The sequence below is a fragment of the Aethalodelphis obliquidens genome, unplaced genomic scaffold (genome assembly GCF_003676395.1).
Source record: "Aethalodelphis obliquidens isolate GAN/ISIS:26980383/991018 unplaced genomic scaffold, ASM367639v1 scaffold63, whole genome shotgun sequence".
Taxonomy (NCBI): Eukaryota; Metazoa; Chordata; class Mammalia; order Artiodactyla; family Delphinidae; genus Aethalodelphis; species Aethalodelphis obliquidens.
In genome coordinates, this window is record NW_020838007.1 from 10,457,076 (window position 1) to 10,598,785 (window position 141,710).

The 141,710-nt window shown below is 37.4% G+C and overlaps 2 protein-coding genes across 4 annotated transcripts; one reads left to right on the top strand and one right to left on the bottom strand.

The window, feature by feature from the left end:
• Positions 1-4,919: 4,919 nt before the first annotated feature.
• On the bottom strand, positions 4,920-60,351 carry NDC80 (NDC80 kinetochore complex component). The gene is made up of 17 exons (XM_027088551.1): positions 60,180-60,351; positions 58,537-58,646; positions 57,067-57,144; positions 54,080-54,203; positions 53,803-53,975; positions 53,011-53,113; positions 38,686-38,775; positions 36,420-36,513; positions 34,846-34,952; positions 33,948-34,092; positions 31,368-31,573; positions 28,323-28,475; positions 25,350-25,439; positions 18,055-18,147; positions 17,401-17,531; positions 16,463-16,565; positions 4,920-6,377 (listed from the first exon to the last, which is right to left on the bottom strand). The coding sequence occupies exons 2-17, from the start codon at positions 58,635-58,637 to the stop codon at positions 6,240-6,242; spliced, it is 1,929 nt and encodes a 642-aa protein (XP_026944352.1). The 5' UTR covers positions 58,638-58,646; positions 60,180-60,351; the 3' UTR covers positions 4,920-6,239.
• A 21-nt stretch (positions 60,352-60,372) lies between these two features.
• METTL4 (methyltransferase 4, N6-adenosine) lies at positions 60,373-88,670 on the top strand. Of its 3 annotated transcripts, none has more exons than XM_027088564.1 (9): positions 60,373-60,448; positions 61,181-61,575; positions 63,061-63,123; positions 72,072-72,441; positions 74,571-74,640; positions 78,541-78,715; positions 81,129-81,235; positions 81,648-81,739; positions 87,741-88,670. In XM_027088564.1, exons 2-9 carry the CDS (start codon positions 61,186-61,188, stop codon positions 87,884-87,886), a joined length of 1,413 nt encoding a protein of 470 aa, XP_026944365.1. In that variant the 5' UTR covers positions 60,373-60,448; positions 61,181-61,185; the 3' UTR covers positions 87,887-88,670. The 3 variants fall into 3 exon arrangements, with proteins under 3 accessions (XP_026944365.1, XP_026944363.1, XP_026944364.1); XM_027088562.1 differs by lacking the exon at positions 60,373-60,448 and adding an exon at positions 60,467-60,727; XM_027088563.1 differs by lacking the exon at positions 60,373-60,448 and adding an exon at positions 60,737-60,915.
• The last annotated feature ends 53,040 nt before the right edge of the window (positions 88,671-141,710 follow it).

Sequence of the window (141,710 nt, forward strand, 5' to 3'; positions counted from 1 at the left end):
GAACTTCCATCTCTGACAGCATGACCATTTCCCTCAGGTACCCATTCCACCACTTTTTTTTTTTTTTTTTTTTTTTTTTTTTGCGGTACGCGGGCCTCTCACTGCTGTGGCCTCTCCTGTTGCGGAGCACAGGCTCTGGACGCACAGGCTCAGCGGCCATAGCTCACGGGCCCAGCCGCTCCGCGGCATGTGGGATCTTCCCGGACCGGGGCACGAACCCATGTCCCCTGCATCGGCAGGCGGACTCTCAACCACTGAGCCACCAGGGAAGCCCCATCACACCACTTCTGTTTAACAACTGGCCGAGTGATTTTGTCTGTGCCTATTCTTTGTGTGTGTGTGTGTGTGTGTGTGTGTGTGTGTGTGTGGCTTATTATTATTTATTTTTATTGAAGCTTAACTGATTTACAGTATGTCAGGTGGACAGCAAAGCAATTCAATCATATATATAATATATATAAAAGAATCTGGGGGGAGGAGTCAAGATGGCAGTGCGGGAAGACCCAGAGTTAGCATCTCCCTACAACTAGGGCACCTGCCAGCTGATGGTGGGGGACTGTAACCCCCAAGGAGACGGGAGGAACCCCAGAGTGAACCGGTAGGACGTAGGCGGGCTGAGGGGGGAGGAGAAGTGGAGGCCAGACAAGATTGGCGCCCCTGAGGCCAGGGAGATCAGGAGAGGCAGGTGGGAGGGAGTCTCCGGGAAGAGTGGGAGAGGAGCAGAGGGTGATCTGCTGGGGCCGGGAAGCCTGCTGAGCTCCCAAGCCGGTTCCCCGTCCCCCCCACATGGTGGTTATAGTTTATAATACTATATTGTATATTTGAAAGTTTCTAAGGGTAGGTATTAAAAGTTCTCATCACAAGAAAAAAAATTGTAACTACTTGTGATGGATGTTAACTAGACTCGTGATGGTCATTTTGCAATATATACAAATATCCAATCATTATGTTGTATACCTGAAACATCATATGTCAATTATATCTCTAAAAAATCACTCTTTGGCAACATAGTAATAATTCATTCAAGACACGTAGATGTTGAAACTAGTAGGTGAAAACTTGATGAAAAACATTATATTTACATAGTCCTCCCCAATTCCTTTTTTTTGGCTGTGCAGCATGTGGGATCTTAGTTCCCTGACCAAGGATCAGACCCATGCCCCCTGCATCGGAAGCACAGAGTCTCAACCACTGGACCGCAAGGGAAGTCCCATATCCTTAATTACAAAGGGGAAAAGAGTAATCTTGCAGACCACCCAAACCAAGTGATTAAAGTTAACATTAATGGAACCATAAATATCACATACCTTTTGATGCAATGTACTGAAAAGAATGTAACATCAGTTCTGTTGTGTCCTTCAAGGAATACGTATCTTATCTAATCACGAGAACACGTTAAGCAAAAATTGAAGGACAGTCTATAAATCACTGGACACTTCAAAAATGTCTAGGTCATGAAAGTCAAAGACAGAATAAGGAACTCTTTCAGTGTAAAAGAGATTAAATAGATTTGACAACTAAAGGCAATGTGTGATTCTGAATTGGATCCTGGACCAGGAGAAAAAAAATCCTAATAAAGGACATTATTGGGACAACTGGCAAAATTTGAGTAAGTTCTGTAGATTAGGTAATAACATACCAGTATTAATTTCCTGATTTTGAAATTGTCTTACGGTTATACAAAATTGTCATTGTTTTTAGGAAACATACACTGAAGTATTTAGAGGTAAAGGGGTATCATGTCTGCAACTTACAAGTGAGTCAAGATACAGAGCCAGCTAGCTAGCTAAATAAATAGGGAGGGCGGGGGAGAGAATGATAAATAAGTGTAATAAAATATTAGCTAGGGGATTTGTGTGAAGGGGGTTATTTGTATTAGTCTTACAACTTTTTAAAAGTCAAATTATTTCAAAATTAAAAAAAGAAAAAATATTTCTATAGAGGAAAGGCTTAAAAGAGTAACATTGAAAGCAAGGTAAAATAACAGAGATCAAAGCAATTCGGGAAAGACTGACTTAATTAAACACAGGATCAAACATAAGATAAACAATAATAGGCAACTGATGTCCCTAAGTGGAACTGGAAACTATGACAACCCTACTGTTCTATGACAAAAAGTTGTAACTGGAGGAAGTTACATGAAGGCAGATTTTGGTCCAATATGAGACAGAACTTTCAGGCAAGCAGTGATGCTTAGCCATCAAATGCTTCGAAGTAACGAGCCATTTGGAAGCAGTCCTATCACCGAAGTATTCAGAAGAGGGCCAGGTAACCATCTACAAAATGCTGTGGGGGGCTTCCCTGGTGGCACAGTGGTTGAGAGTCTGCCTGCTGATGCAGGGGACACAGGTTCGTGCCCCGGTCCGGGAAGATTCCACATGCCACGGAGCGGCTGGGCCCGTGAGCCATGGCCACTGAGCCTGCGCGTCCGGAGCCTGTGCTCCGCAACGGAAGAGGCCACAACAGTGAGAGGCCCGCGTACCGCAAAAAAAAAATAAAATAAAATGCTGTGGGAAGTGTTCCTCATTGATTGGAAGGTTGATTTGTATATCTAAAGGCTTTTGTGACTCTAGGATTCTTGGAACTTGTAACTGGAACATCTATTGTACTTTAATAGTGTTACTTCTGGAGATAAGCATGTGCTTAGGAATTCAGAAGAAAGCGTGTAGAGTGAGGTAAACGTGAAGTGAAAAGTGCAAGTACATTTATCACTTCTGTCTCTTGAGCACGTCCCAAGTTGTGCTGAGGTTATCACTTTGGTTAAACTTAGTATAATTTTTCTGTCATTCCTAGAGTCGCTATTAAATAGTATCACATTATGGATAATATTTAACTAGTGGTGACTTTTTCTTTTAAAGCAGTGCACCTCCAATTTTAACGTACATAACGTACATACGACAACTCAGGGAACTTTTTTTAATAGTAATTTTTTTAAAAAAGATTTATTTATTTATGGCTGTGTTGGGTCTTCGTTTCTGTGCGTGGGCTTTCTCTAGTTGTGGCAAGTGGGGTCCACTCTTCATCACGGTGCGCGGGCCTCTCACTGTTGCGGCCTCTCTTGTTGTGGAGCACAAGCTCCAGACGCGCAGGCTCAGTACTTGTGGCTCACGGGCCTAGTTGCTCTGTGGCATGTGGGATCTTCCCAGACCAGGGCTCGAACCCGTGTCCCCTGCATTGGCAGGCGGATTCTCAACCACTGTGCCACCAGGGAAGCCCTTAATAGTAATTTTAAAAAAAATTTATTTTATTTTTGGCTGCGTTGGGTCTTCGTTGCTGCGTGCGGGCTTTCTCTAGTTGCGGCGTGCTGGCTTCTCATTGCGGTGGCTTCTCTTGTTGCGAACCACGGGCTCTAGGCAGGCGGGCTTCAATGGTTGCAGCATGTGGGCTCAGTAGTTGTGGCTCACGGGCTCTAGAGATCAGGCTCAGCAGTTGTGATGCACGGGCCTAGCTGCTCCGCGGCATGTGGGATCTTCCCAGACCAGGGCTCGAACCCGTGTCCCCTGCATTGGCAGGCGGATTCTTAACCACTGTGCCACCAGGAAAGCCCCTTTGGAGACCTTTCTAAAATGCACATTTGACTTCTGATTTTGATTTAGTAGTCAAAACTATAAGACTTCTAGAATAAAACATAGGTGTAAATCAGTGATGCTGGCAAAGATTCCTTAAATACTACACAAAATGAAGAAAGTATTTTTAAAAAAAGTGATAAATTGGGTCTCATCAAAATTTAAAACTTTTGTTCTTCGAAAGACACTATTAAGAAAATGAGAAGGCAAGTCACAGACTGGGAGAAAAATAAATATATAAAACATATATGGTTGAAAAAAAAGCACATGAAATGATGCTTAACACCTTTGGTCATTAGGGAAATGCAAATTAATATCACAGTAGATAGAACCATACACCCTTAGGATGGCTAAACTAAAACCATACAAGTGTGGTTAAGGACGTGAGCAACTCACACGCTGCAGATAGGAACATATGATACAACCACTTTAGGAAACATTTTCTAAGTTTCATGAAAGTTAAATATGCATCTACCATATGTGAACTAGCCATTCCACTCCTAGGTGTTTACCCAAGAGAAATGAAAGGAAATGTCCATGCAAACATCTGTACATGAACGTTCATAATGACCTTATTTATAATAGCCCCAAACTGTAAACAACCCAAATGTCCATCAACAGGTACATGGATAAACAAACTCGATATATACATACAATGGAACACTACTCAGCAATGAAAAAGTATGAACTACTGATATACAGTGCAACGTGGACCTCACAATTTTCTGAAAGAAGCCATACAAATGTACATACTATATGATTCTATTTATAGAAAATTCTAGAAAATGCAAACTAATCTATAGTAATAGAAGGGAGATCCGTGCTTGCCTGGGGATGGGTGTCAGGCAGGTGTCAGGTAGGGGCAAGAGAAAGTATTGCAAAGGGCAACGAGGAAACTTTTAGAGGTTTAAGATATATTCAGGGCTTCCCTGGTGGCGCAGTGGTTGAGAGTCCGCCTGCCAATGCAGGGGACGTGGGTTCGTGCCCCGGTCCGGGAGGGCCCCGCGTGCCGCGGAGCGGCTGGGCCCGTGGGCCGTGGCCGCTGGGCCTGTGCGTCCGGAGCCTGTGCTCCGCAATGGGAGAGGCCGCGGCAGTGAGAGGCCCGCGTACCGCAAAAACAAAAACAAAAACAAACAAACAAACAAAAGATATATTCATTACCTTGACTGTGATTTTGATTTTATGGGAGTGTATATGTATGTTGGAACTTAATGAAAAGTTTAAATATGTACAGTCTATGTCAATACACTGTAAAAGGTGCAGATTCTGATTCAGTAGGTTTGGGGTGGGGCCAAGGGTCTGCATTTTTAACAAGCTCCAAGGTGATGCTGATGCTATTTCCATACCATGTTCTGAGTGGCAAAGCTCTGAGTCTTTATTTTGTCATACATATATATCACTTGAGTACACAATAGATTCATATAGCAGGTATCATACAGGATAGTGCAGGCAGAATATTTCCAACATTGAAGCAAGTTCTATTGGATGTTGGAGTCAAGATTGTTGAATACATTGGTAACCATTAATCTTGCCATACCTATTAATTACCTCCCAGCAACGACCTGTCTTTGTTTCCACGCTGTCAGGCTGAATGCCCTCTCTTCATAAAATGTTGCTGGAATCCCGTTCTGTATATTGCTTACGTTTCATTTTACCATGTTCTTCATTCTGACTTATATTAGAGTTGGAATAAAGTTAAAAGAATAGAAAATTCAACTGGAGGCAGATTTTAGTTCAATTTAAGGAGGAACTTCCTAACAACTTAGACCTGGCTAAAAATCCCACTTTCTCATATGACTCCCTCACCATCCAGAACATTCATGTTTCAGGGCTCCTGTGGCTGTACTCAGGATTGAGCGCAGGTTCAAGAAGCTCAGGGTGGCTTCTACCACTAAGACGCATGACATGAGTAAATCAGAACTTCTCTAGGAATGTATTTTCATCTCTAAAATGAGGGGGTTAAACAAGATTATTTCTTCTGATTCTCACATTCCATATTCTTCTACTTACTTCAGAGTAAAGATGGCATGAAGCCAGAAAGAACTTTAGCTTCTTAGCTCTGGATAAGGAGTGGGTCTCTGTGTCCAAAGTGATTAGGAAAGTTTTTTAGTCAGTCAGTGCCAACCTTTGTATGGTTTATCCCAGGGATTGGCAAACTTTCTGTAAAGGGCCAGATAGTACACATTTTTGGCTTTTCAGGCCACATGATCTCTGTCGCACACACTTAACTCTGCTCTTGTAATGGGAAAGCAGTCATAGATGGTATGTAAGTGAATGGGTGTGATTAGATTTGGCCCACAGTTAGTTTGCTGACTCCTGGTTTAATTCAAAATACCTATTTTTCTAACTATCTCAAGTTAGGCAGAGAGATCATGGGAAAAACACACTTTATTGATGTAAGTTTATTAACTACAGGTACATAATATAATTGGTCTTTCATAACTAAAAGATAACAGTCCAACCAGTTATCATAATTTCAGGTTATACATACCTTAAGTTAATGAACTAGATTTATAAAAGATATAAAAATATTTCACGGGCTTGGGAAGATGTGGTCATGAGACTTCATTGTAAGGAGGGATATAGGATATGCTAAGAGATTTTTCAAACCTACAAAGGACATTTCAAAATTTCCACTGTTAATAAAGTTCTCGCTTAATCAACATTTTATCTTCATTCATCAGAAGCCTTAAGCAGAGCAGCTTTCTTCTTATACTTGTCTCCAATCTCTCTAATATTGTCCAAGAGATCTTCAGACGTGTATTCTTCATACTCTCTATCAGCTTTAGCAATCTGCTCCTCAAGATGTTTCTAGTGGAAACAATGAACAATTGTTAATGTAAAAACATTAATTTCTTTTAAAGTGTTTAATTGTGAAATCTACAAATAAGAGTATAACATTTGTAAGAAGAGGAATAAAAAGAATACTCTTGCATCCACCTAGCAGGCTCCTTTTGTGCCCTTTCCTAATCTTATACCCTCTTTTCTCCCAGACACAACCATTTTCCTGAAAGGTACTTTTCTTTATACTTTTACTACACACACACAGATTAAATATATAAACGATATACTAGTTTAGTGGTACCTGGTTTTAACCTTCATGTTTACTGAACAATATTAAATGTAATGTGTTATGACTTGGTTTTTTTTCCACACAGAATTTTGAGATTCATTCATGTTAATGCATATAGCTATAGTTTATTCATATACTGCTATATAACATTCTGTTGAATGAATATACCAACATTTACTTATCCATTTTACTGTTAATGAATTTTTGTTTGTTCCCAGGTGTGGTAGGCTGACTCCTCAAAGGTGTCCATGTCCTGATCACAAGAACCTGTGAATATGCTATCTTACATGGTAAATGGAACTTTGAGGATGTGACTGAGTAACGGATTTTGAGAAAAGGAGATTATTCTGCATTATCCTGGTGCGTCCAATGTACAACGGTCTTTGTAAGAGGGAATCGGCAGTGTGGGAGTCAGAGAGAGAAGACATAAGGACAAAAGAGAGCTCAGAAAGGACAGACGATGCTGTGTTGCTGGCTTTGAAGATGGAGGAAGAGGCTGCAACCCAAGGAGTGCAGGTGACCTCTGGAAGGTGGAAAAGGCAAGGAACTGGATTCCTCCCTAGACCCTCTAGAAGGAGTACAACCCGGAGGGACCATTTTAGACTTCTGACCTCCAGAAATGTAATCACTCAAATCATTTTCTGGTCTGTGGTTCAGATGAACAATACTTGTTAAAAAAGGATCCATGAAAGGTTATAGAGCCACTAAGTGGTTGAACTAGGAAGAAGTGGGTAGAACCTAGGTTTTCTGACCTAGTATTTATTCCAGGATGCTTTTCTTAGTTCTTACCACTAAGCAGAGAAAGTACTGGCAAGCAAGCAGCAGTTCATGTCATTCAGGAGAGATGAGGGGATATAAGATCAAATGTTCTGTTTTCAAATAAATGAAAGCCTATTAATGTGATATTATGAGTTTTTTTTCCCCTTAAACAATTCACAACTGGGAATACATTATCTCCTAATAAATTACCAAGGAATTTTAGATTTAGCAATTTATTTTAGTTTTGGGGCTCTGTACAGCAGGTTAGAGGAATAGTTTTATTGTTAAACTTTCAAGCTATGTGAAAGGTGGAGCTAAGGGAGACTTCATGTTTCTGAAATACTATTTTCTGTGTTTATACGAAATTAACAGAAAGGAATGTTAAAAAGAAACAACTGGGACTTCCCTGGTGGCGCATTGGTTAAGAATCCGCCTGCCAATGCAGGGGACACAGGTTCATTCCCTGGTCCGGGAAGATCCCACATGCTGCGGAGCAACTAAGTCTCTGTGCCATGAATACTGAGCCTGTGCTCCGCAACAAGAGAAGCCACTGCAATGAGAAGCCCGCGCACCGCAATGAAGAGTAGCCCCCGCTCGCTGCAACTAGAGAAAGCCCGCACAGCAACGAAGACCCAACACAGCCAAAAATAAAATCAATAAATAAAAAGTCCATAAATATATTAAAAAAAACTTATAAAAAAACAAACAAACAACAGGCTATAAATGGATTCACTTGAGCTAAGCCTATGTCACTAAAAGGGACTTAATACCTAACCTAATTGCAGTTTCAACCTTCCCCGGGAACGTAATCTTTACTGGTCCTTTTGGAATTTCTTGGTCAGCATCAGTGAGGTAATCTGCCTAATAACAACCTTGTATCCCATAAAGGGAGGTGACCTTGCCATCTTGCCTGAAATAATCCTTTTTAAATTTATGACTTCTTTGTCCCCCCCACCCCCTACCCTGCCTTTAAAAACCTTTTCTTTTCTGTAGCTCCTTGGAGCTCCTTTCTATTTGCTAGAGAGGATGCTGCCCGAAACATGAATCACTGAGCAAAGCCAATTTGATCTTCAGATTTACTCAGTTGAATTTTTCTAACAGTTTTCGTTGCAGCAACGGGATCCGAAGTGAACTTCTGATAGGGTCTCAGGAACAATGAGAAATGCAGGTGTGGTACCCATGAAGCCTTTGGTTCATTGTCTTTCTCACTGTTTCTGAGGGCCGTGGGTAAGTTCCTCTCAGTTCTGAACTCTGCTCTATTTGTGTCAAGGCTCCAGATATAATTGGCTTTCCACACGTTTCCTATTTGACTGGAAACTCCAGCCCTTGATTCTGCCCCAAGAATCTATTCACATGGGAACTGTTAGTGGCAGTTCCAAGTTCCCATCTATGTGGAGCCCCTGTCTGCAATCCCATTTGTTGAGGTTTGCTGGCTCAATCCTTTTCCCACCCCCCAGGTGACACACTGGAAACTGGTGTTACCAGCTGGAGTAGGACACGGTCCAACTTAAGAACCAACTGGGTCTGGAATCGGACTGGGTCTGATTTAGGTGGACTGGGTCCAGTGTGAGGCCTCAGATGAATAAAATTTTGTTTTAAGCAAAGGCTATTACTTATAATGGTGATCTTGGAAGAACTTCCCCCCCCCCAAAAAAACACCCCTACAAAAACAAATTAAAAACCCAAACAAAATACCCCTCAAAACTTAAACTAACAGGGCTTCCCTGGTGGCGCAGTGGTTGAGAGTCTGCCTGCCGATGCAGGGGATATGGGTTCTGCCCCGGTCCAGGAGGATCCCACATGCCGCAGAGCGACTAGGCCCGTGAGCCATGGCCACTGAGTCTGCGCGTCCGGAGCCTGTGCTCCGCAACGGGAGAGGCCACAACAGTGAGAGGTCCACGTACCGCAAAACAAAAACAAAAACAAAAACAAAAAAACCCTTAAACTAACAAATAAAAAACCAGATAAATAGAAATAAAAATAAGATACTTAAAATCAAAAGAGTTAAGTACACTACCTTCAGACATACCTGCTTATGGTCTCAGAAGCTATAAATATCTACAAAGATGGCCAAAATTTTACTAAAGACAACCTGGAATTTTGTGTCTTGAGGACTTGGCTTGGTAACCATCAGATTGCGAGCCCCAAAATATGGTCTGCCTGACAGAAGTGTGTGCTGAACTGCATTTGTGGCCAGGGTCCTACCAAACTGCCACCAGCCCTCGGGGAAAGTACAGTGGCCATCATGAGGAAAGTTCCAATTAGATAGATAATTTAAGAAGTGCACTTAAAAAGTACACAAAAGCCTCTAAAAAGCTTCAAAATTGCAAAATAGTTCATTGAAAGGTTTGTTACAAAAGGCTAACGAAAAAGACATAAGAGGAACCTAAAACAAAAGACTAGAAGACTGACATAACTCCTGCTGCTGTCCTTTATCCTCCTTTACTTGAGTATTCATTTAGTAATCCTCTCTCTTTCTACTCTGAAGAGACTTACAAAACCATAAACAAAAGTAGCCAAGTGAATGGCCCTACAGATTCAACCATATCTGCCTTCAAGAGAGGGCCTCCATATGGGCCCCTCCCAGAGCTGACAGAAGTCAGGGATTTTCTGGTAAACTGCTATATTATTTCCTTGAACAGCCAAGGGAAATGAAAATACTTTAAACCCCCACTCGGAGTCTGCAGATGAGATCCTGGGAAAATCGGCAGAAGCTTCCTAAGGGTAAGAATTCTTACTATAGTCCGATCTCCTGGACCTCTGTCTGTAGTACTCAGTAGAGAGAGGAATATAAAATATCTTTTGCACCATTTTTGGGGATGCCTCTTAATTACAAAATTAATATACAGAAATCTATTGCATTTCTATACACTAATAATGAACTAACACAAAGAGAAATTTGGGAAACAATCCCATTTACCATTGCATTAAAAAGAATAAAATAGCTAGGAATAAACCTACTTAAGGAGGTAAAAGACCTATACTCAGAAAACTATTAGACACTGATGAAAGAAACTGAAGATGACACAAATAGTTGGAAAGATATACCATTTTCTTGGATTAGAAGAATATTGTTAAAATGACCATATTACCCAAGGCAATCTACAGATTCAATGCAATCCCTATCAGATTATCAATTGCATTTTTCATAGACCTAGAACAAATAATTTAAAAATTTGTACAGAAACACAAAAGACCTCAAATAGCCAAAAAAAACCTTGAGAAAGAACAGAGCTGTAAGTATCATGTTCCCTGACATCAGATTACACTACAAAGATACAGTAATCAAAACAGTATGGTACTAGCACAAGAACAGACACATAGATCAATGGAACAGATAGACAGCCCAGAAATAAACCCATGTACTTATGGGCAATTAATCTATGACAAAGGAAGTAAGAATATAGATTGGAGAAAAGATGGTCTCTTCATTAAGTGGTGCTGGGAAAACTGGGCAGCTACATGTAAAAGAATGATATTAGAACATTTTAACACCATATATTCAATACAAAAACAAACTCAAAATGGGATTAAAGACCTAAATGCATGACTGGAAACCATAAAACTCCTAGAAGAAAACATAACCAGTACACTCTTTGACACTGGTCTTAGTAATATTTAGAATATAAAATAGACATTTACACACATAGAATATAAAAAAGACATTTACACACACACACACACACACACACACACACACACACACACACACACACAACAGAATATAGAAAGAAAATCAGGCATGGCTTTCTGGACATAAGAGAAACGATTTTTGGCCAAAGTCATTTTGTGATCTAAGCCTGGCCTCAGTGCTTGCCCTTGAACAGGTCTCAGTAATTAATGATCTTAAGGGAACAGAAGAATGCAGAAACAAATTGTTATCAGACAAGAGAAATAACAATAGCAAAGGTATTTTATCTGTTGTAAAGACTTCCAGTTCTGTTTCAATGTGGAACATTAGCCTGAAGTGCTCAACCTTCAGATCAACTGGAACCTAAGGGACGATGATGTTGACCTTTTCTGACACTTGTGGCTTGAAGCAAGTAAAGTCTGGACTCTGTGGACTGCCCAAGCCCCTTCATGAATATGTATGTACCTTTAGCTTAAAACTTCCCCAACTTTGCTGTTTGGGGAGACACTGCTTTGGGAAAGATCCCTGGTGTTCTCCTTATGTGTTGCAAGTAATCATAAATCCTTCCTTCCCCCAGTCTTGGGCTTGGTTGTGTCTTTTGGCTCGACACCCACCAAGAGCCAAGCCCAATTTTGAGGTAACACTTTTACAGAAATACTAAAGATATTTGGGTCTATTGGTAAACATGTCCAGTGCCACACATAGAGAAATTTACTATGAGAAAATATGCATTTTTATAAAAAGCATTTATAAATTTGGCAAGCCACAGAATACCAGTGTGAGTCACAATTGTTTACTTCTTATTTTCCACCAGCAATTAAGGTTTTTAAGGGTTAAAAATTCTAATACATATGTAATTAAAGTTACTAGAAATAAAAAGATAGCTGTAGAAGGTTTATAGAAAAGGAATCTCGTGAAAGGAATTTATGCATGATCAAACTGGGAAAGACAGAATGAATTTATTATAAGGATTTAAAAAATAAGCTTTAAAATCAGTAGTGTACTTATGTAAAATTAAAACTTAAATTTCTGGGGCTTCCTTGGTGGTGCAGTGGTTAAGAGTCCGCCTGACAATGCAGGGGACATGGGTTCAAGCCCTGGTCCAGGAAGATCCCACATGCTGTGGAGCAACTAAGTCCATGTGCCACAACTACTGAGCCCGCGTGCCACAACTACTTAAGCCCATGTGCCTAGAGCCTGTGCTCTGCAACAAGAGAAGCCACTGTGATGAGAAGCCCATGCACCACAACGAAGAGTAGCCCCCGCTCACCGCAACCAGAGAAAGCCCGTGCACAGTCAGCGAAGACCCAACGCAGACAAAAATAAAATTAAAACAAAAACAAAAACAAAAACCCTTAAATTTCTTTCATCTGTTAAAAGAACAAAAATTTCTTGGACTATTGGTCTGCTTCTAGTAAGTGATTCAAAGGTTTTTCTTGATCTTTTAAGCAATCTGCCAAGAAAAGAAAGATTTTATGTCTTGTCAAAATAATTTCCTGTGTTTCATGTTTTTTAAATCAGTTCTTTGATTACTTAAGAAAACTGAGTCTTCCTTATTAAAACAGCTTATTCCTTATTAAAACAGCTTCCTTATTAAAAATAGTCTTCCTATTAAAACAGTCTTCCTTATTAAAACAGCTATTGTTTTGTTTGTTTTGGCAACTATTTAACTTTCTGCATTTGCCTTCTGTCACTATGGTTAGATAAATAACTTAAGTATTGTTTCACAGTGACCTGTCTGACCAAGTATTTTAAAACCTTTTGATAAGGAAGTTTCCTTGTCAATTCCATTATAATAAACTCTTATTAAATCTTTAACAATGGGCATTTAAAAAAAGTCTTCTGTCATTTCAGACAGTTATTGTTTTCCTCAGATGCTTTTGTAATAGTGTTCCTACGAAAGTGCTTCATCTTCAAGAAGATTCACGGAAAGGACTTTTGAAAAGTACAGGTTTCTGGTAACTTTGAAGATCATAAAAATGAACTGTGTAAGAATTTCCAGAATTAATGGAAATACAGGATTTAAGCAGAACAAGAATTAATGACACGGGACTGAATGAACTGAGGAGGATGATTAAAATTTTTATGACTTTTTGTTGTAAAACATGGCTGGTTTCTTAATTTTTTTGTTTTTCCAGATTTAAAGAAACCTTTTCTCTTAAGCCATTTATGACTTAACAGCAATTGGTAAAGTATACCTTTGTAAACTAAGATGAAACATTTACTTTTTCTCCCTACCTGAACACTCCAGAATTCAGAAACTCTTAAATATTCTTTTCATGGCAATATAATTAAGTTATTTGCATAAGTTCAATATGAATCTGTTCTTGTAACAGGATACGACTGGAAACATTGGCTATATTACCAAGGCTTATAACTGGATTGTCATATTTGACAGAGATGTACATAAACTCAGATGGGACGAGACAGTTTTAAGGTATTAAGTTTGACTTTATGGAGCCAATAAAGCCCCTTGAAAACTTGACCTGGTACCTTGCTTACAAGGTTCCAGCAAAGCAGTCTTAAAAAGAACTTACATGGTCAGTCACTATTCTTGCTGCACTTCTGTAAATAACCAAGCCAAATTTAATGCAGACAAATTAGTTTTACTGTGATTACCCATGGAAAAAATAAACAGGGATAATTGTAGAGAGAAAAGTTATGCCTGCACCTTTGTGGATATTAGATTTCAGTCCTGTTAATTGTCTTTGAGGTTTTGTCACATATCTGTAAATTGGACTGGATCCTAAATTCTTCTAGCTCCTCAAATATCTGGCTACAACCCTCCAAACTAACATTTCCAAATTTCTCCTACATTTCTAATTTAGAGTCAGTAATAACAAAGACTGCCTTGAATTTCCTTGTACGAGAATTATAATAGATCCTCCTCACTACCCAGATGGCAGTCAAATTTCAGGGACGTGAATCTCAGATATACATCTCCAGCTGAAGAAGGCTCCACCTGACATCTGGTCCTATATAAACGCTGGAGACCTCCAAATCAAATTGATAGGAAGAGAAGCAGCTGACACTGAGGTAGAATGCTTCCTCCCAAGATGCTGGATCAAGATTCATGCTTTAACTGAACATGAAACCCTTTCTTCTCTTTCTTTCCTTTATTCTGGCATTGGCCTGAAAAGATAATGCCATTATCCGTATCTCCCAGGTCAATGCTCAGGTGGGTAACATTTCAAATTGCTGGATCGGTCATTAAAAAAACAAAACACTCTGATAGGTTCATGATGCAAGAGATCCCTGGTCTGTTTCTTCATTTCTGGTTAGTAACCCCAAACTTGGGGAATTTGGCATCCAGGCTCTACACAAAGTGACACAGGCGAGGGTAACCAGAATAAAGCTGCCTGTGTGTTCTACAGATCCTTAAAATTTTCCTGGTCTCAATGGATGTCACATTTCCAGTACTGAGCCACAGATTCAAATGGGAATTACCAGGAGGGATTCATTACTCTGGATTTGATTCCTTTGAGAGAACCCTACCTTCCCTGGGTAGGAGTTACTGCAATTGAGGCTATGATCAGGAACCTCTCGCTAACTCTTGAAAGCATTATGGAATTTGCCGCTAAAGCAACAACTGCCCAACAAAAATCCTTAGACTCTTTGGCTGAAATTGTTCTTGATAACAGGATAGTCCTTGATTATATTTTAGCTGAGCCAGGAACTGTTTGTGCTGTGGCCAACGCCACCTGCTACACCTGGATTACCACTTCTGCGGAAGTTGAAACTCAGTTAACGTAAGATCACTGAGCAAGCCACTTGGCTTAAAAAGGCGACTCTTTCAGTGGGGTCTTTGACTTATTTGGTTTCGATTGGTTTGGGTTTTGGGGACCATGGCTTCAAAGTGCACTTCAAACACTGGGGATTATCTTGCTTATTATAATCATAATGGTCTCCCCAGTGCGTTGCATTCTCTTAAAAGCTTTAAATGCATGTTTGCAGCTGCTAACCAACAAGCAAATGATTTCCCTAAGATTGGAAAATCAGTAAAGAAGCAAAGGGAATGACCAAATCAACAATTGTGAACTTGGAGCTGGGATCTGTGAATATTACATGGATTAAGCAAGAACATCATGACCTATGAATACCACACAAAGCATCAACAAATACTGCAAGCAATAGTTGAGAGTGGTGCTAACGCCTTAAATTTTGATCACGTCTCTCTCAGTCAAGCTGAGAGTGTGATCAAAAGGGGGGAACTGTTAAAAAGGAACAACAGGCCCAAAATGGAGTCACTCGTGCTAAGTCCATGTCACCAAACTAGGACTCGATACCTAACCTAACTGCAGTTTCAACCTACCCCAGGACTGTAATCTAACTGGTCCTTCTGGAATTTCCTGGTCAGGACCAGTGAGGTAATCTGTCTAATAGAATCTTTGTCCCACAAAGGGAGGTGACCTTGCCACCTTGCCTGAAATAATCCTTTTTAAATTTATGTCTTCTTTGTCCCACTCCCCCTCTGCCTTTGAAAACCTTTTCCTTTCTGTACTCCTTGGAGCTCCTTTCTATTTGCTAGAAGGGATGCTGCCCAACACATGAATCACTGGATAAAGCCGACTTGACCTTCAAATTTATTCAGTTGAATCTTGCTTTGTAACAGGAAAAATATTTGTTATTAACACATGCTCTTTCATCTTAATCATAATTAAATCTTAAACGTACTAATATGTTTTCAGTATGTAGAATATGGCCTGGCACACATCATTATATACTGTTGATGTAATAAATATCATTGTATGTTGTTTATGCAAATAAAACAGATTATTTTTTATTAAGGGCTTGTACCTTAAGCAACAAGAAGAGTAACTTAATAATTAAGTGACAGAGTTGCACAACCCTCACCACAATCTTTGTGCCCATCTGCCCTTATTCCCACCCCAGCTCCTGGCAACCACAAATCTACTTTCCAACTCTGTGGATTTGCCTTTTTGGAACATTTCATATTAGTTAGTCACAAATATGTAGGCTTTCACATCTTTTACTGAGCATAATGTTTTTGACATTCGTTCATGTTGTAGCATGCGTAAGTGCTTCTTTCCTTTTATTGCTGAATCATATTCCAGTATATGGGTATATCATTCACCAGTTAATAAATATTTGGGTTGTTTACACTTTTTGGCTATTATGAATAATGTCGCTATGAACATTTGTCTGCAAGTCTTTGTATGGACATATATTTTCATTCCTTTTGGTGGGTTGATACCTAGGAGTGGAACTGCTGGGTTATATAGTAAACCTATGTAAAACAGATCCCTTTACGAAATGCACACTGCTACACAAAATTCTTCTGATAAATTTTTACTAGATCATATTTTCCACAGAAATAAAATTTATCATTTAATTTCTATAGAAACAAAACAGAAATACATAAAAGTTTTAAAAAGTTTTCTTAGAATGTAGGAAAGACCTTCACACACTTACCTCTACAGACCCTACGTGTGTAGCAACCATCTCTAAAAGACGCTGCAAGTTATTTCCCACTTTTCGTCTTTCTTCAGTTGTGGTCTGCACAACTAGTTGGCATCTGTAGGATAAAAACTCTTGTTTGAATTGTCTAGGACAAAACCTAATATATCAGTTCTAGCTACCTCACTTCTTTCTATATTCAATAAAACCAGGCTGTGATTGGTATAGGTGCTGCTTGCCCAGTGTATCATTCACAAAGGTCCAGTTCACAATCATTAAAACAGAAATAAAAACATTTTCAAAGATCCCATGCAAGCAACAGCACAAAACAGCACCAAAACCTCATGCTTTAATATACAAAGCTTGGGAGCAAATTGTTTACCTGAGTCTCTAAAAGGATTGTAAACTTAATCAGGGACAAGACATTAAATACATATGAATGAGGAAATAGGAGTCTTAGGCATTCAAATTTAAATTAAAAACAAAGACTATATGCCAAAGATACCTTCAACTAAGTTTTCTGTCCCTAGGCTACAAATAAGGAAACAAAGAGGTGTGATTTTCTTAAGGATTAAGGTGTGATTTCTTAAGGTTGGATACTTCCAACCTCAAAGAAAGTTTATTTTGTAGTTTTTTTGAGGGCCCCTTAACACTTAAAAGAAAAAAAGTGTATTTTAATATAAATTAACATAGAGCCTATGGGTTAACTATTCAGTCCCCTTCTGACTGAAAAGATAATAGGGGGGGCAATAGCTATAATGGTAGCAGAATGTATTTATCTAGGGAAAGTATCTCAAGTGTCTCAAGCTGTTCTGCTTGAGTTCTACTCATCACTCCCTCTGCCCCAAATAGCTCTATAATATAAATTAAAGCAAATAAACTTAGGCCTAGTTTTATATAAATGTTAACTAAACTGAAAATAAACATTACAAATCTTGGTAAGATGAACTTACTCCCGCTGAATAGCATCTAACTCATTCATAGCTTCACTGAGGCCCTCGTTAACTGCACTCTCCAGCAGGTGCTTGTGTTTCTCCAAGGACTCCAGCTCATTGGCACATTTTTTGTCCTCTTCCTCAGCTTCCTATCAGGATAAAGTCATGGTTAAGTTTTTTCAGTATTCACATTCTACACACTCCAGGAGGATTTAAAAAAATGTATGTAAAGCATTTAAAAAAATCAGGTTGCACCATCATTTGTATTTGCAGGATGCTTACTGCTTTACATGTAAGAGACTTTTAAAATGGTCTTTTGGAAATTTTATACTATAAACATAAATGTGACCTTTTCAATAGGCCTATACAGAATTCATTTAGCAGTAATTTCAAGTCTGTACTACAGGAAATATACTGAATCACAAATGCAAGTATAAAATATTAATGGAATACTAAACATGTTCTATGGTAAAATAGCTGAATTCCAGAAAAAAGTCCTCTAGAAAAACAAAATAAAATAACTCCTTAAAATAAACTTTGGGTGAGAAGATTAAACTAAAGACAAGTTATAGGATATAGCTTAAAAATTTCAGTTTGATGTCAGAATAGATGCCTAGTCCATTAACCGTGACATGGCTTTGGATAACCTAAACAAACGGGCAAAGTTCTTACCTTAACTTTTTGTTGGTAAAGATCATCCAGCTTTTGAACTTCTTCTTTCAGAGTTCGCACACTTCTCCTGCTTTCTGTGATCATTGTATTTAACTTGAGGAATAAAATTTTGGTTGAGAAATCATAACTACACATCAAAAAAATTTTAACAAGTTATAAAACTTTTATGTTATCAATCAACTAACTGATCCATGTTATATCTTCTAGTTCTCATGGGCTCTTACCTTTTATTTGTCCTATAAATTTATTATTTCCCAAAGAGAAGTTAATTTCAAGAAGACATGTTTTTTAATACATAATATTTAAATGCAGAGTGGTACAGTAGGGCATTAGTTAGGAATTAAAAATCTGGCCTAATTCTCACTAAAATAAAGATACCAATATCTGTTTTTCCACTAGTGGCTGTGGGAGTACTTTTTAAGATCTCATATATATTATACAAGTATTACATATAATTAATATTCTTATATTAACTTAATAAATACAAATTGTTTTGCTCTCTAGTTTTGAAGTCTCACTTTATTTAGATTTTATCTACTTGAGTTAGTTATCTAGATTTCATTTGTGTGTTCACTTTCTGGGATGTTAAAGAGAACTATTTATATTGATTTTGTTTGATAATATTTGCTAATTGGTTATAGTCAATGCATTCTTCCAAAGAGTAATAAAGTAACTACATTTAATCTTGTTCAAGCTTGAGCTTTAAGATCTGATGAAACCAAAACTGGGGAAAAAAAAAGTGTTTCTAAAAAGAAAAAAGTGTTTCTGAAGTTCATTTCCTGTTGACAAGTGCTGATACCAGTTGATATTGGTAATTAATAGAGAATGTTTTTCAGCTAGATCAAGATGATAATATTGCCAATAGGAAACAGAAAATAGTTGACATCTTTCTTTAAAAGGATGATTCTACACATACATAAATTTAAAAAATATATACCTTTTGGGAAAAATTTAGTGAAACTATTGTTATTTGGCAAAAGATAGGATGGTAAAATGACCAAACTTATTAAAGAAACCTGCACATAGTACTTTTTTTTCCCCCTTTTCTTTTCTTGCATATAGTACTTCTCATTCAGTCATCCAAAGTCCCTTGTAAGGGACATTCCTTTCTTATTTACAAGAAGAGAAGAGTGGGCTGGAAAGAATGCTGTTTACTCAGGATCACACAACTAGCATACGCCCAGAACTCAAAACTAACTCCAAGGTCTTTTTCTAATACCACTTGTCTTTCACATTTTAAAGACCAGAGCTACTGAAGCTATAAACTTTGCTTCCAGTCTAAAGATATGCTACTTCTGAAGTGAACAAACTGTTTCATTAAACTCATCTGCAATAAGACCAATCAACACCCAAATAATCAGAACTTCCACTAGGCCCTCCTGGTTGATCAAATGTGTTGTTTACTTTTATCTGAGCAGCTCTACTTTCCATGTCAGCTTTACTAAAGTTACATCAATTAATTAAACATTTTTTTCCCCGACTACAAAAGTACACATTTCCACTGTGGTAAACAGGGGAAGCATTAAAGAAAATAACAATCAATAATTCTGCAATCCCTAAGACCTACTAAGATTTGGCTTCCTCCCTCCCTCCCTTCCTTCTTCCCTTCCTCTCTTTCCAAATTTCCTTCCCTCTTTCCCCCCCTCCCTTCTTTCTTAGCTCTCAAGTTGCTTATAAGCAAAGAAGATACCATTAATTAATTAGATGATTTTTTTTCTTCTATGATTGAGATGACAGAAGCCACTAGACTGCCTCCAGTCAACCAACCAACCAGCATGAGACCTTTCCTTCTTCCTTCCAGTCAGTTTCAGGATGCAGGGCACACATTTTCTTCATGAAGAGAAGTAACCCCTCCAGCTCTTCTCTGGATCTCATGCCTTTTTATTTCTTCACAACCAGACTCAAATCCATCAATTCCTTTCGTTCCTAATTTTTTAAACTTTACCCTCTTTCCATGAACTCTCTCCCTCGTCATTAAAACCAAACAAACCCCTCCCATAAACAAACAAACAAATTACACACAAAAAACCAAAAATTTTTCCCGCACACCACTTTCCAGCTACTGTTCCATCTCCCTTCCTTAGATTCAAACATTTGCAATAGATTTGTAGTAGTCCCTGAAGAACTACCTTTTCGGATTATAGTATCTTCCTCTTTTACCATTCAAACTCCACCAGTAATATGCTTTCTGGCTCTTCTGGTTCATGAAGTTGCTCTTGCAAATGTCATGAGGAACACCTTTACGGCTAAAGCCAACACGCACCTTTCAGACTTAATCTGAGTAACATTTGTAGTTACTGATCACTCCCTACTGAAACCTTCTTCCTTGGTTTCTAAGACCATGGAAACTCCTGGTTTCCTCTTTAAGTCTTGGGAGGTCCTTCTATTTCTTTCTTATAGATTTCTCTTTCTCTGCTTGTACTTTGGATGCGGATGTTCTCCTAGTATTCTCACCTTGGCTGTATTCTCATTCGCTCACTTAGGAGAGCTCTCTCTCATTCTCACACCTGGGGAATCTCCTGACTGTAATTACATGTATGCTAAAAATATCTATCTGCATCTATATTATTTCCAAACCCCAACTGCTTACTGGACATTCTCTACTTTGATATCCCAGAGACCTGAAACAGCATATCCCAGCCTGAAATTCTCTGTTCTACAACCTTCTTTGTATTCTTTATCAAGGTTTTAGGACATCACCATTGACAAAGAATCTCTCTTTGACCAAACTACTCAGGATCTTCTGAACTCTCTTCTCAATTAGGCTGACTTTCGGGCGTTCATGTTTGTCTCTGTATTATCCAATTTTAAGCAAGAATCCTGCTAAGTCACTTTAACCAGAATCTCCCAGCCCGAATAACTGATCTGGTTCCTCATCCTCTACCACGCCCCAGGTGATGGCTGATCACCTTGGCCTGCCTTCAGCAAGAAACCTGTTAGGTTGGTTTAGCCAGAATCCCCCCTTACCCTGGTATTTCCTCTCAGTAATTTTCCATCCACTGATCCCCACTCTGCTCCCTGGCTATAAATTCCCACTTTTCTTTGCTGTATTTGGCATGAGCCTAGCCTACTACAAAACCTCACTGCAATAGCCTCCCCCTTGAATAAAGTCTGCCTTATCACCACTAACAAGTGTCATAAATAATTTTTCTTTAATACCATATACCAAAGCTGGACACCTGGACATTCTTAATTTCTCACTCTTCCTTAACCTTCACATCCAAGTGGACCACTAAATTATGCTGTTTCAATTTTTTTTTTTTTGGCCGCGCTGTGCAGCTTGTGGGATTTTTAGTTCCCCGACCAGGGATCGAACTCCGGGCCCTCAGCAGTGAGAGCGAGGAGTCCTAACCACTGGACCCCCAGGGGATTCCCTATTGTTTCAATCTTTAAATCTCTTTTCTCCATCCTCACTGCAGTAGCGTTGGTCTGAATCCTTATGGCTCAGAATACTGTTAGATCTCTTGTGTGTCTCTAGTCTCATGTACCTCTAACCTGTTCTTCAAAATGTCAACACTGTGAGCTTACTAAGATACACAGCTTTTATTCCCTTGCTTAAAAACCTTCAATGGTCCCTGCTACCTATAGAATAAAAATTCAACCAGTAAGCAAGAACAAGTAAGTCTCTTCAGAATTAGGTTTTTGTTTCTCCAGGCTTCTCCTCTATCCTATTGATAACTTAAACTCATGGTAATTCTTCTTTTTTTTTTTTCATGGTAATTCTTTAACATGCCATGCTCTTTGGTCTCTGGGCCTTCTGCAGTAGGGATGTGTGTGTATCCTTTCATGTATCCACTGGCCAACTCCTTCTTGTTATTCATCACTCAGCTCACCTACCACTTCCTTCAGAAAGAACCTTGTGCTTATCTTTGGTGTATTATAAGAACCCACAGCATGCTGTATTTACACTCCAAAAGTATTATGATGGAAGTGATTGTTTTCATTTCCACCTTTCCACACAAAATAAGAATTCACAAAGGCAGATATTACATCACCAACACTGATTACAGTACAGGCATGTATAGCAGACTCTTAAAAAAGTTTGCTAAACAAATTTCAATTGCTAATATTTAATTTAAACTTTACACGTTATTCATAAGTATGATTGGTTTAATTTTCTTCTTTTGTGATAATCTTCGTTAGGTTGCAGTATGAGGGCTACACTAGCCTTATAAATTCCCTCCGTATTTATAGTGTTTCCATTTCTCCTTTTGTTTTTTCCTGCTTTTTCTTGAATGGTTTAGGCAATTATTTTAAAGTACTTATCAGATTGATTAGTTTTGTTATTTTAATCTATTAATTTCTGTTTAACCTTTACTATTTCAAATGCTATTTTACCTTATGCCATCTTAACTTGGTTAAACTACCTGTCAAATTAGAAAAAATAGTTTTAGTTTTTAGTCTCAAGCATGTGACGTCACTGATCACTCCCTTTTTTTCCAGTTTTATTGAGATATAATTGATGTATAACATTGCATAGGTTTAAGATGTACAGCAAGATGATTTGATATATGTATATATTGTAAAATATTTACCACAAAAAGATTAGTTAGGATCACTCCTTTCTTGAAAAGTCTTCCCTACTTTGCCTTTTATAGCATATCCTCTTCTGATTATTCTTCAACTATTCTGTCTACTTCTTCTAAGTGCTTTTCCTACAATTTCCTTCTTTGGCCAATCCTTTGCCTCTTTCTTCTACAATTCTCCCTAAGAAATATCACCCACATCACTGGCTTCAACAATCACATATATACTAGAGACCCTAAAATCTGTACTTTCAGACCCAATATCTCTTTTATGTTCTGAATCTATTGCTTCAACTCCCTTTTGGTTTTCTGTGGTCAATGGACAGCAAGCTCATCTCCCAAGCTGTCCTGGTTACTCCCAGCACTAGGTTTTCCTCCTCTAGGTTGCCCACCCCAGAAAAATGGAAGTCACTGCTGATCCTTCTTTCTCTCCTTTCTTTTTTTTTTTTTAACTTTTTGCCTGGCTGCATGGCATATGGGATGTTAGTTCCCTGACCAGGGATCGAACCCACGCCCCTTGCAGTGGAAGCACAGAGTCTTAACTGCTGGACCGCCAGGGAAGTCCCCTCTCCTAGCTTTCATTTGGCCACAAAATGCTTGGGTCCTACCTCCTTAACATTTCTGAAACCTGTCCCCTTCTTCATTTTCTATTCTAATACTATGGTTTAACCTCTTAATTTCAGTTCCCCTCTACTAAGTCATTTTTTTCTATGCCCAAAGGAGTTTTGCAAAAAACATGCAACTCTGATTAGCATAATTGCATATATTGGTCTTCTCCAAATGGGCTTTATATTTCATATAAACTTTAGTTATATTTATCTTTGGAACATTAATATGGGGCCTAGCCTATTGTAGGCATTTCATAATCGCCTTCCCACCCTGCCCAAACTTTCCTGCCTATAGCTTTTAAAAAGTTTCAAGTCAGGGACTTCCTTGGTGGCGCAGTGTTTAAGAATCCACCTGTTGGGGCTTCCCTGGTGGCGCAGTGGTTAAGAGTCCGCCTGCCAATGCAAGGGCCACGGGCTCGAGCCCTGGTCCAGGAAGATCCCACATGCCGCGGAGCAACTAAGCCCATGTGCCACAACTACTGAGCCCACGCACCACAACTACTGAAGCCCATGCACCTAGAGCCCGTGCTCCACAACGAGAAGCCACCGCAATGAGAAGCCCGCACACTGCAACTAAGAGTAGCCCCCACTCGCAGCAACTAGAGAAAGCCCGCACACGGTAATGAAGACCCAACGCAGCCAAATATAAATTTAAAAAAAAGAAAAGAGGAAGCCATACAAGGCTAAATTCCTTTAAAAAAAAAAAAAAAAAAAAAAAAACCCACCTGCCAATGCGGGGGCCACGGGTTCGATCCCTGGATCCTTGGTCTGGGAAGATCCCATATGCCGTGGAGCAACTAAGCCTGTGTGCCACAACTACTGAGCCTGAGCTCTAGAGCCCACGAGCCACAACTACTGAGCCCACGTGCCACAACTACTGAAGCCCATGCACCTAGAGCCCATGTGCCACAACTACTGAGCCCATGCGCCTAGAGCCTGTGCTCCTCAACAAGAGAAGCCACCTCAATGAGAAGCCCGCGCACTGCAACGAAGAGTAGCCCCTGCTCGCCACAACTAGAGAAAGCCCGTGCGCTTCAATGAAGACCCAATGCAGCCAAAAAAAAAAAAATAAAACATAAAAAAGTTTCAAGTCAGTTGAAAATATGTTTCAGTCAAGAGGTTCCTATTGCTTGAAATTCACACCTTTTTGAGAGTCTTCAGGTTTACTGCCCATTCCAACCAGAGACAAATTGAACTGAAGCAGGCTAAAGGAAGACTTTACCTCAAATAACCATCATCCCTGGGGAACACCTGTTAAAGTAGTCCGAATTCCTATCTTCTTTCCATACTGTGATGTTACAAAACCCACAGATTTGTAGAAACCCCAAATTATAGTAACAATAGTATCATGAAACTTTTCACTTATCTAACAACATTTTTACTTTAAAAGTTATCTGTGAAATGCATAGATTTTATTTCCAGATGAGAGAAAATAAATGTTTGTATTCTCAAAAAAGACAGGATTTCTTTTATATCTTGAAATCTGTTAGCCAGAACACAATCGTTCTCGAAAAGTTGAATTAGCTAGGCGTTTCCTTTAACTGTTTGGTGTTATATAAATAATACCTTTTGCTTGCATTTGAGAAGTTTTTTTTAACTTTTCTTAATCAACTATAACAATGTTTACTCTAAAGGTTATTGAATATAATAGTATTCTTTCTCAGGTATATTGGTGATATTATGTTGCAAGTATCTCAGAAGCAGGAATTTTCTGAAACTACTTTTGGAAATAGACTTTTATAGGCATTTAAAGTTGAATCTCCCTGAATTCTATGGTCCTGAGAAATCTGGTAAATGGAAGTCTCCTAATGTATCATAGTTAGTTAGCTTCTAACTGCAAATGATAACATACTTACTTTTATGGTAGTCTCCTCAATTCCCTTTTACTATAAAAAGGAATATTACTAAATTATCTTAAGTTAAAGGAGGCAATTCTCCGTTAGAAAAAAAGCGAGCTTTACTCAGTTTCATATCACTTCATCATCAATGATATGGGAAGCTTAGAATGTTTAAGTAACTTAAAAAGTTACTTCAAGTATTTCTAGGTCAAGGGTGTACCTGACTCTCATTTTTCATAATATTTTATTAAAAATTCATTCCTTATCAATCAGAAAACACAAAATGTTATGTTTGTTTATAATGACTCTGTTTCATTACTTACTTGTTCTAAAGTATCCTCTAACCCCATCTTTTTATTTAGAGCTTTATTAGTTTCTTCTTCAGTTTGGTTCAAGAGTTCTTTGAGTGGTACCTATAAAATACATAGGAATGTGGGTTACATATGACATATGTAATTACAAAATTTCTCTCATGAGGCATCTTTTGGAGAAAAAAAGTGAAGCCATGGTGTCTTTAATCTAATACACCACCAGTAAGAAAATAAAACAAAAAATTTTTAATGCAATTTCTATAACTATAGAATGTAACTTGCTTTTGGTTTTGAATACTGCAAAATTCTAGATTTGCTTCTCTACTCTAGAAATTCACTGTTATTATTTAAACATTCTGTAAGTACACTTAGTTTAATTGAAGTACACTTGAAAACAACTTATATGTAGTTTTTATTTTTATGCTATGCTCTCTAGATGCATCATTTTTCTCTTAATCCTTTTCAATTATTTAGTCTTACAATTATCTGCTTATATTTCTTCTTTATTTTTACTTATTTATTCTTCTGGCCGCGCCATGTGGCATGCGGGATATTAGTTCCCTGGACTGAACCCGTGCCCCCTGCAGTGGAAGCACAGAGTCTTAACCACTGGACCGCCAAGTAAGTCCCTCTTCTTTATTTTTTTGCTCCTCATTCTAACTCTGTTGTAGAAGACTTGAAACATGGCAAATGTCCATCAGCAAGGACTGGTTGAATAAGCCACACAATGTAGGACTGAGGCTACAAAAGGAACGAGGAAGATCCTAACACTGTCAGGGAGAGGGAAATTCCCCCTCTACCCTTCTTGAGTTCTAGTGGCAGGACTTATAACAAAACTGAGAGAAAAGGGACTCTCACCACTTTCCCTTCCACCAGATCCTGCAGTCAGAGACCCTAGAGGCTGACATGGCAAGAAATCTTACTTTCTGCCTGCTTTGGCAGATATCCCAGGATCTCTCAGTGGCAGTAGTTTTCCAGCTGGTGATTTCTCCAGGCTGGCTTGTCAAAACTGCCTGGGAGAGGGAAACTTCCCCCTCCCCAACAACATACTACTGTGAGAGATCTGGGGTGGGTTGATCCGTGAATAATGGAAGGTGGGTGTCCAGATATAACTCAGGGACAGCCAGATGGAAGAGATGCATAGGGCAAGGTATGTGGGAAGAGGTGCAGCGCTTCTATGCTCTCTGGGCATGCCACTCTCCCTGCATCTCCACATGTACACCAACAAGCTCTTATCTGCTTGCATTTCTTATATTTATCTTCTATTCTACTGATTTTGTTTGAACACAGTACTTCATTCCTTCCCCTTTTTCTTTTATTGAGATGAAACTCACACTTTAAAATGGTTAAACTGAAATAATTAAGTTAAAATATTAATTTAACATAAAATTAACTCTTTTAAAGTGCACAACTCAGTGGCATTTAGTACATTCACAATGCACTCTCATTCTAGAACAATTTCATCACTCCAAAAGAAAACCCTGTGCATTACTATGTTTTCAGTAGGTCTTTTGAAGTCACTGCTGAGTTTTAATTTTGGCTGTTCTTTTTTGAGAGATGCAATTGCCTCTTTAATCTCTTTAAGAACTTTTCTCCAAATACTACTTATAACAGTTGGGGCTGCATCTTCTTGATGCTATTTCTATTTTTATTGTCCTATTATTATGTAAAACTATTTCCAGGGAGCCAAAAAAAAAATTTCCCTCTTTTCTGAGCATATGCATTCTTTCTGAACCAGGTAATCTTTTTTACAGCAATTTAATTCAGGAAATTGTTTTCTTGAACTAGCATGAAAAACTACTCAAAATAGAGGTGAGTAAACTCTATCTGCCTGCCTGCCTATCTATCTACCTACCTAGCTATTGCTTGAGAAACAATACAGTAAAAGATTAAATGTTTACTGGATGCATTTTTTTCTATTAAAAATGAGTTTAGCTTTATTTAATCAAAGTCTGTCCACCAACAAACTGTAATCTGGGAAAGTAGGAACTGTATCTTTCTAGGTTTTTTGTTTTTTTTTTTTGGCCACACTGCACAGTTTGTGGGATCTTAGTTCCCTGAACAGGGACTGAACCTGGGCCCAGCAGTAAAAGTGCCAAGTCCTAACCACTAGACCACCAGGAAATTCCTCTTTCCGGGTATTTTATCTCCAGCATCTAGCAGGTATGGAACGTAGTATGTACTCAATAAATAATTTATGGGATAAATGAGTGTTTCTAAGGGGAAAAAAAATGCATGCCTTTAGACTTTGATTGACATGCTTCTATTAAAAACTATTTTGAAAACTGACATTTTTTGGGGGGCCACTAAAATACTAAAATCTGTAAATAATTGAGAAGTTGAAATTAACATTTTTCTTCTCCAAATTACACCTTTGACTATATTTGAAAATTATGTGCAGTTTTCTCATTATTGACTCCTGGTGTTACTTAGTGCTCTATTATATCTCATGCCTTCATGTGTGTCCTTGTGCCTGAAACTTTTCCACAGACCACCCTCATAAACATCTCATCTTTGAAGATTTCATTCCAGGTTCACCATCTCTGTGGGGACTTTTCTCTCAATTCTGAGAACTGATCTTGTTACCATACCTTGTAAAGGCTTCTAATAAAGCACGTATATAGTATTTATTTTTATGTCTTTCTCGCTGAGGGGACTAGTAGCAACTTGAGAGCAAGTATCAGGTCATTTTTGTCTTTATAATCCTGGCGTCTATTTTATATGTAATCATATCTTTTATTGGATAGTTGAATAGGTGAAGTATGTAGAGAGGAAGACAAGGCTTTATAATTTGGAGAGTAAGGTACAATAGAGAGCAGATGTGTACTACCAAGAGGAAAGAAGATAAAAAGTTTCAGTGCTGTATTTCTATGTTCAGTCCTGAGTTATGGACATGCTAAAGTTTAAACTCTTACTTACAAACATTATGAGCCAGACATCAACCATATCATTTAAAAACCTTGTGAAGTACTCACGATTACGTACATAAACTTGAGCTCTGTATTTGACAAGGCAGTTGGCACCAGCTTCAGGATTAAACTTAATTTCAAAGTCATAACCTTTGGAATTTTCAGCACCCTTAGGGATGAGTTTTAATTTTCTCGCCAACTTATGATACTCTGCTAATTGTGTTTCAATCTGTAAGAAAAGAACACAAAAACAAACATTAAAAAAACCCAGAGCCCCATTCCATATGGTTTACAATTGGCATTTTTGGGCAGTTTTACACAAAATTATGTGTTTTTTAGTAGTTTATAATTTAGTATTTTTATAGTAGTTTATAATTTTTTTTAGTAGTTTATAATTTAGTATTTTTAGTAGTAAGAATGGCAGTTTTAAAATATAAAGAATGAAAGATTTTTTTCACATTAAATTGTAGGATAGTTTTAACACCATAATTAATTAGTAAGTAATATACTACTGTTCCTCCATTTATCTGACAAAGAGTTTGGAATAAAAGTCCATGTTTAGGTATTAACTAAAATTTACTTTTTAAAGTACCAGAGAAATTATGAAACGAAAACAAACTTAGTTTTGTCAATGTACAAAATATTTCATTTATCCAAAATTAGAGAAATGTAGTCACTTAAGTCTCAAAATACTATTTCAACTGTTTTGATAAAAATATTTTACTAATATGTTCCACATTTCCTGGTCTCCTTCCCTTTGTTCAAGGCTCTGTTCAAATTATATCATCAGAAAGGCTTTCCCTCTAATATAACACCCCCAATTTCTCTACCCTCTTGCTTTACTCTTCTTCATAGCACTTATTACTACCTGACATACATTATTTATTTGTTCATCTCCGTTAGTTGAAAGTATGCTCCATGAAAGCAGTTGCATCCCCAACACCTAAAACAGTACTTGGCATACAGTACCTAGTTTTTGATTAAATAAATGAATTTGCAGAGTCTAGGCAATTTATTTTCATACTGCTTCCTCCATTTAGTACATACTTAGTTTCTCATTGCTGTTATCCACCCATAAAATTGAATACTTTGAAAGAATGAAATGGCAAAAGTACTTATTGGAATCTGATTAAATAATTTGCAATTTCCAAAAATTTATCAGCTCTCAAAAGCAATACTACTTATATGTTAAATTTAAGATTCCTTATTAATAAATCAGGAAATCATTTCAACTACTATAGTAGCTCTCCAGGGACAACTAAAGTATGTAGGTCTATTTGTCCTTGCAGTAAATGATCACAGGGGTAGTTTCTTCTGTTTTTCACTAGGATTTTATTTCTGTAATAAAACAGCTTTCTCAAGCCCATGCACTTTATCACACCTAACTGCAGGGAGAGCAAACATGTGGCACATTTCTCCTTACCACAGCTAATTCAGACAGTGAAAACTCATCACACTCTTTCCTGATGAGTCTAGATGCAGCCTCAATGTCTATCTCAACAAAGAGCTCCAGAAGGACACTACCAGTCAGAGGTGGCATGTGGAATAAAAATCAGTCTAGAAATAATGGTAATGGGTGGAATGTTCGTTTGCCTTTTGCATTCTGCTACCATTCTTTAATATCTCTCCTACTCAGTACCCTAAGGCTTTCTTCTCACTGTCCATGGCCCTACTCTTGCCCTTCATAGGCCACTGCTTACCCACTTCCCAGATAACTTTCTCCTTTCAGCCTGATCCTCCAAATCAAACATAGCATTCATACAGCTAGATTTCGCTAGTTAAACAGAGTTTGCCTAAGTCCAGAGACTCGTAACTTCCCCTTTCCCACACAGTGCTTGAGAGAGAAAATATATTAATAATTGTTGAAGTGACATTTCAGGTTCCCGACCTAGTCTAACCACACTTTATTTTATAAATAAGGAAACTGAGGCTATGAGAAGTCAGAGGACACGCTGAGGTCACAGAAACGTGGTGGCAAATCCAGGGCTAACACAGGTTTACCAAATTCTAGGTTCAAAGACTTTTGGGATCACCACCACAGCCTATTTCTTATAAATGTATATTTTTCTCCTTAATACACAGGGACAGAGATTACCAGGTCAGGAGTATGAGGGAGCACATATGAATCTCCAATAGCATTACCTACAATTCAGCTTGTTATTTCTGCTACCTTACTGCCACAGATCCTTATCTGACTGGTTTGCTCCCTTCTACCCATTTTTCACATTACCAAAAATGAGATCTTTCTGAAATATGATCTTATCTGTTTAAAAATTTTAAAGGCTTCCTGGAGCTTTCAGGATAAAGTTCAAACTTCTAAACGTGCAAAGGATCTTCACCACTTGGTCTCTGCTTATCCTTGAATCTCATCTTCTGCACATGCTCCCGTCCCTTGCTACTAAGCTCCAGCCATACGAAAACCTTAGGGTACCAGAGTGCACCATGCTATTTTCTCCCTGAGCTTTCCCACAGACTTCTTTGTTTGCTGGCTCCCCTAGCCTTGCCATGCTAACTCTCCCTTATACTTCCCAATTCAGTTCAGGTGTACATCTTCAAGGAAGCCTTTCTAAAATCAACCTCCATCCATCTCCCCACACCATGCGCACCAAAATCTTGGTTAGGTGTACTATATGCTCCCTCAGTACACTGTGCAAACCTCTATTGGAGGTCTGATCTCATGGTAGAAAATATCAACTAGAATGGAAGTTTCTTAAGCTTCTATGTCTTTTTATCTCCCCTCTATGCCCAGCATGGTAAGTGGCACACAGCAGATGTTACATAAATGTTTAAGTAGTGAGGAGGTAAATGAAGAAGTGACTCATATCCACTTCTGGAATAAAAGGCTTGGGATTTATGAAAATTATTTTCATGGCCTTAGAGACTTTTTTGCTCACTTCTTGTTTCACTATTGGAAAATACAGGCTACCTTAAAAATGACAGAGAAATTGGGCTGTTATTGAATTGACATAAAGGGATGAGTGTGTTTTTAGTATAATGTCAATGCTGAAAAATTTTACCTCTTTAGCCAATTTATTCTACCCACTCAGTTGTTCTTAACTGGGATAGACTTTTACAAACGTAAGTCTGAATGAAGTGCCACTCTGGGAATGGTATGACATACCGCCTCTTTGCCTCGGGCATATTTCAGTTCCTCATTCCACAACTGCTGCTGTTCAGCCTCCAGGTCCTTGGTTAATTTATTAATGGTCTGCTGCAATTCATTTCTTTCATGATTTATTCTCTCAATGTCTGCAACTGAGTACTTCTGGTTATCAACAATATTCTGTAGTCGAGAATTCTCCTGTTTCATTGTTTCACATTCTAGTTCTGCATTGAAAAAGAAAAAATTTGTTAAGTTCCTTCAATTCCTACAAATAAAGTGTGCCGTTATTTAATAGAGTTGACCCCCACACATGATTATGATTAAGAATTGTTAGACTTAACAGATAGTCTGCTATTGTTCAGTTAAAATGCTTTTAATACTCCTACATGATTCTCTGCAAAAAGTCAGAAAAGCTACAAGTTTTTCACAAACAAAAAATATTTATATAAACATACATCAGTTTATTCTTATTTCACTGATATTTTCAGTGGTTTCATAAGATATTAAGCAACCATAATGGTTAGGTTCTTGCTTTACTAAAATTTGTAATCATGAACGATGATATTGTACCAAGAGAAGATACAAACAGCAAATGATCATGAAAGGGGAAGAAAAGTTATCAAATTTATAATATTTGGTGTTCTATCGAACAGTGACGCCAACATTTTATGACTCATAGCTTATCAAAAATATGACAGTATTTTTAAGCAGACTGGGATAAATGGATGAGGATGCTCATGACCAAAGGGGTCACAGAAATCATCCTGAGGGCTGAGAGGATCAAAATCTCGGCTTTGTTATAACTCATTCGTATTGTAGTACTGTAGTTGGGAAGCTCCACACCTGAGCTCAAAATGAATTAATGGTTGGTTTAAGTAAAACTTCATTTATTACAGGAATCGGCGCAAAAAATCCACAATATACAATATCTATAGAGTTACATATGTCTCATTCACACTCTTGGCCATGAATGACTTCAAATAATCAAGAAAGTTAAAAAAATTCAGAATAAAATATTTTAGGTTAACAGTTATCAAATTATTGTCTCAAACTAAATCACTGTGCAATGGCAAATGATTGCTGAAGTATTTCTCTCTCTCCTACCCAGTTTGCCACTACTGGAAAAAAAGTCTCACAAGAGAAGTGGGAAGGATAAAAATTCTCTAGATTAAATACCAATAAGGAAGATAAATTATTAATATTATAAAGTATTGATTTAATTACATTACAAACATTGCTATAATAAAAAATTAGTTTATGGCTCCTTGTCGTCATGGAGAACAAACATTAGTGGTCAAGTTTAAACTATTTAAAGAGTTGGTTTACAGCAAAGCTAATATATGTAATCAGACTTATTTGGAAAAAAATAAAACAATTTATCAAATACTCCAGATAATTATTGTCCTTGATTTTTGACAGATGATCAATATTCCATAGACTAAGAACTAAATCAAATATCCTAAGGACTATCTACATAATTCCTACATGACACAGATACAGCCCGTAAAACACTAAAAGAATAAAACTGAAGCAGGTTGAGGTCTGGGAAAATAGTATAGTAGGTCCATATAGTTATTTATTTATTTTGTAAACTGCCAGCCAATGGCTCGATCTCCTTTTGGCACCATAGAAGCAACAATCAATTCATGTGTCACAGTATTTTCAGGGTTTTATGATTAAGATCCATATGTGTTTATGAAAACAAGGTTAGGAGCACACCAGATATAAACAAGCTTTTTTTAGTTGGGCTTTTATAGTACTAGCATCTTTCCATCTTATTTTCAATCAACTTAAGCTGCTGAGTAGCTTAGGAGGTGGTGATAGAGGATAAGGCAAATATAGCAGACTGAGACCAGCAGAGATTTAAAAATCTGGCTTATTAATTACAAGGTGGAATAGAAGATATATTTATATTCAGGCAGCTTGTGTTCTTAGATAAGGTTCCTCTTGGCTTTAAAAAGCCAGGTGTCTGAAAACATGTTAGAAGGTGTAGTAGGTTGAATAATGACCACCGAAAGATAGGAAGTCCTAATCCCTGGAATTTGTAAACATTACCATATTTAGTAAAGGGGTCTTCACAGATATGATTAAGTATTTTGAGATGAGGAGATTACCCTGGATTATCGAGGTGGGCCCTAAATGCCATCACAAATGTCCTTAAAAGATAAAGGCAGAGAGAAATTAACATAGGCAGAAGAGAGACACCCACACACACAGAAGGTAATGTGAGGATGGAGGCAGAGACTGGAGTGACAGGGCCACAATCTCAGGAATGTCATCAGATACCAGAAGCTGGAAGAAGCAAGGAATGGATTCTCCCACATAGTCCTGGGAGGAAGTGTGGCCCTGCCGGATTTCCGACCTCTAGCCTTCTGTGAGTGAATAAATTTCCATTGTTTTAAGCCACCAAGTTTGTGGTAATTCATTACAGCAGTCTCAGAAAACTAATACATAAGTCACTAAAAACTTGGTTGCCTGATACATTACCATTAGAGGCAAAAAAGATACAGATGACAAAGCTGTCTCTACATGTGATAAGTCCCACACAGGTCCCCATCCCAGTCTGAATGACCTTTTTCAGCATTTAGTTGTGCTTACCTACTCTAGAAATTTCTTCATCGAGGCCATTCAATTTCTGGTCAAGAATGGCTGAATGAGACTCCAAATTGCTCATGTATGCCTGATATTTTTGAACATCTGCTTGTAAGGAAGCTTTCAGTTTTCTCAATGACTCTAGGCGATTCTAAAAGAAGAGAAAGTGCGATTAGTTATTCTTGTCAATAATGATGCCATACTTTACTTGAAAGTTAAAGCAATATTATTTAAATTCATCTTAGAGAAAGGTAAATTAGTTTCCTTTTCACTTTTAGAGGGAGTCAAAAAAACTAAAACGGTAGCTTACTGTTATTACCCAATTAAGAAGATGTACGTACTTTTCAGAAGTCAGTTTGGGACAGAAAAAGTCCAGGGCCAGAATGAAAAAGAACAAACATTTAAAATCTGTTATTTTACAGAACAGTCTAGGGGCTTCCGCAATATAAAACACAAAATAAAATTAGATATCTGTATATTATCATTTAGCTTTTAGAAAGACCTCTGGATACAATATATTATATAAACACATTTATTACCATTCTCTTTCCACTAACTACAAAACTCAGGGCCTCTTGTAAGTAGTGCTCCCTAGAGGTATATAACATGCGGACCTTGTTCTAAAGATCTTTTTGGTCTTATGTAAATAGGTAAGACTCTTTCATCATATTCTGAACACTATTAGTCCAAGACTGACAGGTCACAAGGGAAAACAAAGCTCTAGGGATACCAAACATGTTTTCTTAGGAGTTCTGTCCTATGTAAAAAAAATTAACTTTTAAGAAGCTTGTTTTTTTAATGTATTTTTTAAAAAAATAGATAAAGAAACAGCTGGTGTTGTCCAAGGAGACCCAAGAGTATAAGTAAGTGTATAAGCCTGTTGAAGATAAGCATGTTTACTAACCGGTTCTTTTTCTCTTTCTTGTTCCAATCTTGCAATCTGTTCATTCAATGCTCTGTTTTTTGCTGCTAATGATTCCAGCTTGGAAGCATCTACATTAAATAAATCCTCTGGAGAAAAAACCCAGAAACTTCATAAGGTCTCAAATCTGCCTAAAAAGTTCTCCCCCAGGTTTTTACCATTGCTCTCTCCCTCACTTCCTCTAGTCTCTACTCAAAACATCCCACTGAAGGACATCCTACCGTCTGTAAAACTGCAACCCTTCCCTTTGGTCCACCACACTCTCTACCTCCCTATCCTACTTCATTTTCCTCCGGAGCACTTATCACCATTTGACTTACAGTTGTTCATTTGATTATTGTCTCTAATAGAAGGTAAGCTCACAAGGGCAGAGATTTTTACCTCTTATTCATTACTGTATCCTCGGTGCCTACATGGTGACTGGTATACAGTATGTATATAATAAATATTGTTTGAATAAATGAATATAATTCATATGCTTAATTAATTATAACACAATATCAAAGCAAAGATGCTTTCAGTGTTAGATCACTATGAATTTTCCTCTTAAAAAAAAAGACAACATCATTTTCTTTGCTCCCCTTCTCATATGGACAAGCTGAAATTGTCCCGCTTCTTTTTTTTTTAAATATTTATTTACTTATATGGTTGCGTTGGGTCTTAGTTGTGGCTCGTGGGCTCCTTAGTTGTGGCATGTGAACTCTTAGTTGCAGCATGCATGTGGGATCTAGTTCCCTGACCAGGGATCAAACCCGGGCCCCCTGCACTGGAGTACAGAGACTTAACCACTGCGCCACCAGGGAAGTCCCTGTTCCGCTTATTCTTCAGGAAAGTATATCCCATGGAAACAGAAGAGAATGCTTTCACTTTTTATGCTAATAGTGGCAGGGTGATCTCCTATTTTGATTGATTCCATAGTCTTTGGAGGATCGCTTTACACGTCTTAAACTTATCTATTTTACCTACCACTCTGGCATTTTATATACAAGACTATTACAAAAAAGGAACAACAATGTAAAATAATACTCCGAAATATTTTAAAGTTAGCCAGTAAATACCGAATGTCACTAGATTAGCTAAGTGGAAAAATAATTTCTTTCTTTGGAAATATCATAGCCCATTAACTATGTGACATAAATTTTGAAAGAGACCATAGATCTTTTGACTAACCAGTACTTTAATTTCTAAAATAATAAGGCAAGGATATCACAGGGATATCATCCCCCAAGAGGAATAACATTTGCTGATTATATTGTGTGCTCCGGGTAGCACATTTGACATTTTATAAACATGGCCATCTAATCCTGCAAAACTTTGTTAGAAAGGTTAAGTAGTTTGTTAACGTCACACAGCCAGTAAGGGGTCATGCCTCAGGTCTGACTCCAACACCAGTATTCTTTCTGCTTAACCTTTACTCCTCTCCACCAAAGAAACAGTTATGATAAAAATCAGGAGGCATCTAAACGCATTTACATTAGGCATAGTAAGATGGGCTACAACTCCTTGAGTGGAGTTAAATGACCCAAAGCAAGCACTCTAGGAATGAGAACACTTACTCAGCTTGGACTGCAACTCTGCATTCATCTCTTCAAAGCTGTCGGCACCAGTCATGAAACTCTCATAGCATTTTATGGTGTAGTCCAAAAACAACTGATTGGGATAAGCAGATTTAAAAACAAAGCCATGATTCTCTATTTAGTTTATTTCATTTTTCTAAGTAGAAGTTTAAATTTGAATTAAAAAAATAAAAGTCAGGAACACTAAGTGGTTACATGAACTCCTGTAAATGAGATACAAACCTAGGGGATATCATTAATTATGCTGCACAGATTTACTTAGTCTGCTACTTCTATAGTGAATAATAGGGATGAAAAGAATACTTCAATTTGGATAAAAGTGATACTTAGTAAATGGTTAAAAAAAACCCATATCTTCAGAATTTTGAGAAGGTTAGACAAGGAAGCTTATTAATAAATATAATTCAACATAAAATGTAAACTTGAGCATCTTTAGGGATAATCTAACTAATTAAAAATTTAAATGAATTGCTGATCATTTAAGTCTAATTAAACTGACAAGATCTAGTTGTGAAAACCAGAACATAATAAAGGCTATAATTTACATTGTAACTTCATGCTAAAACATGGCATGGTTAGTAGAGATCTAAACAGTAGACTATTAGTACTCTTAATATTTATCCAAGAGAAAATAATACTCTATTTTGCAATTCTGAGGTGTTTTGCTTACTGAAGATGTGTACTTTGTTAGGAGGCAAGGATGGCTGATCAGAATTTTCCACAGCCAGATGAAGTACACATCCCTCAAGATAAACCAATTCCCTTTGTGCTGATTCTCTGCTTACTAAACAATCTTCTTACTACTTGGTTGATACTGAAGGGGTGCCCTGAATAGGGGGTATGAGTATTTTTGTAACTGGAAAGATGTGTCAGTGGTGGTAAATTAATACATTTTTATTCTTTTTCAGATGTGAATTTGGTAAGAGTGAACGTTTCCTTAAAAGTTTGGTCAATTGTGATTTTGCAGGTTAAAAAAAAATTGAATTTCTAGATCTACAAAGCTGAGGCTCAGAATCTGATGAAGTTGGATACTTTGGTAACTCTTTTTAATTAAATTTAAAATTAATTTTTACTTTAAAATTAAAAATAGCACTTTATAATTTCCCAAGTGCTTCTCTATATATTGTCATCTGAAATAACAGCTAGAATAGCAAGAATAACTTTTACTGTTTTAACATTTAGGATGAATATCAATAAATTTAATATTTAGTCATTTAGTAGGTATTATAATTTTATTTGGGTGAGAACTGAGGCACCAATAAATCTAGTCTAGTACACATATTGCAACATGGGAAGAGAATTCTCTCAAGAGGATCAAAGGCTTGCTAGCTGCTTCTCCAGCAAGGATCACTGATGAAGTAGTAATGGGGTATGATATTCTTTGTTTGAAAAAAAAAAAGCAACACTACCATGCCAGTCAGTTGATACATCTTTCTATTTGAACTATTTCCCAGGTAGTAATAAAAGATGAAGCTGAGGTTATTTCCACTTTCTTTTTATGACAAATGCTCCAAAGAGTGAAGAACAGAGAATTTTTTTTTTTTTTTATCTTTAGGGTCCTACATAGTAGGACCTATATATGCTATAGGAACTATATATGCTGGGGACATTAATGTTTAATCTCAATACTATAAATTTATTCCTTGGAGTTGGTGTTTGCTCCCTTTGGATATATAAATTTATGTATTTTAGGAAATAGGGTAGGGTTAGTTACATAGTTAAGGCTCCAATACAGGATGGTTTGGGAACCAATTTAGACCATCTATTTACTTTTATCTCAATCACTTTTGGAAGTGGCAACTCTTAAGTGCAAGATGCCTAACTAAAAAGCCAAAACAAACAAAAAACCCACATGCCATCTATTTAAAGACCCAGTCTTTCAGGCTTTGTGTTGACAAAATACTATATTACAATAATGATGCCAGTATTGATACCTTCATTATAAAAGACAGGGGAGAAAGAGAAATATTACATCTGTACATATAACAATAACATTATGACATAATTCTAATTGCATTGCTTTTTTAAGTTACTTAAAATTTACAAATTTCCATTCCTAGTTACTTTTAGGAAACTACAATGTGATTTCAAGAGTAATTCCATTGACTAATATTTCCCCAAATCAGTTTTAGCAGATTTTTCAGGAAGCAAAAAGCCAAGTTCTACAAAAGAACATATCACTTTCAATAATAACACATTTAGTTAATATTAAGATAACTATAATGTTTACAGTAATGTAAGGTACCTTATTATGCATAATTCCATCTTCAGTTTCTTCTCCCCAAGGCTGTCCGTCATCAAATAAAGGTGAGCTTTCTTTCATGGCATTATGTAACTATTTAGTACACAAGCAAAATATTAAGTTGATTAAGTTTCTGAGGAAAACACATAGCTTTCATGTTTTGTCAAATTTGTTTTCAGTGTCATTTTTAGGAGCATTCACATTACTGCCTGACAAAGTCTCGTGAGAAGTTATTCTTTTAAACCTTAGAATATAATCCTTTTGATATTTTAGTAACTAAACCCCTTAGGATTAAAAAAGGATGGGCTCCATGTTTAGTTCTATTCTATAGTGAAAAATATGCTGATCTTTTTTATACACTTACTGAGAACATATACACACATTTAAAAAAAATTTTTATTTTATTTATTTATTTTTGGCTGTGTTGGGTCTTTGCTGCTGCGCACGGGCTTTCTCTAGTTGTGGTGAGCAGGGGCTACTCTTCGTTGAGGTGCACAGGTTTCTCATGGCAGTGGCTTCTCTTGTTGCGGAGCACGGGCTCTAGGCACGTGGGCTTCAGTAGTTGTGGCACGTGGGCTCAGTAGCTGTGGCTCGTGGGCTCTAGCTGTGGCTCGTGGGCTCTAGAGCACAGGCTCAGTAGCTGTGGCGCACAGGCTCAGTTGCTCTGTGGCATGTGGGATCTTCCTGGATCAGGGCTCAAACCCGTGTCCCCTGTGTTGGCAGGCAGACTCTCAACCACTGCGCCACCAGGGAAGCCCCCTACACACGTTTTAATGCAATTCTGAGAATCCAAAACAGAACTGCCACAAAAAGTAAGCCAAAAGTAATTATTTCTCTTTTATATAAACTCAATTTTGGTGCTCAAATGTTATCTACTGTCTCCTTCAGACTGTATAAGCATGCACTTTAGATTGAATTTTACAATATAAAATCTTCAGAAATACAAATATTTAACCTTGAAAGTGATAACAGATAATAAATTATAGCAAACATTCAGATGTTATAATTAACAAGCTAAAAGGAAAATGCCTAAAGGTTTTTAAGGCACATAAATTCCATTTTGGAACACATGTTTTTATAACTTGTTTTAGAAATATAACCTTTTAAAAATAAAAGAAAATTAGAAAATTTAAATGAAATTGCTATAAAATGTAAAGATATCAATGTATATCTAATATAATGAAGACTAAGCTCTACAAAAATGGACTATGCATTACGAGTGTAAAAGAAGAATGTGGTTTCTGTTGAAAATATTTCTTTACATTTTCTTACCCTAGTATTCATATATAGATAGGATTGCTGAGTGGGGATACTGTCCTTAGTCTAGAGTAGCTTGTCCTATCTGCTCCTTTCCTATTCCAAAGGCGCTCATTAGACCTTTTGTATATCTAGGGTGGATGAAGGTAAGCTCTATCAACTCATCCTTTACCTCTTCTTCCCTTGACAAGGCCTCAAGTGACAATCAGATTTAATTAAGTCTTAAAGACAAGTAAGGCAGAGCCCAAGATGAAGAATAGAATCTCATATCTTATCATCAGGGTAGATAAAGACAGAGTTTCTGTTGCCTTGTCAAAGGTCCTTGTGAAAACTCTTGCTACTCTGCAAGGTTCAAGGAGAGCCTTACAAGGGACAAACAGATCCCCAGGAACTATAGGAAAGACTCTTACTACAATAACTAGAAGTTCTTCTGTACTGAGAAGATTTGGTTGAAAATGTTTCAACCTGAAATTGTATAGAGATAACCAGAAATATGGACTTGAGTAATCATTTTTTACCCAGAGGTGGCATTTACCAATAAAATACTACTCCTTCATATTATAAAAGGGTATTATATTATAAGAAAAGAAAAGGACTCAGAGGGATTTGAGATGAGTAACGCCCTAGCCCACTTTGGTTATTAACCAAAAGGTTAATCACAGAGCTGGTGGAGCATATGCACCCTCCTATTCATGTTCCTTGGTAGAGGGGAGACGGGGCAACTTTGGCAAAACTCCTATCACTCAAACACCGTAATAAGGATGTGCTTATAAGCTCTGTGCTAAGAGGCATAATGAGAGAGAAGAAATAAAACTTTACTTACAAAACATTAACAAACTGAATTCAGGAGTATAGCAAAGGAATAACCAACAATGAACAAACAGAGACTATTAGGGAACCAATATCCTATCATGTCATACCAACAGGTTGAGAAAAACAATCATCTCAATAGATCCTGTAAAAGCATATGATAAGGTTCAATGATTATTCTTGATAAAAATTAGAAAGAGGCAGATAAGCTTCAACATGAAAAACATTATCTTCTACCTGGAAACATCACAATTAAATGATAAAACAGAAAAATTTTTGTTTGAAAACAGTGGTACCAACAGAAATCAATCAAGAACAGTAATAATTAGGCAATTCAATAAGAGCAGACAACTACAGGTCAATATCCCTGATGAGAATATAGAGGCAAACATTTTCAATAAAATATTAGCAAACCAAATTCAGTAGCACTTTGAAAAGGTCATTCAACATGATTAAGTGGGATTTATCACGGGATGCAAGGATGGCTCAATGCATGCAAATCCATAAGTGTGATACATCACATTAATAGAATAAAAAAACCAAAATCATACAACAACTCAATAGAAAAAAAGTATTTGACAAAATTCAACGGCACTTCATAATAAAAACTCTCAAAGTGTGTATACAGGAAATGTACCTCTACATAATAAAGCCCATATATGACAAGCCCACAGCTAACATTATACTCAATGGTAAAGAACTGAAAGCTGTTACTCTAAGATCAGGAAAAAGTTAAGGATGCCCACTGTTGCCACTTTTTTTTTTGCTGTACGCGGGCCTCTCACTGTTGTGGCCTCTCCCGCCGCGGAGCTCAGGCCCCAGACACGCAGGCTCAGCGGCCTTGGCTCACAGGCCCAGCCGCTCCGTGGCATGTGGGATCTTCCCAGACTGGGGCACGAACCCGTGTCCCCTGCATTGGCAGGCGGACTCCCAACCACTGTGCCACCAGGAAAGCCCCACTATTGCCACTTTTATCCAACATAGTACTGGAAATCCTAGCCAGAGCAATCAGGCAAGAAAAATAAAAGGCATCAGAATTGAAAAAGAATAAGTAGAATTATCTCTATTTGCAGATGACATGGTTTTATATACAGAAAATCCTAAAGCCCCCTCAAAAGCAAACAAACAAATAAAACCTGTTAGATCTAATCAACAAATTCAGTAAATTTGCAGGATACAAAATTAAAATACAAAAATCAGTAGTGTTGCTATATACTAATGACAAATTATCTGAAAAAAGAAAAAAGGAAAATGATACCATTTACAATAGCATCAAAGCAATAAAGGAATAAGTTTAACCAAAGAGGTGAAAGATCTCTACACTGAAAAGTACAAGACAGGGCTTCCCTGGTGGCACAGTGGTTGAGAGTCCGCCTGCCGATGCAGGGGACATGGGTTCGTGCCCCGGTCCGGGAAGATCCCAGATGTCGCAGAGCGGCTGGGCCCATGAGCCATGGCTGCTAAGCCTGCGCGTCCGGAGCCTGTGCTCCGCAACGGGAGAGGCCACAACAGTGAGAGGCCCGCATAACGCAAAAAAACCCCACAAAAAACAACTAAAAATAGCATTACCATATGACCCAGCAATCCTACTCCTGGGCATATACCCAGAAAAAACCATAATTTAAAAAGACACACACACCCCAATGTTCACTGCAGCCCTATTTACAATAGCCAGGTCATGGAAGCAACCTAAATGCCCATCGACAGACGAATGGATAAAGAAGATGTGGTACATATATACAACAGAATATTAATCAGCCATAAAAAGGAACAAAATTGGGTCATTTGTAGAGACGTGGAAGAATCTAGAGACTGTAACACAGAGTGAAGTCAGAAAGAGAAAAACAAATACTGTATATTAACGCATATATGTGGAACCTAGCAAAATGGTACAGATGAACCGGTTTGCAGGGGCAAAACTGAGACAAAGATGTAGAGGACAAACGTATGGACACCAAGGGGGGAAAGCGGCAGCAGGTGGGGGTGGTGGTGTGATGAACTGGGAGATTGGGATTGACACGTACACACTGATGTGTATAAAATGGATGACTAATAAGAACCTGCTGTATAAAAAAATAAATTAAAAAAAATGCTTCTGCACCTCTAGTTCTTGCGGAGGTTGGCATCTTCAGTGAAGTCTCCTATTGCAGGAGGACCTTCAAGATGGTTGATGTAGAGATTACCTTCCTCCCCACAAATACATCAGAAATACATCTACAGGGCTTCCCTGGTGGCGCAGTGGTTACGAATCTGCCTGCCAATGTAGGGGACACGGGTTCAAGCCCTGGTCTGGGAAGATGCCACATGCCGCAGAGCAATGAAGCCCGTGCACAACAACCACTGAGCCTGCGCTCTAGAGCCCACAGGCCACAACTACTGAGCCCATGAGCCACAACTACTGAAGCCCATGCACCTAGAGCCCATGCTCTGCAACAAGAGAAGGCACTGTGATGAGAAGCCTGCACACCACAACAAAGAGTAGTCCTTGCTCGCTGAAACTAGAGAAAGCCCGCACAGCAACGAAGACCCTACACAGACAAAAATAAAAATAAATAAAATAAATAAATATATAAGAAGAAAAAAATACATCTACATGTGGAACAAGTCCTACAGAACACCTACTGAATGCTGGCAGAAGACCTCATACTTCCCAAAAGGCAAGAAAATCCCTACGTACACGGTCGTGTGGCTGAGAGGGTCTTGGTGCTCCAGCCTGGTGTCAGGTCTGAACCCCTGAGGTGGAAAAGCCGAGTTCAGGACACTGGACCACCAGAGACCTCCTGGCCCCAAGTAATATCAATCGGCGATAGCTCTCCCAGAGATATCCGTCTCAATGCTAAAACCCAGCTCCACCCAGCAGCAAGCTGGGCACCCCATGAGAAATAACTAGCAAGACAGGAATACAACCCCACCCATTAGAAGAGAGGCTGCCTAAAATCATAATAAGGTCACAGACACCCCAAAGCACACCACCGGACGCGGTCCTGCCCTCCAGAAAGACAATGTCCAGCCTCATTCACCAGAACAGAGGCACCAGGCCCCTCCACCAGGAAGCCTACACAACTCACTGAACCAACGTTACCCACTGGAGGCAGACACCAAAAACAACGGGAATTACAAACCTGCAGCCTGCGAAAAGGAGACCCCAAATACGGTAAGTTAAGCACAATAAGAAAACAGAGAAATACACAGCATGTGAAGGAGCAAGGTAAAAATCCATCAGACTAAACAAATGAAGAGGAAATAGGCAGCCTACCTGAAAAAGAATTCAGAGTAATGATAGTAAAGATATCCAAACTCCTGGAGATAGAATGGAGAAAATACAAGAAACGTTTAACAAAGGCCTAGAAGAACTAAAGAGCAAACAAACAATGATGAACAACACAATAAATAAAATTAAAAATTCTCTAGAAGGAATCAAAAGCAGAATAACTAAGGCAGAAGAATGGATAAGCGACCTGGAAGATAAAATAGTGGAAATAACTACCGCAGAGCAGAATAAAGAAAAAAGAATGAAAAGAATTGAGGACAGTCTCACAGACCTCCGGGACAACATTAAATGCACCAACATTCGAATTATAGGGGTCCCAGAAGAAAAAGAGAAAAAAGACAGGGACTGTGAAAATATCTGAAGACATTATAGTTGAAAACTTCCCTAATACGGGAAGGGAAATAGTCAATCAAGTCCAGGAAGCACAGAGAGTTCCATACAGTATAAATCTAAGGAGAAACAAGCCAAGACACATACTAACCAAAGTATCAAAAATTAAATACAAAGAAAAAAATATTAAAAGCAGCAAGGGAAAAGCAACAAATAACATACGAGGGAATCCCCATAAAGTTAACAGCTGATCTTTCAGCAGAAACTCTGCAAGCCAGAAGGGAGTGGCAGGACACATTTAAAGCAATGAAAAGGAAAAACCTACAACCAAGATTACTAAACCCAACAAGAATCTCATTCAGATTTTTAATTTTTTTTATAGAAGAGATTTCCCTTTTTATTTTTATTTTTTATTATTATTATTTTTTTTGTGGTACGTGGGCCTCTCACTGTTGTGGCCTCTCCCGTTGTGGAGCACAGGCGCTGGACGCACAGGCCCAGTGGCCATGGCTCACGGGCCCAGCCACTCCGCGGCATGTGGGATCCTCCCGGACTGGGGCACGAACCTGTGTCCCCTGCATCAGCAGGCAGACTCTCAACCACTGCGCCACCAGGGAAGCCCCCTTTTTATTTATTTAAATTAATTAATGTCTGCGTTGGGTCTTCTTTGCTGTGTGCGGGCTTCTCATTGTGGTGGTTTCTCTTGTTGCGGAGCACGGGCTCTAGGCACATGGGCTTCAGTAGCTGTGGCATGAAGGCTCTAGAGCTCAGGCTCAGTTGTGGCGCACGGGCTTAGTTGCTCCATGGCATGTGGGATCTTCCCAGACCAGGGCTTGAACCCATGCCCCTTGCATTGGCAGGCAGATTCTTAACCACTGCGCTACCAGGGAAGCCCCTCATTCAGATTTGAATGGAGAAATTAAAACGTTTACAGACAAGCAAAAGTTAATAGAATTCAGCACCACCAAACCAGCTTTACAACAAATGCTAAAGGAACTTTTATAGGCAGGAAACACAAGAGAAAAAAAATACCTACAAAAACAAACCCAAAACAATAAAGAAAATGTTAATAGAAACATACATATCAATAATTACCTTAAATGTAAATGGATTAAATGCTCCAATCAGAATACACAGACTGGCTGTATATATGCTGTCTACAAGAGACCCACTTCAGACCTGGGGACACTTACAGACTGAAAGTGAGGGGATGCAAAAAGATATTCTATGCAAATGGAAATCAAAAGAAAGCTGGAGTAGCAATTCTCATATCAGATAAAATAGACCTTAAAATAAAGACTGTTACAAGAGACAAGGAAGGACACTGCATAATGATAAAGGGATCAATCCAAGAAGATATAAAAATTGTAAATACTTATGTACCCAACATAGGAGCACCTCAATACATAAGGCAAATGCTAACAACCATAAAAGGGGAAATCGACAGTAACACAATCATAGTAGGGGATTTTAACACCCCACTTTCACCAATGGACAGATCATCCAAAATGAAAATAAATAAAGAAACACAAGCTTTAAATGACAGATTAGACAAGATGGACTTAATAGATATTTATAGGACATTCTATCCAAAAACAACAGAATACACTTTCTTCTCAAGTACTCATGGAACATTCTCCAGAATAGATCATATCTTGGGTCACAAATCAAGCTTTGGTAAATTAAAAGAAAAATGAAATCGTATCAAGTATCTTTTCCGAACACAATACTATGAGACTAGATATCAATTATAGGAAAAAAACTGTAAAAAATAAAAACACATGGAGGCTAAACAATACCCTACTAAATAACCAAGAGATCACTGAAGAAATCAAAGAGGAAATCAAAAAATACCTAGAAACAAATGACAATGAAAACATGACGACCCCAAACTTATGGGATGCAACAAAAGCAGATCTAAGAGGGAAGTTTATAGCAATACAATCCTACCTCAAGGAACAAGAAACATCTGAAATAAACAACCTAAACTTACACCTAAAGCAATTAGAGAAAGAAGTACAAAAAAACCCCAAAGTTAGCAGAAGTAAAGAAATAATAAAGATCAGATCAGAAATAAATGAAAAAGAAATGAATGAAACAATAGCAAAGATCAATAAAACTAAAAGCTGGTTCTTTTAGAAGATAAAGAAAATTGATAAATCATTAGCCAGAGTCATCAAGAAAAAAAGGGAGAAGACTCAAATCAACAGAATCAGAAATGAAAAAGGAGAAGTAACAACTGACACTGCAGAAATACAAAGGATCGTGAGAGATTACTACAAGCAACTGTATACCAATAAAATGGACAACCTGCAAGAAATGGACAAATTCTTAGAAAAGCACAACCTTCCGAGACTGAATCAGGAAAAAATAGAAAATATCAACAGACCAATCACAAGCACTGAAATTGAAACTGTCATTAGAAATCTTCCAAGAAGCAAAAAGCCCAGGACCAGATGGCTTCACAGGTGAATTCTGTCAAACATTTAGAGGAGAGCTAACACCTATCCTTCTCAAACTCTTCCAAAATATAGCAGAGAGAGGAACACTCCCAAACTCCTATGAGGCCACCATCACCTTGATACCAAAACCAGACAAGGATGTCACAAAGAAAGAAAACTACAGGCCAATATCACTGATGAACATAGATGCAAAAATCCTCAACAAAATACTAGCAAACAGAATCCAACAGCACATTAAAAGGATCATACAACATGATCAAGTGTGGTTTATCCCAGGCATGCGAATACTCTTCAATATATGCAAATGAGTCAATGTGTTAAACCATATCAACAAATTGAAGGATAAAAACCATATGATCACCTGAATAGATGCAGAAAATGCTTTAGACAAAATTCAACACCGATTTAAGATAAAAACCCTCCAGAAAGTAGGCAGAGAGGAAACCTACCTCAACATAATAAAGGCCATATATGAGAAACCCACAGCCAACATGGTTCTCAGTGGTGAAAAACTGAAACCACTTCCTCTAAGATCAGGAACAATACAAGGTTGCCCACTCTCAACACTATTATTCAACACAGTTTGGGAAGTTTTCGTCATGGCAATCAGAGAAGAAAAAGAAACAAAAGGAATCCAAATTGGAAAAGAAGAAGTAAAAATGTCACTGTTTACAGATGACTTGATACTATACATAGAGAATCTTAAAGATGCTGACAGAAAACTACTAGAGCTAATCAATGAATTTGGTAAAGTAGTAGGATACAAAATTAATGCACAGAAATCTCTTGCATTCCTATACACTAATGATGAAAAATCTGAAAGAGAAATTAAGGAAACACTCCGATTTACCATTGAAACCTAGGAATAAACCTACCTAAGGAGACAAAAGATCTGTATGTAGAAAACTATAGGACACTGATGAAAGAAATTAAAGATGATACAAACAGATGGAGAGATATAGCATGTACTTGGATTGGTAAAATCAACATTGTGTAAGTCTATACTACCCAAAGCAATCTACAGATTCAACGCAATCCCTATCAAACTACCAATGGCATTTTTTACAGAACTAGAACAAAAAATTTCACAATTTGTATGGAAACATGAAAGACCTCGAATAGCCAAAGCAATCTTGAGAAAGAAAAACGGAGCTGGAGGCATCAGGCTCCCTGACTTCAGACTATACTACAAAGCTACAGTAGTGAAGACAGTATGGTACTGGTACAAAAACAGAAATATAGGTCAATGGAATAGGATAGAAAGCCTAGACATAAACCCATGCACAGAGGGTCACCTTGTCTTTGATAAAGGAGGCAAGAATATACAATGGAGAAAAGACAGCCTCTTCAATAAGTGGTGCTGGGAAAACTGGACAGCTACATGTAAAAGAATGAATTTAGAACACTTCCTAACATTATACACAAAAATAAACTCAAGGGCTTCCCTGGTGGCGCAGTGGTTGAGAGTCCGCTTGCCGATGCAGGGGACACGGGTTCGTGCCCCAGTCCGGGAGGATCCCACATGCTGCGGAGCGGCTGGGCCCGTGAGCCATGGCCACTGAGCCTGCGCGTCCGGAGCCTGTGCTCCGCAACGGGAGAGGCCATGGCGGTAAGAGGCCCGCGTACCGCAAAAAAATAAATAAATAAAATAAACTCAAAATGGATTAAAGACCTAAATGTAAAGCCAGACACTATAAAACTCTTAGAGGAAAACATAGGCAGGACACTCTATGACATAAATCATAGCAAGATCCTTTTTGACCCACCTCCTAGAGAAATGGAAATAAATATAAACAAATGGGACCTAATGAAACTTAAAAGCTTTTGCACAGCAAAGGAAACCATATACAAGATGAAAAGACAACCCTCATAATGGGAGAAAATATTTGCAAACGAAGCAACTGACAAAGTATCATTCTCCAAAATATACAAGCAGCTCATGCAGCTCAATATCGAAAAACAAACAACCCAATCGAAAAATGGGCAGAAGAGGTAAACAGACATTTCTCCAAAGAAGATATACAGATTGCCAACAAACACATGAAAGGATGCTGAATATCACTAATCATGAGAGAAATGTAAATCAAAACTACAATGAGGTATCACCTCACACCGGCCAGAATGGCCATCATGAATAATCTACAAACAATAAATGCTCGAGAGGGTGTGGAGAAAACCCTCTTGCACTGTTGGTGGGAACATAAATTGATACAGCCACTATGGAGAACAGTATGGAGGTTCCTTAAAAAACTAAAAATAGAACTGCCGTATGACCCAGCAATCCCACTACTGGGCATATACCCTGAGAAAACGATAATTTAAAAACAGACTTGTACCACAATGTTCATTGCAGCAGTATTTGCAATAGCCAGGACATGAAAGCAACCTAAGTGTCCATCAACAGATGAATGTTTAAAGAAGATGTGGCACATATATACAATGAAATGTTACTCAGCCATAAAAAGAAATGAAATTGAACTATTTGTAGTGAGGTGGAAGGACTTAGAGTCTGTCATACAGAGTGACGTAAGTCAGAAAGAGAAAAATACCGTATGCTAACACATATATATGGAATCTAAAAAAAAAAAAAAGGTTCTGATGAACCTAGGGGCAGGACAGTAATGAAGATGCAGATGTAGGGAATGGACTTGAGGACACGGGGAGGGGGGAAGGGTACGCTGAGACGAAGTGAGAGAGTAGCATGACATATATACATTACCAAATGTAAAGTAGATAGCTAGTGGGAAGCAGCTGCATAGCACAGGAAGATCAGGTTGGTGCTCTGATACCACCTAGAGGGGTGGGATAGGGAAGGTGGAGGGAGATGCAAGAGGGAGGGGATATGGGGATATATGTATACATATAGCTAATTCACTTTGTTATACAGCAGAAACTAACACACCATTGTAAAGCAATTATATTCCAATCAAGACATTAAAAACAAAACAAAACAAAGTCCTAGAAGAAAACATAGGCAGTAAGCTCCCTGACAGTGGTCTTGGCAATGATTTTTTGGGATTTGAGACCAAAAGCAAAGGCAACAAAAGCAAAAATAAACACACGGGACTATATCAAACTAAAAGGCTTCTGCAGAGCAAAAAAATGATCAACAACATGAAAGGGTAACCTACGGAATGGGAAAAAATATTTGCAAAGCATTTATCTGATAAGGTGTCAGTATGCAATATCCATAAAGAAGTAATACAACAATAGCTGAAAAATAATGAAATTAAAAAAATGGGCAAAGGACCTGAGTATACATTTTTACTAAGATATTCAAATGGACAACATGTACTCAACATCACGAATTATTAGGGAAATGCAAATCAAAACCACAGTGAAAACCTCATGCCTTTGAGTATGGCTTACATGGAAAAGACAAAAAATAAATGCTGGTAAGAATGTGGAGAAAAGGGACCCCTTGTGCACTGTTGTACATTTGTACGACCACCACAGAAAACACTGGTTTCCATGGAGGTTCCTAAAGAAATTAAAACTAGAACTACCACACGGTGCAACAATTCCACTCTAGGTATGTATCTGAAGGAAACAAAATCACTATGCTGAAGAGATTCCTGTACATATATGTTCACTGCAGCATTATTTACAACATGGAAACAGCCTAAGCATCTACTGACAGATAAATGGATAAAGAAAATGTGGTATATGTGTATATATATACACACATACACATATGTACACACAATGGAATACTATTCAGCCATAAAAAGAAGGAAATCCTGCCATTTGTGACAACATGGATGGACCTTGAGGGCAGTACTCTAAATGAAATAAGTCAGACAGAGAAAGACAAATATTACATGATCTCACTAACAGGTGGAATTTTGAAAAAACAAGCCAACAAAAAGGGATCATATTTGTGGTTACCAGAGGCAGGGGGTTAGGGAGTAGGAGAACTGTATAGAGGTCAAAAGGTACAAACTTATAGCTATAAGATAAATAAGTCCTGGGAATGTAATATACAACATGTGTATACACCAAACACTACTCTTTGGTATATTTGAAAGCTGCTAAGAGAGTAGATCATAAAAGATCTCATCATGTGGGAAAAAAACATTTTTCTTCCTTTTTCTTTTTGGCATCTATATGAGATACGGATTTTAACTAAAGTTACTGTGGTAATCATTTGGCAATGTAAGTCAAGTCATTACACTGTACACCTTAAATTTACAGTTCTGTATGTCAATTATATCTCAACAAAATTAAAGAAAAAAAAAAAACCAAGGGGAAAAGATGGGTTATCCAATAAAAGGTATTGAGATATATGAATGAGTCATTTAAAAAATAAAATTGCCTTTTCTTTAATGTTAAAATAAATTGCAGATGGTTTAAGATTTAAACACAATACAAAGAAGGCATAAAAATACTATGGAAAAAAGCAAAAGCACTTTTTAAAAAACATGGGAGTAAAGGAGACCATCCTAAGTCGGGCTAATTACCTAGGATTCTGTTAAGTGGGAAAGAAAGCATAAGAAGCCTATGAATGCTCTCTCATTGATTCTTACATTGTTATAGTGTTCAGTTGCACTACCTCAAGCAAATTAAGATAGGAAGGAGAGGATTTCAATCTATGCCTCCAAGTCTATGTAATGGACTTGGAGGCATCTCAAGAGGTCCCTCCCCGATAGAAGCCAAAGCAGGTACTCCATACAGAAGCTCCTGTATCACTGTGGAAATGCTATCTCCCTAAAACATAACAATGACCTAAGCTGCTTAGGCAAACAAGGGTAAGGTGTTCTAATGACAATAGTGGTATTTGGAGGGAAGAGCAGAGAGGTGGTTACCCAACGTCCACGTGTATCACTGAGGAGAGGCAAACTGAACGCATAAAAGTTATACATAAAGTTCAATAAAACTTAAGTTCTGTTAATGGACTATGGTAGTGGATTTCTACTTCTCTCTTGAAAATTGGTGGTGCTGAATGTACCAGTATATCTCCTGGGTCAAAAGCCATCCCCAGTGCCTGCCTACATTTAGTTATGGGCTTGCTGACGGCCAAGAGAATGTCAGGGGACAGTATTAGTTCTAAGGATTCCAGCACTAAGTAGGACAGGAAACTCAGAAGCTGTAGAAGGAAGAGACTGCATTAGACTAGGTAACAATGTACATATTTACATTTGCAACCAATTAAAATACAGCACATAAATCAAAAGGATAATGAGGGAAAAACATTTGCACCATATACATAAGAGCTTATTTACCCAATTCAACTCTTTGACATACAAAATGGCGATCTTGCAAATAAGATAAAAAAGTCAAAAGACATGAATATGCAGTTATAATGTGTGAATATTCAAGTTTAAAAACAAAAATTGCAAATACAAAAATATTATCTTTTGCTTGTCATGTTGTCAATTATTAAAAACATCGATAAGCTTAATATGTAAGGAGTTCAATATATAAAGGCTTATAGTAATACTAGAAAGAAATATAAAATAGGCCAAAAAAGCACATATAAGCAAGTTATAAGAAATAGCAATGATAATGATAAATCATTCAAAAACATAATCACTTTAATAATATATTAAAACAAACTACATTTCCACCTCCCAAATGGGTAAAAATTTTAAAACAATAATGCCTATCATGTGGGAAAATGGGTATTCTCAGACATTGTTGAGGACCTTTTAACTGGTGCAATTTTTCTGGAGGGAAATTTGTCAATATGTATCAAAAGTTGAAAATATACACATAATTTGCATAGCAAAAATGCACCTTTAAAACTATATCCTAAGAAATGTTTTAAGTTGTTGCCTCTGAGTTGTGGGATTATGAGTATACCAATTTCTGTGTACGCGTTTCTGTATTTTCCAGAACTTTTGCAATGAATATGGACTTTAAATAAAAAGGGGAAGAAAACCAAATTCATGTTATGGGGGAAATTCCTACTGACTTATTTTGCTGTGTTTTTTTTTTTTTCTGTTTGTTTGTTTGTTTTTGAGCTGTAAAACCTCATGAAAACAAATGATCTCCTTGCCATTGTGATATTTCCTTTCCTCACTTCTGGAATCATATATTAACATTTTGAAGAACTTAAAACAAAAAGTGCTTTGAAAACTGAAAACTGATGCAGATTTTGAGATAATTGGTAAAAGCAAGACTGGGAGAGAAATAGAAATACCCTGAGGTAAAAAAAAATCTTTCCTATATATATCATTAAAATGAGAAATCAAATACCTTGATGCAGTCTATTAGCCAAACCAAGGCTGCCACAATGTGAGGCCATGTATGAGGGGCCCCCACTGTATACATGGAGCTTTTCGATAATGCAAAAGGATACCTATGAAAAATCAGAAAACATAAGCCAGTATGTTAATTTTGTAAAAATAATGGCTAAATTAAGCAAGAAGTTACATTAAAAAAAATTCCCCATATATACCATCAGTCTCGACTTGTTTAGAAGATACTTGTTGAGATTCTCTCCTTCGTCTTCTTACCCTCAAATGGTTTTGTGTATTTTGTTTTAATTCTCTGCAGATTACTTTGTACATATATTCCCTAAGCAGAACTTGATTTACAACCAACATGCTGGACTTCTCTCCTGAAAGATTGTTCCCTCAAATCCAATGTACCCCAAATAAACCACATGTATGTATTTCTCCTCCTCAAATCCACTTCTCCCCCTGTGTTTATTCTACATAGGCTTTTCTGGACTTTCTTACTCCATTTTCACCAGGCCTTCAATCCTATCTTTTCTGTTTCTATAAAATCTGCAGTAGCTAGCCTATTCTATCTATTCCTCGTCACATCAGTAGTTGAGGGCTTTATGATCTATCATCTGTAGTTCAGTAATAATCTCCAAAAAGTTGTTTTTTTTGCCTTTTCAATTTATCTTGCATATGTGCCCCATAGTGACCATCTTAAAATATATTATTTCTCTAACTCAAAATCTTTACACACTTATTGAGTTTCATTCTTTTCTGTGTTCCAACAATCTCTCTAGGCTAACGAGAAATATAACATACAAACCCAAGATCTTTAAAGATTCTTGGAACCTCTTCTTCAAACTTTGTGTCAGGAAGTTCATACGAAGGGCACAGGAAGCCATAAAGAAAAGTGAAGATCTTTAGGAAGTCTTTAACAGAAGGAGCTTGTAGAGATTTCATGGATACGCTATATGCATAACCGTTTTCTGAAAGAAACTATAATAATTTTTATGAAACATCAAACATTTTACAATAGGAAAATTATTGAAGAATACTTAAGAAAACACTCACAATTTCGAATGGTTAAGATTATAAAATACCTCACAGAGCTGTCGAATACATTGCTGAATGAATGTTTTGTCATTAAGTGGTCTTGGGTCCTTGATTTTTTCAGAAGTGGAAAATATACCAAATTGACTATTCCGGGATCCATGTCCACTAGTTCTGTAAACATATTTTTAAAAAGTCAGTCAAAATTATTTCCTTCTGTGGTCAAGCCTAAATTATTTCAAGGCAATTTTATATTTTAACATCAGCACCAAACATTAAAGTTCAATTCTTTGGTTTTTATTTAACTAAGATTTCTCTTACTCAAAGCAGAGAAAAAAAGAGCAAATAATGAAGATTAAAGTATAAAATGAGGTGGGAAGAAAAGTACACTTTGGTGCTCTGCATTACTAACACATACATCATCCTCTAAAACTGTGCATTTTGAGTCCACTAGGTCTTCTGCACCAACTGTTCTCCAGGTCTATTCAATAACCCAGATTCTTTCAACAACCTACTTGCCCCTCCATGATTGCTCCTTCATTTCCAACCCCTTTATTTACCATTATTTATTGCAGGAAAATTTGAGATGTTGAAAGATTGTGCTTTCTTTCATAAACGTTATTGTGCCGTGCGATATTATGTATCTGATTGTTATTTACCATAAATATATGTTGCTACTTTTTAGTCATTAATAGCTATAGCATATATGCTCCATCTTAAGCCCCTCCTCTCAAAATAAAACATCATTTGTTTAAATCTTTATAATGGTTTCTTTTGCTTCTCTTTGTGGCCCAATTTACCTAACCATTGTAGTTTATTAAATATCCTTGGGACAATACTTTTCCTTTTTGGACAGATGCCACAAAACTGAGTTACAATGAACACTGCTGTAATGTCTGAACTCTGTTCATCAAAACAATTTCTCCCTGCATGTTTGCTTGCTGCTTTCAAGTTCTCTCCTGACCAGGATCTAAAAGTTCTTTACCTTGGGCTCTCTGATGCCACTGCTCTGATTAACTAGCTAATTAGCTAATTCTTCCCCTGAGAATTTGCTATTTGAGATCCACTTTTCTACATACTGCTATTACTTGATCTTTAATTTTTTTTTTACTAGGAAAGAATACATGTATAGACTCAGCTCTTATTCTACACAAAACTGTACTAATAGATAGCTTTTCAAATTATAAAAGAATTTCCCAACCAATCAAAATACTGTATCATTCAACTTATAGTTTAAGAGAATAGGGTCTAGAAGCAGAGTCTGGTTAAAAATTCTGTCTCTGTTACTAGTTGTATGACCTTGGGTAAACTATTTAACCTCTGTGCTTTAATTTCCTAATGTCTAAAATGAAGACAATAACAGTATCTACACATAGGGCAGTTCTGAGGATTGATTAAAAGAGATATAAAATAGCACTTTTCTGGCTTACAAAAATGCTCAGCAAAAGTTAGAATTTATAATCATTAGCATCAGTATCTCTGACATTCAGCTCTGAGATGAAAGTTACATTACAAAAATGCCTTAAGATTTTTTATCAACTAGAATAAACACCAGAAACAGTTTAACTTGGGTTCATGACAAAGACTTTTCATAAGGTAACAAATATGTCATCTCTAAATATTTTCAAAATATAATTAAATAAACATTTGTTTTAAAACAAAGTTATATTTTGTTTTTGGTGAGATGAACAGTTTCTTTATTTTGGAGTTGGAAATTTCTTTAAAAAATTAACTTTATTGAGGTATAATTGCTTAGAATAACATGCACCTGTTTAAAGCATACAATTTGATGAGGTTTGACAATATTTACACCTGTGTAATCTCTACCACGATCAAGATATTAAACATTTCCATCATCTCAAATCTTATCCCCCTTACCAGTCAATCCTTACCCTACCTCCAGCCTAGGCAACTACTGATCTACTCTAGACAGTGGTTCTCAAAGTGTGCCCTAGGGGATCGAGAAGTCAAAACTATTTTCCCAATAAAATTAATTTTTTTCACACCTTTCATTCTTATTCTTTCGTTGAGTGTACAGTGCAGTTTTCCAGAGGTTGGCTACATGATGTCAGATATTATAACAGACTGAATTCCGAAGCAGATATGAGAATTCAGCTATCTTTTATTAAGCCAGACATTAAAGAGATTTGCAAAAATATAAATGTCACTCTTCTTACTGAAATAGTTTTATTTTTAAAAAATTAAAGCATGTTATTTATATTAACATGTAATGGGTTACTGTTATTTTATTTTACTTTATTTTTTTAATATTTACTTATTTAATTAATTTATTTATTTGGCTGCTTCGGGTCTTAGTTGCAGCACGCAGGATCTTTGTTGAAGCATGTGGCATCTTTTGTTGCGACGTGCGGACTCTTCATTGCAGCATGCAGGCTTCTCTCTAGTTGTGGCATGCGGGTTTTCTCTTCTCTAGTGGAGGTGTGCGAGCTCAGTGGTTGTGGTGCGTGGGCTTAGATGCCCCGCCGTATGTGGGATATTAGTTCCCCGACCAGGGATAGAACCCGTGTCCCCTGCATTGGAAGGCGGATTCTTTATCACTGGATCACAAGCACAGTCCTGGGTTATTGTTATTTTAAACTGAATTAATACGTACTAATTTTTTTTTCTCAGTTTTATTTTCTAATATAGTTAATATCAACAGATACAGCCCACAAGATAAAAGCTCTTTGGAGTCCTTAATATTTTAGTAAAAAAAAGTCTTTGGCTGAGATGTTGGACTAGATGATGGTTCCTAATTTTAAAATGCTATGATTCCATAGTATGTGAAAGCTATGTGTAGAATTTTCAATCAAGTATTCACTTGTAACAATGAAATAGTGGTCTAAATGTGCTGCTATATCTCAGCATAACCTAAAGCAAATACAACCATTTTAACCATTTAAAACAGAGGAAAACTAGATTATAACTTTCTCTTGAAAGGGACCATGCCATCTAATTTTTTGTACTTTGACAGCATCTAGCTCAATGCATGGCTATAAGAATCCCTTCCATTAGAATTAATAAAAAAAATCATTACCTTTTACCAAATACAGAGGCTTTTCTTTCAGATGTGGGTTTGTTAATACTCAATTTTCCAAAGGTTGATTTCTCTTTGCTTTAAGAAAAGGAGAAAAACAAACTCTTTAAATAAGTGGAAAAATATTAGTTCAAGAAACTTTTGTAAATACATTGGAACCAACCCCTCTTCCTCATTACTTATAAGAATAATTCAAAATCATGAAAATTTTTAGCAGCAATCATAGCTATCAAAAATAGGATAGGCTTACAACATAGTAAGAGTTTTAACACTAAAATGTTAAGAAAAAAGGAGGAAAAAACCCCATATCTACATTGTAATGTTAATTATCCTAAAATATGTACATTTATGGATAACAACTTCAAAGGAAAAGAAATAACTTAAAAATAGATATTTTCAATCATAGAATGATAGCCACATTTAAAATTTTTTCTTTTGAGGCTCACTCTTTATTAGACCGCAGCTACACTTAAGAACATACATTACGTCAATTACAGACCAGAAACGTTGACAAAGGCAACCTTTTAGCTTTGAATGCAATTCAAGGCACAAATCTTTTGGAGTAGTAATGTGCAACAGTACAAAACATTTCTCTGATTTCAGAAGAAAAAAATGTATAAATATTTCAAATTTCTAAAAGTAGCAGAGGCTCATACTATGTAAACCCAAGTAACTTAAGAACAGTTAGCAAGTAACTTGTACCTTGGTAATAGAGAAGGAATGATAGCACTCAACATGGTTACAAATATCCTTCTCTTAATTGTAAGAAATTCATTCATAGGGAAAAATTAGTTTATGATTTTAAGTTCTTTTTTTCCCCCTCATTTTATTTTTTATTAAAAAAATTAAAAAAATTGAAGTCCAATTGATTTACAATGTTTCAGGTCTATAGCAAAGTGATTGAGATACACATACACACACACACACACACACACACACATACTTTTTCAGATTCTTTCCAATTACAGATCATTACAGGATATTGACTACAGTGACAGCAAGTTCTTTGGGGCACCTTTTCTTTTTCCAGTGAATCCTGAGGAAATAGTTTGGAGAAGTGGTGTTCTGTAGGCTGCTACTAAACTGCAGCTAATTGTCAGGGCAAATAATACCTTTCATTGAGAACTGTGCTAGTTGGATACACCTCAGTAAATAGAAGTTACAGCAGAGAACCTGCTCAAACAAGCAGCTCTACAGTAAAGGAGGAAAATAAATGAGTGGAAGAGTGCTGAAAAGGAATTAGTAGTCCCTCAGGGATTGCCTAGCAAAAGACGTGGCTTTGGAGATTTCACTATCAAATGAGATAAAACACAACACCTAGTAACATGCCCATTTTTTAGCCTTCACTGACTCCAAATTAGGTACCACTGAGAACAGATAAGATTCATCACAATATGACTCATACTACATCTTTGTATTAACCTCCTTTACAGATTTCTTTGCCAAAGACAATAAGGCATAGGTACTCACGTTTGAGGGGTATGGAGGCCTGGTTTATTTAAGTCCTGGGATCTTAATTCCTGCATAGAGAGGCGGCCAGCACCACCGGTAGAAAATGAACTTCGTTTCATGTTTATGACCTGCATTCACGAATTTGGTAATGAACAAGTCTTTCCAGACACAGATGGTACCTTAAGCAACAACTATTATCTTTACCCTCAAACAGAAAGGCAGCCAAGTTTCACTGTTTTTTCAAGATAATCTTTCCCTGGCTATCTTTGCTTGTTCATGTAAGGTGAAGTCCTAATTTGCAGGGAACATCTATCTATTTAACTCCATTTAAAAATATTCAACACAGGGCTTCCCTGGTGGCACAGTGGTTGGGAGTCCGCCTGCCGATGCAGGGGACACGGGTTCGTGCCCCGGTCCGGGAGGATCCCGCGTGCCGTGGAGCGGTTGGGCCTGTGAGTCATGGCCGCTGGGCCTGCGCGTCCGGAGCCTGTGCTCCGCGTCGGGAGAGGCCACGGCAGTGAGAGGCCCGTGTACCGCAAAAAAAATAAATAAATAAAATAAAATTCAACACACAAAAACACTTACTAACTGCCTACCATGTACAAGGGAGTGTGAAAGTAATGCAAACAATACAAAGGTGAATAAGGTATGATTCCTACCTTCACAGGGTATTCATGGTAGTTAAACTCCTAAATCCTAACTCAGACCACATCACCACTGTTGGCTGTGCCTATTTCAATGGGAAGTCAGAGGCTACTGACAAGAACTACCTCTGATGTTTCATTTTCTTTGGTCTTGGAGCAGAGCTATTCAGTTTTCTTTTCCTAATGTCCATCTGCCCTGCTCTGTCCTTAACCTACTGTTTCCCATTTACATTATTCAATTACTGCCCCTCGTGCTTCAATCTCCCTCTCATCAAGGATAAATTATCTGGTCTACAGACTGCTTCCATTTTCTCAGACCACATTCACATCTCATTCCCTTCCCATCTACTGAAACGGTTGCCTCCTGAGATACTCATGACTGACAAATCTTTTGATCCTATCTTAACCCTGAGGCATTAGACACTATACACCTAGCCCTTCCAGGTCCTGCCCTGGTTTCCAAGAAAGTGGACATCCGTGGTTATCCTTTTACTTCTTGGGGCTCTCCTTTGTCTTTTAAACTGATTACACTCTTTACTTCTTTGTTTGGCTATTTCTTCTTCAGTATACGCTTCTGATCTATTAAACTTTTCCACTCTCACCTATCTGTCCACTCCCAATCTCCACTTAAAATGTACTCTTAAAATCTGAGGTTAAGACTTTCAGATGTACTCCTTACACGGCCACCAGGATGTTACACTAGTATCTCAAACGCACCATAGCAAACAGTTCTTCATCTCGTCCTTCCTCTCCCTGCTCCCATCCATTCTTCCCCTTTTCCTCTCTCCATGTCCTCTTCACCCCACCGGTGTCACCTTGGCCCTCCCCTTCTCCCTTGGAAAATCACTGCCATAAGAAATTTATTGGACTCCGGGAAACTAGCGCCTAGAACAGATGGGGCCCGGGGGCCGGTTACAACAGCAAACACCAAAACGTGAATGTAACTTTTTGGCGCCCTGGCGTTCTCCCTCTAGCCCAGTGCTGCCGGAACAAAATTAAAGCAAAGTCATTAGTCACCTTTCTTCCAGCTTCCCGATACGACGCAGGGACCGAACTGCTGTAAACCGTGCTATTGCCCGCTAGACAAAACGTCAGCCGCCAAAACACAACCTCCTTCCTCCACCCGCCGGCGCCGTTCGAATTTTAAAATCTCCGGCGTCGCTGACGTCATCGCGCACGACATGCGCGCGCGTGCGCAACTCTCTCGCGCCGCTCGTCGCCGGAACTCTGCGTGTTGGTGAAATGCCGCCGCCTCACGGGCGCGCTCGGGCGTGTTCCGGCAAGCTGTAAGCATCCTCTGAGAAGTCTGGTCCGACCCTTAAATTTAGCTGTGAACACCCGAGCGCTTTACGTCCCTGAGTAGCGAGCAGAGCGCTCCAGGCAGCCCTTGAAACGTTTTTTCCGTACAGCAACATGGCGGCTCCCGTTGACTGTTAGAAAAGGAGATTTGTTTTTTCCTTTGCCTTGAAAGGAGTGTCTTTCAGGACCACTGTTTAGATGGGTGCTGTTTCATGAAGCAAGTCTGGGAAGGCGGGGTGCACTTTTCTGACAAGGGAGGCGGCGAGGTAGGAGATAGTGACGGCCCAGTGTGGGCGCAGTCGGCCCCAGGGTCGCGCTGCTGAGGCCGCCGCCAAGGTTCGGGCTCAGGGCATGAGTGCTCTCTGGGGTTCCAGGTGCTCTAGCGGTGGCCTGCGGAAAGCTGGAGGATCCAGTGTGGGGCCGAGAATTAGGAGAGAAAAGTGACCTGAGCACAGTAGGTTACTTTGCTAAAATATGACATCCCCCCTTACCTGCGTTTGAACTCAGAGGCAAACACAGCCCCAAACTTGGAGAGTGGTGGGTGGTGGGAGGGGAACTCAGAGCCGAAGTCTGGATACCTGGGTCTTGTAGCAATTGTGCCATCAACCAGTTGTAATTTTGGGCACGTCACCTTTCCTGTCTGAGTTTAGAACTTAATTAGGAAAGTTGGGTTTATACTTCTAGTGTCTAATTCTCAGAGGTGTGTGTTTGTTTTAAAGGAAGAATGTCTGTGGTGCGTGAGCTATCGCCAGGATGGTTACTGGATCATCTTTCTTTCATTAACAAGATAAGTTATGAACTTCACCAGCATCATGAGCCTTGTTGCAGTAAAAATGAGCTTACTTCTTCTGTTCACGTTGATACTCTTCACGTGGATTCTATGTCCTCTTTTGGAGCCTCTGCTACCTGTACTGCTTCTACCACTAAGCCAGAAAATGATGATGGAGGAAATTGTGAAATGTTCATACAAAAATATGTTTTTCGATCTGAACTGTTTGATGTCACCAAACCTTATATAACTTCTGCTATTCACAAAGAATGCCAACAAAGTAATGCAAAGGAAGATCTAGTAAATGATGTTAAGAAAGAAATCTCCATTTTTGTTAATGGGAAGGTAATAAGTTTTAAGAAGTTTAAATTTTTCTATAGAGAACACAAATTTATTATTCCAGCATCTCAAATATCTTGTGATTTACTAAGTATAAAGAATAGTCAATAAAGCATAATAAGACTTTAGCATATCCAGAGTGATTTTTAACTTTTTGCTAACATTCTACCATTCTTAGAAGACCAAATTTGCATATTTCAGAAGTAAGCAAAGTTGATTCAAAAGTGAATGCTCTGTAAATTAAACAAACAAAACTAAGTAACAAAAAAAGAAACCCTGTCTGCCTAGGTTTTCGTATTAAGTGCATGTTTTTACACCTATTTTTGCTCAAAAATATGTTTCTCTGTAAAATTCTAAAGCAGTATATAGCAGTATAAAGGGGGAATTTTAGAGATTTATCCTTTGGGGATAAGCTTGTATAATAAATGTTTGGAAGAAGGGTGATATTTTTGAAAAGTTTCTAGTGATAAAACTAGACAGCTACTATGGAAAATATATATTCTTAAAATATATATATTTGTATACACATTGGTGCAATCAAAAGTTTTGAGAGTGCCATATAGAGTCAAATTAATTATGCATGAATACTTTTTATGTATTTGAAGAGCTCAGAGGTGATTATACAAAGTCCATTTCAGATAGATCATATTAACATTTTCTTTGTTAGAGATAGGAATTACATTCATTATTCACCCAATAAATGTTTGAGATCTTTCTATGTGCTGTTGTACAAGGAGTGATGAAACAAGATAAATATAATCTCTGCCTTTTTAGATCTTACAATTGAGTGGGGAAGAAAGATACTAAATAAGAAAGCATGTTGAGAATTAGAATAAGAAAAGTGATAGAGAGTCCATGTATTTATTCAGACAAAGAACTTTTGTTGTTAGCCTGCTAGGAGTTATGCCACCATGTAGGCACTGAGATTTCAGCAATGAAAAGTACAAAGTCCCTGCTCTATATTGCAGACTTACATGTTCTTTGCTATGGAGTTGTTAGATGTAGAACAGTGTTAATATATCTTATTTATACCTAATCCTCAGATTACACATAAAGATCTATTAAAAGTACATTGCGAATTGTTTTTGTTGTAGAAATTAAGGAAGTTCAGAATAATTATACCATATATCAACTGATAGATGACACTGGTGACTCATACAGTGTCACAGTTTCCTTGTGTTCTATGGATGTCAGTGCCATTTTATTATGTCATACTAGTTCTTACTAATAGTAGATAACGCCTACATGGCCTTTTATCACCCATTAAGTTTGTAATAATAGTAATAATAATAATTATTATTATTTGGGAAATCTTACCTCCCCAGTCCATACTCTTTGCACTTATTTTGACCTCAGTAGTTATTACCTCTTAAAGAATGAGATACACAATATGGAAAATGTGATAAAGAAAAAGGAAGTACTAATATATTTCAAAATACCATTATTTTGATGATGGCCACATAATTTTTTTCCCTGTAATTTACTCTTTAGAAACGTAAGAGATGTGTTGTTTTCAATCAAGGTGAATTGGATGCTATGGAATACCATACAAAGGTACGGTGTAAAATATTCATTGATGACTTTGGAAGGTTAATGTGAACTAGTATAAATAAAAGGACAACGTAAATAAGGATGTTCTTAAAAATCAATCAGTCATTTTTAAAAAAATTATTATTTATTTATTTATATTTACTTTTGGCTGTGTCGGGTTTTAATTGCTGCTGCTGGACTTTCTCTAGTTGTGGCGAGCCGGGGCTACTCTTCACTATGGTGCACAGGCTTCTCATTGCAGTGGCTTTTCTTGTTGCGGAGCATGGGCTCTAGGTGTGCGGGCTTCAGTAGTTGTGGCTCGCGGGCTCAGTAGTTGTGGCTCGTGGGCTCAGTAGTTGTGGCTCACGGGCTCTAGAGCGCAGGCTCAGTAGTTGTGGTGCACAGGCTTATTTGCTCTGCGGCATGTGGGATCTTCCTGGTCCAGGGCTTGAACTCGTGTCCTCTGCATTGGCAGGCAAATTCTTAACCACTGCGCCACCAGGGAAGTCCCTCCAGCAGTCATTTTGATCAAGGTTAGAATTTAACACTGGAGTGATTTATCATTACTTTTATTGTAATGAACAATTTAAACCAATTTTTATTAAAATCTCATATACTTCTCATTTACATATTTAATATAAGTAAACTTATGCTATATTGGTTAAGTCCAGAAATTTTCTGAGTTATAAAAGCCTACTGTCAGTAGGTAAAACAACTTAAGATAGTGGCAGAAGAAAGTGAATAATATGAAGGATGTATTTCTAGAACTTAGAGGTTACTGAGATCTGGGAGTTAAAGAAATGAGAGGAAACAGAGGGTTCAAATTGTTTTAGATCTCATTGTCTTTCCTACTTTTATTTACTTAATCTTTAATTGCTGACATTTAGGTATAGTATGCACATGTCATTTTCTATATTTATGTGTGGTATCTGCAGGATAAATTTCGATAACTCAAATTTCTGGGTCAGAGGGTTTGAACATTTTGATAGATACTGCCAAATTGCTGCTATGGAGATTGTATCATCTTATTAGCACACTAGAACTGTATAATTTTGCCTGTTTTCCCACATCCTCACCATTATAGTATATTATAGTTTTTGATGTTTGCCAATCTAATTGTTGAAAATAGTATTTTAGTATGGCTTTAATTTGCATTTCTTATTATGAATGTAGTTAAGCATTGTAATGTATGTTTAAAATTCATTTGTATTTCTCTTATGTGAACTGTTTGTTTCCTTTGCATACTTAAAAAAATTGGATTGTTCTTTTTCTTACTGATTTATAGGAGCTCTTTATATGCTGGGGAAATTAGGTCTTTGTCTATTATGTAAATTACAAGCATATTTTTCCCAGTTTGTCATTTTAATTTTAATTATGATTTTTTTTGGTTTTGGTTTCGCCATGCAGACAATATTATATTTTCATTTAGTTGAATTTATCATTTTTTTCTTTTATGACTTCTGAATTTTGGAATCATAATTAGAGAAGTATTCCTTCTTCAAGGTTTTAAAATAATTTCCCATGTTTTATTCTAGAACATTTATGATTTTATTTCAAATTTATATCCTGATCCATTTAAGACTTTATCCTGGTATACAGTGTGAGGTATGGATCCAGTTGACTACTTATATCTCCTACCATTATTCATGCAGTTTTTCCCTCCTTATATGAGATGCTTGATATACTAAATTCACATAAGTATTTGAGTTTATTTCTGGACTTTAAGTCTTACTTGTTTGTCTCACTATTTATTTGCCAATCTCTTTTGAGATTTTATAATGTGAATATGTTTTAATATCTTATGTGGTAGTTACTTATTCCCCACCCTCCACCCCCCCCACCCCCCACCCTGGGCCATCTTATCATTGCTACTTTTTACAGAATTTTCCTGGGCTTTTTGTTTATTTTCCCACATGAATTTTAGGATCAATTTTAGTGTCTGGTTAGAAAAACTAACCTGTTGAAATTTTTATGGTAATCAAATTTATAAACATTTACTATTAGCATCTTTAAGATGTTGTGATCCTACTCTAAAACATAAATGTGTCTTTCCATTTGTTTAAGTTTCTGTTGTTATTCTGTAAAATTGTCTTTATATACATCTAGCATTAATTTAAAAAAATTGAATGTCTTGATTTTTCAGGTAATAATTATAACTCTTGCAAATATTAATAGTTTTACTTACACCTCTATAATTATTATATCCCTAATTTATTTATCTTCTCTAATTGTATAGGCTGGAAAATATGATACAATATTAAGTAACGTTTGTGAGAGTATCTATCCTTGTCCCTGACTTTGTAGGAGATGATTTCCTCTCCACTGGGTTTTGGGCTGAGTTGGAAATAGCATGTTAAAGAAGTTTCTGTGTATTCTTATTTATTGAGTGTTATTATCAACTGTGGTTACTGAATTTTATCAAATGTTTTTAAAGCATCTATGGAGATTGAATGGATGATTTTTCTCCTAATATTTTCCTTTGATTCTTAATCATATGTAACCACCTTACATTTGTAGTATATATTCCAAATGACCATGACGTATTATTTTTTAAATGTTCTGCTGGATTTTGTTTGCTACTATTTTATTTGGAACAGTCGTAAGTGAGATTGGTCTGATATATTTAATTTTTTTGTTTTATATATATAATTATATACAGATATTTACATATTTCAGTGTTGGAAGTTGGAAGTTTTTCTTTTTTTCTCCCCAATTCTCTGGAGTAATCTGTTCTTTAAAAGTTTGGTAGAAAAAAAAAAAAAAAAAGTTTGGTAGAGCTCCCCTTTGCATCCATCTCAGTATGTTGCTTTTTTTGTGGGGATACTTCTTTGACAGCTTTTCCTTTTTCCTCTTTGGAAATCAATTTTAGATTAAAAAAATTCTTTTGTAGTTAATCTTGGTAAATTATGTTATCTTAGAATATTATCCATTTCATCTAATTTTTCAAATTTGTTTATGAATAGTCTGTTTCTGTGGTTATTTTGCCTTCACTATTTATGTTGTATGTTTACTTCCTTTTCCTTGATAGATTAGCTAATGCTTTGCCTAATTTATTAGTTGTTTTTGAAATTAATTTACCTTAAAAATGTCTAACTTATTTCTGCTTTAATCCATTTTAATTTATTCCGTTTTTTTCTTTTTTTGACTTTTTGAGTTGTCTTAGTTCATTTTTTTTTCTTCTTTTTTTTTTTTGATGGAAGTATTCAATGTTATGATTTTTTTTCTTGGGGCACTGCAGCATACCATAGGTTCTGATATGTTGTGTTGTAATTGTCATGATGTGAAATTTCATTGATATATCATGGTTTTCTAGGGATTTGCTTAAGAGTTGTTTGTAATAGAGTTTTAAATTTCCATGTTAGAATGGTATTTTTGGTTTGATGGTTAATGTTATATTTATCTCCATAAAAAAATGCCAAATTGCTTTCCAAAGTAGTTGTACTGTTTTGCATTTCCCACCAGCAAAGTATAAGAACTCTCTTTGCTTCATATCCTCACTAGCATTGATATCATCAGATTTTTGATTTTAGGAATTCTTTTAAGTGTGTAGTGGTATTTTATTGAGGTTTTAACTTGCATTTCCTTAATGACTAATAATGTTGAGAATCTTTTCATTTGCTATACATCCATATACATCCATCTGCTATACATTCTTCGTTGAAGTTTTCATAGGATCAGTGTTTTTTCATCCTTGAATATTTGAATTAATTCACCAGTGAAATTATCTAGGCCTGGAGTTTCCTTTTGGGGAAGGTTTTTAGGAATAATATAAGGTTCTTTAATAGATAACAGGGATTTTCAGATTTTCTGCTTTTGCTTATGTCAATTTTGGCAAGTTGTATTTTCTAAGAAATTTGTCTGTTTCATCCAACTTGTCAAATTTATTGGCATGAAGTTGTTCATAGTATTCTCTTATCATGCTTTTAATGTCTGTAGGATTTGTGACGATAAGTGATGCCCCTTTTCATTCCTGATGTTGGTGATTTGTATTCTTTCCTTTTCTTGCTAGGGGCTTGTTATTTTGTTGTTGTTGTTTTTTCAAAGAACCAGCTTTTTTTTTTTTTTTTTACTGTGGCAAAATATACATAAAATAAAATTTACCACTTTAACCATTTTTAGGTGTACAATTCAGTTGTACTGAGTACATTCACATTGTTTTGTAACCATCACCATTATTTATCTCCTGAATGATGTTTATTTTCCCCCAACAGGGAAGTGCCTATTTATATATTTTTTTGTTAATGGACATTTGGGATGTTTCCACCTTTTAGCTATTGTGAATAATGCTGCTATGAACATGAGCGTACAAATATCAGTTCCAGTCCCTGCTTTCAATTTTTTGGGGAATATACCCAGAAGTGGAATTATTGGATCATATGATAATTCTAATTTTTTGAGGAACTGCCTTATTGTCTTCCACAGTGGTTGTACCATTTTACATTCCCACCAGTAATGCATAAGGGTTTCCAGTTTCTCCATATCCATATCAGCACTTACTTTCTGTTTTTGTTTTTTTAACAGCCATTCTAATGGGTGTGAGTGGTGTTTCACTGTGGTTTTGATTTGCATTTTTCTGATGATTTATGATGTTGAGCATATTTTTATGTGCTGTGTTTGTATGTCTTTTTTGGAGAAATGTCTGTTCATGTCCCTATTCATGTCCTTCACTCATTTTTAAATTGGGTTTTTGTTGTTGTTATTGAGTTTTAGGAGTTTTGTTCTTTTTTTTGGCCGCGCTGCACGGCTTTTGGGATCTTAGTTCCCTGACCAGGGATCGGACCTGCGCCCTTGGCAGCGAAAGCCTGGAGTCCTAACCACTGGACCGCCAGTGAATTCCCTAGGAGTTCTTTTATATTCTGGATATCAATCCCTTATTAGACACATGAATTGATGTCAAGTATATTCAAAGAACCAGCTTTTAACTTAATTAATTTTCTTTACTGTCTATCTATTTTCTATTTTGTTGATATCTGTTCTCTATTATTTTCTTCCTTTTGGTTTACTTTGCTCTTTTTCTAACTTCTTAAAGTAGAAGCTTTTGTCAGTGAATTCAGATTTTTTTTAATATAAAGCACTTAAAGCTATAAGTTTGCCTTGAATCATTGCTTTAGTTGCATTCCAAATATTTTGATATTTTGTATTTTCACTTTCATTCACTTCAAAATATTTTCTGATTTCCTCTGTGATTTTATCTTTGACCTATATGAATTATTTAGAAGTCTTCTGTTTCATTCCCAGATATTTGGGGTTTATCTTGATATCTTCTTATTATTGATTTCTAACTTAAATCCGTTGGGGTATAAGAATATACTCTGATGATTTCAATCCTTTTAAATTTATTGAGCCTTTCTTTATAGTCCAGCATATGAATTATCTTTGTGACTGTATTGTGTGCTATTTTTAATGTATTTTTGAATACGTATTCTATAGTTGTTGGATGCAGTGTTCTATGAATGTCAGGTTAAGTTGGTAGTGTTGTTCAGAACTTCTATGTCTTTAGAGATTTTTGGTTTAATTGGTCTATCAATTACTGGGTAGATTTTTCTTAGGTGAGTTTAGAATGATGTTTTTAGACTAAGGCTGATTATTCCTTTTTACTGACACAAAATCTGTTATCTACCCAATACCCCTGTCAAGAACTGGGATGAAATGTCTGAGATTTTACTCTATTTGGAAGCTAACAAGCTAGCAAGTATAGGTCTCAGATTTTATTAAAATAGATTTAGACCTAAGATTTTATTAAATAAGGAGTTTATTGCTCCCTGCATAGCAGGAAGCATATACTTTCTGTTCACAGACTTCCCTTGTACTCCATGGGGATGATGCCAAGGAGCCTCGGTGTATGCTCTGCATGCAGTAGATTTGGTTCATAGCTAAAGAACCCCAAGGTTAGGGAACCCCAGTTTTTTAAAATGGGTTGCAAACAAACCTGTCCAGCCTTTTGTCCCAGAGTGAGCCTTTATTAACCTGGACAGCAAACAGATCTGCCTTCTGGCTTGGAGGGAGACATGATCTCCGTCTTCCATGCTATATGAATATCCTTGTGTTGGAGGAACTGATCTTGAGGATATGACCACTGGTTGACCTGGACACTTGGAGGCTCCTCACCCCTCCTTTGTCTTTGGACTGTACACTCTGCCCACCGTTCCCACAGTGGGAGCTGTTTTCAAGGACATAGCCTTGAGAGAGTAAGCTGTTGAGATGATCTGGACTGTGTATGTGACTGAACCCAGTTAAGAACTCTGTATAAACTTTTAGGATTCTGGGCGACAGGTACAGATATCTGCTTGTCTTGCAGCCTGCCAAGACAAGCCTCGTTTGTAAGTTCTCTTGTTGTTAAACCTGCCATCTTCCCATCTAGAGTGGTCTGCCTCTTTGGTCTCTCCTTGCCCTCTGTGTACAGGGGCCAGTTTCAGATTTCACTGGGAAGCTCTTGAGGTTACAAACCAACACCTTGAAAATTTATTCTGGAACAAAAGCTATCAGTGCCTCTGCTCACACAGCGAGACCCATGGTGAAATGTCCCCCAATTGTCCTGTGAATCATGATGTTTTCTGGTCTGAGTGTTGGAAACAAGTACTATTCTTGGCCCTGTGAGAGCTCAAGACACTGTTTCTTTTAGTCCTCTTGGGTGGTTCTTTTCTTGGCCTTGGATAGTTCCCTCACACACTTGGAGTGATCAGTATTTAGGGGAATTTCTCCAGTGTGACTACCTGCAGATATACAGAGTTCTCTCTGTACAGCTCTTTCCTCTCTGATACTCTCCTGGGTACTCTGTCTTGGCATCCCCATATTCTCAGCTCTGTCTCCATAACTCTGGATTTCTTCTAGACTCTGCCCAGATTCTTCTTGTGCCTTGGAAAATCTCCAGGCAGTTAGCTGAGGCAGTCATAGGGCTTACCTATGATATCTTTCACTCTCCTTTGTTGCCTGATGTCCAGTGTCTTGAAAGCTTTTGTCCCTATTACTCCATCTTGGTTGGAAGTGGAAGTCTCTGGCTGCTTTGAGCGTTTTCAGCAATTTAATTGTGATGTTCCTTAATGTAGTTTTCTCTTCCTTCTCTTCCTCCTCCTCCTCCATTTGTTGATCTTCTTGGATCTGTGAATACATAGTCTTCAGCAAATTTAGAAATTTTTGGCTGTTGTCTTCTCAAATATATTTTCTGTCCCCTTCATTTTGGGTGCTTTTATTGAGCTGTTTTCAAGTGCATTAACCTTTTCTTCTTCAGTGTCTAATCTGCTGTAATTCCAGTGTAGTGTATTTTTCACTTGTGCATTGTAGTTTTTAATTTCTAGACACTCAATTTGGTCTTTTCTTATAGGTTCCCTATCTCTTCTTAACAGGTTCATTTTTTTCTTTACATTTTTGAACATATGAATATGGTTATAATGAGTGCCTTAATATCCCTTTCTACTTTTTTTTCCTAATCTTTAAAAATGGGCTGCACGGGCTTCCCTGGTGGTGCAGTGGTTGAGAGTCCGCCTGCCGATGCAGGGGACACGGGTTCGTGCCCCAGTCCGGGAAGATCCCACATGCCGCAGAGCGGCTGGGCCCGTGAGCCGTGGCCGCTGAGCCTGCGCGTCCGGAGCCTATGCTCCGCAACGGGAGAGGCCAGAGCAGTGAGAGGCCCGTGATTGCAAAAAAAAAGGGCTGCACAAGCCCTGTGTGGACTCTGGGGATTTCTCCCTCTGATCATTTTATCTGGTTCTTTCCCTCTCCTTGGGTATTTCATCACATACATGTGCTGATCACTACTCAGCTGGAGACTTGACCCTCTGCAGCTCTCTCCTCTCTGGTATCCTTCCCTGCAAACTCTAGCTGCCTTGGCCTTTCCAGACTCCCAGCTGTATTTCCTTAACTCAGAGAGACTGTTGGGCTCTGAATGGGTCTCTTTCCTGTACTGCTACCTAGAAACTTTCTCAAGGTGGTAAGCTGGAGCAACTCGTTTCTCCTTTTTTAGGGACTACTGTTCTACACTGCTTGACATCCATCCAAGGTCTGAAAACCGTTTTTTAAAAATAATTTTTTAAAAGTAATTTCAGATTAAAGGTACTCCATCTTGTGCAGAAGCAGAACTTGGCTTTTAATTTTATAATTATTTTGGTTGTATTATTGAAAACCTTTGTTTATATATTCATTTTATAGAGTTAATTTTTTTCTTTTTTTACAATTCAAGCTATATTTTATAAAATCAAAGGTATATTTATTTTAAAATTAAATTACTAGGGGGACTTCCCTGGTGGTCCAGTGGCTAAGACTCCATGCTCCCAATGCAAGGGGCCTGGGTTCAATCCCTGGTCAGGGAACTAGATCCCACATGCTGCAACTAAAGATCTCACATGCTGCGATGAAGATCCTGCATGCTGCAACTAAGACCTGGCGCAGCCAAATAAATAAATAAATAAATATGTAAAAAATTAAGTTACTAGAAAAATTTAAGATTAAATGTGATTTAAACTTAATTCTTTTTTTTTTTTGGCCACACTGCACAGCTTGCGGGATCTTAGTTCCCTGACCAGGGATTGAACTCATGCCCTTGGCAGTGAAAGCATGGAGACCTAACCACTGGACTGCCAGGGAATTCCCTTAATTCTTTTTATAAATTAGAAATTCCACTTTCTTTTAGAAACATTATCAAATTTATTGTATAAAGTTTTAAGGATACAGTTTCTACGTATTCAATATATTGTTTGGTTAGTTAATTTTCAGTGAGTTTATGAGATTTGTTTCATTCCACAGTTAAGAAATAGCATTTCAAAGGTATATTCACACTTTCTAACTCTTTTTGTAGTATGAAGTTATTTTCCTGTAAGCATTAAGAATGTTGATTTTAATCCAAGAGTTGAAATATTCAAAGCATAGTAGGAACTTTATTATTTAGAAAATTGTTTTAATGTCAGTGACTTTTTATTTTTATTTATTTATTTTTTTTTAGTGACTTTTTAATATACTTAAAAAAAATTCTCTTACAGATCAGGGGGCTGATTTTGGATGGATCTTCACAGTTAATCCAAGAAGGTCTCAAAAGTGGCTTTCTTCATCCACTTTATGAAAAACGGGACAAGTATAGTGAGCCCATTACTTTACCACTTGATACCTGCAATTTGTCAGAATTATGTGAAATGGCAAAGCATTTGCCTTCTCTGAATGAAATGGAACTTCAGACGTTACAACTGATGGAAGATGATATATCTGTTACAGAGCAGGATTTATTTTCACGGATTGTTGAAAACAACTCTAGCTTTACAAAAATGATTACTTTAATGGGACAGAAATACCTGCTGCCACCAAAAAGCAGTTTTCTTTTGTCTGACATTTCTTGTATGTACCCGCTTCTGAGCTGTAAGTAATTATTATGTTTATTATTAGAAAAAGATAATTTTTTTGTGGCCTCAGAAGTCAAGAACAAGTCTGAATGTTGAATGAGCACCAGCATTTTGTGATAGGGTGAACGCTTAATTTTCTCAGTGTATTTTTCTTTTAAATTCAATTTTAAAGTGCTGACTTCTGTCTTAATAATTAAAAAAATTCTTATTACAAACAAAGGGTCAAAAACTTAACTAGTCTCCAAGAGAGTAAACATAGTTACTGTTCTGTACTTAGGAATTCAGGGTACAGTTGGGGTTGACCAAATAACTTTATTTAGCTTTTATTCATAGCAAAGTAGAAACACTTCATATACGAATGTTAATTCCCAAACCATTCCTAGCCTTTTAGGTTACATTTTAAGCTACTGTTCAAGTTTATTATCTAAAGTTTCTCAAAATATTTTCCTGTATAAAGTTAAGAATTTAGATATTTAAGTCCAGAGTCATATACACCTGAATTTGAATTTAGATTCTGAAGCTTAACTATGAGTCTTTAGGCACTTCACAAAACTGAGCCTCAGTTTCCTAGTCTATAAAATGGATATGATAATACCTACTTCCAAGGGTAATTTTGGGGATTAGATGAGATAATCTGCATCATGAGCTTAGCTCAGTGATTTATGTTTCTAACAAATTATAACTATTATAATATTCTAAGGGATGATGTAGATAAGAGGTATATTGACCAAATTGAATTTAATCTGCTGTTTAATGTTATTTGGACATTTTTAAGCAAAATTTTACATTATTAACATAACATAGCTTATTAATGAAAAGCTTCTTTTAATTACCTTCAAACTGTCTTATAAATGATTGGTTATTTATGGCACAGCATCATAAATTCTTCAGAGTAAATGACAAGATAACAAATTAATGAGAAAATCATGCTATATTTGAACATTTTTTTCCCTATTCTTTTTGATCTTTGTTACTCTGTTTAAAAGCCATCACTTCCTTATTTTAATTTGCATTCTTTTGATCACTTATGAGATTGTACATTTACAAAAATATACCTCTGTTTATAAAAGGAAAAGGGACAGCTCTTCCTCACAGTAAAATTCCAATTAATAAATGTAGGTAGAATGATGTAACTAGAAAATTTCCATTTGGCACACATCATAGTATTTGGGTGTCAAAATAGTGGATGAAAAGATGAGATGCAGGATATTTGCACAGTCTTAAAATATCTCCCTGCAAAATACTTATTAATTACAAAAGTAAAACTGGAGAAACCTGGCTGACAGCATTTTAACCAAATGATCAAAGGTAGTATCACTAATAATGAGACATTTTGACACTGTGTTTCCTGATAATGGCATGGTGATACTCTTGCCAAAAATAAAGAACCTAAATTTAATCACGAGGAAATACCAAACCCAAACTTGAGGGACATTTTATAAAATGACTAGCCAGTAGTCTTCAAAAGTATCAAGGTCATAAAAGACAAAGAAAGACTGAGGAACTTTTCCAGATTGGAGGAAATTTAGGAGACATGGCAACTGAATGCAATGTGTGATCCTGGTCCAGAGAAAAGAACACTAGTAGACTATTGGGGACATTTTGTTGTGATCAATATATCAGTCAAAAGACAAGTTTTATTTCATGTAAAAAGTTGAAAAACAGAAGCAAAAAACCCATACCTACCCTATCTAGGCTTGAAAGGACCAAGTTAATATGGCTACCAAGACTTATAGGACATTTATAAATCATTGATGTCTAGCTAAGGGAGCTGTAGTTATTTTTAGGAAGTTTCTGCAATAGGTGAAATTATGTTAAAATCCCAGAGGTACTAAATTATAAGGGGAATCTCTTAATTATTTTAGATAAATTATTTGAATAAATGCCACAAATCCTTTTCTTGCATTCCAGTATATTTGTGTCTGTAGTGAATGCACTTCATTGTTGAAGAACATGTTTAGTTTTTTTTTTTTTTGCCATGTGGCATGTGGGATCTTAGTTCCCCAACTAGGGATGGAACCCATGCCCCCTGCAGTGGAAGTGCAGAGTCCCAACCACTGTACCGCCAGGAAGTCTCAGAACATGTTTAGTTTTTAAAGTGATATGTATAGAAGATATTTTCTGAAATTGTCTCTTTGTTTTCAGGTAAGAAAACATATGATGTAATTGTGATAGATCCACCATGGCAGAACAAATCAGTTAAAAGAAGTAACAGGTAAGTATAAATAATTTATCTATTAGATATGCTTTCTCAAAGCTATTGTCCTTTGTACATTCTAGTTACATATGCTAAAAGCATTACTTTATGATAATAGATTGTCTGAAACTACTAAAACACTTTCGTTTTAAGATTTTAATTCCCTTAAGTAGATAATTCTCTTGAACTAGAACTATATGTAGATGTAGGTTAAGAATGTTAAAAGTAATATATTTATTAATGATTAAGTTACTGACTGTCCAGTTCAGGGATGTTTCTATAACACCAAAAGGCAACATTTTTGCCTCCTTTGATATCAAATTCTAAAGTTTAGAAATATGTGCCAAAATACAGTATTCCTTAACACTGCTATGAATGAATTGGTCTACTTCATTCTGAAATTTGTTTTTATTTATGCCACCATTTCGTTTATGTAACCTTTTAGAGTGATAAGTTCAATTAGTTAGTAAGATGACATTCCCTTTTAATAGCTTTTTAAAAAAGTTTTTCCCTCTAGTTCTAGTGAATGTCTTCAGTTGTATTTCCTCTCACTCTTCGATTTTCTAGACTGAACAGTTCCTATTACCTTGACTTAAAGTTCGTATGAAATTTCTTCTCCACAATTATCTTGTTATGCTTTTTGTTTATGAGCTGTACCAATAATTGGACTTTTTTCTCTTAAAGTTTCCAGGATCATACAAAGAATTCCTGTAGCTATTCTCTATATGTGTGTATTTGTGCATGTGTGTAGATATCTACGTATATATAATTTTTTTCTGAACTGTATGAGAATAAATTATTTAGGAAGAAGTAAGTTACTCTGGAATATTTTATTCTGTATTTCTTGAAAACAAATATATTAATATTTTCTTATATAATCATAATGTAATTATCAAAATAGGTAATTAATTTTCCTTTTTAATTTTCTAATTTTCCTTTATTAGAAAATTAAAAAGGAAATCATATAGGGAGATACTGTGATATATGTAAATATCTTGTTACCAGTTTTAGCATCTGTGGTAGGTAGAATACTGTTGTCCCCCCTCCCCCCACACCTGCCTCCATGCCCTTGTCCTAATCCCTGGAATTTGTGAATATGTTAGGTTACATGGAAAAGGGGAATTAAAATTCCAAATGGAATTAAGGCTGCTAAGAAAAGGAGATTACTATGCATTATCTGGATAGGCCAGTCCTTAGTTTAGCTGTAGACAGGAGACCTAACTGAGGGTATTTCTCCCTTTTTTCTTCTCTGTTATTTTTTCTTCTCTTCCTTTCTTTCTCCCTTCTCCACCCTCCCCCTGCCCAAGTCTTCTCTCCTCTTCTTTCCTTTAAAAGTATATAGTATATAGAAAAACTAACCAAAAAAAAAGAAAAAAAAGAAAAGAAAGGAAAAGTGTATAGTATAAGCATATTTATAGGCTAATGGTAAGGAACTACTAGAGAGGTTGAAAATACAGGAGGGGAGTAATTAGCATCACTAACAGACTAGAAGATGAGAATAAGAGAACACAGCTGGAGGGATAAGCTTTAAATATATGAAGCCATGCTATCCTTTAAGAGGAAATGTATAGCAATGGGTAAGTGAAAGCGTATAAACAGGCGGGAGAGGGTTAGGTAGTTGAAGCAGTCCGATGGCTTTTTTTTTTTTAATTGATAATATGCGTTAACTTCATCTACAAAGAGTGAGTTTGGGCGAGACTTGAAAAGAGATGAAGGTTTGTAGTAGTTGACCAAGGATAAGTAAAAGAATTGATGAGTAGTTTTGAGAACCTAAGAATGGACTTAATTGAGCCAATTCTTCAGTTTAGCATTTTTCTCCACCTGATTTTTTCCATATGAAGAAGTTGAATTCAATTGTGTTGAAATTGAATTGAATTTAAGATTGGAGGTTTGCAGGAGTTATGGGGTGAAAGAGTAAAGGGGAGATTGGAGTTAGGGGTATAGTGAGAAGGCAGAGGAGTGATTGGTGGTTGGTAGTATGTGAGGAAGAGGAGAAAGTGTGGGCAGGAAGAAACTGATAGACTCAGTAAAGTGGAGGAATGGGGCACTGAGTGAATGCTTTGATAAAGTCAAAGAATTGGTGACGGAGAAGAGGTAATGGCCAATCATCAGAAAATCTAGAAACAATAAATGCTGGAGAGGGAGTGGAGAAAAGGGAACCCTCCTGCACTGTTGGTGGGAATGTAAATTGATACAGCCACTATGGAGAACAGTATGGAGTTTCCTTAAAAAACTAAAAATAGAGCTGCCATATGACCCAGCAATCTCACTGCTGGGCATATACCCTGAGAAAACCTTAATTCAAAAAGATACATGTACCACAGTGTTCATTGCAGCACTATTTACAGTTTCCAGGACATGGAAGCAACCTAAGTGTCCATCGACAGATGAATGGATAAAGAAGATGTGGTACATATATACAATGGAATATTACTCAGCCATAAAAAGGAACAAAATTGAGTTATTTGTAATGAGGTGGATGGACCTAGAGTCTGTCATACAGAGTGAAGTAAGTCGGAAAGAGAAAAACAAATACTGTATGCTAATGCATGTATATGGAATCTAGAAAAACGGTACTGATGAACCTAGTGGCAGGGCAGGAATAAAGACACAGCATAGAGAATGGACTTGAGGACACGGTGGGGGGAAGGGGAAGCTGGGACGAAGTGAGAGAGTAGCATTGACATACACATACACTACCAAATGTAAAATAGATAGCTAGTGGGAAGCAGCCACATAGCACAGGGAGATCAGCTTGATGCTTTGTGACGACCTAGAGGGGTGGGATACAGAGGATGGGAGGGAGGCTCAAGAGGGAGGGGATATGGTGATATATGTATACTTATAGCTGATTCACTTTGTTGTACAGCAGAAACTAACACAACATTGTAAAGTAATTATACTCCAATAAAGATGTTAAAAAAAAAAAAGTAATGGCCAGAAATCAGTGTATATGGTTTCAGAAATGGAGCAAGTTTGAGTGATGACAACGTCCAGGTTTTGGCCACTCGAAGGGATTATTGAAGTGGGGTGAATACAATTGTATTTATTTAGGGGAAGAATAGGTGAGTGTGTACATTATTTAGCCTGTGCTTTGAAATTGCCCAGGATACTGGCAAGATTTATGTTGGTGAGGTAGAAGGATCTCAGAACTTAAATCCTCATTGAATATGGAGAGTGAGGCTGTAATAGGTTCGATAAGGAGCATTGGAGGCTAGATAGCGTACTTCTCAAAGAGAAGGGGATTTTACACAAAGGTAGATGGCTGATAGCCTGGAACTGGCAGTAGGGGAGCTAGGAGAATACTGACCTCTCCTCTTTCTGTTGTGTGTGTTGGGTGCTGGAGAAAGGGCCACATTGGTTTGATGGGGTATTGTAGAGCAAGTAGTGTTTTAGCAAGAGAAACTAGACTTCATACTACTAATGACCAGGAGGTGCAAGACTGTAGAATTTTTTTTGTAATGAAAGCATGAGAGTTTCAGAGAGCCCAGTAGAACTGATTGGGAAGGATGAAAGAAACAAGATGATAGACTGAAGATGTTCGTGGGATATTGAGATAGTAGTTTCAAGACTGTTAATGGGGTCCCTTTGTGATGTACAGATTATCAAACCATAATATTTGCTTAATTTTGAATGTTAGAAGAGCATATAGAAAATATTAGTAAAATTACTGAAATGTAATACATTTAGAAATGATAAATATGGCTTCATCATTTTAAATTAGTAAAAACTAAAAATATTATTTCTGACTTGCGTATAATAATGTGTCCACTGGGTGTCAGTGTGGCTTCATGTTTAGTTGCACAAATAAATATAGGAGCTTTGTGTTTGTGGAGTCAATGTTATACAGGTTTTCTCCCTGCTTATTTTTCTTTTTTGCAGCAAATTTTGCTCATATTTTTTTCTGTTTATTTTTAGATATAGTTATTTATCACCACTGCAAATAAAGCAGATACCTATCCCTAAGCTGGCTGCTCCAAACTGTCTTGTTGTTACTTGGGTGACGAATAGACAGAAGCACCTACGTTTTGTTAAGGAAGAACTTTACCCTTCTTGGTCTGTGGAGATAGTTGCTGAATGGCACTGGGTAAAAGTAAGTTTAGAAGTTAATGTATTTGTTAACTTTATTTGTTAATAAGGTGTGACATACAAGTCACATAAAGGTAGCATCTACTTTTCAATGCTTAACATGTCACCGCTCTACTCCTTCAACAGGGTCTAATTAAAATGTTTACTTTGCTACTAAATACCTTTGTCTTCTTATTCTCAAGACTTTTTACCTATTTGTTCTGTATATTTTTGTAGTAGAATCCCAAACTGCTGGCCTTCAGAAATCACTCGGAGATATCAGGATGACATTTTAAAAAGCTCTGATGTCTGTAGTTTAAGAAACAACAAACAAAAACTTTGGGGAATTTGTCCATCACTAAACATAGAAATTGTCTTACTGTTCATCTTCTTCCTCTTTACTCATCCAAAATTTCAGCTGCCCTTTGTGACTTCTGTCTTTCTTTCTTCTCCTTCCTCCCTTCCTCCCTTCCTTCCTCTCTCCCTCCCTCCCTCCCTCTCTTCCTTCCTTCCTTCCTTCCTTCTTTCTTTTTTTCTTATGTTTCTGGGGATGAGAGGGAGATAGCAAAGAAATCTACTGTGGAAGAGTTGGGAAAATGCTAGAAGCAAGGACCTTTTATACTTTAAACCTTAACTTAGTTCCTCAGTGCCTGTTTTTGAAAGAAATGATTCCAACTCTTGGATTGGTTGAATGATCTTTAATATCTTTGCTTGGTATAAAAATACCAAAAAATACAAAAATATAAGGCATCAATTCAGAGTTCATTGGACATCCTTTTAAAGATACATTGTCTACCAGGTGAATTCCAGAAAACCCCTCCTAAATTTTAAAAAGGTAAACCAGCTTATTATGGGTTGAATGTTTTAACATTTATATAATATTTATATAACTGTATATTCATTTTAGACACAGGTTCTATTTTTATGTGCTCTGTGTACTTTGTAGTGTACTGGAATATCTTCTAAAAGCTGTGTACATTATTTATTTGCACCTATTTTGTGAGACTTGGCAAACAAACACTTAAGTTGTGTCTTTGCTTTTACAGTTGTGCTTTGGGCTTAGCTTTGGTTGATTTGCTATAGGACCATAACAGGAATATAAAACTCCATTCCACTCTGTCTATTATGGCAGTTCTTTTATAATCAGAGACTGAGGCCAAAGTCACGAAAAGGTTACCTTCTGAAATCAAAACCAGTAAAATGCTAATACATGAAAACTAAGACTGTTCATTTCTGGTAGTAATCAGTTCTATGAGATGGTATGATATGACTATAGCTTAAAACAAAAATATGTTTTATGAAATACTTATTAGGTAATTGAACATATTGTTATATCAGAAGGAGTAATCTGCATTGAGTATAAAGGATATCCAAAGAATAAGAATTTGCCAGTGTTTATACAGTGCTGTGTGGAATAGATGCTGTTTCTCGTGGGCCCTAGAGGTGATAAAAGAACTTGGTTTTTTAGATACCTCGATATAGGGTAAAGGGTTCCACAGAGAATATATGAATATTCTGATAGTGAAAATATTTTCTTCCATGCTTAATTAATGATTTGATATTGTTATTATAAATTGTGTTTTGAGTTTGATTAGCTAAAGTGAGTCTTTGGGAGTCTGATCACTCCAGGATGAAATGATAAGATTGAATTTCTGGATTTATAATGCCAAGAAATTGGACCACGTATTGTCTATCTCATCAATCCCTGAGCTTCCTTCATTATTAATTTTAGCTCTGACAGTATTTAATGCCATTGTTTCCTATAAGTAAAGGAAAATACTTTATTGTAATTGACTTAGTCACATTGCCAGTAATAGGTAAATGTTATTTGAACAAATAAATGAATTAATGATGGCATGGTTTCCAATAATAAATTTTAATGAAAAATAGAGGTTTTTGTGTGCAAGATGATAAAATGATACTTAAAATTTTTTAGTCCTTCATAGCTGCCTTGTCCATTATGGTAGTCACTAGCAGTATGTAGCTCTTCAGCACTTGAAATGTGGCTAGTCCAAATTGAGACGTGGTGCTAAATGTAAAATATAAGTGTTTTAGATTTAAAAGACTTAGTATGAAAGAAAGAATATAACATACCTCAATAATTTTTTGAATTGATTACATATTGAAATGGTAATATTTTAGATATGTTAGGTTAAATTAAAAATAATTAAAAATTATTTAAAACTTAAAATACAATTAAAATTAATTTTGCCTCATTCTTTTTGCTTTTTTAAATGTTGGTACTAGAAAATCTAAATTACATGTGTGGCTTAAACTTGTGGCCCACATTATATTTTTATTGGACTGCGGTAGCCTTGAGGTTTAATACTTCTTTTTCTTTGGTGAAAATTGTATAGTGGTAGGAAAAAAAACCCAATCCTTTTCGTGGATATTTACAGATGTATGGGTTGTTTTTGTTTTTGACTCCTTTTTATCAGATCACCAGTTCAGGAGAGTTTGTGTTCCCATTAGATTCTCCACACAAAAAGCCTTACGAAGGTCTTATACTGGGAAGAGTTCGAGAAAAAGCTGCTTTACCATTAAGGTAGGAAAGGTGATTTTTCAAAATTGTATAAGTGTATTGATTTTAAGGCTTTTAAAAGTTATTAATACAGTGATCATTAGTTTTTGTTAATTTTTTCATTTTTGAAAATCTGAAAATGGCCGAGATAAGTGTGAATGGTACGGCACATGAAATTTTATATTATCTTTTGCTTTATCTAATGTGTAAGAGTCATTATTGTAGCAAAGGAAACTATCTGAAATTGTTGGTTTCAGATAGTTTGTTGAAATTGTTGGTTTCAATCAAAGGTTGTTGATTTCCATTATTTCTATTCTTAAATTTATTATAAGTTCAGATACTATTGGAAAGTTGAAAAAAAATCAAGGCAACTGTGGCTTATATGTAAAAAATTGTCCTCTAAAATATAATTTACATTTTTGTTCTGTTTTAATAGGAATGCAGATGTAAAAGAGCTCCCCATTCCAGATCACAAGTTAATTGTCAGTGTGCCCTGTACGCTTCACTCACATAAGCCACCTCTTGCTGGTATGTTTTTATAAAATAGTTATGACTTATGTGAAATTGACAAAAGGGTTGAATGTATTGATAGTATTTGAATAGTCTAGAAATTTGGAAATTAAATCAGATATATGTTATTTTAATTAATATTCTAAAATCATATAGCAGAATTTATGGAATAGAGAATAGATTTTTTTTTGCTACAGAAAGCTTTATTGTTTCAAGTTGGTCCGTAGCTTGGGAGAGGGCTCCAGGCGGTTACATAGCTGCCTAGTGGCAGCAGGGAGAGGCTCAGGCAGAGGCCCTGAGACCAGGAGGTGGAATCGGGCCCTCAAGGGCGGCTGGGCTCGAAGGCTACTGGTCCTAAGTACTCGCCTAGCCCTGGCTGGGGGCCGGCCAGCCTGCGGAGGTTGGTCAGGTGGTCATCCATCTTCTTGAGTCTCACCTCCTTATCCAGGAGGTGGCTCCCCAGGAAGGCACAGAGATGGTCTGTGTGGGAAGAACCCAGGGCATGCAAACCCAAAAGGGCCTGGTTCAGGTTCTTCTCCGAGCCCATGGCAGCTTCTGTGGCGTCCAGGGCTTTGCCCCGCTCATCTTGGGGCGGCTTTGGCATGTCCCGGAAGAGGGCGCTGCTGCCACACTGGTTTTGCATCTTGGAGAGGTGCTGGGCCAACCCGCTGAAGGAGGCAGGGCCCTGGCCCTCCAGAGCCGCGTTGTGGCGCTCGGAGCAGAAACCCAGAGAGAGGTAGGTGTAGCAGGCCCGCGGATGCAGGTCCACCAGGCGGGTGACCGCACCCTCCACTTGGGTGGAATAATTCTCACGAATCTGGGAGGTCATCGTGGGTGGCACTAAGGAGCTGACTGCAAAAGTGGTGTTGCTTGGTCCCGGAGGTCGCAACTGGAAAAGAGTCTGGAGGGTGGTTGGTGGTTGGAAAAAGGGTCTGTTATGTTAAAACACTGTTGAAGTGGAGACGGAGCCGCGTGACCACCCAGTGCACCCATGCAGATTAGTCCTACATTACCTCAGCCTTTCCTCTTCGCCATTTTTTAGGTTGCCCTTACTAACTGGGTTGTTATCCCATCACTGCCCTCAGCAGAATGAAGACTGATGGTGCATGTGAGGACTAGTTCTGCTAGGTGCTTTATTGTACTCTCAGGGTTCTATCCCTTGCTGGCTCTAAAGCCAAGAGCACAGAAAGCAGTCAGAGAGATGGTCAACTATCAAGAATTCCCTTGATAGTTGGTAGATACTCTCAGTTTTATGTTGAGTTGGTGTTGCTTTTCTGAACCATTGGAAAGGTAATTGCTGCAGCCTGGAATTCTTACTAGTCTTAATGCTTTAGTATAATGTCCATCATTTAATGAAACTAAGCAGCAAGGAATAGTGGAAAGCTTTAGCTTTTCAGATTGACTAACATGAGTTTGAATCCTGGTTCTGCTACTTGAGCAAGTTACTCTAATAATTTTCCACCTGAAAGTCGACATTTGAAGGGGGAATAATGATATTTAATCTTTCAGAGTTGTGAGGATTGTTTATATTTGAAATTCTGTAGCATATAGTAGAAGATCAGTAAATGCTAAATTTTTCAAGTGAAAGAATAAAAAAATAGGAATGTAATAGGAATAGGAATATGAGAGATACTGAATTTGACATTCAAAGTTTGTTAAAAGTTTTTCTTTAGAAATATATATTTTATTAATTTGGTGGTCCTGGCTTAAATAAACCAAAACTTTCAAGCTGCCACTCAGGAAGACTATAGGCTATCAGCTTATCACCTGATTTTGCAGAATATGGGATAATTCATGAGCTAGGATACATAGAAAGGTGAATTCAGATTCCCAAGAGAATGCTTATTGGTAGCATTTAAGATTTCTATTATCTTAAATTGCTTATACTGAGAGTCTTTAGTGTTAATTCATTTGAGAAATGTTCAGATGTCTACCTGTTGATCCATTCTTTGACTTAGAGGGATTCTTAGTGAATAATTGCCTGTAAACTTTGGACTGTTATAGATTCTTTAATGCAGTAAACATTTGACTTAAATGACAAGCGTAGCTGTACTGTTCTTTGAGAAAAAAATTATGTTTGCCACCAGTTATACTCATTGGAGGAAATCTAATTTGTATTCTTCTCATTTGAATTTTCTTTATCATTTGGTGAGTACCAAAGCTTAATTTAGGGTTTGTCTTAGGGCTTATTTTTTTACTTTTAAAAATCCAAGCGCCAGACCCAAAAAACCTTTCATTCCCAAATGATAGTTAAACTATTTCTTAATTCATTTTACATAGATTATGTTTAAAGAGTAGTCTTAAGATATAAGGTTTTAGGGCTTCCCTGGTGGCGCAGTGGTTGAGAGTCCGCCTGCCGGTGCAGGAGATGCGGGTTCGTGCCCCGGTCCGGGAGGATCCCACATGCCGCGGAGCGGCTGGGCCTGTGAGCCATGGCCCCTGAGCCTGCGTGTCTGGAGCCTGTGCTCTGCAACGGGAGAGACCACAACAGAGAGGCCCGCGTACCGCAAAACAAACAAAAAAGAAACAAAATATAAGGTTTTATAAAATAGTGAGTAAAATTAGTCTTTTATTAATACCAGTAAAAATTAGTACATATTACGGCCTGTAGTTATGAAGTGCAGTTCTGCTGTGTTCCCAGTAGAGCGCAGCACAAACACATTTTTAGCATTGAGAATATTTAAAAAGAAAAGTTAGATTTTGGGGGGGGGAAATCTTGTGTGACTCAATATATGTTATTCTTATGTTTTGGTTAAGTACTGGTAGACAAGAAGTATTTATAATCCTTTATTTTTGAGTTCATGTTACTGGATAGCAAGTGCCTGTATTTTGGATACAGAGCCACACAAAGCCATCAGAAAGCAACTTGCAGATTTCTGCAGTATATTTTACTCTGAAGTGAGAGAGTGGCATGGACATATATACACTACCAAATGTAAGATAGATAGCTAGTGGGAAGCAGCTGCATAGCACAGAGAGATCAGCTCAGTGCTTTGTGTCCACCTAGAGGGGTGGGATAGGGAGGATGGGAGGGAGATGCAAGAGGGAGGGGATATTGGGATATATGTATATATGTAGCTAATTCACTTTGTGATACAGCAGAAACTAACACAACATTGTAAAGCAATTATACTCCAATAAAGATGTTAAAAATAAATAAAAATAAATAAAATAGTATTTTACTCTGAATCATAACCCTAGGATTTGGGATAATACATGTCCTCTATATAATGCTTAGAACTTTTACATGTAAATGTTCTTAAACTGCTTTATGCCAATTCACAAAACGAAATGTTCTCTCTTTTGCTTCTAGAAACACCAATTTTTTTTCTTTTAACAAGTTTTAATTTGTTATTTCTACTGCAAAATGTAAAAAACACCAAATTGGAAGCATATTCTATTTCAAAATGAGACATTTACTCTTTTTAAGTTTTGAAATTTCTTCCTATAGACTGAAACATAAGCCAACAATAGCTATGGCTTATAACCTAACATAAATGTATAATATTTTAAGTTTAAAGATTTAAGGTAGGAAAATCATGAAATAAAAGTATTTGAATGAAAATTTTGTTTTTCATATTGTACCTTAGAGGAATTTCTACTCCTTTTTACTACTTTACTCGCAACAATTTGTATCTGAACAGTTAAATATAGTTTGATGAGATTTTATGCACTGACATTTGAGCCGCTTTTCCCTCAGCCATGCCCTTTGCTCCCAAGCAGAAGGGGAATGACGGGCTATGTATGAATTACTTCCTCTCCATTGGTTACAAGTATGTTTTACTAATGCCAGATGTTATGTAATTATTTATATATATTGGCATACTCACATTTAAATTTATACATTTGAATTTGCTTTTTTAAAATTGAGGTAATTGACATATAACATTGTATTAGTTTCAGGTGTACAACATAGTGATTCAAGATATATATACATATTCACTGATCACGATAAGCCTATACATGGTTACAAAATTTTTTTCCTGTGATGAGAACTTTTAAGATCTTGCATTTTCTTTTAAATTGATATTTAAAATTAGTAAGAATAAAATATTCCCATTAATTTGCCTCTATTTCTTTTGCTTTGTTTTGAAATTAAACATATGTGGTTAACAGTACAAAAACATTACTCCTTGATTTTCTGTGTTTCTCAGCTAGGAAGGAAAAAAGCCATGCAGAAATGTGTTCCATTGATAAAGTAGAAGGTGATAAATGGGTTTAGGTTTCATGTATTTTTCCACTCCAAGTACCTGGCCATCTTTTTCTATTAGCTAGTGAACTCTTAGAAGACATGGATATCTATTTCTTTTGTTAAGTCCCATAGCACTTATAATGGGTGCTCAGAAATAGTAAACATTAAAAATAAATTTATTTATTTATTTATCTAGGCTGTGCCAGGTCTTAGTTGTGGCATGCAGGCTTCTTAGTTGCGGCATGCATGCAGGATCTCGTTCCCCGACCAGGGATCAAACCTGGTCTCCCTGCATTGGGAGCACAGAGTCTTACCCACTGGACCACCAGGGAAGTCCCTCAGAAATAGTAAACATTATTGACTGGCTGATTCCAGTTTAGACTCCAGTTTAAAATTCCAAAATAGAGTTGCTAACATCTTTGTACCAAAGAACTGAACAAGCAGAAAGAAGAAAACAAAACCTTGCCTTCAGTATAACCTTAGACCACATTAAAAGTGAATTGAGGCCAGTAAGGCATTGAATTCATGGGGCAAAAATGGAAAAGTGATATAAAAGTTTATTGTTCTAAGACTCTGGGGAAATTTTTCTCACTCAAGTTTAATAGCATTTAATTATATACTTATGAAAGGACTAGAAGTCTCATGTAAGCATCACCTAGAAGCTATCAAAGCCCAGATTTGAGTTTGGTGAGTTATAGACAATGAATACTTTAAATTCTTTGATTTTTGATAATCAGGACCAGTGCTTTCAGACAAATGAACAATTATTTTACTGTGAGATCATCTGAAGAACATGAAATATACATTTTTAAATATATTATCTTTCACATCTAACCGATATCAAGTATTTCTAAAGAATCCTTATCATTGCTAAAGGGAATTTGATGGGTTTCTTCCAAGCTCAATCTTATATAGCAATTAAGAACTATATTTTGCCAGTTCCAGTGACTTTTCATCCCTGAATTCTTATTTTCATACTCGATTCCTGTCGTAGAATATACATATATCAAAAAAATATAGCTAACCAGCAACGTGATCAAGGTTAAATTGATTTAAATATTTGTTATTCAAATGAGCATGTGCTTTAAAAAAAGCTTCTACGGTATTCTCTTTTTTTCTGTTGGTGTAGATCACAGCTGTTTAGCCAAGGTATAGATGAGATGCCATTTTCCTAACAAAATATAATTTTCAGTAGTTATGAATACATTGAATAAGGAATACTTAACTGTGGAAATAATATGGTGAAATTTTAGGTAAAGAAAGATCTGTAATTTGGAAGTGAAGGAGTGTTCTCAGTACTACCAAGTTATAGCTGAGGAGGTAGAGTTATTTGTTAGATATATGTTCTGAATATTTCTCTGTGTTTCCAACTCTTACACTAAAGTATGTTTTTGCAGAGACTTATGTTTTATCTTAGTTTTTAAAGTGGGTTGTCTTTGTATTGTTCCTATAGACTTTTTTTCATGCATGGATTACATTTATTAAAAAATAAATTAAGTTAGTACTCAGGAGCTATGTCAGCATTATTGGAAGACTGAAAAGTTACCGATGTGGGTGTTAAAATCCTCATTTCTTATCTACAAATGAAAACTGATAAATCAGGACTATTGAAAGTGCTGATGGTATTGTTCCCAATCTCAAGGGTGTTTATTTCAAATGACTTTCTAACTATAAATAGTAAAGCCTGTGATGAAATCCTTGAAATTAACTTGCCTTTTTTTTTTTTTAAGGAAACATCCCTGCTTTTCTACTCTTTACTGCTAAAGGAAATTGATTCCTTCCTTAATAATAATTTTCGTGTTATTTTCTCTTTTTTTTTCTGGACAGAGGTTCTAAAAGACTATATCAAGCCAGAGGGGGAATGTTTGGAATTGTTTGCTCGAAATTTACAGCCAGGTTGGACTAGTTGGGGCAATGAAGTTCTCAAATTTCAACATGTGGATTATTTTGTTGCCCTGGAGTCTAAAAGTTGACTATGTTCTTAAAATTGTGTTTTTCTTCAGTTTTTCCTCACTCCTTCTCTGTTCATTCTAATAGATTTTTCCTTTTATTACCAACTAGTATGCTTAGAGATGTGAACAGGACTTGGTTTTTCAGGAAAATGATTAAAAGTGACTAGCTGTCATATAATTTTGAGATGAATTTTACTTCAGTTGCACTAGTATTTCACATTATTCTGGGCTCTACAAATAAAGAGGTAAGCAGTTAGAACGATGGCAAGATTTTGTTACTGAAAAAGTTCAGAAAGCATGCACTATGGACTTGAAGTCACAATTCTATATATGGGTGTGTTTTGTTTGGCCCATATGGTGTTGTAAAAAAAGTTGAAGCCATCAGTCTAAAAAATCAGGAAATTTCACATAATAAGTCCATATTTCTGCCTTTCTTTAAACGTCAGAAACTCTGTCTACACTGCAGCCTGTGTTCTTTCCTGGCATCAGTCTGTGGGACCCAGTGGTGGCAGCTTATTTGGGAAGGGCCATGTACTCTCCAGTTTACCACAGTAGCCCTTGTCCCATGCCACTCACTTATATTGTCTTCCTGACCCCTGTACAACCTGAATTTAGAACATCTAGTATACTGCTACATTCTGGAAAATGTATTCAAAGACCTGCTAAGTACTGCATCATTGTATTGAGTTCATGAAACATTTTTTGGAGGGTTTTAAATTTCATTCAGGGTCACTTTTCAATTACTTTTTAGTTTTGCTTGTTTTTCTAGAAGAAAAATAAATTCTTAATAATGTCAGAAAGTAAACACTGCTTGGACTTAATTGATATTTATAGAACATTCCATCCAAAAGCAGCAGGATACACATTCTTCTCAAGTGCACATGGAACATTCTCCAGGATAGATCACATGCTGGGCCACAAAGCAAACCTTGGTAAATTTAAGAAAATTGAAATCATATCAAGCATCCTTTCCAACCACACTGCTATGAGATTAGAAATCAACTACAAGGAAAAAACTGTAGAAAACACAAACATGGGACTTCCCTGGTGGTGCATTGGTTAAGAATCTGCCTGCCAATGCAGAGGACATGGGTTCAAGCCCTGGTCCGGGAAGATCCCACATGCTGTGGAGCAACTAAGCCCATGTGCCACAACTACTAAGCCTGCATTCTAGAGCCCATGAGCCACAACTACTGAGTCCGTGTGCCACAACTACTGAAGCCCGATCACCTAGAGCCAGTGCTTCGCAACAAGAGAAGCCACCACAATGAGAAGCCTGTGCACTGCAACGAAGAGTAGCCCCTACTCACTGCAACTAGAGAAAGCCTGCATGAAGCAATGAAGACCCAACACAGCCAAAAATAAATAAATAAGTAAATATTTGGGAAAAAAACCCCACAAACATGTGGAGGTTGAACAATGTTACTAAACAACCAATGGATCACCTAAGAAAGAGGAAATAAAAAAATACTTAGAGACAAATGAAAACAAAAACATGACAATACAAAACCTTTGGGATACAGCAAAAGCAATTCTAAGAGGGAAGTTTATGCCAATACAATCTTACCTCAGGAAACGAAAAATCTCAACTAAACAACATAACCTTACACCTAAAGCAACTAGAGAGAAAAGAACAAACAAAACCCAAAGTTAGTAGAAGGAAAGAAATCATAAAGATCAGAGCAGAAATAAATAGAGATGAACAAAACAATAGAAAAGATAAGTGAAACTAAAATCTTGTTCTTTGAAAGGATAAACAAAATTGATAAACCTTTAGATTCATCAAGAAAAAAGGGAAAGGGCTCAAATCAATAAAATTAGAAGTGAAAAAGGAGAAGTTACAACTGACACCACAGAAATACAAAGGAATCATAAGAGACTACTACAAGCAACTATATGCCAATGAAATGGACAATCTGGAAGAAATGCCCAAATTCTTAGAAAGGTACAATCTTTCAAGACTAAACCATGAAGAACAGACCAATCACAGACCAATATGAACAGACCAATCACAAGTACTGAAATTGAAACTGTGATTAAAAAACTTCCAACAAACAAAAGTGCAGGACCAGATGAATTCTATCTATCACAGGTGAATTCTGTCAAACACTTAGAAAAGAGTTAACACTTATCCTTCTGAAACTATTCCAAAAAATTACAGAGGCAGGAAAACTCCCAAACTCATTCTGTGAGGCCACCATCACCCTGATACCAAAACAAGACAAAGATACTACAAAAAAAGAGAAAATTACAGGTCAATATCATTGATGAACATAAATACAAAAATCCTCAACAAAATACTGGCAAACCTAATCCAACAATACGTTAAAGGGTTCATACACCATGGTCAAGTGGGATTTATCCTAGGGATGCAAGGATTTTTCAATATCCTCAAATCAATTAGTGTGGTACACCACATCAACAAACTGCAGAATAAAAACCATGTAATCATCTCACAATAGATTCAGAAAAAGCTTTCAACAAAATTCAACACCCATTTATGATAAAAACTCTCCAGAAAATGGGCATAGAGGGAACCTACCTCAACATAATACAGGCCATATATGACAAACCCACAGCTAACATCATCCTTAGTGGTGATAAGCTGGCCGCATTTCCTCTAAGATCAGTGAGATCAGGCTGACAGAATTTCCTCTAAGATCAGTAACAAGACAAGGATGTTCACTGTCACCACTTGTATTCAACATAGTTTTGGAAGTCCTACCCATGGCAATCAGAGAAGGAAAAAACCCCAAAAAACCAAAGAAATCCAAATTGGAAAAGAAGTGAAACTGTCACTGTTTACAGAAAATCCTAAAGATGCTACCAGAAAACTACTAGAGTTCCTCAATGAATTTGGTAAGGTTGCAGGATACAAAATTAATACACAGAAATCTGTTGCATCTCTATACACTAACAATGAAAGATTGGAAAGAGAAATTAAGGAAACAATCCCATTTGCCATTGCATCAAAATAATAAAATACCTAGGAGACGAAAGGCCTGTACTCTGAAAACTATAAGATGCTGATGAAAGAAATGGAATATGATACAAACAGATGGAAAGATATACTGTGTTCTTGGATTGGAAAAATCAGTATTGTCAAAATGGCTATACTACCCAAGGCAGCTACAGATTCATTGCAATCCTTATCAAATTACCAATGGAATTTTTCATGGAACTAGAACAAAAATTTTAGAATTTGTATGGAAACACAAAAGACCCCTAATAGCCAAAGTAATTCTGAGAAAGAAAAATGGGGCTGGAGGAACCAGGCTCCCTGACTTCAAACTATACTACAAAGCTGCAGTAATCAAAACAGTATGGTGCTGGCACAAAAACAGAAATATAGATTAATGGAACAAGATAGAATGCCTAGAAATAAACCCATGCACCTATGGTCAGTTGATCTATGACGAGGATGAAAAGAATATACAATGGAGAGAAGACAGTCTCTTCAATAACTGGTGCTGGGAAAACAGCTACATGTAAAAGAATGAAATTAGAACATTCTCTAACACTATACACAAAAATAAAATGGATTAAAGGCCTAAATGTAAGACCAGATACTATAAAACTCTTAGAGGAAAACATAGGTGGAACACTCTGACATAAATTATAGAAATATCTTTTTGTATCCACCTCCTAGAGTGATGAAAATAAAAACAAAAATACACAAATGGGGCCTAATTAAACTTAAAAGCTTTTTCACAGCAAAGGAAATCATAAACAAAATGAAAAGACAACCCACAGAAAGGGAGAATATCTTTGCAAACGAAGTGACCGACAAGGGATTAATCTCCAGAATATACAAATAGCTCATGCAGCTCAATATCAAAAAAACAAAAACAACCCAATCAAAAAATTGGCAGAAGATATAAACAGACATTTCTCCAAAGAAGACATACAGATGGCCAAAAAAACATGAAAAGATGCCCAACTTTGCTAATTATTAGAGAAACGCAAATAAAAGCTACAATGAGGTATCACCTCACACTGGTCAGAATGGCCATCATCAAAAAGTCTACAAACAATAAATGCTGGAGAGGGTGTGGAGAAAGGGGAACCCTCCTATGCTGTTGGTGGGAATGTAAATTGGTACAACCACTATGGAGGACAGTGTGGAAGTTTCCTTAAAAAACTAAAAAAATTAATAGAACTACCATATGATCTAGCAATCCCACTCCTGGGCATATATCTGGAGAAAACCATAATTCAAAAAGATACATGCACCCCAGTGTTCATTGCAGCACTGTTTACAATAGCCAAGACATGGAAGCAGCCTAAATGTCCATTGACAGAGGAATGGATAAAGAAGATGTGGTAAATATATACAGTGCAATGTTCCTCAGCCATAAAAAAGAATGAGATAATGCCATTTGCAGCAACATGGATGGACCTAGAGATTATACTAAGTGAAGTAAATTGGACAGAGAAAGACAATGATATCACTTATATGTGGACTCTAAAAAGATGATACAAATGAACTTATATTCAAAACAGAAAGACTCATTGTTTTCAAAAACAAATTTATGGTTACCAAAGGAGAAACGTGGGGGGAGGGATAAATTAGGAATTTGGGATTAAGAGATACACACTACTTTATATAAAATAGATAATCAACAAAGACCTACTCTCTAGCACAGGGGACTATACTCAGTGTTCTGTAATAATCTATATGCAAAAAGAATCTGAAAAAGAATGGATATATGTACATATATAACTGAACCACTTTGCTATACACCTGAAACTAATACAACATTGTAAATCAACTATACCCCAATATAAAATAAAAATTAAATTATAAAATAAAATTTAAAAGAAAGTAACTACTGCTCATGATTGTGAAAAATTTTTTAATATTATTTCCAGATTATCTACAAATAAATATTTGTTTACTAAGTAAAATATTTTTACTGAAATGGTTCTTTGAAAAGCATGCTGATTTATTATATATAAGCTTTAAAATTTTTTTTGAGGTATACTTTTCACATAATAAAATTCTCCTATTATCAGTGTCGAATTCAATGAGTTTTGAAAGCATACATATATATCTACCACCATAATCATGATATAGAACATTTCCTTCATCCCCCAAAATTCATATGTCCTTTTGCAGTCAATCCCATCCTCCCACCCTTGGCCCTTTGCAAATGATTTGTTTTGTATCATTAGTTTTGCTTTCTTAGAATTTCATATAAATGGAATCATAGAATATGTAATCTATTGTGTTTGGCCTTTCACTTAGAGTTTTGAGAAAAGAGTTTATAGATTTTCTACAAATATTTACTAAGTAAAATGTTACATTGAAATGATTATCTGTCAAGTTTGCCAATTTATTTACTGATTTTGCCAAATAAAATTGTTATTTTTGAAGTTTGTTCATTCTTTGAGTATGTGAATATCAGAGGCTTAACTTTGAGCCTTGCTTTAGTTGCTGCCTTTGCTCTATCCTCACTGTAGGCTCTATCTACCTTGTCCTGTTCTAGTTATCCAAATTCTATGGCTCAAACTCACTCTTACCAGAAAACTGTAGGCCCCCAAATCTTACCTTTTCAGGCTTGGTACTCTAGAGACGTATATTTAGCGAATTTGTGTTTTCAGCTTCAGTGAGACTTGGATTTTGTACTGATTGTGATTCAGAGGAGGATTATAATCACCTTCAATGGCTTTCCCTTCCTTGAAGATGCCGCTCAATTTACCTCATTTGACATATCATGTACCGTTGGCTTACCACATGCTGGGAAGCACCACAGCATTGTTGGCATGGTTTTCTGGTTACCAGAGTTCTTTTACTTCAATTATATCACTTTATTCTCAAAGTAGTCTTATGAAGTTGTAGTTATAATGAGAGAACACGTTCATAGAGGTGAACTGACATGGCTAATAAGTGAACCAAGACTTGAATTCTATTCTGTTTCCTAAATTAAGACACTTTATGTTGTACCATGTTTGCTAATGAACCTGAGATCTTAATAGGCTCATCAGCTGCTAATCAGAGGATCCACTGTTTGGCCTGAAGCAAATTTAGAATGGTTCATATGTAGTCATCCAAACATACCTTTCTCAGTATGTGATATCATCAGTCTTGGATTATTCACACAGTATTTTTTGTTAGAGATTTTAGTGACATTAGTTGAACTGATATCCTGAGTGCAACTCAGAATCAGATAGCCTGCTAAACCCTTGGACATAAGCTGTGAGCACATTTACCATGCAATTGTATTTACCTCAATCAGATTAGCCATTTTAAATGTACATTTTTAAGGAAGCCCTTCTGCAAGATACAGACTTGGACTTGAAGGTGGTTGTTCAAATTGTTAGATTAAGTAACATAAGTACAGGTTCAAATTATTTAATGCACCATGATTATCTGCTATCAGGGTATAGACAACCCAAAACTCCACTGAGGGTCTTAATTAAATTCATGGCTCTATTTTTTAAAACTTTATTGATTTTTGGCTGCGTTGGGTCTTGTTTCTGCACGCGGGTTTTCTCTCTAGTTGCCACGAGCGGGGACTGCTCTTCATTGTGGTGCGTGGGCTTCTCATTGCGGTGGCTTCTCTTTGTTGCGGAGCACAGGCTCTAGGCATGTGGGCTTCAGTCGTTGTGGCACACGGGCTAGGTAGTTGTGGCTTGCGGGCTCTAGAGCGCAGGCTCAGTAGTTGTGCCTCACGGGCTTAGTTGCTCTGTGGCATGTGGGATCTTCCTGGACCAGGGCTCGAACCCATGTCCCCTGCATTGGCAGGCAGATTCCTAGCCACTGTGCCACCAGGGAAGTCCAAATTCATGGCTCTATTGACCAGTCTGCTCCAGCTTGAAAGCAAGTCAATACCAGAATACCATGATAATTACATTAAATATTTTCCTCTAAATATTCCTAGGAGTTAACCTAGGTTTTCTAGGGCTTCTGTGAACTTGAGTGAACTTGTTGGACTTTTTCAGTATCAGTCCAAATTCTTGGGACTATATAAAAACAAATTGATCTCTAGGAGTGGAGACCATGAGAAAAATTTTTTTTCGTCAACTTTTTCTGATTAGACTTTGTACTAATTATCAGATAACTGTGACATAACAATGGGATAATTTTGGATGACTAAGGCAAATGAATGGTCATTTGCGGTGTTAAAATCATTTTTGGTCAATATCTTTAAGGAAAAACATATGGTACTTAGCTTGATTTTTAGCTGCTTCTCCCAACATTCCCATATATGCCTTAAATGTTAGTCTAACTGGATATTTGCTTTTACCTGAATTTAGGACTCTGCTTTTGCTCATGGACCTTCCTCTGTCAGGAAAAAAACTAGGCTTTGGGATCAGCTGGATCTATATATTGAGTCGTAGTATTTGGCTTCTGAGTGAATTTGAATAATTATTTAAACTATGTTTTCCTGTTTTGTTTCCTTTTTTGAGGTTAAGAGGCCTAATCTTTGGACCTTGTAGGATTATTATGAGGATGAGGTGAAATAACATATGTGAAGTGCCTAGCGTAGGGCCTGGTACCTAGAAGGTATTCAATATATATGCTTATTTCTCTTTATTCACAGTCTTCCTGGCAGCACCTCTTATTTTATTTATTTATTTTTTTTAGCACCTCTTATTTTGTGATCCACCTTTTTCTGTCTCCTAAAGGAAAGCCTTTATTCTTTCTTTTAGAGCCACTTTTCACATACATGGATTATCTAGCTAGGGTTTTCCTCACATTTATCAGGAAATCAGAAAGTGGTTTATTCTGTAGGTGGCTCCCTTTTTTTTTTTTTAAACAATAGATTTTTCATCTCAGGAGATTATGGGCGGTAGGACAATTTTTTTTTTTTTTTTTTTTCCGGTACGCAGGCCTCTTACTGTTGTGGCCTCTCCCGTTGTGGAGCACAGGCTCCGGGCGCGCAGGCTCAGCGGCCATGGCTCATGGGCCCAGCCGCTCCACGGCATGTGGGATCTTCCCGGACCGGGGCACGAACCCGTGTCCCCTGTATCGGCAGGCGGACTCTCAACCACTGCGCCACCAGGGAAGCCCAGGACAATTTTTAATTTATGTTTCTCTTATCAGCATATCTAGAACTGCCAATATTTAATGAATGAATGAATGGACTCTTGGCCTTCAGGTATCTTTGAATTCAATGGAATAGACAAGACTCCTGCAAGAAACCATGAGAGCTTTATAAACCACAGTATACAGTAAACACTAAGCTGGGGAACAGATGGAAAGTGATGCAGAAGTTTAGAGAAGCACATCACTTCGAGATCACTGAGCAATGTGAGAAATGGAGAACAGGAACCACATGCTGGTTAAATTTTGGTTTATTTTCTAACTCTAGGTAGTGGCTGTAATGATGTTACTAGACAGTAGGCAGCTAAAATGTGCAAGTTCAGAAGAGTTACAAAGGAAGCATTTTGTTCTTTGTAGATTGTATGCTTTAAAAATTCTTTTTATGAAATATAGAAGATAGTGCGCACAATTTATTTTTTAACTGGAGGCTAAATTAACAGGATTAAAAAAATCTGCTGCTCTGCATTTTCTACCTTTTGAATGAAAATGTTATTTGGGAATCTTTTCTACAGTTGTCTAGGAGGCTTACTTTTAACATTTTTACAGCTGTATTGAGGTATAATGATATAAATTGCACATTTTATAACATACAGTTTTATGAGCTTTGACTTATGTGTACACTTGTGAATCCACCGTCAGAAACAAGATAATAAACACAGTCATCATCTCCTAAGATTTTCTCTTGGCCCCTTATAATCCACCTTCCTTAACCACCCTTCCCCATCCTATCCCCAGGCAATCACTGATCTGTTTTCTGCATCATAGAGTTGTGTGCATTTTCTAGAATTGTACATAGATAAAATCATACAGCAGGTACTCTTTATTTATTTTTACCTAGCTTCCTTCACTCAGCGTCATTGAGATTCTTCCATTTTTTTGTGTGTATCGATAATTCATTCCTTTTTATTACTGAGTTGTATTCAGTTGTATGGACATACCATGTGTTACCTATTCATGTACTAGTTTTCTATTGCTACCATAACAAATTACCACAATCATAATGGCTTGAAACAACACCTATTATTAGCTTGTAGTTTTGTAGTTCAGAAGTCTGAGCAGTCTCAGCTGGGTTCACTGCTCAGGATCTCAGAAGGCCAAAAACAAGGTGTTGGCCGGGCTCAGCTCTTATCTGGAAGCTGTACGGGAAAATCCATTTTCTTTCTTTCTTTCTTTCTTTTTTTTTTTAACTTTTGGCCACTCCGTGTGGTTTGCAGGATCTCAGTTCCCCCACTAGGGATTGAACCCGGGCCATGGCAGTGAAAGCACTGAATCCTAACCACTAGACCACCAGGGAACTCCCGGGAAGGATCCATTTTCAAGGTCGTTCAGTTTGATAGCAGAATTCAGTTCTGTTTCTTTGCTGGCTGTTGGCTAGGAGTCAAATCAACTGCTAGAGGCTGCTCTCTGGTCCTTGCCCATGATCCCCTCCATCTTCAAGGTCACAGTAGCACATTGAGTGCTTCTTACCCTTTGACTCTCTCTGATTTTGCCTTGTGCTGCCATCTAGAGACAATTCTCTGTTTTTAAAGGGCTTTTGTGATTAGATTGGACCCACCTGGATAATCTCCCTTTTGTCATTATAGTGTAACATAATCATGGGAGTGATAGTTCATCATGTCACAGGTTCCCACCAAACTCAAAGTGGAGGTTATACAAGTCACTGGGAGTCATTCTTAGAATTTTGCCTAATATGACCCAACCTCTGGCCCACAACTATCCATGCCTGTCCCACAAGTGAAATACATTCAGCCTATCCTAAGGTTCGAAATAGTATCATTCCATCATATAAATTCTACTGGCTTAAAGGTCCCAAATCTCATCATCTAAATCTAAATCAGGTTAGAACAGGCTCTGGTGTAATCCATTAAGTACAGCTCCTGGGCAAAATTCCCTTCAGCTGCCTCCAACACTCCCACAGTAGTTGGATGGGCATAGCATAAGAGTTATAGCTATTCCAGTTGAAAAATAGGGGAGGATGGAAAAAAATAACAATTTTCCTTGTCCAAAGCAGTTAAAAAATCCAGCCAGGTAAACTCCAGGCAGAGTTCTTTGATTAAAGCTTCAAGGCCTGGCAATAATGGGTGGTTCGGAGCTCTGCACTTTGGGTTCTTGGCTCCATCCTCTGATTCTGCTCTCTAGGCTTTTGTTTTCATCTTTTGATTCATTCTTTTCTTTCTTTTTTTAAAAAGTTGAAGTATAGTTGATGTACAGTAATATTATATAAGTTACAGGTGTACAACACAGTGATTCACAATTTTTAAAGGTTATACCACATTTATAGTTATTATAAAATATTGGCTGTATTCCCCATGTTGTACAATAGATCCTTGTAGCTTATTTTATACCTAATAGTTTGAATCATACTTTTCTATGAAAGGTAGCATGTGTTTACAGCTGAATTATTTTATCAGCCTCCTCCTGTCAGTAGAATTTGGGGGACTTGACAGCCTTTTTTTTTCACTTTATACTCTCTCACGTTCAGTCCACACTGGTATTATGGCTGCTGATATAAAATTCTCAAAAACCTATGGATCTTGTTTGGAATTCACTCCCATCAGACAAGAGCCAAATCCACAAATCTTTTAAAGATCTCTGTGTTTTGGCTGAGGGGCAGTGCTCTTAAACTATCTCAAGGCCCTCTTGATTGACTGAGAAAATCTGTTAGGAACACGCTTAATCACTTGGAAGGATCTTTTGTGTGGCTGAATACTCTGACCCTTTGATCTTTCCAGGGTTTCAGCAAAGAGTTGTATGGTTACATGCCCAGCCTGAGCCTGTTCTTAATGCCATGATTTCAGAAGCAATCTCTTACTTTTAGCATCTCTTTCCATCTGGATAGGCCGAGAATTTCCCAAATCAGCAAGTCCTGATTCCTTAGCAGTTCTTTCCTCAATTTATCTCCCCTTTATATTTTACTATAAGCAGCAAGAAGAAAACAGGGAACACCTTCAACCCTTGGCTTGGAATCTCCTAAGTATTCAAGTTCATCACTTTTGAATTTTCCTTTCTCCTATATAACTGCAGGACATAATTTTGCTAAGTGTTCTGTCTCTACAAGACAAGGATTTCCTTTCTTCTAGTTTCAAATGCATGTTCCTCTAAGTTCCATTCAGTTCTTTCTGGGTCCTCACCAGCAGTATCTTTAAAGTCCATATTTCTACTAACAGTCTGTTCAAGATTTCCACCATGCTCCTCAAAATCTTCCAGTCTCTCTCTGCCCATTGCCCAATTTCAGAGTCACATTTTAGGTGTTTATCATCATGACACCCCACTTCCAGATACCAAAATATGTATCAGTTTTCTATTGTTGTGTAACAAATTACCATATAGTAGTTTAAAACAATACTATTTATTATTATTATTATTAATTTCACAAATCTGTAGGTAAGAATTCCAGGCAGGCTAAACTGGATTGTTTGCATAGAGTCTCAGGAGGCCAAAGCAAGGAATTGTTGGTCAATCTGGGCTCTTATCTGGGGGCTCTAGGGAATAGACTGCTTCCAAGCTCATTCAGATTGTTGACAAAATTCAGTTCCATGTGGTTGTAGGACTGAGGTCTCTGTTTCCTTGCTGGCTGATAGCAGAGGTGGCTCTCAGCTCCTAGGGGCTGTACCCCCTCCATCTTCAGAGCCAGCAACAGTGTGTCAAATCCTTCCTGTGTTTCCAGTCTCACTGACTTCACCTTCTGCCATCAGCCAGAGAAAACACTCAGCTTTTGAAGGGTTTTGTGATTAATTGGTTCACCTGGATAATCTCCATTTTGCCACATAAGGTAACATAATCATATTCATAGGTTCAGCTCATAATCAGAGAAGAAGAGAGTATATTAGGATGTGGGTTATTGGGGGTCATTCTTAGAATTTTCCTACTATAATTCTTCTGTCGATGGACATTTGTGTTGTTTTTAGTCTGGGGCTATTATAAATAAAGTTTATATGAACATTCCTGTGTGAGTTTTTGTATAGAGGTAAAGGTCAATGTTTATTTTTTCCCAAATGTATAACCAGTTATTTACAGCACTAATTGCTGATAAATAAAGATGCCTTGGCATCTTTATTGAAAACAACTGACAAAGATATATGTGTCTATTTCTGGATTCTCAGTTTTGTTCCATTGAATTATATCTTCATTTTTGTCAGTTCCACACTATCATGATTACTGTAGGCTTGAAATCAAGTAAGATCAGTTCACAACCTGTATTCTTCTTTCTTACTTTTGGTCATCACTTAAGAGTTATTATCTTTGTATGTAAATTTCCATTTAAAAATTAGTGAAATCAAACAGTTAAGAATGTTTGGCCATTTATATTTCTTTCATGAATCATCAGTAGTTCCTTCTGATTATCCATTTTTCTGATGAGGCATTCATATTTTAAAATTAATTTTTCTAAGGTTTGTATTATAGAAATTTCAAATACATGCAAAATAGAGACAATGATATAATGAATCTTTGTGTATCCATCATCCAACTTCAGTAATTATCAACCTATGGCCAGTTTTGATTAATTCATACCCCTGCCCACTCCTACCTGGATTGTTAAAAAGAACATCTCAGACATCATAATATTCCTTCTGTGGTGTCCTCATTTTACACATGAACAAAGTGAGATTCAGAGGGTTTAAATGATTTGGCCAAGGTCACATGGCTAGTAAGTGGCAAAACTGGGACCTGAACCCCAGTCTGTTTCACTCCAAAATCAATCTTTCCTCTCTCCCTCCCTCCCTCCCTCTCTCTCTCTCTTTCTTTCTTTCTTTCTTCTTTCTATTTTTAAACCACTTCATTGAGGTATGAATGACATGTACAAAGCTGTACATATTTAATGAATACAACTGGATGAGTTTGGGGATAAGCATATACCCATAAAACCATCACTACTATCAAGGCCATAAACATGTCCATCACCTTCCCAAAATTTTCTCCCACTTCTATTATTGTTATTATTTTGTGTGTGCCTTTGTGTGTGTATTAAGAACACCTAAGATCTACCTACTTAGCAGATTTTAAGTATACAATACAGTATTGTTAGCTAGGCACTATGCTGTATAGCAAATCTCAAGAACTTACTTATCTTGCACAACTGAAATTTTGTGCCCTTTGACCATCACCTTCCCATTTCCCCCTCCCTTTTCTGGTAATTGCCAGTCTACTCCCTGCTTCTATGAGTTTGATTATTTTAGATTTCACATATAAGTAAGATCATACAGTATTTATCTTTCTGTCTGGCTTATTTCACCTAGCATAATGTTGTTTTGGCTACTCTAGGTACTTTGAATTACTGTATAAATTTTAGAATCAGGATAACAGTTTCTAGAAAAATACCTACTGGGTTTTGGTTGGAGATAAGTTGAAGCTATTAATCAATCTGGAGACACTTGCCAATATTTCTTTGTGCAGGTGGGGCCCTTCCCCCACCTTCTGTAGCGCCCCTGCATTCTTGGGCATGGTTGAGAAAGCTGAAATTATGCTTCCATGTGGCTCCCTCACTCACTCCTTCACATCCCACATCCTGGACACCATTAGGCGTGCTGCCAAGGTGCCTCACATGTCCTCTTCTCACCTCCATACTTCTGCCTGCCATTAATTCTTCTACCCCAGGAAAGGAAAATGGAAAGGGAAAATGGGAAAAGATGGGAAGATGGCAAAGGAAGGGGATCTGGGAAAGGAAGGTAACAAGACTGAAATTTCTGAAACCAAGTAAAGAAAATGCTTAAACAAGCAGTTGGTTAATCAACTGCATCAATGATGCATATGTTTGGAATAAAATGAATGCGCACCAGATTGGTCATTTTAACACAGGTGATTTTAATGGAGTAGCAGTATAAAAGTCTAACTGGAGTGAATTAAAGAGATAACAGAGGGGAGGAAGATGGTGAGAATTAATATAAATCATTCTGTTAAGGAATTTTGTTATATAGAATGAGCAGAAAAATGGGAAGTAACTGGAAGCAGCTTTTAATTTAAATGTCTTACTATTTGATTACAAAAACAACATTGTCGTTCCCAGGACTTACAGGAATGAGTATTTCTTCTAGCTGGGTTTAGGTCATCTGGGGGTAGTATAATCTTGTCCAGTAGAGTGCTATACTTTTTTTTTAACTAACTTAAAAAAATTTTTTTTCTATTTATTTATTATTATTATTATTATTGGTGGCGTGGCATGTGGGATCCCAGTTCCCCGACCAGGGATCAAATCCGTGCTCCCTGCATTGGGAGTGTGGCGTCTCAACCACTGGACTGCCAGGGAAGTCCCTAGAGTGCTATACTTGAAAGAATCAGCACTTACATTTTCACAGAGAATATAGGAAGAACTGTATTAAGAATCAGAAGAACTGGACTGAAGCTGACACAACTTGTTATTGATCCTGGTAAAATCTACTGACATCTCTGGCCTCACCAGCTCACCTCATGTAGTGGTTTTGAGTATCAAAATGAGACTATGTATGTGAAGATATACTGTCTACTTAAACAATAATTTGTTTTTTGTTGTATCCTTAGTGCCTAGAACAGTGGTGTCACCTAGTAGGTCTTCAATAAATATTTGTTGAACAAATAAATGAATATATTTTATTGTACATTATTTGTACATTAAAGTGAATAAAGCACTATTGCATATTAAATGATTAATGGAAATTAACACAAATCTCTTAATTTCAAGTGAGATACTCTTGCCATTACTAAAAATTGCATTGCTAAATTTACTTTGCGAGAAAGGCAATGTACCATTGCTATTATTATCTTCATAAGAGTGAATTGGTCAATGTAAGTGTTTCACTAAATAGTCTGAATATTTTCTCAATGTATTCACTAAATATTTTCCAGATATGGAAAAGTTGATGCTTTTATTGATTAAAAAGAACCATTCCATAAATTGTGCCTTTTTCCCTTATATTTCCTTGAGATGGACCAGCTTAGGGGTTATTATATGGACTATGTAGTTGAGAAGATTAGAATTTGGAGAAGTTAAGTCATTGACCATAGCTTATGGAGCTAACAAGTAATGAAGCCTGAATTACAGACTTTCAATCCTTTGATTACTTCACTTTCAGCTACATCATCAAACTTCTCTTGAAAGGAAGGGCGCATCTAATGGTAGAAGTGAAAGGAGATGCACTAAACATTTTAGGGATGAATTTGCTTTGAAACGACACAACTGAGATTATCTTAGCCTAAAACAGAAGTAACCTATTTCAACATGAACAAGTATGAATGCCATTTTGTCCTGCTAAGTACTGTTCAACTGTCTTCCTGCTGTGAGAATATTTTATGTTGATAAAGAAAGCTAGTTTAGGGCTTCCCTGGTGGCGCAGTGGTTGAGAGTCCTCCTGCCGATGCAGGGGACACGGGTTCGTGCCTAGTCCGGGAAGATCCCACATGCCGCGGAGTGGCTGGGTCCGTGAGCCATGCATGGCCGCTGAGCCTGCGCGTCCGGAGCCTGTGCTCCGCAACGGGAGAGGCCACAGCAGTGAGAGGCCCGCGTACCGCAAAAAAAAAAAAAAAAAAAGAAATCTAGTTTAAAAATAAGAGATACACTACCTACATAATTATTTCTAGGTCTCACAACAATCCTGAAAGGAAGCTATTGTTATTGCTGTTTTACAGATGATGAAAGGGAGATCCAAGGTCTCACAGCTAGTAAATGGCAGAACTAGGACTCAAGGCCAATTAGGCAAGATTATAAACCCTTTAATGTCCACTGTGCACAGGCATTCCCACCAGGCGTTATGCCAGTTGCTCTAAGTAATGCCAGAATATGCTGCTTTTAGCACAAAGGTTTCTTCTTTCTGGTTCAAATATGGAAATTAATCAGCATGTACCCATTTTTTCTGGTCTCTAGAGTGAGATGGTATATGCTGTCATTGAAATGCCAACCTACAGATACCATAAACTTAGAATGTTGAGAAATATGGTATATTTCTTGAGACCAATGAGACCTGGAAGTATCATCTGTCCTGATGAAAGAGACAGGTGGATAAAATAATTCAGTTAGTTTTCTTTTAAGCTACAGTAAAAAACATTATTTAAGGATCAATAAAATGACAACTCTGAATATCCAGAATATACCTCTAACTGCATTACATGAAATTCCCAAAATGTAGCTTTCATTATAAAGTTTTATCTTATCTCTATGACATCTGTAAGTAATTTTCAACCTTTATTCATTTTCTCATTCTCTGTACTTGAGCTGTTGCATTTTGTATTGATAGTTGCTTATTATTCTTCCTCATTTGGTTGATGGAAACATTAAAGGCAAATTTCAATTATACAATACAGTATTATCAACTACAGTCACCATTTATACATTAGATCCTTAGACCTTATTTATTTATTTATTTAACATCTTTATTGGAGTATAATTGCTTTACAATGGTGTGTTAATTTCTGCTTTACAACAGCACGAATCAGTTATATATATACATAGGTTCCCATATCTCTTCCCTCTTGCGTCTCCCTCCCTCCCACCCTCCCTATCCTACCGCTCCAGGCGGTCACAAAGCACCGAGCTGATCTCCCTGTGCTATGCGGCTGCTTCCCACTAGCTATCTACCTTACTTTTGGTAGTATATATATGTCCATGCCTCTCTCTTGCTTTGTCACAGCTTACCCTTCCCCCTCCCCATATCCTCAAGTCCATGCTCTAGTAAGACCTTATTTATTTTATAGCTGAAAATTTGTATCTTTTACCAGACTTTCCCTATTTTCCTCACCCCCCTTAATCCCCAGACCCTGGCCATCACTGTTCTGTTTTGTTTCTATAAGTTGACTTTTTTTTTTTAAAGGTTCTACATATACATGATACCATGCAGTGTTTGTCTTTCTCTGATATATATATTACATATGTTATATATATAACATTTTATTTATCCATTCATTCGTCAGTGGACATTTAGGTTGCTTCTGTACCTTGGCCATTGTGAATAATGCTACAATGAACATGGGAATACAGATGTCTTTTCAAGATAGTGATTTCACTTCCTTTGTATATATACCTAGAGTGGGGTTGCTGGATCATATGGTAGTTCTAGTTTTAATTTCTAGAGGAAACTCCATGCTGTTGTCCATAGTGGTTGTACCAGTTTACATTCCCACCAACAGTGCACAAGGGTTCCTTCTTATCCACATCCTTGCCAGCATTTGTTATCTTTTAGCTTTTTGGTAATAAGCATCCTAACAGATGTGAGGTGATACCTCGCTGTGGGCTTTTTTTTTTTGGCTGCGCCACGTGGCTTACAGGATCTTAGTTCCCCAATCAGGGATCGAACCTGGGCTCCTGACAGTGAAAACCCAGAATCCTAATCACTGGACCGCCAGGGGGTTCTCTCATTGTGGTTTTGATTTGCATTTCCCTGATGATTAGTGATGTTGAGCATCTTTTCATATACCTATGCCCATTTGTAGGTTTTCTTTGGAAGAAGGTCAATTCAGGTTCTTTGCCTGTTTTTAAATTTGGTTGCTTTTCGGCTCTTGAATTGTATGAGTTCCTTGTATATTTTGGTTATTAAACCCTTATTAGACATGTGGTTTGCAAGTATTTTCTCCCATTCCATAGAACTTTTCTTTTTCTTTTTTTTGATATTAGATGGATATTTTATTTTATTTTAAGTTTATTTTTTAAATTGGAGTATAATTGCTTTGCAATATTGTGTTAGAACAATGCAAGGTGAATCAGCTATATGTATACATATATCCCCTCCCTCTTGAGCCTCCTTCCCACTGCCCCCCCGGCCCCCACCAATACACCCCTCTAGGTCATCACAGAGCACAAGCTGAGCTCCCTGTGCTATACAGCAGCTTCCCACTAGCTATCTGTTTTACACATGGTAGTGTATATATGTCAATGCTACTCTCTCAATTCTTCCCACCCTCCCCTTCTCCCTATGTCCACAAGTCCATTCTCTACGTCTGCGTCTGTTTTCCTGCCTTGCAGGTAGGTTCATCAGTACTGTTTTTCTAGAGTCCATATATATGCGTTAATATACGATATTTGTTTTTCTTTTTCTGACTGACTTCACTAGCCTTTTCATTTTGTTGATGGTTTCCTTTGCTGTGCAGAAGTTCTTTAGTTTACTGTAGTCCTTCTGTTTATTTTTGCTTTTGTTGCCTTTGCTTTTGGTGTCAAGTTAAAAAAATCATTGCCAAGACCATTGTCAAAGAGGTTACCCCCTCTGTTTTCTTCTAGGAGTTTTATTGTTTTAGGTCTTACATTCAAGTCTTTGATCCATTTTGAGTTGATTTTTGTGTATGGTGTAAGATAGGGGTCCAGTTTCATTCTTTTGCATGTGGCTTTCTAGTTTTCCCAACAACATTTATTAAAGAGACTGTATTTTCCCGTTGTATATTCTTTGTTTTTTTGTCATAAATTAATTAACCGTGTATGTATGAGTTTATTTCTGGGCTCTCTGTTCTGTTCTGTTTATTTATGTGTCTGTTTTTGTGCCAATACCATACTCTTTTGATTACTCTAGCTTTGAAATAATATACTTTGAAATCAGGAAATCAGCTTTGTTCTTCCTTCTCAAGATTACTTTGGCTATTCAGAGTCTTTTGTGGTTCCATATACATTTTAAGATTGTACTTCTATTTCTGTGAAAAAAGCCATTGGAATTTTGGTAGGGATTTCAGTGAATCTGTAGATTGCTTTAGGTAATATGGGCTATTTAACAGTATTCTTCTAATCCATTAGCATGGGATATCTTTACATTTGTGTATTCTGCAATTTCTTTCATCAATATCTTATAGTTTTCAGCATACAAAATTTTTACCTTCTTAGTGAAATTTATTCCTAAGTATTTTATTCTTCTTGATGCTATTATAAATGGGACTGTTTTCTTAATTTTTCTTTCCAATAGTTTGTTATTATTGTATAAAAATGCAAATGATCTTTATGTGTTGATTGTGTATCCTGCAACTCTACTGAATTTGTTTATTAGTTCTAACAGTTTTTTTTGATGGAGTCTTTATGGTTATATATATAATCTTATTACCACTAAGGTGCATAGGAAGTCTGCCCTACATACTTTAATAAGAACTTTACCTAGAATGGGCATTTCCATATTGTAATACCAGATCATAATTCTGACTGTTTTTTTTTAAAATAAATTTATTTATTTGTTTGTTTTTAATTTTGGCTGTGTTGGGTCTTTGTTGCTGCGTATGGGCTTTCTCTAGTTGAGGCAAGCGGGGGCTACTCTTCGTTGCAGTGCACGGGCTTCTCATTGTCGTGGCTTCACTTGTTGCAAAGCATGGGCTCTAGAGCGCAGGCTCAGTAGTTGTGGCGCATGGGCTTAGTTGCTCCGCGGCATGGCATGTGAGATCTTCCCGGACCAGGGATCCAACCTGTGTCCCCTGCATTGGCAGGCAGATTCTTAACCACTGTGCCACCAGGGAAGCCCCTGACTGTGTTTTAAAAAAAAGTATTAAATAATGGCTATTTCCTTGTCTAGTAAGAAAGGTAACTGTGATATTTGTTAAGAGTTCCAGCAAGAAAAGCAAAGGTGCTAAACTTTATGTTTACCTTTAAGTAATACTTAGTAATGTCAGGAAATGAGGACTTGCTGTAAAATTCCCAGGTACCCTTCTTTCTGTCTTTAATATCATTTTTATCTTAGAGTCCTTTTTCATTTTAAGATGCTTTTGATTCTAAAAGAACTAATTTATCTTTTACTATGCCCCCAAAGAATTTCTGAAGCAATTTGACTTATCTTGGGACCAGGCCCAACATTAAAGTGAAATCTTTTTTTTTTTTTTTTTTTCTTTTGCGGTACGCGGGCCTCTCACTGCTGTGGCCTCTCCCGTTGCAGAGCACAGGCTCTGGACGCGCAGGCTCAGCGGCCATGGCTCACAGGCCTAGCCGCTCCGCGGCATGTGGGATCTTCCCGGACCGGGGCACGAACCTGTGTCCCCTGCATCGGCAGGAGGACTCTCAACCACTGCGCCACCAGAGAAGCCCAAACTGAAATCTTTTTAATGGTAATATTATTATTATTAGTTTTTACATCTTTATTGGAGTATAATTGCTTTACAATGGTAATATTATTTTCTCAAATGTTTTATGGTCCTTTGGAGTATTGTCAAAAAGGTATGTAACCTTCAAATAAATCATACTCTAGGAATTTCCTCTTAAATTATAAAAGACCAACTCTAATTTGTGGTTTGATTTTGTGGAGAATGCTTAATAATAAAGTATCAACATAGAGTTCCTAGATTCCTCACCTAACCCTATTAAAAAAAACCTTGACAATGTTATTTCCATTTTTTTATTTGCTTCATATGAAAATTATATTTAGGAAAGATATTAGCAATGAGTTGAACAATCATTTTTCCCATATATAAACTTTCTCCTTGAACATGACTGACTCTGTGTTCCATTGTGACAGGATAAATTCCAATGTTTATGTATGACCTACAATTGAACTCTTAGCTAAATGGAAGAAAGTGGGGAGTGAAATGTGCATCTTGCCCTATTCTTCTTTGAAAGGGATTATAATACTGAATTGAGGTGATTAACGTCTCTTGGTGGCATTTGTGACACACGAATCAAGTGCTGTTTTGTTTAGGCATGCTGAGATATTGTCGACACCATTCGTTTCCAATAGAACTTTCTGTAGCAGTGGCACTGGAACTGTTCTATATCTGTGCTGTCAACAGAGTAGTCATGTGGAGCCCTCGAGTGCTTGAAATATGGCTAGTGGACTGAGGAACTGGAATTTTCATTTTATTTCGTTTTAATTAATTTAAATTTAAATTTAAATAGCCACATGTGACTAATGGTTACTTTATCAACTCAGACTCTCAAATTGATTTTTTTCATAAGTAGTATTTTGTAAACAACAACAAAAAAAGGAATTTGAGTTACCAAAAAAATATGTTAAGTGCGCACAACTTCTCTCTGTCTCTGTGTAGTGGATTCTGTTAAGTTGTTTTTGGAGAGGAGGCAGTATAGTATCATGGAATGGGAAGACCTGTGTTCTGAACTGGCTATGCCATTAAGCAGCTTGGACAAATTATCTCCCTGGACTGTTACTTACTCATAAAATGAGGGGTCTTTTGTTTTTCAAATTTATATTTAACAATGGAAACATATCTTTCTCAAAAGAAAGATAGAGGTGAAAGGAGTGGGATGAGAAGGGGCAGCAGAGTCCTGTGCATTAAGCTATCCCTTTATCTCTCAGTAATTCCCAAGCTCCTCCACTACAGTACAGAACCCATTTCACAAAGCACTTCGAGTCGATGAAATCCAGGGTTCCTTTTAGCTCTGATAAAGTATGGTTTCAGTAGGATTACATGTGGAGTTTTCTCTCTATTGATATCATCTTGGTAACAATTATTCTCCAAAGGCCAATCTTTACATGTATTTTGACCCAATTCAGCTCATTAAAGTTGAGTTTGAGAGATACTCAGGCCATTCGATGAGGAGAGGTTTGTGTTCTCTTAGCTCACCAAAAATGAAGCTAAAAATAAGAGCTTAATAGACATAGCAGATATGGGCAGGTCCAAATAAAATATGCAAGCAAATTAAAAAAAAAAACCACTTAAATTTCCTCCATTGGGAATGGTTTTTTTATCATTTTGACAAATTCAGGACTGAGTTTCATAAAAGAAAACATGATTGAAATGGTTAAATTGATAATGTAGAGACTTACTCTTTACTCTGTGTGGGCTCAAGGAACCACACTTGCTCGTCCCTGCCTTCTAGGGAAAAGTAACTGAGATATTTAATGGAGTCCTCAGGTGCATACAGCTAGACTGTGGGGTGGAAATTGGCATAAAGGGGAAAGTTTCAGAGGGAAGTATAAGGAGGTTAAAAGTGCTTTTTTCTGCATGATTTTTTGGGGGAGTGGGCATCTATTTTGTATCTCTTCCTCTCCCTTTTCCTTCCCTTCCTTTTCATTGCCCTTCTTTTCTCTCCAATATGATGGTAAGAAGGGCCCAGGTCTACCTCCCCTTTCACTTTCATCCTTTGAAAGCTTAGCAGGCACTAGGGTAAAGTACAGAGGATGAGTGGAGAGTACAATTCTAGCCTTGGAAGGAGTCTTTGCATTACTCATAGTCCGTCTAGGCTCACCTGGGTAGGAGAGGTCTCAGGGGCTTAGGACCAGAAACATGCTCCCAAGGATCTCTGATGAGGTTAGGCAGTCAGTGGAGGAATCAGGAACTTGAGAGATTTTGTCAACCTTTCCATTTGTTAAGACTAAGAAATATAGTATTTTTGTTATTACATCAGGCTATGATTTTAAATGTATTGATGGGAAGGATGGTTCATTTTTTCCAAGGGTACAGTGTTCTATAGTAAGTTCAGCTCTGAAAGCTTTTAATTAAAAAAATATATTTTTCCTTTCTTGCGTTCTTGAAATTTAGCAAGTGAACGAATGTAAAGAAAGGAAAACGAGAAAAAAAGCTTAGGTTAAAAAAATGTCAAGCATTTTGATTATGCTTGTATACAACATGTCTCAAGGTTGTTCTATTCTATTAAATACAATGGGACAGCTGAGCCCATACGATTTTCTCCTTCCTCTTGACTATTCCTTTATGGCTCTTAGTTCTTCTCACAGTGCTTTATTATATGGTAGGAACTCAATAAGTATATGTTTAATGCTGGATTGGAGATGTTGGCATTAAAGTTGAAGGTGAATGGAGGGAAGAGAGAGCTTTGACAGAGTGAGCAGAAATTTTGCTTGCTAAATATAATACATTAATGTGTCTCTATAACTTCACAGTTTACCAAGGACTGCTACCTACAGGGTCTTATTTTTCCTCACAACAACCCTATAGGCTATTGGTATTCCTCTTTTATTTATGCGGCATGGAAAGGTTAAGTGACTTGTTATACCTACAGGCAGAGTTAGGTCTCAAACCCAGTTCTCCTTTCTCCCCAAATGAAAGAGAGAAAGTTTTCCGGAAGGAGGGGATTAGCAGAGGATTCAGAACTGCAGAAATATTAAGGAAGATATAATTTTTCAATAAACTTCATGGCTTTCCTGAGAAAAGACATTTCAGTGGGACAGAAAGATTGGAAGACCTAAGGATGGGCAGATTACTGTAAGAGTGGATGCTCTTACTTTCTTCATGGGAGAAAATCCTTTCCAAGTAAAATAGCTTTCTTACATATTTACTAACTGGGGAAAGTTAATGATTTGAATAACTCCACAAGCTGTTCTATAATATTAGCTCAATTGTAAATGTATAGTTTACAAACAATTTAAAGTTGCTAAAGTAAGTAACTTACAATAGTAGGGGAGTATTAGTCAATTTGTTTTGTACTTAGAAGTAATTATTTTCTGAAATATTTAAGGGCTACAAATCTGTACCCCATTTCTCTAAGGTATTCATAAACATTTGCTAAAAGACATATATTGTTAAGAATTGTTATTATGCAAAATATACTTTCCGATTTTACTGAATTTCTTATGTCACCATTCAAATTTTTCATGTCATTTTTTTAATGTTTCATAGTTTATTGCTGAAATATCTGTGGAACTTAATATTTTAGAAAACTTTCTTCTATAAATGTCAAGACATTTCTGTGTAAAATTATACAACTGCTGCTGTTCTGATAGTCATGTACCACCCACTTCCCACTACTACCCCCTATCTAAATATAGCAGAGTATGCATTCACCTGATGGAGGTGAAGTGTCCATAGGGAAATGAATATCCGGAACTTGTGCCCACCTCAGTGAAACCTAGAAGATTTCATGTATTGATATACTTTATTTTTATAATATTCTAAGTATCCTACTTGTAATTTCGATTGTTAGAATTTGCTTTAAGTCCTTAATCTATGACAAAATAGTTTTGCTCATACCCAAGAAAAAGGACCTAAAAAATGACATGAGACTGTTTTAGATGTTTTCTCTTGACTTTTTTCAGTACATCTTGAAAAAGTGGGAGATATGATGATAGAGTGCTTGGCACTTGGGTCAACAGTGTAATTAATTTATTAGTTCAAATATTTATTATATACCTACCTATCAGGGACCGTGCTGGGGTTATGGTATGGAACAAGCAGACCCAGTCCTTGGCCTCCTGGGCTTACAGTTTATAAGTGCCAGATTTATAGAGTACAGAATAGAAGCAAATTGATTGAAAAATTATGTGTAAAGATAAAAGTAGAACAGGAGTCCTGTGAGTTTGAGTATGAGGACAGAGCATCGCCTTGATGTCATTTTACTCTGCTTCCCTAAAAGGTCGCCAGAATTCTGGTTACTTCCACTGTGATATGGGCCTCACCCTCACCAGGCAACTCAGTCTACTAGCAGCTATAATTTGCTAAAACATAAAAAAAATTTTTTTTTAAACCAGTGTTCAATTCAGAGTCCAGATCAGATCAATCCTCTGTAGGTTAGAGATTTCTGCCTTTAGTAAAGGCAACACACAATATACTCTTCTGTCTCAGCACAGTAACTTGTGATGCATCCCAGTCAGAACAATGACTAGTTAATCTCACTTTGCCTCTCAGCTCTGTCATCTTTGATGTCCCTGAAATGTCAACCCCTTTAGGCCTGTGCCCTTTCCAGTGTGGTTATTCCAGCCTGGCTCTGTGCTGCAACTCTTTCCTCTCAAGCTATCCCTTCACTGCTCTCTTTGCCAGCTTTTCCACTTGCCATTTGGACCTTCTACATGCTGGATCATCCAGGTTAACAGGGCTGCCTATCATGGAAAAGGATTCCATAGTTTCAAAACTGAGTTTGTTGAAGTTCAACGTATTAATTATCATAATAAGTCAGATGTAATTTTACTGCTGTGGGAGTGAAGCTGAATCCAAGATGTGAGAGTCCAAGGTGTAGAGACAAAGTGATTTTATATGGATTGGAAGAACCTCAGGACAGTTTCCTCCATGAGATCTGATGCCTGTGAAATAATTTTTCCTTCTCATGGGAAGCAGATGGGAGACTAGAGTGTGACCATGCCTTCTTTGTGTAGGTGAGGTGACCCTTGTCTTTGTGCCCTTCCCAGAGATGGGCTATATAATCATCACAAGAAAACATGGAAGTTCTACTCATCTGCTAAAAACCCTTCAGTTAGCAATCATGGTTGTTTGCCTTATGTATATTTCTTTCGGTAGCCCATGTAAGGTGAAGGAAAATTATAAGTAGATATGCAGTTAGAATTGTAACTTCTTGCCTGAGTGAAACAATTAATGGGATGGGAGCATTATCCTCTCCCTACTTCTCCCTCCATCTTCTGCCCTGCCTTGATAAGACTGTAGACACACCCATGGAAGCTTAACTGTCAAGGTCAAGGACCATCCCTCTGTCACTCAACCAAGAAGCTCATTGCCAAGGGAGTTTCACCATCTCTAAAGCCCAGGAATGTCTACCTGGTTGTGGAATCTTACCTTCAGGCAGAGGGTAGGAACTGTGCAGGCTGAAGTACTACAAGACCCTGCATTTAATAAGAAATAGAGACTAAAATCTTTTGCCAAGTTTTGTCTCATATAATTTCTTTCTTATGGGGAGCAAAACAACCAACACACGGTCTTGACCAGAGAAGGGAGATATTCCTAATTTTGAAAAGCCCAGGACACCTTGACATTTTCTTATGTACTCTTTTAGTTTGCCTTTTAATTTTAGCTATGGTATATTCTGACATAGAAATATTTTAATTTTCATTTTGTTACATCACTTTTCTCCTTTGAACTTTTGCTTTTATGTCTAGAAACTCTGTGACACTTCTAATATTACAATCTAGGGGTCTTAAGAGAGCCAGGGACTTTAGCATAGTACAGCCTTCATTCTGCCTCTGAAAGTACTTGTTACTCTTACCATTAGAGTTGCTTGGTTGCAAACAACAGAAACCAACTTCGGTTAACTTAAGAAGAAAAGGAATTCATTGCAAAGATATCCAGTAATGGGAAGGATTGAGAACCAGTCTCAGAAAATGGGCATGTATGCAGATAGGGTGGTGGGTCCCTGGAGGAAATGAACCAGACATAACTTTCTTGAAGAAAAGCCATTTTAGGCCTAAGCCATTTTGTGATCTAAGCCTGGCCATAGTGCTTGCCCTTGCAGAAGAATAAGTCTCAGTAGTTAATGATTTTAAGGGAACAAATCAATGTAAGAACAAACAGGCCAGGGAAATAACTTAACCATATTGGAGACAATAAATCAGTTGTAAAGACTTCCAGTCCTGTTTAAAAGGTAAAGATTAGCCTGAAGCATATTCTTGAGCTTTTTTTTGTAAGATCTAAACCTCCTCTTGCACTCAACCACCAGACTAATTGGAACCTAAGGAATGATGATGTTGACCTTTGCTGACCCTCATGACTTCAGTCAACTAGAGCCTGGACTCTGTCAACCTTTGCCCCAATACTATGCTGAATTCTACTCTGCTCAAGCCCATTCATGGATATGCATGTACCCTTAGCTTAAAATTTCCCCAGTTTTGCTGTTTGGGGAGACACTACTTTGGGAAATATCCCTGATATTTTCCTTACTTGCTGCAAGTGATAAATCCTTCCTTCTCCCACTCTTTGTCTTGGTTGTGTCTTTTGGCTGTACACCCACCAAGAGGCAAACCCAGTTTTCAGGTAACAGGCAGGAGCCAAGGGAAACTGGGCAGCTACAGCTGGAATCACAGGCACTGGGTCAGTTTGTTTAGGGGGCTGCCACTGGGTCACAACCTCCATCACTGTTACCACTGGACTCTCAGCCATCCATACTCTGAAGCTAATAATAAAATATATGTGGAAATTAATATTTTAGAGTTAAAAAATACCAAGACATTTTATGTTTACAGTTATACCAGCTGTTGTTTTTCAAATTGTCATACCTCTCCATTCCCTGCCACCTCCCTCACCCAAATTGTCAAATTAGAGCAGACAACAGAATACATTCACATGATAGAAAATGGTGCCTTTAGGCATGAAGTGAGTATTGGAAATCCTTTTCTACCCTATTGATGCTTAGGAGATATCATATGTTAGAATACTTAATGTTTACAGTATGCCTCACATCCTACTTGTTATTTAAACTGCTATCTGTGTCTCCCTGATTTCAGACTATATACAAAGCCACAGTCATCAAAACAGTATGGTACTGGCACAAAAATAGACACATAGATCAATGGAGCAGAATGTAAATTGGTATAGCCACTGTGGAAAACAGTATGGAGGTTTCTTAAAAAACAAAAAATAGAACTACCCTATGACTCAGCAATTCCACTCTTGGGTGTATATCTGAAAAAAAACAAAAACACTAATTCAGAAAGACACACGTACCCCAATGTTTATAGCAACATTATTTACAATTTCCAAGATATGGAAACAACCTAAGTATCTATCAACAGATGAATGGATAAAGAAAGATTTGGTATATATATATATATATATATATATATATATATATATATATATATATATGTGTGTGTGTGTGTGTATATATATATATATAAAATACTACTCAGGCATTTTTCCATTTGCATCAAAATGAATGGACTTGGAGGGCATTATGCTAAGTGAAATAAGTCAGACAGAGAAAGACAAATACTGTGATGATATCACTTATATGTGGAACCTGAAAAATACAACAAATTAGTGAATATAATGAAAAAGAAGCATACTCATAGATTTAGAGAACAAATTAGTGTTTACCAGTGGGGAGGAGGGAAGGGGCAATATAGGGTAGGGGATTAAGATGTACAAACTATTAGATATAAAATAAGCTACAAGGATGTATTGTACAACATGGGGAATATAGCCAATATTTTATAATAACTATAAATGGAGTATAACCTTAAAAAAAAGTTAGGACTTTCCTAACACAAAACAAAACAAAACAAAAAAACCCCACCACCAACAAAAAACTACTGCTACCTGTGCCGTGAAGAATTTCTCAGGTTGGCTGCACGCTTACGTGACCGCCTCCAGGGGGAGTATGGGCCATGGAATTGGCTGAACCTGGGTCACAAACCCTCTTTTCAGGGGCCAGGGGAAGGAGAGACTGCTCCTTTTTGGCTTCTTTTCTTTTTTCCTCCCAAGGCCAAGCCCTGGTTTGGATACTGGAGAGCCAAAAAGAAAGAAATCTAAACTAGATCACCTGGCTTTCCACCAGAGTTCCCACTCCCTTAGCATCTTGGCCAAGTGACCACACTCCTCTTCGGTGCTACAAACCACAGATCTGGGAAAGAGTGAGGCGGGGTCAGCATCCATTTGCCCTCACTAACCACTTCAAAAATCTTTGTTTCTCCTCTCACGCTGGACCTCCTTTGGGGCTCATGCCATGAGGTAGAATACCTTTTACACCATTCTGGATGGGATTACATACTAAACCCCCCTCAACTCCATATTTATTAAAAATAGATGACTCCCCATCCTGCTCACTGCTCTTAGTTCTGCCTTTGTCCTGAGAAGTGACTTTAATGTAGTTATGCACTAATTATCTAACACAATTGGCTTCACAATTAAAGTTGATCTTTCAGCTGAATGTATAGTATAGTATAGTATAGAATTCTATACTATAGTATATTCTATTCTATAGTATAGAATTGATCTCCATTTTGATCCTATAGATAACTCTAATTTAATATGTTAAACTGAATTTATAATCTACTCCTTCCAAATCTACCTCTATTCCTGAATTCTCTTAGTGAATAGCATCACTTTCTTCCAAGTTTCCCAAGCCAGAAATCACTGAGTCATTCTGTATCCTCTCCCTTTCTGAATACTCCATATACAATTTAGTTTGATGTTGATATCACCTCCTTAAAATCTCTTGAGTCCATTTCCTGTTTTTGTTTTACTGTTGCCTTAGTATAAGTTTAGATGTCTTTTCATGTGGATAGCTGCAATATCTTTCTAACTGGTTTCTGTTTTTAAAATGCATTCTGTTCAATCTATTCCCACATGCCAAAGTGATTTTCCTAAAACAAATCTGATCATCTCATTCTTCTGCTGAAATCCTTTTGTGGCCCTCTTAGCTCTCAGAATAAAAATCAAGTTCATCCCTTTAAGATAAAAGTCTGTTCTTGATATGACCTTTGACTATTTCTGTAATTCAACTACAATATCTCCTGTAACGTGTATTTTGTTCCAGACAAACACAGAGTTCTCCAGATTTGTCTTTTAATCTCTCTAGTTCTTTCCTATGTCCATTCCTGTTAATGTTTTTTTTTTGTTTTTTTTGTTTTTTTTTTGCGTACGCGGGCCTTTCACTGTTGTGGCCTCTCCTGTTGTGGAGCACAGGCTCCGGACGCGCAGGCTCAGTGGCCATGGCTCACGGGCCCAGCCACTCCGCGGCATGTGGGATCTTCCCGGACCAGGGCACGAACCTGTGTCTGCTGCATCGGCAGGCGGACTCTCAACCACTGCGCCACCAGGGAAGCCCCCCTGTTAATGTTTTAAAACACAGTTTGGTTGTCAAGTGATATACTTGTATATAGATAATATTTTGGAATTTTTAGCATGGGCTTGTGATCCAATTCAGGTCAATCAGAGTCAATTTCTGGGACTTTTCTTCTGGAGGAGCAGGAAAGACCATCTTTTGCCTTTTGGGTAAGGTTTCTGCAAAGATGCGAAGTGAGGCTCCTGTCACTTGGAGGATGCTCATTGACAGAGAGAAGGAGACCAACATCTAGAGGGAAGCAGAGCTAAGAATGGGAGCAAGGGAGTATGAGACAGAGAGAGAAAGCAGGTCTTGGTGACATTGTTTGGGCCTTGGATCTAGTGTGGGTAATGCTGGATCTATTACGGTCCTTTGCAGTTATTAGCTGATAAATCCACTCTCCCTTTTTCTTTCACTTAAATTAGATTGATTTAGCTTTTATCACTTCAGACCAAAAGTGTCCATGGAGTTACAATAGAATTAAAGAGTTAATTAACATTATTTATAAACTTAGTCTTTACAATTTTGGCTGAATCTACACAAAGCATAATTTTGACAGATGGTTTTCATGAGAAACCTACAGGTTGATGTGTGTGCGTATGTTGATTTTTAATTCCATATAAAGCAGGCTCTACTTAATGGGCAGTTCAGACTTACCTGAATTAGCGCTGGAAGTAGACAGAGGGAAAATGTAAGAATTTTTTTTTTTTTAAGAGATCTTATTTGCAATCTTGTATCATTTAACCTAATGGTTCTCAACTCTGGCTGTACATTAAAATCATCTGAGGAACTTTTAAAACTACAGATGCCTGGGACTCTCCCAGACAAAGTAAATTGGAATCTCTGGGGCTGGGGCCCAAGCATTGGTATTTTTTTATTTGTTTGTTTGTTTGTGTTTTTGGTACGCGGGCCTCTCACTGTTGTGGCCTCTCCCGTTGTGGAGCACAGGCTCCAGACGCGCAGGCTCAGCGGCCATGGCTCACGGGCCCAGCCACTCCGCCACTCCGCGGCATGTGGGATCTTCTCGGACCCGGGCACGAACCCGCATCCCCTGCATCGGCAGGTGGACTCTCAACCACTGCGCCACCAGGGAAGCCCTCAAGCACTGGTATTTTTTAGAAGCTGTGGGGTTTCAACTTTCAGCAAGGGGTGAGAACCAATGATCTGACCTAATATTTGTCCTCTGTTCCTTGAGGAATTCAAATTACTTACACATGACTTTTTGTTGATTTATTTTCCTCATTGTAATTTTCTCTGTAATGAACAAAACATGAGAAATCAAGTTGCTGGCTTTTGTGCTGTCCTCTAGGTTGGGATTTCTGCAAAACTAGCCAGGGACTTACAATTAGGCACTGCTCATCTTTAATTCTGAATTTAATAATGTGGCTGTAAATGCAGGTCTCTATAAATTAAGTTACAAGTTGTGTTGCTTAGATTTATATTTTCTCAGACTTATTGAAATAAAAGATTTCTTTAAGGAAGTGACTCTAGATGTAAGAAGATAACTTTCAATAGTAAAATTAATATAAAAGGAAACCATTAGAATGATATATTAAAATAAACACAACTTGTGTTATTAGGAGTTTAATATGTAGGACAAAAAATTTCCTTATATTCAGATGTGCATTTTGGTTTATTTATTCTAAGAGCTCACCAACATTCCCATGCTAAAAGCAGTTGCTGTTGAAGATTAAAAGTATATTTAGTTTTTGATGATGTATCTGATTAAAGGTAGACATATTTTCCTTAATTTTATGACATCCGCCAGTTGCCTTTAGGTATTATATACACTCACACACATATTTATTTTGTTTTACTTTAATTGTAATTACGTTTAAATAAAACAACAAAAAATAATAGATGGCAAGAAAACAATGTTAGAGAAATGTAGGGATTAATTAAATTTGCTTAATTAATTAATCATATAAGAATTTAGCAGGATGGCTTCTTGGTGCCTAGTGTTGCCCAAAGGGCTGAGAAGAGTACAGTCATGATCATCTGGAATTTGCAATCTAATTGGAGAGATAAGACAAAGCAGAACAATTAAATAAGCTTGCTGGGAGTATGTGAGTCAATGCCAGTCTGAAGAGGGATGACAATAAGTACTGCATCTCAGGAAGGGAGAGATGTACATGAAATAAGCTTCCTAAAAGATAAGAAAGATTTTTTTGATTTTTCTCTGTATATTTCAATACCCTGTGGTGGGTTTTTAGTTTCATATTTTTATTTTTTTTTTAATTTAATCAATTAATTTATTTTTTGGCTGTGCTGTGCAGTTCCCCGACCAGGGATTGAACTGGGCTCTGGTGGTGAAATTGCTGGGTCCTAACCACTGGGCCACCAGGGAATTCCCTAGTTTCATACTTTTTAACCAGATCCAAATCACAAGCAAGTTCCCTGGGTGGCCAACTTTTTGTTTTCACAATCTATTCTTTTTTTTTTTTTTTTTTTTGCAGTACGCAGGCCTCTCACTGTTGTGGCCTCTCCCGTTGCGGAGCACAGGCTCCGGACGTGCAGGCTCAGCAGCCATGGCTCACGGGCCTAGCCGCTCCGCGGCATATGAGATCTTCCCGGACGGGGGCACGAACCCGTGTCCCCTGCATCAGCAGGCGGACTCTCAACCACTGTGCCACCAGGGAAGCCCCACAATCTATTCTTTATAGAGTATTTTAAAGAAAATTCTATGTTGGTTGGTAGGGTGGGGGGTAGTTGTGAGCTTATACGTTCTCAAAGATTTCCAAAATTTAAAATTCATAAGTTATAATTTAAAAAATTTGGATTGGATTTTATTCATTCTAATTTCCTACCCTCAAAATAGAAGGCAGTGTGACTTCTGTAGAGATGTCTTGATTCCTGGTGTGGAGGACTGGTCACGAGTGATGGGGCTCAGATCCAGAGAGTCTTTTGACCTGTGGGCTCCCATGAGCTTGTTGACAAGTGGACAGATACTTTGGCCTTCTCTAGGAATTTCCAGTTGCCCTTCCTAATTTGTCTTACTCTCTGCTCAGGTATGGTAACAGCCTGAGGTGTCTAAATCATAAGATATATTCCAAGTAATGAATATTTAACTTTCCCCACACATTAGAGTACTTATCCCAAAAAGATGGTACAGTCGCACATTAACAATTCTAGAGTTGAAGAGAGAAGGATGAAATATGGTGAAAAATTGCACGTCTAATATCCTAGTTTTTTTTTGTGTGTGTGTGTGCCTGTGGGGTATATGTCTTAAATGGAAACATCATTTGATCATCTGTCAAGTGTCTTGGAAAAAAGGATACAAAACAGTTGCTTGGGCTTCCCTGGTGGCACAGTGGTTGAGAGTCCACCTGCCGATGCAGGGGACACGGGTTCGTGCCCTGGTCTGGGAAGATCCCACATGCCGCGGAGCGGCTGGGCCCGTGAGCCATGGCCGCTGAGCCTGCGCGTCCGGAGCCTGTGCTCTGCAACGGGAAAGAAACCAATTGCTCTAGTATAAGGGCAGAGCTATTTCTCTCTGGTCTCATCTTTCCTTATTGGGAGAGAAAGTTTTTTTGTTTTTCTTTTATCTGGGTCTCAAAACCACTTTTTGGTGGCTGGTCAAAATTGCTTTCCTTTCAGCCACTTGAATGCCAATTCAATTAGACCCTCTCTCCTCAGGGCACCTAACCCTTATTATAAAAAATCACCTATGATGTCCTCAGTGTTTAACACCACCATCCAATTCTAACAAGTTCTTACTTTTGTTTTTTCCTGAAGTTCTCTAGCTTTCTTTACTAGTTTGCCTCTTTATTTTCACAATCTATGGCTTTTTATTTTAAGCTCCTCATCTGAGAATCAACTTCGGGTCCATTGTCTCAAATAAATATTAGTGTTTCTACCAACTAATTACAGTTCAGTCTCTCTAGCCTTAGGTAGCTTGGGATTTCTTGAATCTCTTTTGATTTGGGAAAAGGTTTTGTTTTTTAATGTTTCCACTGCAATTATTTAATGATTCAATATTCATAGAAACTCAGACTTCAGAAGAGCAAATAACCTCAACATAATCTAATTAAGCTCGTGTTCTGCTAGTGAAGTAGGGAGAATAAGTAAGCAGGAAGGCTGTAATCATTTCCTCCGAAGCCCGCTTAAAAACAAAGTTTTAAAAAATGTTAAACTGGTGCTAATCTGCGTGTTTGCTTCAGGTTTCATTTGAGAAAGAATTGTGGCTGCTAATATTGTCACTAAAATATGTGAATCTATTTCCATAATCAGAGCCCTGTGGGATGGCGCATAGATTTAATGTGGCTTTGGTGCCTGTGTGTTTTCCAGTGCATTGTTTAATACTGTCCTCTCAAGTGGAACCCAATCAGGGGTATAAATTTTTTTTATACTGTTTTCTATAAATTTCAGCCGAACTAATATCTGTAGAGATCTTAAGACTAAAGGAGAGTTGATGAATATACCACAATTAAACTTGCCTTGTGAATTGAAGAATGGGGCAGAGGATAATGAACATGTTGAAAAGATTCCACATGTTTTATGCATGACACATTTGTAATTAAAACAGATCCTGAAGGTAAGTTTGTATATACTAATATAATGATTTCAAGAAAGCAGAATGTGTTATTAAATATCTACAGGGCATATTTCCCAAGAAGAGAACGTGAAAATTTGGCTCCTTTTGCTTCCTCAACAGTTGTTTATCAGAAACTAGAGATGGAGTACACCAGCAAACCACCCTTGTTAGGAAGTTTGTTTATATTAATTAAATATATGCTGATTGTATAAATCTGTCAGTTCACCCTCAATATATAGTTTTCTAAACAATGTTTTATTAATAACTTTAATTTCAGTTACTCAGCTAAACATTAACGTTTGTCAAAATTCCTTGGTCTTCCAGGAGCCTTTGAGACCTTTAACAATTCAACAGTGATTGTCCATAGCAGCTCAAGGATGCATGGCTATTGCAGCCAGGGCCATTTTAGGATTTAATAATAATAAGTTATGTCTGCAAACTATATCAACCCCATTGCAGTATATAGAATATTATTACAACCTTTTTTATCATTTGATCCTCAAAGTAATCTTGCAAGGTAGAATAAATATTGTTACTGTTTTAACAAATGAGGAAAATGAAGGCAAGTGATATGTTCTGTAGACTTTCATTTTTAGGTTATGAGTAAGAGCTAATTACCAATAATCTATTAAATGAGTTTTTAAAGTTGACTAAAATTTGACTTTCATAAAGGAGAATTACCAGGTAACTAGAGGGCTCTCATTCAGTACATTTGTGGCTAAAGAGCCTGGCTACTATGTAGTTCTTGGCAAGTTTACAAAATTCCTGTTGCACTTACTCACCTGTGGATAGTTTTAGTTCCCATGGTATCAAGCAGAAAGTTATCCCTATGTCAGCCCTGTATGATATCATCTTGAGTATGGTATGGTTTTTAGTTGATGCTGTTTTGTTTTGTAATTATAAATGTTAGAGTGTTGTGAGTTGTTTGGTTAACCTTACAGTTGCTTATCTGCAACAAATTTATTCTTGGTCCTTACTTTTCATCTTAAGCAGACTTTAAGGTAAATTACTATCATAAGGTAATATATATGTGTATATATATATATATAAAAAATATACATATACATGTATAGGTATATATATACACACACATATGTTAGTATATACGAGCTTATCTTAAGGTAAATACATATAATATGTATTATTACATAAATATATGTATTATATATACATTATATATATATTTGTGTATGCCAACCACTAAGTTGTATATGCAGCACTGAGTTGTGTATGCACAGATATAAACCAGCATACTTCTGTATTGAATGAAGCAGATGTACATTATAGTGAGAATGGGTGAGGTGGATGGATCTAGGGGTCTTTGACATTCCTTAACTGGGCTGTGTTAAAAAGTGAGAACTACCTGCCTTCAGCAGTCCTGAGTTGGACAGTCCAGGCACCTGCTGGCTTGACATGTGGTTACAGGGGCTCTGCATGGATACTTCCAGTTTCCATAAAGACCATGTTGTTGCCATGTGTTTGTAGAAGAGATTGGGACTGTTTGCATAGAATCTGGGCTTTTGCTATGTGATTATGAAGAAATGAATCACAATTGTGTTGGCCAGAGCCACCATTAAGCTTTATATGTGAAATGCAGAAAAGTATTATTCTATTTTTTCCGTGAGGCTATGATTTCTTACACATGCCTAAAAGTCTACAATTAGAGGGAACCTTAGAGATTTGCCAGTCTAACTTCCTTAGTCTTCGAAGGGAAAAATGAGCCACAGAGGAGATGACTTAAGACCACAGGGACTAAGATAGAACCAGTGATCAGAGCTCCAGATGCTCAGCCTAGGGTGTCTTTTTTTAATCTAAATTTTACTTATTTATTTGTATAGGAAATACATCCACAGGATTAAAATATTCAAAAATTACAAAAGGGCTTTCATTCCATTCCTCCACCATCCAATTCTTTGTTTTGGAAGCAAACAATACTATCAGTTTTTAAATATACTCCCAGAAGTATTTTATGCATATGTAAATAAATATATATGTAGATATTCCCCTCCCCTGATATACATGGTAGAATACACTTCACACAATTTTGCACCTTATGTGGTTGTTTTAGATTCAACATTTGAAAGCATTCCATATTGTTACAACAAGAGAATCCTCATTAATTTTTATAGCTGCAGCATATTTCATTGGATGGATATACCACAATTTATTTAACCAGTCATCTATTGATGAACATGTGGGTTGTTTTCAGTCTTTGCTATATCAAACAGTGTTGTCATAGAATCTCTTGTACATATGTTATTTTGAACATGTTTGAATATGTCTATAGGATAAATTCTTTGGAATTTATTTCAAAGAAATTTCAAAGGAATTTTTTTGTTTAAGAGTAGATTACCTGATTGGTTGTGCATCATTTGCAAATATTTTTTCCCATTCTGTAGGTTGTCTTTTCATTTTGTTTACGGTTTCCTTTGCTGTGCAAAAGCTTATATGTTTGATTAGGTCCCATTTGTTTATCTTTGCTTTTATTTCTTTGGCCTTGGGAGACTGACCTAAGAAAACATTGCTACACTTTATGTCAGAAAATGTTTGCCTATGTTCTCTTCTAGGAATTTTATGGTGTCAAGTCTTATATTTAAATCTTTAAGCCATTTTGAGTTGATTTTTGTGTAGATGTGAGGGAGTGTTCCAACTGATCGATTTACACATGGCTGTCCAGCTTCCCCAACACCACTTGCTGAAGAGACTGTCTTTTATCCATTGCATATTCTTACCTCCTTTGTCAAAGATTAATTGACCATAGGTGTGTGGGTTTATTTCTGGGCTCTCTATCTGTTCCATTGATCCATATGTCTGTTTTTGTGCCAGTACCATGCTGTTTTGATTACTGTAGCTTTGTAGTATAGTCTGAAGTCTGGGAGGGTTATGCCTCCAGCTTTGTTCCTTTTCCTCAGGATGGCTTTGGCAATCGCTTCTGGGTCTTTCTTGGTTCAGTATAAAATTTAGGTTTATTTGTTCTAGTTCTGTGAAAAATGTCATGGGTAATTTGATGGGGATCACATTAAATCTGTTGATTGCTTTAGGTAGTATGGCTATTTTAACTATTAATTTTTCCAATCCAAGAGCATGGGATATCTTTCCATATCTTTGAATTATCTTAAATTTCCTTTATCAATGTTTTATAGTTCTCAGCATATAAATCTTTCACTTCCTTGGTCAGATTCATTCCTAGGGGCTTAATTTCCAAAAATCCAAACAGCTGATACAGCTCTCTCTCTCTCTCTTTCTCTCTCTCTCTCTCTCTCTCTCTATATATATATATATATATATACACACACACACACACAAAAAAAAAAACAAAACAAAAGCAGACAACCCAATCAAAAAATGGGCAGAAGATCTAAATAGTCATTTTCCCAAAGAGGAAATGCAGATGGCCAACAGGCATATGAAAAGATGCATAACATTGCTAATCATTGGGGAAGTGCAAATCAATACCACAATGAGATATCACCTCACATATGTCAGAATGGCTATCATCAAAAAGAACACAAATAACAGATATTGTTGAGGATGTGGGGAAAAGGGAATGTAAATTGGTGCAGCCACTGTGGAAAACAGTATGGAAATTTCTCAAAAAAATAAAACTAGAATTACCATATGACCCAGTAATTCCACTCCTGAGTATATATCAGAAAAAAACAAAAACACTAATTCAAAAAGATACATGCACCCCAGTATTCATAGCAGCACTATTTACAGTAGCCAAGACATGGAAGTAACCTAAATGTCCCTCAACAGATGAATGGATAAAGAAGATGTGATATATTGATATATATATACACACAATGGAATATTACTCAGCCATAAAAAGAATGAACTAATGCCATTTTCAGCAATATGAATGGACTTAGAGATTATCATGCTAAGTGAAGTAAGTCAAACACAAATATATGATATCACTCATATGTGGAATCTAAAAAAAATACTACAAATGAACTTATTTACAAAACAGAAACAGACTCACAGACATAGAAAACAAACTTATGGCTACCAAAGGGGAAAGGGGGTGGGAGGGGTAATTAGGAGTTGGGAATTAACAGATGCATACTAGTATATATAAAATAGATAAACAACAAGGACCTAATGTATAGCACAAGGAACTATATTGACTATCTTGTAATAACCTAGAATGGAAAATGATCTGAAAAAGAATATGTATATATATAACTGAATTGCTTTATTGTACACGTGAAACTAACATAACATTGTAAATCAACTGTACTTCAGTTAAAAAAAAAAAGGAACCTGCTCTAGGGACTCAAAAAAAAAAGAGTATATTACCTGATATATGTTGCAAAATTGCACTTCATAGAAGTTGAATCAATTTTCATTCCCACCAGCCATATATTATACTGTCTATTTCCCCACACATTTACCAACACAGTGTGTTAAACGTTTTGGTCATTGCCTATCTAATAGTTGAAAAATGGTGGCTGAGTGTTGTTTTAATTTGCACTTCTCTTATTTTGAGGAAAGTTGTACATTACTTCATATGCTCCAGAGCCATTCCATCTTTCATATTCTGTAAACTGTTCATATGTTTTGGCCATTTTCCTACTAGTTTTTTTGTCTTTTCCTTATCAATTTTTTTGGAAACTCTTTCTAAATTAGTGAACTTGATACACTGTGGTTTTTTTTTTTTTTCTCAGTTAATCCTATTATGTGCCTAACTCTGGACTTGGACATGCTGCTTACTTTTGAGAGAGATAGTAGAAACTTAGTTTTGAATATTTATATGTCGAGGTTAAGAATCTTTTTTCCTTGGCTACATCTGATAGAGTTGAAGAATCATTGAAAGGAAATCTGTATAACAGCACACTATATTAAGAGCCTGTTTCTGGTTGGTTTATTCATTGAAATGGCTGTGAGTCCTCAAGAGGAGAAGCCTTCAATTGTGCTACAATGAATGGAGACAAATGAGTGCTGAAAAATTTGCAGCTTCCTGGAAAAATAAACTCCTTTCTTCTAGGAAACTGCTAATTTCTTAAAGGTCCTCATTTGCATTTAGTTTTGGGAATTCATATTAATTAAAAATTATGATTTGGTTTGGGCTTTGTTCTGTGGTACTTCCTTATCTATCTGAATCAGTAAGCTCACTTAAACACACCAGGAATTCTTCATTTGTTAAGAATGTAAAGTAGACATTACTCTCCCCATTTGACCAGTAAGGAAACCTAAACCGAGGCATGGAGAGGTTACGTAAAATAAAAACCGAAAAAGGTGTCCTTCTGTAGTGTATAGATCTGAGTGATTTAGATTTTAGCCAAACCTAATTCTTTATTTGAAAATAAGCTAGATAATCCTCATGTTCAGCTTTTTAGCTAACTCTTCAAACCCTCTGTGGTTGTGGATTTCAGTGGTAAACTCACAGAATGAGAGCAACAAGATATGCTGAGTTTATCTCAGAAACTGAAAATAATAAAAGCATATACAAGGAAGAAATTAAATTTGGTATTAGTGTTATTTTAAATACACTGCAATGAGACAAAGGATCAATCATTGTCATTGTTTAAGAGGTATTGATGAAAAAATTATTCAAACTATTATCCACAAATGCCATAAGATATGAATGAGGAAGAGGGAAGAAAAAGAGTCCAGGAGCAAATAAGCTTGGCATTAAATAAATGACTCTAAAATTTGATGAATTATGTTACTGAAGTTGTACATCTGCCTATAGTTAATAAGGCATATTAGCTCTAGTTAATAGTTTGTGTGAGAAAAAAGCACGGCACTTCTTTAAGTAACATCAGTTAAACAGTTATGATTAGGTTGTAAAGAGGGAAGGAAAGACTTTTCCTTGGTGACAACTGGTTGAAGATCACCAAGGGACTGTATCAGTGGCATCAGTGTATTGATGCCTCAGTAGTGCATCCATCCCAGCGGTGGAGCAGCCACACCAGGGAGGAAAGTTTTAAGTTAATTTATATAAAGTAAGTTTTATTCACACTAAGGAATATGAAGCATTTAAAATCTTTGGATTATATGGTCCTATGAAACTTATTTCAGTCCCTCAAAGAGTATATCTTGCTCTCTTGCTTCTAGGCCTTTGAACATATGGCTTCTCTGACTTAAATTTTCTTCATCTCTGTGCTTGTCCTGTGTTTGGCCAGCCCCTACTCCTTATTTTACAAGTCTCAGCTTAATTGTCCCTTCCTCCTAGAAGCTTCTGTGACCCTCAAATATGGGTTAAGTACTCCTCTTAGGCACTGCTAAAGTAGGTTGGACTTCTCCCATCATGACACATGTTGCTCTGTATTCTAATTGCTTGTTATTTGTCTGTTTTCCTGACTAGACTATAAATTCCCAAAGGCTGGGATACATTTCTTTTTTATGTATTACTTTATCCCCAGACACATAATTGTCTTCAAGAAATATTTATTGAATGAATAAATGTGTGAATAAGTTCATTCAAGTTACATTTACTCTAAATAGTGTGTTATAATTTTGGTGAAAAAAGAAACTATGGTTTAAGTTATAAATATGGTAATTTTTTAAAGTTTTAAATATTATTTAGTGTAGATACTATGCATCCTAATCTCCTGCAATGAATTATCTTATATACTAACGTAAGTGCCCTGTGAAAAATCAAACTAATATTTATGCCATTTATAATATTTATAGGTATTGATTTACTAGTGTATTGATAGTCCATTGTTTTCAGTGGTTTCTAGAATATGCTCTTCTATTATGTTGTCTACTTATAGTACCATACTTTCATAATAAAATATCAAAGTGTTGTATTGGAGAGTTGATGATGAAAACTGAGATATATTTTGGTATCTATGGTATCAGTAGTGTAATACTCTGTAGTATAGAAAAATCCAATACTTATACTGGTACAGTATCAGTCTGGATCCTATTGGATTATTGGGCTTTTACTGAAATTATCTAATGGTGTCCATCTAGCAGGTGACAGAACCCAGATTGGAGGGTCAATCAGTCTGGTCAGCCAAGGTTATTTTACTATTTTGTACAGTTTTCCTGTTTGAGTATGGCTCCTTAGGTTATTGAATAACTGTGCTGATGAATAAAAGGTATGAAAGAAAGGATACTATTTTGGGAGAACAAAGTACAATACTGTAACATATGATATAAAGCAAGTAGAATATATAATTTTTTTTTTTTTTTCGGTACGCGGGCCTCTCACTGTTGTGGCCTCTCCCGTTGTGGAGCACAGGCTCCGGACGTGCAGGCTCAGTGGCCATGGCTCATGGGCCCAGCCGCTCCGTGGCATGTGGGATCTTCCCAGACAGGGGCACGAACCCGTGTCCCCTGCATCGGCAGGTGGACTCTCAACCACTGCGCCACCAGGGAAGCCCGATATATAATTTTTTTATAGTTATCAGAATGTGGTTCTTATAGCCAAGAGTCCAATTGTCCTTTATTCTTTTAAAGTGGTGTTTTGAGAGTACTTTACTTCCTTTAAATTAGTTTATTGTATTATTGGTAAAATAATGAATTTTGTTCTTCTTCTCATTCAGAGCCTGAGTCATGATCATGTTTTCTCTTCCAGTGTGATTATTGCAGGACCAAGGCCAGGTGAATGTCAGGAAAAACAGGGCTTCAATAAATAGAATCTCTAGAATCTTACATCAAGGAGTTACTGGATGGGTTTTAAAGAAAATATGAGTATATGGGTTGAGGTACAGAAGGGTGGATGGTTGGAGAGAGGAGTGTACTGAGATGGAAGGGTGGGATGAGCATAAAGTCCTCTTTCTGCTTTCTTCTTCTGGACTCTGGTCAGAATTTGATCGTCACTGCTCTTTTCTGGTCACTGACTCTTGCAAGGCAGAAGGGGAGAGGGAGAATTTTCATGAGCCACGTCTTTATAAAGTGCTTTACCAAAAGTGTGTCTTTGTCTAAGCCTGCGAGCAGAGTCTGAGATAAGAATTTGTGTGTGGGTGAGGGCAGGAGGGAAAGCTGATCCATCATCTGGCTGTTTACCACTGTGAGAGCTAAAGCTGCATCCTACTGGACTCTCCTAGGAGCCATGTCGATTGCACCTATTAATTGTCCACCTGAGTGACAGGAGGGTGGCACTTATTCACGGACTCCCATCCTCAGGAAATACTGAGATATTCATTTCAAATACAAAATTCAATAAAACAGCTTTAATTATTACATGATCATACACACAAAATCTTGTTTAAGACTGTGGCTTTGTGTATGCATAAAAAGTAGAAGACAGGAGAAGACAGTAGAAGACAAGGAGTCTGGACTCCTTGATTCTGTATTTCAGAAACCTAACTTGCACAAATTTTATCAAAAATAGGGAATTAATTGGTTCAGTTAACTGACTATGAAGAGGGTAGGAAAGAGCTATCTGCTATCTCAAGGATGACTGGACTAAGATAATCAAAAATTTCAAAGTGCTCTTTCCATCCTTTGGTCTTGATTCCCTCTACTTGTTTACTTCATTTTCTCCTACTTCACACCAGCTTTTCCCATTTATGAGGGCACAGAGCCTTGGCTAACTCTGGGCTTGAAGCCTTACACATCCCAGCTCAAGAGGAAGGAGAACCTTCTAGCCTGAATTCAGTTAGAAATTTCCAGGTGACAATGGGAACCTGTCATGGGCCACATGCCTGTTCCTTAGACCAGTCACTGAGGCCAGGTAGTGGTTGATCCAGCACAAGTCACAGGCTCCTGGGGGTGAGGAGGGCAGAGTCGTTAACACAGTAGGAGTGCCACACAGGCATGTGGAGCCTGCAGTGACAGCCTGCCAGGGGATCAGTGAGGCCTGGCTGTGTGTGCGGTGCATACCAGACAAGGAATGCCAGACCTCTCAGCCGACGTTTCTGATATGGGTCTCTGCTTTCATCTGAGCCTTGGGAAGACTTTCTTAAGGAAGGAATTCAGCTCTGTCACCCTTTCTACTATGTGAGGACAAAGCAAGAAGGCACTGGCTATGAACCACGAAGACGACCCTCACCAAAGACCATGCTGGGGCCTTGATCTTGGACTTCCAGTCTCCAGAACTGTGAGAGATAAATTTCTGTTGTTCATAAGCCACACAGTCTGAGGTGTTTTGTTACAGCAACCCGAACAGACTAAGATAATAAACTTTGAGGGGATTACTTTCAAAATGACTAAACACAAATTCTTCAGCGCTCTCCAGAGGAAAGATTCTGGCAGGAGGGGCAGTGACATCAGGGATTCTGGCCCATGTCTCTGAGTTTTGGTCACCTCCTTGGTGTTTCTTACAGACATCCAATCCTAAAGTCATAGCTGAAGGAAACTCAGTAGAATGATGGAGTAAAATTTCCGATAAGAAAGCAGGAAGTCTAGCCTTGAAGACAGTACAGAGAAGTGTCTGGAACCACTCAGGTTTATGATAAACATGTTCATGAAAAAAACTTTATTTTCTTCAACTTATAGACAGTTTTTGTATTTAAAGAGGTGTCTTAATGAGGAAGCAGGTAGTAGATTATATGCAAGGAAAGCTGCCTGAAGCTGCTCCTTCAACAGAGTTTAGGGAAAAGTTGAGTGGTATGGAATTAAAAGGCGATATTATTCTTTATTGCTGTTCCAAACAGAGGTGAACTAATTTTTGGTGGACATTTAGTGTTACATGGTCAACATAACTGGACAGTGGAGTACATCTAGATGTCCTGGTGTTTTTTAGCCACAAGTTTTATATTTGAGTGAGTGAGTGAGTGAATGGGAAAAAGCAATAAAGCCTCAGTGAAGAGAAGTAAACAAGTCTTCTCATGATTGATACAAAGCTAGAAATAAAAACCATGCCTTGTTTATACATATAGTGGAACACATTTCTTTTGGAGAGGAAGAGTCCCAAAGCCTTCTGAAAGTGTAATTTTTTATTTAGAGAAAAAAGTAGATGTTCTTATATATTTCTCTGCTGTTAAAAAATATTTATGATAAAAGCATTGCTTCCAAATGTGTTTTCTTTCAAAGATGTTCTTTTCATTTTGAAGTCTAGGTCTTTAAAGCTTTTCTGGTTTAACTGTTCTTAGAAATAATGGGTGTAAGTGACACCCATGGTACCCCACTAGGTAAATCACTACAAGACATGAGAAGTAGGAATACTGAGGCTTACATTTTCCTACCTGAGTATCAATGCTGCTGAACCACTATACTGACTTTTACAGAGACATATAATGGGATCTTTAAAGGAGGGTCATAAACAAATGGCCCCCAAATAAAAAATGAACAAGCAGTACACATTATAGATTGCTTATTGTAATCCTTTAGCATTTCCATTATTCACAACACCGAGGAATCAGACAACTAATTTTCTGGAGTTGCCCTAGAACCTGTGATTTTGGGGGAATGAACAGAACAGAATACTTCTGAGAGTCAGAACACTAATCCAGTAATACTTTGTCTAACTCAGCAGACATCTTCCTGAAAAAATTGTATTTAAATCAAATCACATAAAATGTGCTAAATTTAGTCCATTACAGGTGTTAGGTACATAAGTATTTATGTTATTTTCAGTACTTTTCTGAAGTTAAAAAAAATTCAAACTAAAAAAGGAGAAAAATGCTCTAAGGGAATTCATTATTTAATGGAATAATTTTGTTAAGCAAATAATCACTTCCTAATTTATACTTTTTGCATAAAAATTAGTGTGTTAATCCAGGTCCTCCCAGAGGCAGGCACCAAGATGGGATTAACTGTGCAGGGATTTCATAGGAAAATGCCTGTGTGGAAGGAAGCAGATAGGGAGCAGGGGAGGGCTGGAAGCATGGTCAGGCCATGATGCAAGGCTGGCCTGAGCAAAGATGTAAGAAAACCTGGTCTAATCTTGAGGATGAAGGTCACATGGAGGAGGTCCAGCACCCAGGCTCCAGACCTCTGAGTGAGATCATCTTGAATCTTCCAGCTGTTCCTGCTGCCATTTGATGGCAACTGCAAGAATGACTTAGGTTAGAAAATAGTAATCATCATTGCTTTCAGCCACAAAGTTCTGGGTATTTGTTATGATACAGTGGTAGATAACAGATGCACAGAGTCAAGGTAAGAGGGACAAGAGTTCTTACTTTCTTTGTTATGAGCAGAAATTTTCCTAGTGCACCTCTCACTGAGAGTGTTGACCTTTGAGAGATCTGGCTTGATGTGAAGGTCTCAGTTTCAATATCTTGCCTTGTCTGAGCCCAGGGTCTTACTTTCTGTCTCCATATGGTCATTAAAACTCGTGACCTTAATTTATTGAAACATACTCACATGTCCACTCCAGAGTATAGCTAAAACTCAGCATACTTGAACTATGTTGATTTTTTTTAGCTTTGGAGGATTCTCTTACTGTCTTGTTCTCTCAGGAATACATTTAAGAGGGTATGAGTATATTGAAGTCAACATTTATAGTTTTTCAGGTTGTCTAGTCTGCCACCTTGTTTGATATGGGAGTTTCCATCTGGCATTTTTGAATCTTCCCTAGAGATAGTATTTTAATTTTTTCCCCCACAAGTCACTTGACTGTCCTGTCAGGGATTTGGAGAAGAACTTTACACTTGACCTTGTTGTGGAAGGAGTGGGTTGTAGTAGTGGGCTCCACTGCTTTGTTCCAGCTTTTAATGTACTGGAACCGCATAGACAATGCATATTTGTAAATGACCATATGGCAATGAATATTTGTACATTAATAAAAGTATATGGGACTTCCGGGAAGATGGCGGAAGAGTAAGACGTGGAGATTACCTTCCTCCCCACAGATACACCAGAAATACATCTACACGTGGAACAACTCCTACAAAACACCTACTGAACACTGGCAGAAGACCTCAGACCTCCCAAAAGGCAAGAAACCCCCCACGTACCTGGGTAGGGCAAAATAAAAAAATAAACAGAGACAAAAGGATAGGGACGGGTCCTGCACCAGCGGGAGGGAGCTGTGAAGGAGGAAAAGTGTCCACACACTAGGAAGCCCCTTCGCGGGTGGAGACTGCGGGTGGCGGAGGGGGGAGCTTCGGAGCTGCGGAGGAGAGCACAGCAACAGGGGTGCGGAGGGCAAAGCGGAGAGATTCCAGCACAGAGGATCAGGGCCAACCAACCGCCACTCACCAGCCGAGAGGCTTGTCTGCTCACCTGCCGGGGTGGGCGGGGCTGGGAGCTGAGGCTCGGGCTTCAGTCGGAGCGCCGGGAGAGGACTGGGGTTGGCGGTGTGAACACAGCCTGCAGGGCGTTAGTGCACCGCGGCTAGCCGGGAGGGAATCCGGGGAAAAGTCTGGACCTGCTGAAGAGGCAAGAGACTTTTTCTTCCCTCTTTATTTCCTGGTGCGCGAGGAGAGGGGATTAAGAACGCTGCTTAAAGGAGCTCCAGAGACGGGCGCGAGCCGCGGCTAAAAGTGCGGACCCCAGAGACAGACATGAGACGCTAAGGCCGCTGCTGCTGCCACCAAGAAGCCTGTGTGCGAACACAGGTCACTATCCACAACCCCCTTCCGGGGAGCCTGTGCAGCCTGCCACTGCCAGGGTACCGGGATCCAGGGACAACTCCCCCGGGAGAACGCACCGTGCGCCTCAGGCTGGCGCAACGTCACTCCGGCCTCTGCCGCCGAAGGCTCGCCCTGCACTCCGTGACCCTCCCTACCCCCGGCCTGAGTGAGCCAGAGCCTCCGAATCAGCGGCTCCTTTAACCCCGTCCTGTCTGAGCAAAGAACAGACGCCCTCCCGCGACCTACACGTTGATGTACCCTGCATCTGTGGAATACATGAATAGACAATGAATCATCCCAAATTAAGGAGCTGTGTGGATGAAAAGCTCTTGGTGCTGCAGCCAGGAGTTAGTGCTGTGCCTCTGAGGTGGAAGAGCCAACTTCAGGACACTGGTCCACAAGAGGCCTCCCAGCTGCACATAATAGCAAACGGCGAAAATCTCCCAGAGATCTCCATCTCAATGCCAGCATCCAGCTTCACTCAACGACCAGCAAGCTACAGTGCTGGACATCCTATGCCAAACAACTAGCAAGACAGGAACACAGCCCCACCCATTAGCAGAGAGGCTGCCCAAAATCATGGTAAGTCTACAGACACCCCAAAACACACCACCAGACGTGGACCTGCCCACCAGAAGACAAGATCCTGCCTCATCCACCAGAACACAGGCACTAGTACCCTCCACCAGGAAGCCTACACAACCCACTGAACAAACCTTAGCCACTGGGGACAGACATTAAAAACAACAGGAACTACGAACCTTCAGCCTGCAAAAGGAGACCCCAAACACAGTAAGATAAGCAAAATGAGAAGACAGAAAAACACACAGCAGATGAAGGAGCAAGATAAAAACCTACCAGACCTAACAAATGAAGAGGAAATATGCAGTCTACCTGAAAAAGAATTCAGAATAATGATAGTAAAGATGATCCAAAATCTTGGAATAGAATAGACAAAATGCAAGAAACATTTAACAAGGACCTAGAAGAACTAAAGATAAAACAAACAATGATGAACAACACAATAAATGAAATGAAAAATACTCTAGATGGGAACAATAGCAGAATAACTGAGGCAGAAGAACGGATAAGTGACCTGGAAGATAAAATAGTGGAAATAACTACTGCAAAGCAGAATAAAGAAAAAAGAATGAAAAGAACTGAAGACAGTCTCAGAGACCTCTAGGACAACATTAAACGCACCAACATTCGAATTATAGGGGTTCCAGAAGAAGAAGAGAAAAAGAAAGGGACTGAGAAAATATTTGAAGAGATTATAGTTGAAAACTTCCCTAATATGGGAAAGGAAATAGTTAATCAAGTCCAGTAAGCACAGAGAGTCCCATACAGGATAAATCCAAGAAGAAATACACCAAGACACATATTAATCAAACTGTCAAAAATTAAATACAAAGAAAACATATGAAAAGCAGCAAGGGAAAAACAACAAATAACACACAAGGGAATCCCATAAGGTTAACAGCTGATCTTTCAGCAGAAACTCTGCAAGCCAGAAGGGACTGGCACGACATATTGAAAGTGATGAAGGAGAAGAACCTGCAACCAAGATTACTCTACCCAGCAAGGATCTCATTCAGATTTGATGGAGAAATTAAAACCTTTACAGACAAGCAAAAGCTGAGAGAGTTCAGCACCACCAAACCAGCTCTACAACAACTGCTAAAGGAACTTCTCTAGGCAAGAAACACAAGAGAAGGAAAAGACCTACAATAACGAACCCAAAACAATTAAGAAAATGGGAATGGGAACATACATATCGATAATTACCTTAAATGTAAATGGACTAAATGCTCCCACCAAAAGACACAGATTGGCTGAATGGATACAAAAACAAGACGCATATATTTGCTGTCTACAAGAAACCCAATTCAGACCTAGAGACACATACAGACTGAAAGTAAGGGGATGGAAAACGGTATTTCATGCAAATGGAAACCAAAAGAAAGTTGGAGTAGCAATTCTCATATCAGACAAAATAGACTTTAAAACAAAGACTATTACAAGAGACAAAGAAGGACACTACATAATGATCAAGGGATCGGTTCAAGAAAAAGATATAACACTTGTAAATATTTATGCACCCAACATAGGAGCACCTCAATACATAAGGCAAATACTAACAGCCATAAAAGGGGAAATCGACAGTAACACATTAATAGTAGGGGACTTTAACACCCCACTTTCACCAATTGACCGATCATCCAAAATGAAAATAAATAAGGAAACACAAGCTTTAAATGACACATTAAACAAGATGGACTTAATTGATATTTATAGGACATTCCATCCAAAAACAACACAATACACATTTTTCTCAAGTGCTCATGGAACATTCTCCAGGATAGATCATATCTTGGGTCACAAATCAAGCCTTGGTAAATTTAAGAAAATTGAAATTGTATCAAGTATCTTTTCCGACCACAACGCTATGAGACTAGATATCAATTACAGGAAAAGACCTGTAAAAAATACAAACACATGGAGGCTAACAATACACTACTTAATAATGAAGTGATCACTGAAGAAATCAAAGAGGAAATCAAAAAATACCTAGAAACAAATGACAATGGAGACACGACGACTCAAAATCTATGGGATGCAGCAAAAGCAGTTCTAAGAGGGAAGTTTGTAGCAATACAATCCTACCTTAAGAAACAGGAAACATCTCGAATAAACAACCTAACCTTGCACCTAAAGCAATTAGAGGAAGAAGAACAAAAAAACCCCAAGGTTAGCAGAAGGAAAGAAATCATAAAAATAAGATCAGAAATAAATGAAAAAGAAATGAAGGAAACGATAGCAAACATCAATAAAACTAAAAGCTGGTTCTTTGAAAGGTTAAACAAAATTGATAAACCATTAGCCAGACTCATCAAGAAAAAAAGGGAGAAGACTGAAATCAACAGAATTAGAAATGAAAAAGGAGAAGTAACAACTGACACTGCAGAAATACAAAAGATCATGAGAGATTACTACAAGCAACTCAATGCCAATGAAATGGACAACCTGGAAGAAATGGACAAATTCTTAGAAAGGCACAACCTGCCAAGACTGAATCAGGAAGAAATAGAAAATATGAACAGACCAATCACAAGCACTGAAATTGAAACTGTGATTAAAAATCTTCCAACAGGCAAAAGCCCAGGACCAGACGGCTTCACAGGCGAATTCTATCAAACATTTAGAGAAGAGCTAACACCTATCCTTCTCAAACTCTTCCAAAATATAGCAGAGGGAGGAACACTCCCCAACTCATTCTACGAGGCCACCATCACCCTGATACCAAAACCAGACAAGGATGTCACAAAGAAAGAAAACTACAGGCCAATATCACTGATGAACATAGATGCAAAAATCCTCAACAAAATACTAGCAAACAGAATCCAACAGCACATTAAAAGGATCATACACCATGATCAAGTGGGGTTTATTCCAGGAATGCAAGGATTCTTCAATATACGCAAATCAATCAACGTGATGCACCATATTAACAAATTGAAGGAGAAAAACCATATGATCATCTCAATAGATGCAGAGAAAGCTTTTGACAAAATTCAACACCCATTTATGATAAAAACCCTGCAGAAAGTAGGCATAGAGGGAACTTTCCTCAACATAATAAAGGCCATATATGACAAACCCACAGCCAACATCATCCTCAATGGTGAAAAACTGAAAGCATTTCCACTAAGATCAGGAAGAAGACAAGGTTGCCCACTCTCACCACTCTTATTCAATATAGTTTTGGAAGTTTTAGCCACAGCAATCAGAGAAGAAAAGGAAATAAAAGGAATCCAAATCAGAAAAGAATAAGTAAAGCTGTCGATGTTTGCAGATGACATGATACTATACATAGAGAATCCTAAAGATGCTACCAGAAAACTACTAGAGCTAATCAATGAATTTGGTAAAGTTGCAGGATACAAAATTAATGCACAGAAATCTCTGGCATTCCTATACACTAAGGAGGAAAAATCTGAAAGTGAAATCATTTACCACTCCCATTTACCACTGCAACAAAAAGAATAAAATATCTAGGAATAAACCTACCTAAGGAGACAAAAGACCTGTATGCAGAAAATTATAAGACACTGATGAAAGAAATTAAAGATGATACAAATAGATGGAGAGATATACCATGTTCTTGGATTGGGAGAATCAACATTGTGAAAATGACTCTACTACCCAAAGCAATCTACAGATTCAATGCAATCCCTATCAAACTACCACTGGCATTTTTCACAGAACTAGAACAAAAAATTTCACAATTTGTATGGAAACACAAAAGACCCCGAATAGCCAAAGCAGTCTTGTGAACGAAAAACGGAGCTGGAGGAATCAGGCTTCCTGACTTCAGACTATACTACAAAGCTACAGTCATCAAGACAGTATGGTACTGACACAAAAACAGAAATATAGATCAATGGAACAGGATAGAAAGCCCAGAGATAAACCCATGCACATATGGTCACCTTATCTTTGATAAAGGAGGCAGGAATGTATAGTGGAGAAAGGAGAGCCTCTTCAATAAGTGGTGCTGGGAAAACTGGACAGCTACATGTAAAAGTATGAGATTAGATCACTCCCTAACACCATACACAAAAATAAGCTCAAAATGGATTAAAGACCTAAATGTAAGGCCAGAAACTATCAAACTCTTAGAGGAAAACATAGGCAGGACACTCTATGACATAAATCACAGCAAGGTCCTTTTTGACCCACCTCCTAAAAAAATGGAAATAAAAACAAAAATAAACAAATGGGACCTAATGAAACTTAAAAACTTTTGCGCAGCAAAGGAAACCATAAACAAGACCAAAAGACAACCCTCAGAATGGGAGAAAATATTTGCAAATGAAGCAACTGACAAAGGATTAATCTCCAAAATTTATAAGCAGCTCATGCAACTTAATAACAAAAAAACAAACAACCCAATCCAAAAATGGGCAGAAGACCTAAATAGACATTTCTCCAAAGAAGATATACAGACTGCCAACAAACACATGAAAGAATGCTCAACATCACTAATCATTAGAGAAATGCAAATCAAAACTACAATGAGATATCATCTCACACCAGTCAGAATGGCCATCATCAAAAAATCTAGAAACATTAAATGCTGGAGAGGGTGTGGAGAAAAGGGAACCCTCTTACACTGTTGGTGGGAATGTAAATTGATACAGTCACTGTGGAGAACAGTATGGAGGTTCCTTAAAAAACTACAAATAGAACTACCATATGACCCAGCAATCCCACTACTGGGCATATACCCTGAGAAAACCAAAATTCAAAAAGAGTCATGTACCAAAATGTTCATTGCAGCTGTATTTACAGTAGCCCAGAGATGGAAACAACCATCGTGTCCATCATCGGATGAATGGATAAAGAAGATGTGATACATATATACAATGGAATATTACTCAGCCATAAAAAGAAACAAAATTGAGCTATTTGTAATGAGGTGGATAGACCTAGAGTCTGTCATACAGAGTGAAGTAAGTCAGAAAGAGAGAGACAAATACCGTATGCTAACACATATATATGGAATTTAAGAAAAAAAATGTCATGAAAAACCTAGGGGTGAAACAGGTATAAAGACACAGACTTACTAGAGAACTTGAGGATATGGGGAGGGGGAAGGGTAAACTGTGACAAAGCGAGAGAGAGGCATGGACATATATACACTACCAAACGTTAGGTAGATAGCTAGTGGGAAGCAGCCGCGTAGCACAGGGAGATCAGCTCGGTGCTTTGTGACCGCCTGGAGGGGTGCGATAGGGAGGGTGGGAGGGAGGGAGACGCAAGCGGGAAGAGATACGGGAACATATGTATATATATAACTGATTCATTTTGTTGTGAAGCTGAAACTAACATACCATTGTAAGGCAATTATACTCCAATAAAGATGTTAAAATGAAAAAAAAAAAGTGTATGTTAGAAAGAGTAGCAAACCAATTTTGCTTAGTAATAGTGTGATCCTAAAATGTGGCATGTAAATTAAATAATTTCAAAATTCTTTTTTTTTAACATCTTTATTGGAGTATAATTGCTTTACAATGGTGTGTTAGTTTCTGCTTTATAACAAAGGGAATCAGTTATACATATACATATGTCCCCATATCTCTTCTCTCTTGCGTCTCCCTCCCTCCCACCCTCTCTATCCCACCCCTTTAGATGTTCACAAAGCACCAAGCTGATCTCCCTGTGCTATGTGGCTGCTTTCCACTAGCTATCTATTTTACGTTTGGTAGTGTATATATGTTCATGCCAGTCTCTCACTTTGTCTCAGCTTACCCTTCCCCCTCCCTGTATCCTCAAGTCCATTCTCTAGTAGGTCTGTGTCTTTATTTCCGTCTTGCCCCTAGGTTCTTCATGACCTTTTTTTTTTTTTTAGACTCCATATATATGTGTTAGCATATGGTAGGTATTTGTTTTTCTCTTTCTGACTTACTTCACTGTGTATGACAGACTCTAGGTCCATCCACCTCACTACAAATAACTCAATTTCGTTTCTTTTTATGGCTGAGTAATATTCCATTGTATATAAGTGCCACATCTTTATCTATTCATCTGTTGATGTACACTTAGGTTGATTCCATGTCCTGGCTATTGTAAATAGAGCTGCAATGAATTCACAGAAGCTAGAAGAATGTGTTAAGTGAATTGTACAGTGAACACATTTGTAAAATAAACAAGGTTTCCATAATTTATAGATTTTGTAATGTATTTTTTAATGCCTTCATTAGTGGGCCTGAAATTGTTCAACAATAAATGTGAAGGGTGGGGGTGTTTGACAGAAAGAAATCCTAAAGTGATTTTTATTTTGAGTAATAAGAAAAGAGACCTTGGGTCTTCCCTGGTGGCACAGTGGTTGGGAGTCCGCCTGCCGATGCAGGGGACACGGGTTCGTGCCCTGGTCCGGGAAGATCCCACATGCCGTGGAGCGGCTGGGCCCGTGAGCCATGGCTGCTGAGCTTGCGCGTCTGGAGCCTGTGCTCCGCAACGGGAGAGGCCACAACAGTGAGAGGCCCGAGTACCGCAAAAAAAAAAAAAGAAAAGAGGCCTTGAGGTAGCACTTAGCCCAGAAGTTGTTTAATTCTCACCAGCGGTGGAGGGAGTAGTGGTCCTTTACATCACCTGCATGAGGGATGAGTTAGAAACAAGCCATGTTGTTACGGGCTGTCGAATAAAGGCTGTAACGGTTTAGAAGTTTATGAATCTGAACTTTGGGCAATTTCAGACAGAGAAAATTTATCAGCTTTGGTGAAAGGAAGTGACCAAAGCAGATAGAACATGTTTCTATGTGGCCATAAAAGAGAATTAACAAATTATGTACATTGGACAGTGAAAGAAAAAAGGATCTGTACAGAACCAGAACAGGAATGGTTCCCTCAGCTGCCCCTGGCTAGCACTTTTACCAGTGCCTCAGTAGAGAGGTGCTGGGGGTGAACACCAGGATGACTCTGCTATATTTGTGGTGTGGGGTCTGTGTATGCTGGGTTTAT

Excerpts from the sequence above, each read along its gene's own strand:
- METTL4 (XM_027088564.1), top strand. The coding sequence starts at position 61,186 with ATGTCTGTGGTGCGTGAGCTATCGCCAGGATGGTTACTGGATCATCTT. Across the intron at positions 72,442-74,570 it reads TATGTACCCGCTTCTGAGCT|GTAAGAAAACATATGATGTA; the intron begins GTAAGTAATTAT and ends CTTTGTTTTCAG. Across the intron at positions 81,236-81,647 it reads AAAGCTGCTTTACCATTAAG|GAATGCAGATGTAAAAGAGC; the intron begins GTAGGAAAGGTG and ends CTGTTTTAATAG.
- NDC80 (XM_027088551.1), bottom strand. The coding sequence starts at position 58,637 with ATGAAACGAAGTTCATTTTCTACCGGTGGTGCTGGCCGCCTCTCTATG. Across the intron at positions 53,114-53,802 it reads AGAATCTTTAAAGATCTTGG|GTATCCTTTTGCATTATCGA; the intron begins GTTTGTATGTTA and ends GATTTTTCATAG. Across the intron at positions 36,514-38,685 it reads ATGGAATTATGCATAATAAG|TTGTTTTTGGACTACACCAT; the intron begins GTACCTTACATT and ends TATCCCAATCAG.